The following is a 144,179-nucleotide window of genomic DNA, read 5'->3' on the forward strand; positions in this document are numbered from 1 at the left end:
TTTAGCCCCAATCAGTCTCCTGCCACCCAGCTTTAGCCCCAATCAGTCTCCTGCCACCCAGCTTTAGCCCCAACCAGTCTCCTGCCACCCAGCTTTAGTCCCAATCAGTCTCCTGCCACCCAGCTTTAGCCCCAACCAGTCTCCTGCCACCTAGCTTTAGCCCCAATCAGTCTCCTGCCACCCAGCTTTAGCCCCAATCAGTCTCCTGCCACCTAACTTTAGCCCCAATCAGTCTCCTGCCACCCAGCTTTAGCCCCAGTCTCCTGCCACCCAGCTTTAGTCCCAATTAGTCTCCTGCCACCCAGCTTTAGCCCCAACCAGTCTCCTGCTACCCAGCTTTAACCCCAATCAGTCTCCTGCCACCCAGCTTTAGCCCAAATCAGTCTCCTGCCACCCAGCTTTAGCCCCAATCAGTCTCCTGCCACCCAGCTTTAGCCCTAATCAGTCTCCTGCCACCTAGCTTTAGCCCCAATCAGTCTCCTGCCACCCAGCTTTAGCCCCAACCAGTCTCCTGCCACCCAGCTTTAGCCCCAACCAGTCTCCTGCCACCCAGCTTTAGCCTCAACCAGTCTCCTGCCACCCAGCTTTAGCCCCAACCAGTCTCCTGCCACCCAGCTTTAGCCCCAATCAGTCTTCTGCCACCCAGCTTTACCCCCAACCAGTCTCCTGCTACCCAGCTTTAGCCCCAACCAGTCTCCTGCCACCCAGCTTTAACCCCAATCAGTCTCCTGCCACCCAGCTTTAACCCCAATCAGTCTCCTGCCACCCAGCTTTAGCCCCAACCAGTCTCCTGCCACCCAGCTTTAGCCCCAACCAGTCTCCTGCCACCTAGCTTTAGCCCCAACCAGTCTCCTGCCACCCAGCTTTACCCCCAACCAGTCTCCTGCTACCCAGCTTTAACCCCAATCAGTCTCCTGCCGCCCAGCTTTACCCCCAACCAGTCTCCTGCCACCCAGCTTGTGCGCTTCTTCCAGCTTCTGGTATTGGGCAATAACATTTCCCCTGCCAAGCCACCGACTGCTCACGCTACTTTATCAACCTCGCCCCTCCAGTTACCCACGTTGACCACAGACTATTAAGCAGTTTTATATGATAATTGATCCTCCCAGTGCATCTGCTCTTTCTGCCCTTTCGCTGCCTGTAAAACCGCAGGCTCCGTTTTACTCTTTTTATCTTGTTTTTGAGAATTGGGAATGAGTTTCTCCCAAGCATTTTTTAATTCCCCTCCAGGATTGGCCCTGATCACCTCTCCTGGCAGGCCTTCGCATGAGTCACTGCACCCTGCCCTCCGCCGCTGACTTTATGGCATCCTTCTGCAAGAAGCGGAGAGCAGCGTGATAGAAAGCAGACTGCATACCTATTAAACAGGATTTGGTTTGCTTGCTTATATTTTTAATTGCAGCTTTGATTTGTTGCTTTCTTTGTCTTACAGAGGAAGTCTTGATTATAGAAATCCTGTATGGTTATAGAGTTCGGAGGAGAGGTGCAAGTTAATAGAGAAACTCTCACGTGGGTATTTACAGATGCCAAATGGGGACTAAGTAAAAGGTTAGGTCTAAATTGTAGAGGGCTAAAGGACCTCCTGACGTTACAGGGGAGGCGAGGGGGTGGAGAGAGGAGGAGCAAGGTCGGAAGAAGGGTCCCAAACGGACCCTCGCAGGCTTGCTTCGCTCGCCACGCTTCGGGCACGACGGCAACCAGTGGTGGCTTGGATAGTGAAGGAGCAAGCCCCCCGACCTTGCTCCTCCCACCGGGCATGGAAGGTCCTTTAGTCCACTACAATTTAGCATCTACCCGAAGTAAAAACTGGAACCAGGCAGGACCCCGGAACACCAGACTGAACAGGCTCAGTTCACCAAACTCTGAATTCCGGAGCTTGTAGTGCTAGGCTAGGGGCTGCCTGTCTGGGGGTGTCCCACCTGGGGGGCTCCTGTGATAGCTATGACCTGGGACATGGGGAAGGGGGGGATTACAGTCTCCCCATATGGTCCGGACTGTTCCGGTTTATATTACATACCTGGACCGTACAGGGAGGCTTTATCCTCTTCCCCTCCTCTCCCTAGTGACAGGTATCACATGCAGCCCCCCGAACAGGACACCTCCGGACAGGCACCTTCCGAACTGGACACTACAAGCTCCGGAATGACTGAGATTGACAAATGTAGCCTGTCCGGTCCGGTGTTCTGGGGTCTTGTCTGGTTCTGATTTTTCCCCATACCCCACCAAATGTCAATTGCACTGTGCAAAAATGCTTTCTTTTGCGGTTTTGCCCCTGCACCTCTTTTTGCAGGTCGGTTACCACCAGGAGGATGCATCAGTTTGGGTGACTCTCTAGACCATTACTTCTATGTTATCTACTGTATGTTGTATGCTAACTGCAGTAGGGATTTATAAACATTTCTGGCCAATGTTAAATACTTTTGTCATTGATAGTGGAAAACCCGATGGTTTATTTTTATCGATGACACAGCATAAGCAAATGGAGTTTTTTTTTTGGGGGGGGGGGGGGTTACATGGTTATGGGACTTTGAGCATAGCTCCACCCCTTGCTACCTATAAAGCCTCGCCCCCAGGGTCTCATTTTCCCACAGGCCAGTCAGTGAAAGAACAGTGATGGCCATTGGTTGGTGAAACCATCGATGAAATAGTAGGTAACCATTGATGGTCACCTGCCATAACTATCGATGGTACCATCGAAGGCAGCTACAACAATGGCCATCTCTATTACGCAGTGCAGATACAGGTTTCCTCCTGCATGTGATCAGAATCATAGCTGTAGCAGCAATGCAGCCTACGTCATCTCTGCACCCACACATGACGACATGATGTCACAAAGAGATGGCTGGACCATCTCCAGTTGTCCGTAGTGCTGCTACAAATACACGTGCCGTGGTGGTGCCCATGTGCAGATAACTAATTGCACACCCCACGTGTGATTATTGAAATTGTAGCCACATGATTGGCAGATGTCTGCTTTCATACACTTAGGGGGACACTGGGGCGTATAGTGCACGGGTTCTACCTGCCTACATGACACCGGCCTCACCGCCTCCACTTCACAGAATAGCCCTTGTACATTATCAGCTCCAGGCCCATGAAGCCCTTATTCTGGACACTTTTTGATAGTGTCCCTGTTCTAAGTAACTGCTTCTCCTGATAGTGGAGTGCACTTTGCCCTATCTATACGCTGGGGAGACCATGGTCCCATTTGAGAACCGAGATGTTTTGCAGTGGCCATCTGGTGAAATAATATTATTGAGCAGTACCTTCTCACTGCCTCTAGGTGGAGCTATATGGAAGGCACATTTAGCAGATATTGTAACAAACTATAGGCAGACGATACAGATAGAGAAGGTGCCACAATGCAGCAATCTTGTATGTTAATTTACTTACAGATTTCACAGGAGATTTTCTCCCTTTCTCCTTTCCGTCCATTCTCTCCACCTGTACCTCTCATCTTCCCTAGGTTTCTCCACCTTTACTCCCATCTCTCCCCCATGTTCTTTCCCCTGTCTTCATGTCTCCCCATATTATTCCCCTTTCCTCAGGTGACCCTGATTAATGTATTTCAGCTTAAATTAATTATGATTTTTTTTCTTTGCAGATTTCAACCTAAAACACAACATTGCTGGTCAGAGAAAATTACATATTTTTTTCTAAGAAGCCAAATTGGTGGTGAAATGCAACATTTATAATAGACATACATTTGTCAAGATACACGCTGCATTTTTTTAAAATCATTTCCCATTTTCCCATGATTCTTCTTCTATTTTTTATGCACTAAGTACATTTTATTTCATAGTTGTATCTCCCGTTCCTTAATTATTGCATTGTGACCTATCCAGTAGTCGACCCGTTATCAACTATCGCATTCTGACATCACTGTCACCAGCGCTGTTCATCCACCGCTCACTCTAGTGAGTTAGCTGCACCATCATATCTATCAGAGAGACATGAAATATGCAGGTTCTGTGGCTTGCTGACTAAGTCTGGATTTCACCTGTTTTTAATTATCCAGTGTAACCGATGTAATTAATGTGTGGCTCCCAGAGGAGGGTCTGCAGCACAGTCCAAAATTCGGTACTTATGTAATATCTGGGCTCCCATTTTTCTTATGACACCGCATACCCTTGCGGGGCTCGCTGCGCTCGCCACGCTTCGGGCACGGTGGCTCGCTGCGCTCGCCACACTATATAAAATCAACTCCATGCGTAATTGGATAGTAGGGGTATGAAAAAATGGGGTGCATTTAACATGGGAGCCCAGATATTACATAAGTACCCAAAATTCAAATAGGGCTGCCACACCAGTGGCGTAACTAAGCCTCCGCAGCCCCCGCCGTGGCAGGGAGGCGCAGAGTAACTATGGGCGCCGGAGGGGCTGCGGTGCTATAGTTACCCGCTGCTGCCCGGCCGCATCTTCGGTCACTGTCCCGTCACTCGCCCCCGGCGCCGGCTCCTGCTGATAATGAAAAGTCCCCGTATTGCAGACAGTTTTGGCAACCATTTTCTAAGAGTCACTTTTCATTATCAGCAGGAGCCGGCGCCGGGAGCGAGTGACGGGACAGTGACCGCAGATGCGGCCGGGCAGCAGCGCAGCGGAGACTGGAGCAGCGGAGACTGATGGAGACTGGACGGGACAGTGACCGCAGATGCGGCTCTGACAGGTATGGGTATGGGGGGGGGGCTAGTCGTACAGCGCCGTGTGTGACTGTGTGGGGTGGGAGACAGTAGCGGGGTGTGTCAGTGACCGCAGTGGTGCGGCTACGGCTATCTTGCTGTTATGACCGGGCAGTGTAATGGATAGTTTGTAAAGTCACGGCAAACGTATATAAAACATTACGAAGACCCCAGGAGACCGGTCATACAATGGCAGCGGCATCGCCATGGTGACACGTGTGTAACTGCATACTCTTGATACAGGGGAGGAGCACGCCGTGCCGATGTTCGCACATTCGAGCGATTATTTACTGCATATAATAAAGTTCTGAAAGCTATTGGAACCATTTTCTCCTGCCTCTGCACAGGGGGGGGCGCCGAAAAAGTTTGGCGGGGGGGCGCAAAATATATAGTTACGCCACTGTGCCACACCCAACTGCCATTGCAAACACTAACAAACATCACCAGCCAGGACTCGGTGGCAGTTGGTGTTTCTTTCTTTATCAAAGGACGACTCTTGCGGTAAGAGACGTCCTTTGTGATCATAGGACTTCCTTGTTCAGGTGAGGAGTCCTACCGGAGCATGCGTCCATTGATATCCGCACTTCTGGGGATGCTGGGGGGATCCAGTAGCAATCCTTCACCCCTTGTGTCATTGTCATCACTTTTCTATATCATAACTACACATCCAATTGGATACCTGTAACATTTCCTCTCTAATGACCTCGGAACGTTGACACCCACTAGCCCCCCCCACGCACACACACAATTTATCTCTATTCCACTTTCTTAGAACCCTCCTTTCCTGGGCTCCACATTGTACACCTAATTCTGTACCGTATTCCTTCCTGAACTCTCCCCTTCCCACACACAACACAAACCGTCCAGTAATCCAGGAGGACGCTGCTTAAACTTGGTATTTTTTTTTCCAAATGTCCTGGAAGATATTTCTATCTCGCAAATAATCTTATTTCCAGTTCCTCCCTACAATAACCAGATGGACCCCGAGTTCTGCATCACCGATAATCCATCACCGGGACATCAGGACACCACGCAAAATGCACCATGGTAACAAGGAGCAAAGTTATTCCAGAGCTGGGACTGTCATTGCCAGAGAGACAGCTGCCAGAGGCACCTCAGAGGTCCTACTCGAAGGGGAGACGTCCTGGTCCAGCCGAGAGCAACGCGGTCCGCGCCAAGTCCTGAGATCCAAGGAGAGATTAGAATTCCAGTTGTCTGCGGATTGTCCTGTTCACTGTCCATTTTACTGGGTTCCTCCGGCTGCTAATAAAACATAAAAGATGCCCACATGGTACCAGCTGCATGGCAGGATTAATGCCATGTACTGAGTTTAGCTGTTGGCACTAACATTAATAGGCTGCAAATCTGTGTTTCCAGCAAATAAAAGCAACAGGGATTTTGTTTATATTTTGATTTAAACTTGCAGCCTGTTAACAAGGAACCCTTATTCTTTGCAAGTCCCTACACCAGCATGTATGCCCAACACACCATTACATTGCAGCTAAATGCACTCACCTCCCAGATACAGAGGGGAACATCTATAGCGGGCTCAGGGCTGCCTTAATAGCATTGTAGGCCTCGGATAAAGCAACCCATTTGGGCCACCTCCTCACGGGCAACGCATTTGCCCCCCCCCCCCCACACCCATTCACAGGAAACAATTTGAAAAAAATATAACACACCCCTCCTGTGGTCCCATGCCATCTCTCCACTTGCTTCCATACAGTGAATGGCTTCCGGTACTCTGATTGGTGGATAGCTCCAGCCATCCACCAAGCAGCATGCTGAGAGCCATCCACTGTCTGGCTGCAGTTGGGATACAGGTAGAGAATGCTGGACTCTGATTAGTGGATAGTACCACCCATCCACCTATCAGAATGATGACAGACTGGCTGCAGTTGGGAGGCAGGTAAAGAATGCTTTACTCTGATTGGTGGATAGCTCCAGCCATCCAAAAATCAGTATGCTGACAGCCATTCACTGCCTGGCTGCAGTTGAGAGGCACCTTTAAAAAAAGTTGTCAGCAGACGGCAAAATGCGTCTGATGGAAGCACTATCCAGCATTGGACATTGGATCTCCAAAGTGGACTGTCCGCATTGCACCAGCTCCTACTTCAATACTCCCTCCGAGGCCGTGCTTGTTGTCATCATCTACAAGGATATTGGGATACCACCACCTGCTTATTATTTGGACTGTCTTTCGCCCAAACAGTGAGTTCAATCTCCTAATTTAGAATTATTACTTTACAGCAGCAAATAACCCAAGCCAGGTTTATGGATACCCATACCTATTTATCTCACCTATAATGGACTTTTTGGGGGCCATTTCTTAATAAAGACTAAAGGAGCCTAATAGGAACAAACGGAATTCCACTCTAAGGGGGGCGGGGGGTATTCAAATGTTGGTTTGTTCCCTTTTTCAAGCCTTTTATCCCTTTTTTTCCAACATTTATATGTTGTGATGTTAATGTGATATTCAGTACACATCAGGGTGTAGTCGGGGGCCACGAGAATAAAATGGCATCTGCTTAACAGGGGGTGGGGGGCGCTATTATATTGGAGACAAACTTCTATGGCTGGGCAGGGCAAACTTGCGGGCATATAATTAGGGGCAGCCTACGGGCAGCAATGGGGGGAAAAGGCGGATAAAAACAAAAACGTAGCCTACCTTACACCCAGAAAACCTTGCAAACCTCTCTTCAATAGGGGCAACAATTTCCATGCTCCTCATTGCTCTGCACGTCATCTCCCACAAAATGCGGCACTGCAGCTAAATAGACTAGCAGGGCGGAGCCAAACACGGTGGGCGGAGTTAAACAGGGTGAAACAAAATAGGGAATAATAAAAGGAATAAAATGGCACACAAATAAAATATATGCAATCGGTGATATTAAAAAGAGGGATAAAACGGGTGTGAGATTAAAAAAGGGAATTAATGCGCGTGAGGTTAAAAAAAAGGCAATAAATGGGCGTGATAATTAAAACAACTACTACGAATTACTTTTTCCAGTGTAATTTCCTTGATAAATACAATCATGCCTTTTCAAAATGTTTGAAGTCCAACTATAAAGTATATATTTTAATATTTATATTGTATTGTATTTTATTATGACATTTTTAATATAATTTTTTTATATATTAAATAAATTTTTATCCCCAAACTTGTTGTAATACCCAGTTGATCATATTCCTTGTTATTAGTGCTCCACCTCCACTTTTTTTGCTAGCCTTGTTATATATACTGTATACATACCCTCCAACAGTACTGATTTCTGCCCCTCAGATGTTGGAGGGTATGTGTATATAGAGAACCTCCCTAGTGAGAGCAGCTTCACAAAACACCCAGCAAGGCGCCTGCTTCTTACCAATTCATAATTCTTTTTTTCAGGAGGCAGGTAGAGAAAGCTGAGCTCTGATTGATGGATAGCTCCAGCCTACCAGCATTCAGCATGCTAACAGCCAATCACTGTCTGGCTGCAGGCTGGGAAGCAGGAAGAGATTGCTGCCTGGCTGCTCTGTTTGTGTGTGATTCACAATCATGGCGACCAGGCAGTATTCTCTACTACCTCCTAAGAATCTAAGGAGGCAGATGCCCACAACCCAATCTGCCCCAGCTCGAAGGCTCCTAGAATTGGGTAGCCCTTAGGCAGCTGCCCATTGAGCCCATACATTAAGATGGCCCTGACTGGGTTGGCTTGTGAGCAGTGGCATCACAAGCCAGGTGTGGGTCATGTGGTCGACTATTAGTTGGTCGACAGTCATTAGGTCAACATGCTGAAAGGTGGACATGGGTCTAGGTCGACATGGGTCTAGGTCGACAGGTCATTAGGTCAATATGTGGTTTTTTACTGTTTTTTGACTGTCAACCTAGACCATGTTGACCTAATTCTTGTGTCGACCTAATGCCCTGTCGACCTTGTCCCATGTGGACCTTTAAATATGCAAATCACATCCTCAAAGGGATTTACTGGGGGCGGGGCTTGATGATGTCTACATCAGGCCCCACCCCCAAAAGTGCTCCGGGGTTCTCCCAGAGAGGAGACTTTGAAAGTTAGGCAAGTATTGGGCTTCTCATTTCATCCACATCACCTGTATTCTGCCTTATATATTCAGGGTGTGTCTCCGCGGGTATGTGCAAGAGTGACGCTTCCTATATAGACCTCGTTAGACCCGTGAACTCAGCAAAGAGTGTAACTATATACACGATACTTACACACCGCCTCATTCTACATGCCGAGAATATTTAGCTAATCCCAGCAGAGTGTTCTTCCAAGGTGTGAACCTGCCAAATCCCAACTGTTCCCATTGTTCTGCCGCTGGATTGTAATCAGATATTGTCAGATTTATTTCCTATGTGTCATTTCCTGATGCTATTAGCCATCTTCATCTACAGATATGCTGTATCACTGCAGTGCAGACCATGAGGACAACAGTGTAGAGGTCACCACCAAAAACGTTGACACACAAAAGAGCGACACAAACAGAAAGCATTTAACAGACATTATGGGGGAAATTTACTAAAGGAAATTTGTAAAAAAAAAATAGGTGTATTTGTATCCAGAAATACACTTATTTTTGACATTTACTATCCCGAAAATACGGCAATTCGTATTCGTATTGATGTGCTTGTTTCTAAATACAAATACACCTATTTTTTTACAAATTTCCTTTAGTAAATTTCCCCCAATGTATCATGTAATGTTTTGGTGTCAATGATAACTGAGCGCGTGAACCCCCAAATAGTCTATCGCGTCTGCTTGCCATGCTTTACTGTTGCCAATTGGAGTCCACATGGTATAGTATGAAAAAGTCCAAAGAAAAATATAAATAAATAAAAATGATGAAAAACGCATGTCGTCCTTTCTACTCTGACTAAAGGCTGAACTTGTCATATTTATTATTATTTCTTACCAGTTATTTGTATAGCGTACACATATTCCGCAGCGATGTACAGAACATATTTGGCCATTCACAATACATTACTTAGATTAATGTTCAGCATATATCTAGTGAGCGCGGATAATCCCGTTTGTGGATTGTGTGGGAGTTGTCACAAGTCACTTGTAGCAGGTTGTTCAGCAGGTTACTGTAATGACCTGGCCAAGATCTACCCCCCTACTCGGGCTGAGTTGTTAGATATGAGAACTCCATATCTCCCTCCGCACCAGGGGCCTGATTTACCCATGGCAGCTGCAGCGATGCACAGATCTCCTGCGGCAGGAGGTGACTGATGGAAGCAGATGCCTCCTGCTGGCATTAGTAATCCAGAGTGCCATTGAATCACCTGCAACACCATTGGCCGGCTGTGTGACCCAACAAAGAGGCCAGGAAACTTCTGTCTTCCGACGGAGATCGTGGCCATGCCTCTCCCCCAGAACTGAGACAACATACCACTGTTTTGGGAAACGGCTGCCGTGGCTGCACCAGAATGGCAGCAGACTGTTAATCACTGGCTGTCTGAAGCCGTGGTGCAACAAAGGTGGCAGCATGTGTAGTACGGGTCCACTGCAGTTCCATCAGGTCCTGAATCAGACCCCCCCATGTGCATTGAGGTATATGGCTGCACGGGAGGTATATACAGTAAATGTAAATTAAGCTAGAAGGTGGAAGCCATACCACCCAACTGTCCTGATTACAGTGGAACAGCCCCGCTCATTAAACACTGAATGACATGATGAGGAAAGGGGGAGTGGCCCCATGCCAGAAGAGGTGTGACCACATCACAGCGGAGGTGTCTCAACCTCACAAAATAGGAGTGTCCAATCCTCATGGGTATTTTAATTCCCTTAAGTTATATAAAGAGGTTCTTAATCTGGGCAAATCAGTGCCCTCAAGATACTGATCACTAGGGGGTACGGTTATGTAAATACAAACAGAAATAACCGCAACCGACATTGCTGACCCGGAAATGATTAAAATAATAAAGGTCACATCCCTCAGTTTTTTATTTATCTTATTGTTTTATCTAGTTGTTATTTCATTGCACCAATGGTTATTATATAGTAACATCTCAGAGCAAGTATCAATAAGTTTTGATGCTTATGCTAATTACTAGAGACAGGATTATATGCAACATAAAAAGCTTGAAATATGCATGAAAAATACTTAAAATATGCATGAAAATTGTTAAAATATGCTACATTAAATAATAAAAAAGTACTTTTTAACTTATTTATTTAAAAATTGGCATACAGTTAGTTGCAAATAAACCTCAACAATAGGCCCACAGCATCTGCAGATGTCTAGTGCTGTGCACAGGATTTTTTTTCTTCCTGGCTGCTACAGCAGACTGCAGCGTCCTAGGCTCTTCTTGTATCAACTACACAGACCCTCATCTCCAGCGCCGATGGATCAAATGTCAGCATATCGTGTGAGGGCGGCGCAGTGGAAGGCTTCCTCCCTGCGCCGCATACTCACTATGACACGGCATTTCCTATGCGCCGCAAGATGTCACAACCCTTCCGCCCGCCTCCTCTGCTGCAGAAGTCTGTCTCTTGGTGTAAAGTCCTAGGCCAGGGGCAGGCAAAGGTTCAGTAGCTTTGTAATGACATCCGCCCTGACTGACTTTTATCAACATGGATTGGCAGCCTAGAGCAGCGTCAGACATATCGTACATCCAAGGTTCCCCACACTGCGCACATATTGCCCCAGCCTGCACTGTCTACCACTACCTGACCAGCAGCAGCAGGGCAAAGCAGTGCTGTGACTCGCGGGTGGAAAGGGGGTGGAGCCTAAAATATGCACCATCACAAAATTTTAGGTAAAATATGCAATAAGCAGTGAGAATGGGCAAAATATGCGAATCCACTCAGGCCTCCGGATAAAAAGTCCCCATGTAGAGATTGCGGCCAACTCTTGGCCAGTAGGGAAAACACAGTCCCCCTTAGTGACATTGGGACAGTGCCATAAATCAGACCACTGGGTCAAGGGCATAACTACCAAGGAGTGCAGCTGCTATGGGGCCCAGAGCTTAGGTGGGCCCATCTTTACTGTCCTAGTAATATGTTTTTACTACATTTATCACCATAAGTTGCTAAATGGGGGGGCTTACAAACTTTTGCTATGGGGCCTACTAATATCTAGTTAAGCCCCTGCTCTGGGTGATATACTGTATGCTTCTGAATATAGGGTCAGGTAATGAATCGCCATGCCATAGCTCTCTGAACGCACAACACTGGTTCTTTATAACATTAATAGTTCCTGCCTCTAATACACCCAGCTTATTAATACATAGCTTTGTCTTTCTGTCTTTCCCTCACACATCTCTTCCCTCCCTCTCTTTACTAAACTTCATTCATCCCTGAGCCCTCTCACTCCCCCTCAGTTTCCTCTCAATTATGATCATTTAAATGTCAAACAACAGTCAACTCGTCTCACATGTACGACACACATTTTCCGAGCGCCCCCCTTCTTCCTCTAGCCAGCGGACCCCTTCAGGGGGAGGAGGGGTTCATCGCACAAAAGCACAAGATGCCATTGGCGTTTTTCGCACGTAACGTGCGCGGATGGAAATTTCTTTCCGGCACCCAGGAAACTTTGACAGGTTTTTTTTTCCGTATTTTTTTTTCCCCTTTCCAGAAACAGATTGAGATTGAAGTAATGATTAGGGAGAAGTCTGGAGAGGACGAGAGTGAGTCAGACAGAGATAAGAAAAGATTGATGAAGAATAAGAAATTAATTTGATCGCTGATTTCCTTGAGATGTTAATCTGAATGTACACAGTGTGCAATAGTCAGGATCAGCCGATAATCTCACTTTGACCCTTCCAAAATCAATTAGATCCCAGGATCGGGTCTGACCTGATGCAAGACGATATTTTATATTCTGCATATTTTATAGTGTATATGTATTTCTGTGTCACGACCACCATTGCAGCTACCCGTGCTCCCTGTGCTGTTCCAGCCCTGCAGACCTCTGACATTATGCCCTTTGCCCTGGCACTCAACTCTACTGCTGATGCCAACGCCGACCTGCTATATTCTGTCACTCTGTCACCCAGGCGCCATCTCCATTTGCCAGGTGTCAGTTCTGGTGTGCAATGTCTTGGTGTGCTGGCTCCGGGTGGCGTGAGGCACGATCCACCATGATGGTGTCCGCGTCCTTCTAGGCCTCAGGCTGGGAAGCGCCGGCCGCAGCGCCTTAGCGTAGTATTCTCCGCCGGCTGGTTTCTGTCGCCACAACGGGCGGCGGCCATCTTGTTGGTGTCCACAACCTATACTGCACGGCTCCAGCTGTGATGTCACTCTTGCGGCCAATCATCATTCAGCTCAGCACTTAAATACTGACTAGCCGGGCCAGACCGGCAGCCAGTACAATGTTGTCCACCAGATAGCATCTCTGTGCATCCCTGACAGTTCCTGCAGTATCCGCTGCAGGCTGACTCCTCTAACTTCTGGCTGAAGTCTATCGTGATCATTCCTGCTGGTCGTCCACTGCTCAAGCCAAATCCTCCCTCGGAACTCCTCTGTCGCCTTTTAGGATAAGGACAAGGTTAAACACCCCAAAGGTGTCATCTTCTTCCTGCAATCCTTATGGTAATATCCGTGGCCAGTATCCCTGGTATTCTGGCAGCCATGACCTCAATCAGCAAGAACTACTATTGGACTTCATCTTATTTGTGTTTAGGTCGACATGTGTCAAGGTCGACATGGGTTTAGGTCAACAGTCATTAGGTCGACATGAGTTTTTCGCTGTTTTTTGAGCCGACGTGCCGACAGGTGGTATTTCATGCCCTACCATCCACTTGGGCGTGGTGGGAGAACAAAAACGTGCGCTCGGCTGCGGTTCAGCTCCAACTTTGTCCATGTCGACTGTGTCGACATTCGGGTAAAAAAACAGTGAAAAACTAATGTCGAACTAATGACTGTCGACCTAAACCCATGTCGACCTTGGCCCATGACGACCTAAACACATGTCGACCTTGACCCATGTCGACCTATAACCCTGTCGACCTTGGCCCATGCCGACCTAACGTGGTTGACCTAATGACTGTCGACCTAAGTGTGGTCTAATAGATATACCTATTCCACTGAAATGGGCAGGATAGAGGTATAATAAAGCGAATAGTGGGCCCATAGACACGATTCATGTTCATTTAGACCCCCCTCCCCCCTCCCTGTCATGCAGGGCCTAATGATGTGAGGAGGCCATGTCTACCTCCAGAGTGGTAATCTGCATCTCCTTCTGGAGGGTTCTGGGAGAAAGGAACAGTCTGCAAGTATGCTTATGTACAGTTACTCCTGAGCTGAACTAGTGTGTAACAATGGCACTACAGCCCAAGCGGTGGTTTGGGGGAGCCGGCGCATTGGGGGTGCATAGTCTCTGCAGATACCATCGGGTCTGGGCATCCATATGGAATCTGCTGAATATGTCCCTCTACAAATGACTGCCGCCTTGGAGGAGACAGATGCTAGAGGTTCTACTGGGTAGTGTATACAGATGACAGGTAGCGATATATAAATATATATATGACAATCGAGGGGATACCCTTTCACTGCGCTGTAGTATAATTAATAATTGGGCAGCAACTATGTATGTCCCCCCTGTTAGTGGGGGAAAAGGGAAAAATGGCAAAACAGGTAACAGAGTGCGCCCTATTCGTATAAGTCCACCACCATAAGAACTTGTGACAATATAGATCACAATACAACAGATTTATTATATTATAAATATAAAATGACAATAAAACATTTTGTTCATCTGTGTGGAGTCATTGGCTGAGATGTTTCCTCCTCGCCGTCTCTGCACAGAATGATTTCTCGGCCAATCAGGAGCCGAGAAAGTCGGCTCCTGATTGGCCAGAAATCATTCTGAATACAGACGCCGAGGAAGTAACATCTCTGCTCTGGATGCGCTGAGATGTTACTTCCTCGGCGTCTGTATTCAGAATGATTTCTGGCCAATCAGGAGCCGACTTTCTCGGCTCCTGATTGGCCGAGAAATCATTCTGTGCAGAGACGGCGAGGAGGAAACATCTCAGCGCCGGGCAAAGTCCTACAAGCCGGGTACCAGTCTGGAGCAGCGCTGTCACCGGAGGTCGCCGCCGGGGAGCAGGTGAGTTGGATTTGCCTCCTTAGGTACCCCTGGGGACTACCACGGATCCTGGACCCCGGATTCTTCACGCAAGGAGCCCCAGAACCCCAGGACCAGCCCCGGAACCAGGACCACGGCCCCGGAACCGGACTCTTCTGCCCTGGAGCCCCGGAGGACGGACCCAGGATCCAGGGACCGACCTACGGGCTCAAGGTAGGTAAGTATCAGTGTGTGTGTGTTTTGTGTGTATTAAAGTTTTATTTTACAGGGTGTCAGTGTGATTTTGTGCACTATTTTTTTCACTGCAGAACTACAAGTGCCAGCGGGCCCTTTAATGCCCCGCATGCTGGGACTTGTGGTTCTCCAAGTCCCAGCATGCGGGGTAGGTTTGCTGGGACTCATAGTTCGCCAGTGTAAAACAATAGTTTTCATTCTTTTATTTACACAAATCATCAGCCCGATGCCCACCGCCCAGGGGCATCGGGGACAGCCCCGGACTATCAGCATGGGCTGGTAAGTCCTGGAGGGGGGGGACCCCTTCATTGGGAGGGTCCCCACTTCCCCAGGACCCCTGCCCATGCTGACCAGCCAGGGGGTTAATGCTTTGGCCGGGGGGACTTGTATAAAAAGTCTCCCCTCGGCTGTGGCATTACCCTGCTGGCTGGTTGTGTCCGGTGCTGGTTCTTAAAATACGGGGGACCCCTAGTCACTTTGTCCCCCGTATTTTGGGAACCAGCGCCGGACCTTGAGCCCGGTGCTGGTTTCATAAAAACAAGGGGACCCCTATTTGTCGGGGACCCTGATTTTATGTCACCAGCACCGGCTCAGTGAGCCCGGGGCTGGTTATACTCGGGCGGGGGACCCCGCGCTCGTTTTTTTTATTTTTTAACCATTTCTATTATTTTTTACAGCAGAACCCTGCACGGAACATTGCGATCTGTGCAGGGTTCTGGCTAATTCGCCTAACAGACCCAGGTCTGAAATAAGTGCGATAATTAGTCACTTAAAAAATGCGATGTGCAAATGCGCATAGCATTAAATAAGCGACTTGTATACTTTTCTGTGCAAAAACATCTGGATGCGATAAAAATGCGAATTAATCTCGCATTTTTATTCACCAGACCTTAACGCACATAATATGCGATTTCAGCCCCTGTGCGCATCCCATTAAATAAACGATTTAATGGGAAAATGCGATATCGCCATTTTGTGGTCTAATTACCGCAAAAAAACGATAATCGCATCCCATAGAATGTCACCCTAAATCTCATGCGAATTCCAACTTTGTCTAAAAAATGGCACCCTACTACAGTTGCGATTTTTGGCCGAAAATGACAAATGTGACATGTGCGATATGGTGCCCTATTACATTTCACCCCATGCCTAATAGCTGTCAGTGCAGGTGCAGTGAGGAAGCTGATCCCCCAACTCACTGCTCTTCTGTTGGGGCTCTGCACCTTGGCTGTTGCGTGCTATGCTTCAAACTGTCACACATTTGATTGGACCTTGTTTCGGTACGGAAATCTGCAGGCGCTGTACATTGATACCAAGATACAACTCATTCTGTATGTATTGGAGTGCGATGCAATGCAGATATCATGGGGAAAATTTTATAGGATGAGAGATTTAGAAAGTGAAAAATTTGGTAAGAAATCTCCAGTTTTTTTAAAGCAGCAATCATTTACACTGCAAAAGTGTAAATGATTGCCGCTTTAAAAAAAAAAAAAGAGACTTCTTACCAAATCTCTCTTTCTAAATCTCTCATCCTATTAAATTTCACCCATTGTGTTTCCATTCTGTCCAACTTATACTTTGTACTCCCATATCACTGTGCCAGGTTATAGATCATACTGTCTGGGTGCTGGCATGTTGGCATACTTTACGCATACTTGGGTAGCTTTTAGGAGGGACAAATACGGTGGCTGTCTGCTCTGGGTGAGGCTGTCTGTGAGTTCATTTAAGTATCTGTAAGTAAGTGGAGAATATTCCTGGACTCGTGGGAACAGCAGTATTATGCGAGTCTAGCAGAAGGCTGAGATAATGTTGAGGATCTGGCAAGAAGTTGAGATTATTTTGGCCAACTATGAGGGGTGTGTGTGGGGGAGGTGGATATCTATGAGATGGGTATCTGTACTTTGGGATAAATCTCTGTATCACATGGAGAGGAATGTGGCAATGTATGTAGTGGGGTGATTATTATTGTCTGTTACGTGGCAGGTGTATGTGAGGTTGGTATCTCTGAGTAGGAGGACAGCAATCTAGTTATAAGGAGAGTTTGTGCCGGATAACTGGGAAAGAGAGTCAGAGAGGTTCCAATTAAGGCAGATTATTGTGGTGGGTGAGAGTTTATTGGGATCTGTGAGGAGGGTGACAGTACTGTGGGATCTTTGTGGAGGATGAGAGTGGGATGGGATCTGTGAGGAGGATGACAGTATGGTGGGATCTGTGAGGATGGTGAGAGTGTGATGGGATCTGTGAGAAGGATGACAGTATGGTGGGATCTGTGAGGAGGGTGACACTATGGTGGGATCTGTGAGGAGGATGACAGTATGGTGGGATCTGTGAGGATGGTGAGAGTGTGATGGGATCTGTGAGAAGGATGACAGTATGGTGGGATCTGTGAGGAGGGTGACACTATGGTGGGATCTGTGAGGAGGATGACAGTATGGTGGGATCTGTGAGGAGGGTGAGAGTGTGATGGGATCTGTGAGGAGGATGACAGTATGGTGGGATCTGTGAGGATGGTGAGAGTGTGATGGGATCTGTGAGAAGGATGACAGTATGGTGGGATCTGTGAGGAGGGTGACACTATGGTGGGATCTGTGAGGAGGATGACAGTATGGTGGGATCTGTGAGGAGGGTGACAGTATGGTGGGATCTGTGAGGAGGATGAGAGTGTGATGGGATCTGTGAGGAGGGTGACAGTATGGTGGGATCTGTGAGGAGGGTGACAGTATGGTGGGATCTGTGAGGAGGGAGAGAGTGTGGTGGGATCTGTGAGGAGGGTGACAGTATGGTGGGATCTGTGAGGAGGGTGACACTATTGTGGGATCTGTGAGGAGGGTGGCAGTATGGTGGGATATGTGAGGAGGGTGACAGTATGGTGGGATCTGTGAGGAGGGTGGCAGTATGGTGGGATCTGTGAGGAGGGTGAGAGTGTGGTGGGATCTGTGAGGAGGGTGAGAGTGTGGTGGGATCTGTGAGGAAGGGGAGAATGTGATGGGATCTTTGCAGAGGATGAGAGTCGGGTGGGATCTGTGTGGAGGGAGTATGTTTGCGGAGTATTTGAGTTTGGTGGGAAATTTGAGGAAGGTGAGAGAGTGGTGGGATCTCTGAGGAGGGTGAGATTTTGTTGGGAACTGTGAGGAAGGTCAGAGTGTGGTGGGAACTGTGGGGAGGGAGAGAGTGTGGTGGGAACTGTGAGGAAGGTGAGAGTGTGGTGGAATCTGTGAGGAAGGTGAGAGTGTGGTGGGATCTGTGAGGAAGGTGGGAATGTGGCAGGATCTGTGAGGAAGGTGAGAGTGTGGTGGGAACTTTGAGGAGGGAGAGAGTGCGGTGGGATCTGTGAGGAGGGTGAGAGTGAGGTGGGATCTTGAGAAGTGTGAGAGTGTAGTGGGATCTGTGAGGAGGGTGAGAATTTGGTGGGAACTTTGAAGAGGGTAATGCTGGCCACACATCAGACCTCCATCCTCCAACCATCCAACTAGCTGGTTGGTTGGACTGAAAATCTGGTACTGTATGGGGGCAAATGCCAATAAGCAATTTGCTCACAAACTCAGGAGAATGGACAAAAACATTCAGTGAAATTGTTTAAATCAAATAGGTTCAACTACAGTACATTGTCTGAGTGCCAGTTGTTGTCCATTGTCTGATATGGAAAACAAATGACTTAATTACAAATTACATTTGCTCCTATCCAGTACCAGGTTTTTATTCCATCAAAACAACTAGTTGGATAGTTGGAGGACAGTTGGTCTGATGTGTGGCCAGCATAAAGGTGCGTACCCACGGTACGATTTATGTTCCATATGATATTGTATACGATTTCCCAGGAAAGTCCCAGTGGTCAAAAGCATAAGATTTGTGCTTAAAATAACGTACAATGTGCATAAGATATCATATACGATATCACATCACAGCTGTACTGCACTATACTATCTTATGCTTTCTAGCCAGATTGAGTTGCATGCTCACCCGAGCAGCTCCCTCCCAGACGACCGGCGGGAGCGCGCATCGTACGTCGGATAGTGCGTACACACGGTAAGATATAGTGCACTATCTAGCATGCTATTCGAAACTAGCTAGATAGTGTGCTAGATTTTGCACTATATCTTACCGTGGGTACGCACCTTAAGACTGAGGTGGGATCTTTAACGGAGGATAGAGTATGGTGGAATCTGTGAGGAAGGTGAGAATGTGGTGGGATCTTTTTATGCATAAACACTATACACAGTATTGAGTAAAATACAACACTAGAATACATTATTATTCAGTAAAAAATGTTTTATTTATTTATTGCACCATGCAAAATCGAAAAGAGGCTGAGCCGTCTTCTGTGCCAAGCACAGTTCATTAATAAGTGTCAGCATTCTTGCCATGCGCTATCAGTATGGGCTGTGATTCAGAGCCGCCAACATGCCAGATGCAACAAAATTATCTTGATACATTTATCTGGCAGGGAATAGAGCACTGGGGCGTATAGATTCCCAACAGCTGTACAGCCACTGGTTACCCAGCTTCTAGGTCTGGATGGTGGAATCAGTGAGGAAGGAGGGAATGTGGTGGGATCTGTGAGGAAGGTGAGAGTGTGGTGTGACATATATGAGGAGGAAGAGAGTGTGGTGGGATCTGTGAGGAAGGTGAGAGTGTGGTGGGATCCGTGAGGAGGGTAAGAGTGTGGTGGGATCTGTGAGGAAGGGGAGAGTGTGGTGGGATCCATGAGGAGGGTAAGAGTGTGGTGGGATCTGTGAGGAAGGGGAGAGTGTGGATGGATCTGTGAGGAAGGTGAGAGTGTGGATGGATCTGTGAGGAAGGTGAGAGAGTGGTGGGATCTCTGAGGAGGGTGAGATTTTGTTGGGAACTGTGAGGAAGGTCAGAGTGTGGTGGGAACTGTGAGGAGGGAGAGAGTGTGGTGGGATCTGTGAGGAAGGTGAGAGTGTGGTGGAATCTGTGAGGAAGGTGAGAGTGTGGTGGGATCTGTGAGGAAGGTGAGAGTGTGGTGGGAACTTTGAGGAGGGAGAGAGTGCGGTGGGATCTGTGAGGAGGGTGAGGTGGGATCTTGAGAAGTGTGAGAGTGTAGTGGGATCTGTGAGGAGGGTGAGAATTTAGTGGGAACTTTGAAGAGGGTAATGCTGGCCACACATCAGGCCTCCATCCTCCAACCATCCAACTAGCTGGTTGGTTGGACTGAAAATCTGGTACTGTATGGGGGCAAATGCCAATAAGCAATTTGCTCACAAACTCAGGAGAATGGACAAAAACATTCAGTGAAATTGTTTAAATCAAATAGGTTCAACTACAGTACGTTGTCTGAATGACAGTTGTTGTCCATTTTCAGATTTGGGAAACAAATGACTTAATTACAAATTACATTTGCTCCTATCCAGTACCAGGTTTTTATTCCATCCAACCAACTAGTTGGATAGTTGGAGGACAGTTGGTCTGATGTGTGGCCAGCATAAGACTGAGGTGGGATCTTTAACGGAGGATAGAGTATGGTGGAATCTGTGAGGAAGGTGAGAACGTGGTGGGATCTTTTTATGCATAAACACTATACACAGTATTGAGTAAAATACAACACTAGAATACATTATTATTCAGTAAAAAAAGTTGTATTTATTTATTGCACCATGCAAAATCGAAAAGAGGCTGAGCCGTCTTCTGTGCCAAGCACAGTTCATTAATAAGTGTCAGCATTCTTGCCATGCGCTATCAGTATGGGCTGTGATTCAGAGCCGCCAACATGCCAGATGCAACAAAATTATCTTGATACATTTATCTGGCAGGGAATAGAGCACTGGGGCGTATAGATTCCCAACAGCTGTACAGCCACTGGTTACCCAGCTTCTAGGTCTGGATGGTGGAATCAGTGAGGAAGGAGAGAATGTGGTGGGATCTGTGAGGAAGGTGAGAGTGTGGTGTGACATATATGAGGAGGAAGAGAGTGTGGTGGGATCTGTGAGGAAGGTGAGAGTGTGGTGGGATCTGTGAGGAAGGTGAGAGTGTGGTGTGACATATATGAGGAGGAAAAGAATGTGGCAGGATCTGTGAGGAAGGTGAGAGTGTGGTGGGATCTGTGAGGATGGTGAGAATGTTGCAGGATCCAAGAGAAAGGAGAGTGTGGCGGGATCTATTTAGAAGGGGAGAGTGTGATGGCATTTATGTCCAAGGGGAGAGTGTGGCAGGATCTATGTGGAAGGGGAGAGTGTGGCAGGGTCTATGAGTAAGGGGAGAGTGTGGTGGGATCTATGAGGAAGGAGAGAGTGTGGAGGGATCTATGAGGAAGGAGAGAGTGTGGAGGGATCTATGAGGAAGGAGAGAGTGTGGAGGGATCTATGAGTAAGGGGAGAGTGTGGAGGGATCTATGAGGAAGGAGAGAGTGTGGTGGGATCCAGGGCCAGATTATAATGGGGGCACAAGGGGTCAGTACCCCTGGGCCCCCCTCTAGCTAGGGCCCCCCTGTGGTTGGCATGTATTTAAAAAAAAAAATTGTTTTGTGCATGGGAGTGGGGTAGTGCTGCAGCTTCACCTATCTGCCAATGTGACAATGATTAATGGTGCTGAGCAACGGGAGCCAAGGTACACTGACTGCACAAGTGTTCAATGCATTACTGAGAGTTGACTAAGTCCCATGACACTTTGCACCAGAGGGCAGAGGCTGAGACGTTTGTGCTGAGCTCTGATTGGTGGAGCTCGTTACATGCTTCTCAGGCCCATGAAGAACAGCAGCAGCAGCCTAGTCATGGGAGGGTTTTTAATCAGAGGCAGCACTGGGACTGTGAGGTATCCTACAGAGTAAGGTGCAGAGGGACAAATACAGGCTTTTCATGTGGTATGTATGTGTGTGTGTGTGTGTCTGTGTATATATATATATATATATATAAATAGATGCGTGGTTACCGGCACTCCAAGGTACATATGACAACTGCCTGGGTGCTGCACTTAAAGAAATGATTATAAACAAAGATTATACTGCCTTTACTCTGTGTTTTGACAGTGTAATATTCCCCCATGCCAGTAATGACAAGGGCAAGGGGGCCCCCCTGTCTAAAGTGCCCCGGGCCCCCCAAAGGCTTAATCTGGCACTGGTGGGATCTGTAAGGAGGGAGAGGTCAGTTTGTGCAATGTGTGCAGAAGGAAAGAGTATTATATATAAGTATTATATTTGGTACTTGTGAGTTATCCGGGCGTCCGATTTTTAAATCGGGTCGGATCGGGACATCGCATCGCATCGCATGCGACCATCGGATGCGATGCGATGCGATGCGATGCGATGACCCGATTTTTCCATAGGAATCAATGTTAAAATGGACTGAGTCCATTTTAACATGGAATTCAATGTGAAAAAGGGTCCTTTTCATACCCCTACTATCCAAGTGGGCATGGAGTTGGATATAAACCTGTGGCGAGCGTAGCGAGCCACCGAGCCCGAAGCGTGGCGAGCGTAGCGAGCCCCGCGAGGGGACACGGAATACCGTCCCCTCGCGGGGCTCGCTTCGCTCGCCACGCTTCGGGCTCGGTGGCTCGCTACGCTCGCCACAGGTTTATATCCAACTCCATGCCCACTTGGATAGTAGGGGTATGAAAAGGACCCCTTTTTCCATAGGAATCATTTTAACATTGATTCCTATGGAAAAATCGGGTCATCGCATCCGATGGTCGCATGCGATGCGATGCGATGCGATATCGCATCGCATCGCATCTGATTGTATGCCTTAACTTAAGGCATACAATCAAAAAATCGGACGCCCGGATAACTCACAAGTACCTTATATTTATATGTATAAATGTAGAAACTGAGTATCTTATGTTCTCGGGTGAAAACGATGTAAGGGGACAATAGGGAACGTTCACAGGTAGTAAAAGTGAATACAATAAATCCAATGATTTTACAGAATAAAGAGAAGTGAGGTTACAGTAAAACCTGCACTATACGGGTGGGCGGCTGTACGTATGGGGCCAGAGAAAATGGAGAGAATAAGAAAACACAGGGTTGTAGAAGAAAGAGAAGAGAGAGGAGGGGAAAGAATAAAACGAGTGAGAGAAGCAGAGGATAAGAGAAGTGCTGAAGGGGGGAAAGGACCGTGAAGCCAAGAGAGGGCTGTAAAACGAATTGATGTCATTACAGATGTGTATCAGTGATTTTACCATTACATCATAACTTGGACATATCTCTCCCTCCCTTCTCCCTTTCTCACTCTCTCCATCTGTCAGTCATCTGAGCAGCTACCCAGAATACAGGGAGTCAGACAGAGTGGATGACAACTGCACACACAGGGCTGCGAGTCACATACACCCCACCACAGGGAGATTACAGAAACATCTGTCTTCTGTGAGAGTGTTATCCATGCGGAGACTGCTGCAGGTGGAGGGGTGACTTACTAAGTGGCAGAACCAGGGGGTGAGGTACCGACACAACACCGAGAAAGGTCTGACTGTATTTGACCCTGCACAGAAATTCTATACCTGCAACAGGTAAGTGACCAACCTTACTATGTGATATATAATAATTCCATGTTCTCCAGTACAGCTGGAATCCTACAGGTATTATACATGTCGTTCATTACTCATGTTCTGAGACAAGCGGTGGAGTATTTACAGTAACTGTAATAAAGTTCTGGGCAGTGAGAAGAATGAGTGAACATTTGCAGCTGTATGGCAGCGTGTACCATGTAACCAGGCTGGACGGGTCACAGGAACACAGTTGTGATAACTCTGAAGTTTTAATTGAGACATACAACTTAAAAACACATACATTGGGGTCAATACGTAAAACATATATTTTTTAGATTTTATCTGCCCCACCACAACCCTAGTTTTATGTCGGCATCAGAAAAATGTTGACACAAGCAAAAGATTGATTCGGAAAAAGTTGACGTGTGTTCTTCACTTCATTTGATGACACTTTGTATATTTAAGTACGTAGTCCCCAAATAAGTGTACTGCAAGCTTGCTTCACTCGTCGTGGTTCGGACCACTTTACCGTTCCCACGTTCTTCGGCTTGTGTCGACATAATGTCCGGATCGTGTTTCATTTAATAAACTATTGGTATACAAGTGAATTTGGAGTCAGGCAGTCTGGCAGTAGCAGTAGTGACTGGGGTATGAGCTTGGTCCCACCACATCAGTTAATTATTTTAATGTGGTTACATGCAGCGCTAATTTATTTTGGCTGGATTTCGGGAAGTTATTTGGGTGATATTATACAGGAGTTAATCATGATGGCTGGCATGTGGTCTGGTTATTTAAATATTTTCTTTTTCTATAAGCGCAAGTTAGCATTACTGCCTCACAGCGCTGAGGTCATTTGTTAGATTCCCACAGTGGCCCTAACTGTGCGGAGTTTGTTTATTCTCCCCGTGCTTGCGTGGGTTTCCTCCGGGTACTCCGGTTTCCTCCCACAATATGTAAAATATACTGGTAGGTTAATTGGCTCCTAACAGCAATAACCCTAGAATGTCTGTGTGTGTGCGTGTATATGTGGTAGGGAATATAGATTGTAAGCTCCACTGGGGCAGGGACTGATGTGAATGTTCAAATATTCTCTGTAATGCGCTGTGAAATATATATGCGCTATATAAATAGTAAATAAATAAATGTTGCAAAGGGGGGTTTATTGCCCTGAAACCACCCCCCCCCCCCTCCCCGTCACTTCTCCATAGAGCTACATATCCTATAGACATTTCAGTTTTAGTTTATATATATAAATAAACATCGCACACAGCTAAATGACCATATATAACTATTTGTGCCAGTGTTATTGGGGCAGCGGGGAATACCCGGGAAATCTCTGTATTCCGTTACAAACAATAAGACAGGAGTCTGTTTTATCTTATAAATGTAAAAACTGAGTGTGGCTGATCTTCTGTGCCAAACTAATAAGGGTCAGTCTCCTGCAACGGCGCTATCAGCGTGGGCTGGCATCCAGAGTCGCCAACATGCCAGATGCAACTACGTTACCCGCACAAGTTTGGCTGGCAGGGAACAGACTACTGGGACGTATAGATTCCCAGTTAAAATAAGGGGGTTCTATGGAATCTTGCTCACAGAATGTACATAAGAGTCTTGGATACAGATTTGGGGTGCACAGAGCAGTTTTAACCCTTTGCAGTCCAATTTTTTTTTTTTTTGCAATTCAAACAGTCTGGTTTAAATGTTAAATTAATTGTTTGTTTTTTCTTCAAAAATGGTCTACATTGATTGTTGAACGATGTTAATGTTCTTAGGCTAAAGTGTCTCACCGCCGGATCTGCTGCTAGCGCTAGGGCTGTTGAGTCCGACTAGACGCTGGACCTGAAAGGGTTAAAATACTATTAATATATTATGTGACAGTTCTAAGCTCTATGCTCTAATGTTGTAAAGGAGATAATTATACTCAATAAACCACACGCGTAACACAGGAGGGACAGAGATGATCATTTGTATCTATGAGGCTGCAGTGTACAGGGGATATAACTGATGAGCTATTATTATTATTTATTAACAGTTTATTATATAGCGCACACATATTCCGCAGCGCTGTACACAGAACATTTGAACACTCACATCAGTCCCTGCCCCAGTGGAGCTTACAATCTATATTCCCTACCACACATGTACACGCACACACAGACATTCTAGGGTTACATTTTTTGGGAGCCTACCTGTATTTGAATTGTGGGAGGAAACCGGAGTACCCGGAGGAAACCCACGCAGGTACGGGGAAAATATACAAACTCTGCACAGTTAGAGCCATGGTGGGAATCAAACCCATGACCTCAGTGCTGTGAGGCAGTAATGCTAACCATTACACCGTCCGTGCTGTTGATTAGGGAAAGAGGTGCAGGAACGTATAAGTTGACAGGCAGTATTTCATATCCTACCATCCACTACAGCGGGTGGGAGAATATATTAGTGCGCCCGAAGCATGGCGAGCCATGTGAGGGAACACGTACACTTAGACGGTGTCCATGGCGACTATGTTGACATTCGGGACAAAAACTCATGTCGACCTTCCCATTGTCGACCTAATGCTTGTGTCGACTTAGACCTTAGCCATGTCGACCTACTTGAGATGTTGACCTTCAGTGGTCGACATAATGTGTGTCTACCCTATGACCCCGTACTCTCATGTATACCCAGGAGGAGAGTCCCGAGGACCGTGCGGGCATTGCCGCCTGATACATGTTCTGCGGCGTACATCTATTGCACTCAGGAGACTGGGCCAGTGGTGAATACTTGGAAGAGGGGAGATATCGGATGACGCCGTATTTTACAATCCACATAACATTGTATGAGGGGCTGAGGGGTGTATTAGGTATTCTATTAGCAACGATAATATTTCAGCCGCAGAAAAAGCTGTAATGCCGCAATTTTAGACCGATGGTCATTATCGGACTATCCAAGTACAGCTCATGTTGTTTGGCTAAAGGCGTCCTCTGTTTGCACGAAAAATACATGAGGTAATAATTAAGTTGCCTGTGGCTAAACCTGGATATGCTTAATACCTGGACTGCTGAGGTGTGTTTGGGAACCTCTGTTCTAGCCCATGGCAGGTGCTGAGCGGCATATGTATCCATCACAGTCTGCAGGGTATACACCTCAATTTATAAAAATGAAAAGAGGTGAAGTTGCCTATAGCAACCAATCAGATTAATTTCTCTATTACATCCTAGAAAATGATATGACACAATATGATTGGTCACTATGGGCAGCATCACATCTTTTCATTGTTATAGAAGCTTTAGTAAATATACCCGATGTATCAAGCAGTGACAGTGGACAGTGGAGAAGTTTCCATAGCAACCAATCAACTGCGACCTATCATTTTATAGAATCTGCTGGATAATGATTTGTTGCTATGGGTAACTTCCCTACTGGTCCTCTTCCTACCTGTTTTACTGCTTGATACAACAACCCCTATTTGGAAACACTGATTCTCTAAGCTTCAAAAGTGATAAAATGGAGAGTGATAAACCGCCAGCCAATCAGCTCCTATCTGCCATGTCCCAGACTGTGTTTGAAAAATGTCAGGCAGGAGCTGATTGGCTGGCTGTTTATCACTCTCCATTTTATCACTATTGAAGCTTAGAGAATCTGGCCCACTGTGAGACGATAATTCCATACTTTGGGGCTGATTCACACCTGCATGAATTCGGCCCCTTCCCCATTGTTCTTGCTCTGACGGAAATAAAAGTTAGTATTCACTGACTTATCATCGGTGCGGCACTTACCTGATTGCTAGGCAGCAAATATACGCTGCCTAGTGAGCGTGCCTGAATCAGGCCCTTAGTAACGGCGTGCTAAAGCGCACTGACCAAGGGTACCAAATGACGGGCGCAGAAATGGGGGGGGGGGCTGGTTACGAGTTCCATGGTGTACAAATCTCAAATCTCATATTATGCTCCAGCCATTTCTAGAAGTAAGTATATTAAAGTTTGGCCCATATCAACCAATCAGATCCTGTCTATCATTTTCTAGGATGCAATAGGGAAACGAGAAACAATCTAATTGGTTGCTATGGGCAACAGCAACTCTTCATTTATAGTAAATGTATCCCCGTGTCTGTAAGATTATAACTATCAATTCCCCCATCACATATCTTAAATGACACTAGTCTATAATGTAAGGCAGCGGTTTCCAACCCCTGTGCCGCGGCACACTAGTGGGTCTTCAGCTCTCAAGTGCGCCCCAGATCTAGAGATGCCCGAACTAGTTTACACTCACCACCAGTTCAACTGTTGTTTACTGGTCTCTTCATGTAAAGGGCCAATGTATTCGATTTTTGTTACCTGTGGGGACCAGTGTGATTGTTTTTTATATGGGGGCCAATAGGTTTGTTTTTTTTCCTGTGGGGGCAATGTGTTTTGCCCTGTGGGGGATCGCATGGTGTGCCTTGGCAATGTTCTGATGGGCTGACTGGATGAGGATCTTATCTGCTGTCAATGTTTCTATGGCCCTTATTCAGATCTGATCGCAGTACACATTTGTTCTCAAAATGGGCAAAACCATGTGCGCTGCAGGTGGGGCAGATGTAACATGTGCAGAGATTGTTAGATTTGTGTGAGTTATTTTGTTTTCTGTGCAGGGTAAATACTGGCTGCATTATTTTTACACTGCAATTTAGTTTTCAGTTTCAACATACCCCACCCAAATTTACCTCTCTCTGCACATGTTACATCTGCCCCACCTGCAGCGCACATGGTTTTGCCAATTTTGAGAACAAATGTGTACTGCGATCAGATCTGAATAAGGGCCTATGTCTCTATATAACCAGTCCCCAATACATTAATATGCCGACTATCTGGGCTTTAGTAGCATACATACATAGAACCTGGAGCCCTTGAAAAGTTATATATATATATATATATATATATATATATATATATATATATATATATGTTGCCCCTGGATTATATGTGTTGCCCCTGGCAAAGAGTATGTAAACCAGGCTTACCTATTTTTATCAGCAGACCTTTGTGGGGGCAGGACTGATCTCAAGTCTCTGAGGAGGGGGTGGGACTAATTGCAAATTGCATCATTTTAGCCCCTCCCTGAAAAGTGGTATTAAATTGTGGTATTTAAAAGCAAATGTCAGGGAGATGCGAGGAGGGTCTGGGAGATCCGGGGCATACGGGAGGCTTGCCCACCTTTTCCAAGGGGCCAGGAGGGAGACTCGATTTTCTGTAGCCTCCTGGCCATTCCGGGAGGGTGGGCATGCCTGATGCAACAAGCAATTAACCCTATGGCAATGGGCATGTTACTCCCTGGTAACAAGCAAATAACCCTGGCAATAAATAAGAAACCCCTGGAAAATAGTATGAAAGCCCTGGCCACGAGCATGTAACCCCTAGCGATGAGCATGTAACCCCTAGCAATGAGCATGTAATCCCTAGCAACGAGCATGAAACTCCTAGCAATGAACATGTTACCCCTGCCAATGAGCATGTAACCCCTGGTAACGAGCATGAAACTCCTGGCAATGAGCATGTAACCCCTGGCAATGAGCATGTAACCCCTGGCAATGAGCATGTAATTCCTGGCAATGAGCATGTAACCCCTAGCAATGAGCATGTAACCCCTAGCAACGAGCATGAAACCCCTAGCAATGAGCATTTAACCCCTGCTAATGAACATGTAACCCCTGCCAATGAGCATGTAACCCCTGGCAACGAGCATTTAGGTGAAAAAAAATTATAACAATGTAAGGTGGTGGGGGGGTAGGACGCCAGAATTTTTATTTTTGTCAGGGGGGTGCAACATTTCTAGTTCTGCCACTGTATATAGTATATTTATTGCTATTACAGTATATATAAGTATAGATGTAATAATACAAGCTGCACGGGACTGTACTTGGCTATATCTCTGGCTATGGAATTTACAGCAGAGCGTTTGCCAAGAGCGGAACATAATTCTACTCGGATGCAATCAGGGAAGTTCAGGCTGCTTTCCATTACTTTATAAACTCTTCATTAATGTTAATGACCTGCTGACGAGAGTGATATAGTAATGTTTGCCTTGTACATGCAGTTATGTCATTTAGAGAAGGGCAACCTATGGCCTTGAGGCTGTGGTGGAAAGCCAGCCATCCTGCTGGGATTTGTAGTTCCACAACGGCTGATGAGCAGGAGCCGCAAGCTGGCTTGCTGTCATCTAAATAAATACATTAATACAATTATGAGATATGCGAAACCGAGCATGCAGGGACACACACGGTTGGCCGGCTAAGTACGTGTTATGGTAGGGAGGGCCCTGCTCGTGGAAGAGAGTTGTTCATAGTGTCACAAAGTGACTGAAAACTGTGAAGTTAGAAAATGCATCCCCAGCCCAGTGAAATATGGATAAAGTGACAGCTGGGCTCCTCTCGGTTTTTGGGAAAGGCATTATTGAAGAGTCACCGGGTGGTTTTGGACGCAGGGCACAAATTATATAACTGAAATAGTTCAGAGACAGCCAGCAATATTAATAATGGAAATGGAATATAAATGAGTTATAAGGAAAAAAAGGTGTTCATTGACGGATTGTTTATCCTGGAAACGCTGCACTACATTAGACACTGAGACATGCTTTCATGGTGAGACACCAGGTCATCTGTACTCCTATCCCGTCTTCAGCTACAAGTAAGGATTTTTTACAGTAAGAGCATTAGATCTTTGTTCTATTAAAATATAAGGCAAATAATTTCTGCAATCAATCTTTTCATGGTGAGACACCAGGTCATCTGTTCTCCCATCCTGTCTTCAGCTACAAGTAAGGATTTTTTACAGTACGAGCATTAGATCTTTGTTCTATTAAAATATAAAAATCATTTCTGTGATACCCCTTTCAGACATACTACCCGGGATTTTAGACCCGGTTCAAACCCGGGTTTTTAAAAATCCCGGGTCCATTGCAGGTGCGCAGGACCCGGGATTTTAGAGGACTAAAATCCCGGGTAGAGCCTTTCAGACATACCCTAGTCCCAGGATTGTGCGCGTGCACGTGAAAAATCCCGGGATTTTGCCGTATGTCTGAAAGGGGTATAAGCAATCTTTTCATGTTGAGACACCAGGTAATTTATTCGCCCATCTTATCTTCAGTTACAAGTAAGGATTTTTTACAGTAAGAGCATTAGATCTTTGTTCTATTAAAATATAAGGCAAATCATTTCTGTTAGCAATCTTTTCATGGTGAGACACCAGGTCATCTGTTCTCCCATCCCCTCTTCAGCTATAAGAAAGGATTTTTTACAGTAAGAGCATTAGATCTTTGTTATGTGAATAGTTTCTGTAGGCAATAAAAAATGTAAAAATCAAAATTATTTTTATGAAAATGTAAACATTACAACGTATCACCTATAGTAAACATTTTGTTTCCACCATTACTATCTAGTAATTTGGACAAAATACACAACAGTACTGTATATATTTGCAATTCTATTGGAGCGTTAAGTCACCTCTTTATCTGTCTGTGCATGCCACCCTGTAACTGCATTGCTTTATTTACAGTATCTAACCGCTGCTGCCTTTGGACACGACACCTCTCAGCTGTGCGCCCTGGAGACAGCTGAATCTCCACAGTAGTTTGTGTCTTGTCCAAAGGCAACAAAAACAAACAACCAAGTTTGGATGTTATACAGGTTGATAGAGTGAAAAAACAACACCAAAAAAAGGAAAATGAAGATAAAGCAATGTATTAGGAGAATATAACAATAGGAACCGATAATCGCTAATGCCGGCTGGAAAAGAAAAACCTCTGTATACAGTACATGTAATGCTGCAACTGAACAGTGCCCCTAGTGGCCAAACTGGGATAAACATTACTTGGGAGGTTATTCTGATCGGAGCGGCCAAACGTGCGTACGTTCGCAATTACCGTACGCTAGCCGTACGCGGCCGTTGGGGTTAAGTCCACCCACAACTCTGCCGCATACGTACGGGCATAAACAACGTAGAAGGGGAGTGGCGTACTAATGAGCGTACGCCAACGTACACGGACGGGCCAGCCCTTACACTCCGACAACTGGCGTACAACTGAGCGTACGCCGCCGTTTACGGACGTCTCTCGTCCGTCTTCCCACCGCCTTCTTGCGGAGATCTGAGCGTACGCCAGCTTGCACGGACGGGTCCCTATTGTTTTCAATAGAAAAGTCAGCTTATGTCACCGCTCGTGAGAGTGAGCGTACGTCCGTGTACGCTGACATACCCTTCATATATATGGACCTGCAAATGTTGCCTTTCAACTATAATTATGAAAATTAATTAATTGATTGAATTAATTAATGTGCAAAATAGTGGCCATGGGATTAAAACATTGCTGAAACATCCTTTGTAGGTGTTAGATGTGGTTTATGTTATTGTATCATAAATACAAAACCTATGTTTGTATTAGAGTGAACACGTCGACACATGTCGACTTGTGTCGATTGAGTGTGCTACTGTGTAAAGTCTATGAAAGCACGTAGTGAATGTGTATAACTGTTTAACAAATACCTACCTTAGCATATATAAGCAGGTCTTACAAAGATTCTTACCTCAATTTAAACAAACCTTTAAATGTCGAGAAGTATAGAAAGATAAGCTTCCAATGTGTTAGAGTGCTGTGTGTGGCTTGCAGGTAGTGAAATCATGGTTTGGACTTAATAGACTGCAGCATTGGTTATTACATTCAGGTGTATGTGTTTGGTAGTAATCCGCGTAAATTAGCTAACCCAGGCGCACGCTGACATGCGGTATCTGTAGGGGTGGTTTGAGATGGCGGTTGGCGGCCGCCTGTTTTGTGTCCGAAATGAACGGTGCTTTAGTCGATCGTGCGGTAGTAGCACCGCTCATTTTTGGTGCACACCCCCGTGTACGCCCATATTTACGCCCATTTTCCCTCATTATTTCGGCCGCACCCCTCATCACGCCCCTATGCCGCCCCCAATGCCCGTACACTCGCGTACAGGTTTTTTCGCACGTAGAGACCCGTCCGTAAGCGTTGTGGAGTGTTCGCGCCTGCGCATTAGCGAATGTACGCATGCGCAGATCATAAAAAACCCCGGGACGTGCGCGTACGGCCCGGCCGCTCCAACCAGAATAAGGCCCCAGGTCAGGTTTTCTGTGCAATAACTTTATAACAGGTCAACTTTGTCTAGTCAAAAGGTCAACCACTATTGGTCAACAGTCAAAAGGTCGACACATGATTAAAAGTTCAACACAAGCAAAATGTCGACATGGAAAAAAAATCAACATTGGGTGTCTATGTCATAGGTCAACGTTGTACTCGCTGATTTGGGCACGCTATTTTATTCTCCCTCTACCCCCACTGGGATTATAAAGTAAGAACAAGTCGGTTTTAAAAAATAATAATTTTTACCTTTTTCCATGTTGAATTTTTCATGTCGAAACTTTAGATTGTGTGTCGACCTATTGGCCATGCTGACTTAATGCATGTCAATTTTTTTCTTTGTGACGACCTTTTGACTGTCGACCAATAGCAGTCGACCGTTTGATTATCGACCTAGACACTGTTGATGTAATAATCCCCTTTATAGCAAAGCAACTCTCATCATCAGAGTACCGCTGTTGTTTTCATCACAAAAGCGTCTACAGGACAAAATGTATATTGCTTTTAGAATGAAGTCCGTTATTATAAATATCAATATAATCCTTCTATTTATTGTCATTATGACGATGATACTAATTAGGTTTATTATAATTATTTATTATAAGTAGTAATAATAATAAGAAGTGGTGGGAATTACCTGATATTAATAGTCCAATAAATCCATTGCGCTCCAAGGCTGTGGTAGTCCGAGGGTCCGATGTGAGTCGGATGCGGTGGATATATTGGATTGGTAAAAAAAAAAAAAAAAACCCAGAACCGAAACCTGTGGATCTTTTAAAATGTGTCAGAGAGTAATGAGTGAGCCTGCCGGGTGACCTGGAAAATGTGAACTGTTGGGGATCCTTGAGGACCGATGTTGAGAACCACTGCTCTATAGTGTTTTTTGTCTGCGAATACGTCCCAGTCCTGTTTGTACAGAGTTGCAGATTAAATCTAGACACAAGGTCGCATCAATGTACGACGCATTTCTGCATGGTGACTGGGAAGCAACAGTGGTACCCGGGTGATACATTGCCAATGATTTGGTTGACAATCAATTGTCCAACAAACGTTTTTAGCTGTCGACCTAATTCATGTCCATCATGTGGTTTTGACCAAATCAATGTCAACTAAAACATTGTTGATCCATTGATCCACACCTGGTAACGGCGGGTGGGGTGGTGAACACATAGACATATTAATACGTTGTGTCTTTTCTAGGGGGGTGATTCAGGATCACACAGAGCGGGGTGAGCAGGGGGCTGTCCCATGGCAACTCCCAGTGTTTCCTGGCCGTGCCCAGAAAAAATGCTGGGCGTCCCCATGAGTACGCAGGTGTGTTGAAGCCTGCACGGGGCGGCGCTGATGTCACATGACGTCAGCGCTGCCCCGAATTCGGCCATATCTGAGCTGAAAAAAAGTCAGCCTAGACTGAATTTTATTTGTGAGCGGGTAAAAAAAAATTTGATGGTCACCTGTATGCCCGCATGCAAATGTATGTGTCAACGTGCATGGATATTCGCGAGGCGACAGGGGGAGGCGTTTACTATCCTGGCGGGCAGCGTTTACCTTTGAAGAATGCTGCTCAGCGAGCGGGTCTGAATCAGGCACAAAGGCCCTTATTCTGGTTCACTTGCAAAGGCAAATTCCTTCTCAAATGGACAAAACCATGTGCACTGCAGGTGGGGCAGATGTAACTTGTGCAGAGAGAATTAGATTTGGGTGGGGTTTTACTGCAAAGTGAGATCTATATTGCAGTGTAAGAATAAAGCAGTCAGTATTTACCCTGCACAGAAACAAAATAACTCACCCAAATCTAATTCTCTCACATCTCTCTGATCAGAGCTTACAGTGGAAATGTGAACCTCCATAATTAGGTTCTGCTAGTCCCGATCAGGGCTATTACATGTCCACATGACGTTCCCGCTGTACTGGTTCCATCTGGAGGTGGCGGAATCCATCATGGAAAAGTAGAACGTTTAGTATTGTTGTAATGAGGACCGTGCTCCGGGGAGAGGGGGAGTTTATGTTTGGGCTGGGAGGGGTTGCAGTGTATATCAGATCCATGTCCATGTTAATGACTCCTGTAATTGTGCAGTGCTGTGTAAGGTCTCTGACAGAGGCCACTTGGCATTGCCTGGCCAGGGCTGATTGGGCGACCTTGTCGGAGCTCGCCCTGGGGTTAATTGAGATTGTTTGCAGATTTTCTATTGATGTTGTGCAGAGTATAGCGAAGCATATGGCTTTCATACAGTGCGAGTGCTGTAATTGTCTGTAATCAGCTCTCCCATTCCCCCCTTTCCTGTTACCGATATGTATCTCACCTGTCTCCACTTATCCCGCTCTCTATTCTTCTGACACTTTCTTATTCCTTTGCCTTATTTCTTTCTTTATCGCTTCTCTTATAAATTCTTATAATGTCTTTACGTGCTGCGCCTTTATGGCACTAGGGGTTAATGCTATATCCTCCCCCCTTATTTGTATCTGCTGTCTTTTGCTCTCTTTTTCCTGTCCATCTTTTATTGTTGTCCTTTTCCCCCTTAATTCTCAACTCTAATTGATCAGCTCACCCAGGGGGTTATTCTAGTTCATTCTTACTGACAAAATCCTTCTTAGATGGACAAAACCATGTGCACTGCGGGTGGGGCAGATGTAACTTGTGCAGAGAGAATTAGATTTGGGTGGGGTTTTTCTTCAAAGTGAGATCTATATTGCAGTGTAAAATCATGCAGTCAGTATTTTCCCTGCACAGAAACAAAATAACTCACCCAAATCTAATTCTCTCTGCACATGTTACATCTGCCCCCCTGCAGTGCACATGGTTTTGTCCATCTAAGAAGGATATTTTGTCAGAAAGAATGAACTAGAATAAACCCCTATATTTTTATTTGACCTAAAATTCCTTAGTTACATGTAAACCTCACTCAGCCATCTTTCCCCTTATCTCTACACTCTACTTCTCCATCTGTGCTCTCTTACTACTACTCCCTCATATCTACACTCTACTCCTCCATCTGTGCTCTCCTACTACTACTCCCTCATATCTACACTCTACTCCTCCATCTGTGCTCTCTTACTACTACTCCCTCATATCTACACTCTACTCCTCCATCTGTGCTCTCCTACTACTACTCCCTCATATCTACACTCTACTCCTCCATCTGTGCTCTCTTACTACTACTCCCTCATATCTACACTCTACTCCTCCATCTGTGCTTTCTTACTACTACTCCCTCATATCTACACTCTACTCCTCCATCTGTGCTCTCCTACTACTACTCCCTCATATCTACACTCTACTCCTCCATCTGTGCTCTCTTACTACTACTCCCTCATATCTACACTCTACTCCTCCATCTGTGCTCTCTTACTACTACTCCCTCATATCTACACTCTACTCCTCCATCTGTGCTCTCTTACTACTACTCCCTCATATCTACACTCTACTCCTCCATCTGTGCTCTCTTACTACTACTCCCTCATATCTACACTCTACTCCTCCATCTGTGCTCTCTTACTACTACTCCCTCATATCTACACTCTACTCCTCCATCTGTGCTCTCTTACTACTACTCCCTCATATCTACACTCTACTCCTCCATCTGTGCTCTCTTACTACTACTCCCTCATATCTACACTCTACTCCTCCATCTGTTCTCTCTTACTACTACTCCCTCATATCTACACTCTACTCCTCCATCTGTGCTCTCCTACTACTACTCCCTAACATCTACACTCTACTCCTCCATCTGTGCTCTCTTACTACTACTCCCTCATATCTACACTCTACTCCTCCATCTGTGCTCTCTTACTACTACTCCCTCATATCTACACTCTACTCCTCCATCTGTGCTCTCTTACTAGTACTCCCTCATATCTACACTCTACTCCTCCATCTCTACTTTCTTATTTTTACTCCCTCTCAGTCCCTCTCTGTCTCCTTTCCCTCTTCATCCTTCGCCTCTCCTTTGTTATCTTTCATTCTCCTCTCTCCCATCACCCCATTTGCGCTCCACTTTTCATCTCACACATCATATTCCCCCTTTCATGCCCGTGTTTTGCAGTTTCCTTCTCTTGCCTCATCCACCTTCTTGTTCTTTTTCACAGGTGATCCAGTTATCTGCGCCTTCCAGTTATAATGAACCTCATTCCATTGTCTCTCATCTTCGTCTTTTTGGGGGGATCCCTCTCTGCTCCTCCCTCTACTACCCAGCCTAAATGTCCTGAAGCGGAAGGGGTCCAAGCCTTGTTGAAACGCCTGCTTATTTTGGAGAAGTTGGTAAGGGACATAAAGGGACAATGTACAACACCTTGCTGTGGTAAGGCCCAAAGTGATGCAGGTAAGTCCGGTGGTGTATACTGTATGTATTATTACTAGCCCGTATGCGTTATGTAATGGGATCATCCTCACTCAAGGTTTTGATTGGTCGCTATAGGCAACCTCTCCATTGTATCTCTCTGGAAGGTTTAATACCTCTCCCCCTCTATATGTAGGCAAGGAACCCGGCAACAGGCTATACAATTTAAAAGCAAACTGCCGGTTCTAATCACAATGCACGGATACATTTGATTACATCGTAATCAAAGGATCCCAGGTTCATCCAAAATGGAATTTCAATACTGCCTTTCCTCTCCCCAATGTCCCAAATTATTCATGTATTCAAGAGTCACTGACCTACCCCCAAACTCCAAAGCCAAATTAAGGATTGGGAAACTGAATTTCCTGTTTTACTCTTGGCCCCTGTTTAGTCAGCAGCACTATGACTTCCTTGCCAGGGATCTGTAACACGCACACGAGGACATTGTTATATTTCCCTAATGACTGCTCAGTGCCGTACGTCCTCTATAATTAAGGATTCGTACAGTGCCAGGTATTAGCGTTGCTGATAGACAGAGGTGCGTGGCGTTGGCCGTGTAACATTTCTCTGGATGGTGCGATGAACCCAGGTGCTTTTGTCTTTAAAATACTTGCCCTTTAGTTGCCGTTCGGATACTTTTGGGGGGGAATGGAAAGGCAGAACTCTATGCGTTTCTGGCAATGGTGGCGCACAATTACACTATCCCCTCCAGACTCATAAAACACTGTTTATCCAGATTCACAGACTGCAGAAATACTCTGTGTAACTGGACAGAACTCAGGGATTTCTCAGTGGGAGTAGAAGATAAAAACATATTTTCCAATTTGTTGCCAATCTCGCATAGTTTTGAACAACGTCTTTCTTTACACTTTCTTTTCTTGCACTTTATTTTCATTTAAAATTGCACGTAGCGGGTTTTCCAAAATCAGCGCCCGCTCCTATTCACAAAGATTGCAGGGAAAAAGTATTTGGTTAAATATTAAACGTTCTCTCCCAGCAATGCTCAACGCCGGCGCAAGACACATAAAAATGTCTCAAGCAACACATGGCATACCGACATGAAAGCTTTTACACAAAATAAAGTGACACTTAATCATTGTTAGGTGCCAGAGTGACATATTGTAGCCGTACTTCATAAATATTGGATTTCTATCTATTCTTTTATGTTTTTTATTTTTATTTGTTGTACCAAATAATAGGTTTTAATTGTACATCCTGCACCCATTTTCTATATGCCTATATAACCTGCAGTTACTGTGTCCCAAATTTTTTTAAGAAGCACTGCTGTACATAAATCAATAGATAAGTAGATAGATAGAGCCGGAATTTTCCACAAGGCAAGCTATGGGCCTGTCTAGGGCCCTGCAGGTTCCAAGGGCCCCCATAAAGATATCCTGGCTATCCAAAAGTTCCCAGAGGAGCGTTGCGTGACTACTGCGTGACATCATGACATCGCATGGACCCGCCCACACTCCCTTTGATGTTCTTTGATAGGAAAAGCGGGCAGTCTCCTTTCAAAAGACCTAGCGCCCATACTGCCCAACTGGCCCATTTACAGGGGGACTGTACAGGGGGACTTGCCCAGACCATACACTCCCTGGTAACAGCTGTCAGAGGCAGCCCTTCCCCCCCTCCCCTGGACAGGACACCCCCAGACATGACCCCCCTGGGTCTTGTCTGGGTCAGGTTTTTATCCATACCCCTCAGGGGCTGCCCATGTCGGCCCACTTCTACAAAATTTCACAGGGTCACTTTCAGTTCCCATTCCACCCCTGTTACAATGTGTTATCCTTTCCTGTCTTTTCTCCACATGACTGAGAAATGTTTCTTCTTTTTCCAGATAACCCGGCCAATATCAAGGCTCCCGGCTGTAACCAGGAAAACAATGATTGCCCGGGGGGGTGCGGTGGTGAGGACCGAGGTGACTGTGTGAACGGGGAGTGCCGGTGTAAAGACGGCTTCATGGGAGACAGATGCCAGCTACTGACATGCCCGGAGGACTGCAATGACCAAGGCCAGTGTGTAAAGGGAAGTTGCATCTGCTTCAAAGGATACTTTGGTGTATCTTGTGCTTCCAAAGGCTGCCCCAAAAACTGCCAAAATCGTGGGCGCTGTGAGGATGGCATCTGTGTTTGCGATCCTGGATTTACTGGAGAAGACTGCAGTTCTAGAACTTGCCCCAAAAACTGCATGAACCAAGGGAAATGTGAAGGGGGTACCTGTGTCTGTTTCTCAGGATTTACTGGTCCCGACTGCGGCACTAAAGCTTGCCCTAGAAACTGTCTAAACCGGGGGAAGTGTGAAAACGGAGTATGTGTCTGCCGTCCTGGATTTTCTGGGGTGGATTGTGGTTCGAAAAGCTGCCCTCATAATTGCAGAGGCCGTGGCGACTGTGAGGATGGAGTTTGTGTTTGTGACACGGGATATACAGGTGCGGACTGCGGTTCTAGAACCTGCCTCAATGATTGTAACAGAAACGGCCAATGCGAGGACGGAGTCTGCGTCTGTGATTCCGGGTATTATGGGGAGGACTGTGGGTATAAAGCTTGCCCCGATGACTGCAACGAGCAGGGCCAATGCATTTCGGGCAAGTGCGTGTGTGACCCTGGGTTTGTCGGGTTGGACTGTGGGATCAGAATCTGCTCTCCAGAGTGTGAGAGACGAGGCCGATGTGAGGACGGAGAGTGCATCTGTGATCCGGGGTTCACCGGCCCTGACTGTGAGATCAGTACTTGCCCGAATGATTGCCACAAACAGGGCCGATGTGATGACGGCAAATGCATCTGTGATCCTGGATACACGGGTCCGGATTGCAAGTCAAGAACTTGCCCCAACAAATGTCAGAGCCGGGGCCAATGTGTAGACGGGACCTGCATTTGTAATGCTGGATTTTCTGGGCCAGATTGTGGAACTAAATCCTGCCCAAAGAACTGCAGTGGTAACGGGCAGTGTGTGAATGGCAAGTGTATTTGTAATTCTGGATTTTCTGGCCCAGTTTGTGGCATCAGGACTTGCCCAGCTGGGTGCACAACCCACGGACGCTGTTTGAGGGGCACCTGCGTCTGCTCCCCCGGCTACACGGGAGTGGATTGCAGCATCAGAACATGCCCCAGAAACTGTCATAATCGAGGCAGCTGTGAAGGTGGAGTATGCTTTTGTGACTCCGGATTTACTGGTCTAGACTGTGGCACTAAAACCTGCCCCAATGACTGCTTTGATCGGGGCCATTGTGAAGACGGAGCGTGTGTGTGTGATTACGGATTTACTGGCCAGGACTGTGGTTCTAGAACATGCGCTAATGACTGCAACAATCGGGGTCAGTGTCAAGATGGTGTCTGTGTTTGCAATTCTGGATACACAGGGCAGGACTGTGGATCTAGAACATGCCCCAAAGACTGTAATAATCGTGGCCGGTGTAAAGACGGGGTCTGTGCTTGTGAACTTGGATATACTGGTGTAGACTGTGGCTCTAGAACCTGTCCCAAAGATTGTAACAACCATGGTCGGTGTGAAGATGGACAGTGTATTTGTGCTCCCGGCTACACTGATGCAGACTGTGGAACCAGAACCTGTCCAGAAAATTGCAATGACAATGGCAGATGCGATGACGGGAAATGTGTCTGTGATCCAGGCTACACTGGTCAAGACTGTAGATCAAAAACGTGTCCCAATGACTGCAACAACAGGGGTCGGTGCGAAGATGGGATATGCCAATGTAATCCTGGGTACACCGATATAGACTGTGGACTCAAGACCTGTCCTAATGACTGTCAGAACAGAGGCCAGTGTGATGATGGCGTGTGTGTTTGTGATTCTGGGTACTCCGGCCAAGATTGTGGCTCTAGCACCTGTCCAGAGAGCTGTAGTAACCACGGAAGGTGCGATGACGGGAAGTGTATCTGTGATTCTGGATTCACAGGAGTGGACTGTGGGTCTAGAGCTTGTCCGGACAACTGTCATGTCCACGGAAGGTGCCAAGAGGGAGTCTGCATCTGTAATCCTGGGTTTGCAGGACCTGATTGCGGGTCCAAAGCTTGCCCCAAAAACTGTAACAATAATGGGCAGTGCGTGAATGGGAAATGCGTCTGCAACACTGGTTTTGGTGGGCCGGTCTGCGGAGCTAAAATCTGTCCAGGAAACTGCAGTGGACAAGGAAAATGCACTAATGGGGTCTGCGTATGTAAGAAGGGGTACAGCGGTCCCGAATGTGCACTGGGTAAGTAATAAGGGTGTCTGGTGATCTATATGTACTGTCGGGTGGTTTCTTCAGCGCTTATGACTTCATTTATGAATTGCACTTGTTGTAGACCCCAAATCTCTATGTTTTTCTTTTAGATGGTCAACACAAACTGGGTCGACATGGTCAAAAAGTCGTCACATGATAAGGTTGACATTTGTTTTTCACTTTTTTGGTGTCCACACCTGTCGACATGGACCCCCAATCACTGTAAAGCATACCCTCATTTTGCTCGCTATGCTTTGGGGCTGGGGCCTCTCTTAGCTCGGTACACTTTACCGTTCCCAATTGAAGTCCACGTGGACAGTGAAGTTTGAAAAAGTCCAAAAAATTGGGAAAAACTCATGTCGACCTTTTCATGTATCAACATTTTTGATGTTGACTTTTTGATGTCAACCTATTCACTGTCTACCTAGAGACTGTCGATCTTTTAACCGCCATACATGTAGCTCATGTCAGTGTTTAGAGCAGGGCTGGGCAACACCGGCCCTCCAGATGTTGATGAACTACACATCCCAGGATGCTTTGCATTAGTTTTGCTATGTGGCCATGCTGAAACTGATGCAAGGCATGCTGGGATGTGTAGTTCATCAACATCTGGAGGGTCGGTGTTGCCCAGCCCTGGTTTAGAGGTTATTATTAGCGAATTGAGGCTATAAACACTCTGCAGCGCACCTAGAACACATACAGTGTGCCACGCAGAAGGATAGGGCAACCCTAGGTCACCGATGGGTGGCAGCTCCGCATTCTGTAAGAGAGGAACTAGGAACAGCCATCGAATGGTTCACTTTCAACAGTCTCATCAATGGTGCCATCCGCACTTTACGTCAATGGCAGGAGACCACAGATGAGTTTTTAGCCATCATTGGCAAAATTATTGACCATTGGTGGTTCCATCAAACATCAATGGAAGATGGCCAGAGCTAGAGACACTACTAACATGCCCTCTCCACCTCTTTATCTCATTTCGATAATGTCACCTCAGTCCAACAGAGCCAGAGTCAGATTCCCTCTGCCCAATTCTTGTTTTGCTCTCTGTACTTCCAGAAAAGAAAGTAGGATCCTGAGGTTTTTTTTTTGTTCCACAAACACATAGTTTTTTTAGAAGGTTTGATGTATCCCTCACTGCCTAGTTTTGCACAGAATGTCCCATTCGCACATAGAGAACTTCACAAAGAGACCACCTTCTGATACGTTTCTGGTGGTGTGAGGCAACACCGTTCTCTATGGAATTTATATTTCAATGTGTGGAGATTCCTTGGTACTTGCGCAATGTGTCTGATCCAATTTTCTACTTACCAAGATCATCTCTATGATCTGACCATGAGTAGCTGTACTGTAGGTCTGCAGCTGCTTGGTTCCCTCCTGTAGCCATGGACATAGAAACGGAGGCCTCACACCTCCAGAACTCTGTTGATTGGATCCCACACTCTACCTGGCAATTTATAGTGTAGAAGAGCCCTGGTTACAGTGGTGTGGTCAGAGATAATCTGCCGTTCCAGAAAATCAGGCTTCACTATACTGTAGGTGCCCATGAAAGTGTTGATAAACCCACCAATGTTTTGTAGGAGACACAGAAATCTTAGCTGTCACCGGCCTCCATGTGACATCACAAGAAGAGTCCGCAGTCACTCTGGAGTGGGACAAGCCTCAGGTGCCTCCAGATTCCTATGACATCACTTTCAAAGTCAAGGTATGTGCATCGTTATGGGAGTACGCACATGTGAGATTTCGGGAGAGATAAATTGTAATTTGGTGAAAGACTACTAGAAATAGATACGATTGACAACTTTACCTAGTTTACGGGAGCTGTCTCAGATTTGCCCCTGGATATATTCCGGTTTTCAACATTCCTATTTTTCTATTTTAGTTCTTGTTCTACAGCTTCAAATTTACTAATTGTGATTTGGGATTGTACTGTTCATCATTTACTAAGACAGTATCACCCAGATCAGTGGTTGCCAACCTGGGTCCTCAAGTACCACCAATGGTTCATGTTTTTCAGGTCTCCACACATAATCGCAAGTGAAAGAATTAGCTCCACCTGTGGATCTTTTTTGTCAGCGAGTAACGAGTGCACCCGCTGGGTGACCTGGAAAACGTGATCTGTTGGTGGTCCGGGAGGCCCAAGTTTGGGAACCACTGACCTATATCAGTGGAAGATCAAAATAAGGTTATAGCCTTAAACCTTGGATGACACCAGAGCAACGCAACAGAAGATAGACCCTTCTTCAGGGGCAGCCAGCATCTCCAAGGATGCTAGACATGCCCCCGGAGTGAGGAAATATGGGTACCCATGAGGCCGCACCCCTTCAATTAGACCCCATCCCTTTTTAGGGGGATATGCCTCCAGCGCAGCAGGTGGTGAGGGTGCCTATCCAGAGTGCGCACCAGGCATCACCACACCTAGTGACCCCTAGAGGTTCAAATTTAGCTGAGCCCCACCCTCCTGCATTCTGATTGGTGAATGGCAAAATGTTGGCCACTCTACTCCCTTTGAATCTGCTAGTGCGGTAGATATTTTGTGAGAGGGGCAGATCTTGTGCAGAGTGGAGGGATCGGTCAGAATTGCCTATGGGTGGCAATTGTTGGGGGGTGGCACTTGTTGGGGAGAAGCACTTGCTGGGGGCGGCGCTTGTTGAGGGCAGCATTGTTAGGGGTGGCACTGGTTGGGAGTGGCACGTGTTAGGGGGCGGCACTTGGTGGACGGCATTTAGATGCTTTCTTTAGTACTGTCCAACTGAAATCTACCAGTAACTGCTAAATATTTCCACCTTACTGTACCCTACGGCATCCTGAGTGGAGTGTAAATATGTAGGACTGTAAACAAAAATTAAAAATAAAACGAAATGTTATAGTACAGTACATAGCTTTTTTATTATTATATAAAATTTCCAATCATCAAGTGAGGGCTTATAATTAATTAATGAAAATAGTCAAATGTAAAATATGTTCCAAATTGTTCATGAAATATTCCTAGAACAGATTTGGAGATATGTTGTTGCGCTGGGGTAGTTTGCAGGCCCACACGATGTATATCAGATTTCTGTACGCTGTAAGGAGAGACCTTTCCTACTGTAGTAATGTTGTAGAATAAATCCACCTGACATCTACTCTATGTAATGGCAAACCTCATTCTGCACTAATTAAATACATCTGCATATGACAACCAGGGGTCTTCCATTGTAATCCCATTGGGTCATCTGTCTTCTGAAGTGCTCATACGTAATGGCAAGGGTCCGGGGGACACTGAAGCTAATGTTAATGAACCTATCAATAACGTGTATAGTAGAAGTGAAATGGATAGTGTTGCGGCAGGGCACGTTACTGACACGGGATAATTCATGGTTGCGCTGGATTGTGTCAGAAGGATCCAGGGAAAGTGCTCCTGACAGATGCAGGTTCTCACACAGGAACGGTTGCTGCTCCGCCAACGTAATACTCTCCAGCCTTTTGCTCTATAGGGACACTGGAACTTTGGGTGGTACCCGAGTTCTAGCTCCCATTGGCCGTTATCGTATTCACATATTTATTCTACATTTAGTATTGGTGACTTTTCCTCAATGTTTATTTGTTTAGGAATGTAATTATTCAAAACTTAATGTTGGACTATGTAATATATCTTCATTATTAACCCCTTCACTGGTACTCCCAAGAATTGTGCAGGCTGTGCTCCGGTGCCCGGAAAATTCTCGGGAGTGCCACTGCCTGCGCTTCCTCCTGCCGGGCAGCTGAGCTGAGCTATACGCTCAGTTTCAGCCGCTGCCCGACTCTGGCTGCCCTGACCCGCATCCTTTCCCCGGCTGTGTGCGGCATGACCTTGCTAACGATGTGGCGCACACGTGGCTGATGGAGTGCTCAGCGGTGCTGCCAGGAAGCGCAGGGGGGGGGGGGGTAGGGAGTGCTCCGGAAAAAAAACTTGCCCAGTGAGGAGCGCTCCCCAAAAAAACCCACCACTGGGTTAATGGATTTTCAAAATGTATTAATTCATCTATTCAATATATATTATTTAATCACTAGTTAAATACCCATCAAAATGACGGCTTCTGCCATGTACTTTCACGTTGAGTTTTCACGTTCACTTTGAGCTGTGACAGTTTTTAACCCATAAAGTCTCCACCCCACCCCCAGTGCCTATCTGCTCCTACCTCCAACCTCTGTCTTCCCAGCTTCCTCTCTCCATATCCAGCAAGTTTGAAACAGATCAGTGTCCCTGCAAAAATAGCTTTCACTTTCTGTTATGACATCTTTTAGCATACAAAATAATTTATTTGGTCTGTCGAGTGGCCCTCTAGCAATCACTGGCGATGCTTCACCTCATAGAGGTGAGGAGTAGAAAGCCTTTTATTTATATATATATATATATATATATATATATATATATATATATATATTCAGTACTTATCATTGATGTACTTACTGGGAGTCTGTCTATCATTTTCTAGAATTCAATAGGGAAATGACAGCTGATTGGTTGTTTCGTCAGTATTTAATATCTATATATTTTATACTATGCCTATGACATAATGTTATATACTGATTACTGCGCAGAAGGAGAACGGCGTGATCAGCAGCACCATCAAAGGCTCCCTGGTCACATACCACCAGACTGGGCTGGCGCCAGGAGAAGAGTACCATGTCACCATCCAGCCTCGCAAGGGCACAACGCTAGGACCTGAGACCTCTATCACCACAACGACAAGTGAGTGTGCCCCAGAAATCCCAAACTATGTGATCAGAACGCCAGCGCTGGCACTCACAGCATACTGCCAGCTGCGCTGAACATCAAATGATTCTCCTGCCCACCCCAGGGATGCCACAAGCTGTATATCCCATTGACAGGCTAATTGGTAGCAAGCTGTGTTCCACTGTTAAAGCTTTATTGGTGGAAACACCGGACCTGTCCAAAATAGCTTGGACCAGGCTCCCAGATTTCCTTTTTTGGAAAGCAAACATGGGTGACGCAGAACAGAATAAGCGAGTCACCCCTCGCCGCTGATGAACTGTGAATGCATAAAAACCTCAAATTTTTGGCTTCCTCCTTTTTGAACCAATAAACATGGACATTCAGGTTACATAAAGTTTGCATAGTTTTGAAATGCACCTCTAATGTCATATTCGGTGCTCGTTCCTGCTACTTCAATCAGTGTAAATCATCGGTTCCTTATCTATAGGCCTCCAGCTCTCCAAGTACTACAATACTCCGGTTAATCTGGCATGCCGGGACTTCCAGTTTCACAATGGATGGAGGTTGTCTACATGTCTAGATATACATTGGACATGTGCAGCTGCTCCCTTCCCTGTAGGGTCCTACTCAAAACAGGCCGGGTCCCCAACTTGCAGCTTGCAGTGGAGATAAAGGTCCTTATTCAGATCTGATCGCAGTACAAATTTGTTCTCAAAATGGGCAAAACCATGTGCACTGCAGGTGGGGCAGATGTAACCTGTGTAGAGAGAGTTAGATTTGTGTAAGTTATTTTGTTTCTGTGCAGGGTAAATATTGGCTGCAATATTTTTACACTGCAATTTAGATTTCAGTTTTAACACACCCCACCCAAATTTAACTCTCTCTGCACATGTTACATCTGCCCCACCTGCAGTGCACATGGTTTTGTCCATTTTGAGAACAAATTTGTACTGCGATCAGATCTGAATAAGGGCCAAAGTGGAAGGTGATAATGCACCAGCCAATCAACTCCCAACTTTCATTTTTCAAACATAGCTGATTGGCTGCTGCATTATCACCTTTTGCTTTATCTCCGCTTTATCTCTTCACCGGGCTTAATACATTTGACCCATTGTGGCATAATCTCAACTTTTGGCCACTACAATGTAGTATAAGATGAACTGGAGTTGATGGCATAATATTAACTGGGGGAAACCGTGTGGCATAATATGAAGTGGGGGAAATGTGTGGAAAAATATAAATTGGGGGCACTGTGTGCCATAACATGAACTGGGGGTATTATAAGACTTAGGGGCAGATGTACTAAGCCTTATTAATTGGGGGCACTAGACTTAAGCATAATGTGAACTGGAGGTACTGTGTGGCATAATGTGAATAAGGGTACTACTATGCGGCATAGAATTAACTAGGGCACCACTATGGAACATTATTTTTACCAGGACACTACTAAACACCATGAAATAAACATTAATTTTGGAGAGATGAGTCTCTCTGGGAACATTGGGGTGGTGACCACTTCAGAATATTGCCACGAGACTCACAAAGTTATCTGCGTAATATAGGCCTTGGTCAATGACACAAGAATTTTATCCATGTCCGTGATGTTTACCAGTTAAATTAAATGGTCATATAGGGAAATGGAAGAACTAGCTGTAACTCGTAGCTCATCAAATATAGACACCCAGTGTGTCCCGTTTTTCCAAATGTTCTAATTTTTGGAACAACTCATCAACTATTTTTCCAGATGTCCAGACCCCTGATGAACTTATATTATTATTATTAGAATGTGTGGGAACTGTATTCTCTGTGTTTCTGTATTTGGCCCCTGAAACGAACCAAGCGGTTGCACATGAAGAATGAAGGATCTCTGTCCGCAGCTGTCCCACGTTCAGACACATTAATAATATAGGTGGGCAGGAGCGGCCACAATGACCTCATCAGCAGTACCGGATCTCATGATGCTTATTTTTTTTTTTTGTGTACCGTTGTTTAGGGATTGAGACTCCACGTGGCTTCCGCGTCACAGAAGTCGCCTACACTTCTTTACTGTTGCGATGGGAGAGGCCGAATTTCCTGCCTGACCGCTACATTGTCACACTTATTCCTCCCGTTGGCAAGGAGCGGAAACTGAGGGTCCCTGGGAAAGGAGACAGGATCAGGGTGACAGGTCTGGAGGAAGGGACCGAATATAGAATACTCCTGAGAGCAGAGAAAGGAGAGGAACAGAGCCAAGATACTGAGATCACTGGAACTACAGGTGATGCGAGGGGGGGGTGTAAAACATTTTGGGGGGGGGGAGTAAGAGTTTCTGCACGAGTGAAATGCGTAGGTGGGGGAACGAGTGCGTCCGTGAACGAGAGGATGGCCGGTGTCTAGTGGATGGGGGTGGGGTACAATGGAGATAAGACTTGTGGAATGTGAGCTGTCCTGGGGAGAACTAAATATTTTGTTTAATACTGTATTAATATTTGATGACCTATCTTTCTGTTTTTAGTTGCTGACAATCAAGGACCTTGAAGGACGTTTGGAGAAGACTAATAATTGACTTTCTTTTAGCACATTACTTTTATGTTTACAGATATTTATTTCCCTGCAAACGGCAGCACTAACCGCTCCTTATAATTCCTTCATCGCCGATATTTAGAATATTTCAATCGTGTACGTTGGCCGGTAGTGCCAGCTGTCTAAGCCCGTCAAGTTGTTCCATTGTTCTTTAAGACTTTATGGCCTTCACCTGAGGCTCTGTCAATTTGGAAATGACAAGTTCAAGCAAGTTCCGCCTAAGGTCGGCCACGGCAGGTGGAGAGCCATCTATTTGCATATTCCTGCCTTAGGGCGAGATGTACTAAGCCTTGAAAAATGATAAAATGGAGAGTGATAAACCTCCAACCAATCAGCTCCTACCTATCATCTATTTCAAACACAGCCTGTGACATGACAGTTTGGAGTTGATTGGTTGGTTGTTTATCACTTTTCTTTTTATCACTTTTCAAGCTTAGTATATCTGGCTCTTAAAGTCTTATATTATCGGGGGGGGGGGGGGGGGGTATAGAAATTAGGTCCGAACAGTATCTGCCAAAGGTTGTCTGGGCATGCTGGGAGTTGTACTTCTACTGCAGCAAAAATGTCAAGGAATGACATTTCACCTTTAAAAGGTGCCCATACACAGTACAATTTGTGTATGCAATTTGGACTAGATTGCATCGCATTGCTTATGTTTTGCAATGCAATCTAGTGCAAAAAGTATATGCAGCACATACTTTCTGAGCTGTGCGATGGGATGTGCGCGGGAGCACGCATCTCACCGGACCTGGCAAATTGTACCATGTATGGGCACATTAAATCTATCACCCGGCAATCTAGTTAGATTGCCGGGCAGGGCTAGTGTTCTCACCGGAGAGCACTGGCCCTGGTAGATCGCTCAGCACACAGCGCTGACACATCGCACACACATCGCTGTGTACTGAGCGATCTAGCACCGCTCAGCAAAATCTCTATGTGTGTAGGCCCCTTAAGCATGGAAATTTTAATTTCACAGAGTATTAAAGATGAGCACACCCTACATCAGGCATTCCCAACCACGGTCCTCAAGGCACACCAAGAGTGCAGGTTTTGTAGATATCCAGGCTTGAGCACAGGTGACTTAATTAGTATCTGAGAGATTCTGATTAAACCATCTGTGCTGAAGCCTGGATATCACTAAAACCTGCACTGCTGGTGTGCCTTGAGGACCGTGGTTGGGAATGCCTGCCCTACATGATACACTTAATGGACAACAATGTTAATGATTTGTCGCAGCACCCGGGTGAACGATGTACACACTGAAGCATATTGTTAACGATATCGTTCAGTGACTTCACCCGCTCTCACTGAATATGCTTTCATTGACAATATATGCACATGTGCCTGCATGCTCAGACGACACGGGGGACCAAGCTTCGTAAAGGATATAGTGTTGTGTACGCACTAGAGCAGGCATGTCCAAAGTCCGGCCCGGGGGCCAATTGCGGCCTGTGATGTCACTTCAAGCGGCCCGCAGCCTCCAGCCAGAAGCGGGCGGCTGGAGGCTGACATGGGATGCACAGCACAGAGGTGGGACCCCTGCGAGCGCACCTTTACCTTGCTGGCTTGCTGTCTGCATTGGTGAGGGGGTGCCGGCTGTCACTGTGAGATGTGTTTGCCGTCTTTCAGATGAGTATGTGTCCAACTCCTGCTGCTGCAATTATATATCACCCTCCACCGCGATCACAGTGACAGCAGTGTGCAGGGAGGGGGAGCAGCAAAGTGGAAGCTTGCTCCCATAATATGCGGAGCCAAGAAGGGCGGCGGCAGGAACCCAAGCATCTGTCTCCTGCAGGAAATATACAGTGAAGGGAGGCAGTATGTGGTACATTCAGAGAAGGGTGGGTAGGCTGGGGGGCATAGTGAATGGGGGCAGAGTGGGGGGCATACAGTGAATGGGGTACATACAGCGAAGGAGGGGCAGTTTATGGGAATATACAGTGAAAGGGGCAGAGTGGGAGACATACAATGAATGGGGGCAGGCTGGGGGACATACAGCGAATGGGGGCAGGCTGGGGGACATACAGTGAAGGAGGGGCATGCTGGGGGACATACAGTGAATGGGGGCATGCTGGGGGACATACAATGAATGGGGGCAATCTGGGGGAAATACAGAGAAGGGGGTCAGGCGGGGAATATACAGTGAAGGGGCATGCTGGTGGACATACAGTGAGTGGGGGCACGCTGGGGGACATACAGTGAATGGGGGCAGAGTGGGGGACCATTCTGATGTGATTAATGGTTCAAAGAATGTCAGGCTGAATGGTCGGCCCCCACTCATTTTTACGTCACCATATCTGGCCCTCTTTGCAAAAAGTTTGGACACCCCATGCACTAGAGGATATGCACGATAATGACATTAACTATATTGTAATTGTGCATATCATTTGGAAAGATCACATAGGGGGTTATTCTAATTCAATTGGACCCCCGCGCGTTCGCACGCAGCACATGTACCGTGCAAATGCTGTGTGTGGGTGAGGGGGGTGGCCAGCTGACGTCAGCAGATGTCAGCCACCCGCCCTGTTCTCGCACAGGATGCTCAGAGGTCTGAGACACATAGAGATCATCCATTCGCATGCCTGCGGGGGTTCGGGGGCGGCGTCTGAGGGTCAGCCTTGCGAGTCAACCAGAGTAAGGACCATAGTGTGTACTCAGCTTAAGACATGCTGGACAAATATGCAATTACATTTGATATCTTAAGCCCCCCCCCCCCCCCCCCATCCACTACGCAGACATATATGAAGCTGAAAATCTCTTCAGATTTCCCTTGAACTCTCCCAGAAATCTCATCTGGACCAGAGTTCATTTTTCTTCAGATCAGATGGATCTTTGGTGCAGCACCTAAGGCCCCTATACATTGTGATTTGAGCCCGATCTCACCCGATTTGGATGGATCGGGCCACAAAATCGCATGCGCAGACATCCCGTCCGAGGCTGAACATTAAATTTATCGTATCGGACTGGCACATCGCGGGTGCTGCGGCGGATGGGCAGTCAGCAGCGGGGTCCCTGCGGCAGATGGGAACTAGTAGTGGTATTGGTGGCGCGGGAAACGGCTGCTGAATGTAAAACCATATTTTGAAGAGACTTGCCAGACGTTTATTGGCTGAGAGAATTCCCTCAGCTAATCAGATGGGAGGCCGCTGATTCGCTGAGAGAATTCTCTCAGCTAATAAACGCTGATCAGTCTTTTCAAAATATAGTTGCACGGTCAGCAGTCGCTTCCCGCGCTGCCGATACTGATGACTGCCCAGCCACCACAGGGACCCCCTGCCCACCCCGCACGGACCCCGCTGCCTGCCCCTGCCAGCTCCCCAGGGATTAGGACAAGTCAAACTAGTGTATGGAGGCCTTAAGACTTTGTTGTCAGATGGATCTGAGACTGAGCCGCACATCTGATCTGAGGGAGCTCAGATTTGGCCTTTTTTCTTCAGATCGGTCTGTCAGATCCATCTGAATCTGGAGAAAACGGGCCAAATCTGACTAGTGGATGGGGGGCAAAAAGTTTTATTTAGACAACCAATAAAAAAAACAATGGTGAGTAGTAAACTTACAGAATTGAAAAATGATAAGTGACTTCATCAGGGTCTTAGGGGAAAATTCACTAAGATGGGCCTTCTATTTCACATGGGATGTTGCTATGGGTAACATATCAGAATTGACTTATTATTTTTTAGCACCATCAAGAAGATAATAGCCTCTGATTGGTTGCCCATGGCAACATCCTATCTGAAATAAATCTCCCATCTTTGTAACTTCGTCTTAGAGGAAATGTGTTGGTTCTGTAAGTCCACACTCGGACTCCACTGTGGACAGATAAATGGTCATTATTTCCAATTCTGTACATTTGCTAATCACAGCAGATAATTGAGTGCAGTGAATTATATAATTCAGTATTTGCATGGTTCTTGCGGAGTAATTCATCCCAACGCTAGCAGTCATTTCATTACTAATAGGCATTTTACTAAGTTCCATTTGGCCAATGAAGCGAATGTTCCATAACTGTCTACCAGCGATGATATGTTTCTGTTGCTATTTTGAAATCACGTTTAAAACCTATCCTTTATTTGCCATTGCCCCAGACAACATTTGATTAGATCACGTGCAACATTCATTCTACATTAATTCACATTTGTTCCTTCCCTTATGACAGTTTCACTAAGACTTATGTCTCCACATTCCTGCACATTCCGAGGAAGACTAACCCTTTTGTTATACACAATGTTAACATCATTTTGACTTTACAGAACTGTTTCATTTTGAATTTCAATTATATAGTCTCATCCTAGCATTGAAGGGTAACCCTAACCTTCTTAATTTGGTGCTTTACTAGCTGGAGAAGAACGAAAACGTCTTGGGGAGGAACCCGTAACCCATGGATCAGTGGGGACTTCTCACAATGTTGACACATCCGGGAAGCTAGAGTCTTCAATAATGGAAACTAGATTCCGCCCTGCATTATCTAACACGCACCTCTCTCATGGAGGAGAAAACAGAAGTGTCCTGACAAAAGAAATTAAAGAGATATTTACAGAAGACCCAAAGGGGAGTAGTGTTATACACACAACGAAAAACATTAAAACTATCATCACTACCATTTATGAAACACATCACCGGAAAGATGGGAGCATGGTAGACGTTTACCGTAAAACAGAAGATTCAGAATATCCATCAACAATACTATCACATAGCCACGACAAATTACCAGTGGACAATGTGAGAGTAGAGGGTGATTTAGAAAACCTAAGAGAATTTGATAGGACGGACAAATTACCTGGCATCAAAATGGAAAGTTGGATACTCACAAAGAACTTTACTGATTTTGACCCGGCTACAAAAGAAAGTCCTATTAGCTGGCATGAAGCAGAGAAAGAAGAGTCTCCTCACCCAAAAGGTGTGGATCGGAAGCCAAACATTCATTCTAAAGTGACTGTTCCAGGCAGTGGGCGTTTGCCAGAAACTTCCAGCGTTGCCAAGAAGCTTTTGGAATTTGAGTCCTCAAAAATGAAGCCTGTAATAAAATCTGGTAAGGATGGAGAACAAAGCTTGAGTGATTCAGAAGTTACATCCTTAAGTGAAAACATCAACCATAGATTACCACTCTCGGGACAAGAGGGCATGTTAGATATTTCAAAAACTGGGATGACAGAGGAAACTTCAAAGGAAAGTATCTCTGAAACTGGAGGGTTAGGAGTTAAAAGTGGGGAAAACACAATAGATGACCCAGCAGATCCTTCAAAAACCAGAAAGCATATAACCACGTTAGTAAAGGTAAATAGGATAATAAACACCTCCAGAAGAGAAGGTGCAGGTAGAGAAGACAATAAGGACTTCCATAATGTAACAACAGTAGTGGAAGGCCGTAATGTCACAACAGAATCTGCACCAAGAACTAAGAACCAAACCAGGGTAATGGGACACCACATGAAGTCAGTAATTGACAACCTACCAGAAAAGCTCTCTATCTATAATGGAACATTTATTCAGCGTTTAGAGAGCTACCTCCGAGCTACCTCTTACCCTCTAAAGGTCAACCAGACAGTGGAATCTGTGGCCCAGGCAATATTTCTTTATTTGGTGAAATGGAAGCCACACAGTTTTACAGGAATGGTGTATGAACGGCTTCCTCAAAAAACTCCAGGTGCCCCTGGGAACTCAGAACCTATAGGGTCATCACGACTGCAAGGCAATATGGGAATCCCCATCAGTGAGAATAAATTACCAAGCAATAACTCAGCTGATATACATCAGCCACAAAGAGGATCTGTCTCTTTGAGAAAACCAGACTCGACCATATCCATTGATCCAAATCTAAAAACTCTTGGGAGGGTGGAAGCAGTGGGTGATATAGAGATCCCAGTGAAGTTGACAGTAGGAGCATACGGTTCTACCTCAGAAGTAATAGAAGAAAATCTGAATGTCCGAGATAAAGCCCCTGCCTCAAAAGATAAAGTAATAACAATGAGTGAAGTAGATCCATCAAAAACGATGCCTTCCAAAACTTTAGTAGATAGAAGTAAACTGTCAGAAAAGAGGCTACCACCCCCCAAAAAGGCCACTGCACCAAAAGGAAAAACAGAAAAGAAGGAGCATGACAAAGGAGGAAAAAATATTGAGGAGGAAACAATGTCATCAGCAGAGTCTTTTGACAAAGAACCTGGGATATCCCCAAGGATAAGTAGTTTTGAAAGGTCTACAATAAAACCCACAGAAAAGGTAATATCAAGCTCTGCTACTCAAAGTGGAAACCTTAACGTTGATAAGGATGGAACATTAGAGCCTAGCACACTACAATCTCCTCTGCACCAAAACGTTAAGCCAGAATCTAGCAAAGAGAAAATTGAAAAGGGACTTCCGAATTATGAGAGCAAACTAATTGAAGATAAAATGGAAGACAGGTCTGTAATCTCAAAGAAACTGCCAACACACCCCAGAAAGACAGACCCCCAAAGGCCGAGCACAAAACATGAAGTAGACAAGGAAGGACCAGTTAATGCAAATTTTCCAGATAGAGAGCTCTCTCATGTAATTCATAAAAGTGAGGAAAATTCATTAGTGGATAATAAAATTCTAGGGTCTGGTGAGAAGCAAGACACAGCTGGTCCCACAAGAAGCCCAATTTTATTGAAAGTACCAAGTCCTGGGACTCATGGAAGACCTAGTATCCTACAGAAAAATCCAACCAGTCTTGTGGTTTCATTAGAAGGTCTTGGGCTTCTGTGGGACAAGGTCTTAATTCGTTATAGCCCATGGCCACCAATTGCTGGTGCCACTCCAAGCCAAATGGAGGTGGATAGAGGAGTCAGGCAGGTGGAAATCAAGGATTTGGCCCCGGGGACCAGCTACAGATTTGATCTTCATGGGATGCTGAGGGGCCGTTCATCCAAGTCCTTCTCCCTGGTGGCTGACACAGGTACTGGGAAGCTACTGTAGGTCATAGAAAATCTAGGCATCTGGGATTGCTTTGATGTTGTACTCACTGCCCACTAGCTATTCGGCTTTTCACCTCCCTTAAACCGCCACCCTAATGCAGAATTGGGAATAATAATGTGTGGGTTCTAGCATGGGAGGACACAATGTCATGTGTATCCTCCCTACTTATAAGACTGCTTAGCATTGGTACTTGTTATCGTCTACTCTAATTATCTTGATCTCTTTCTTTTAATGATTTTATCGTTTTCATCTCTCAGCTGTCCTAAGTTCTTCACTATACTTTGACTATGACTTTTTTGTTTTCCATTATCCTTTTATTTCTTGACTTATAATTTACACTCACTTGTGGTTGTAGTTTCCACGTTGGTCGCAAGTCATGAATTCGGTTAAAGTCAAGACATGGATGACTCCACCATGTGTGGACGAAAAATGTTTTGGAATTCTGCTAAATTCTCCTCTACCCCAGTAGTGTTAAGAAGGATCTCCTATTGCTAACAAATCAAGAGAATCTGATTTTGAAATCACATGGAGACATCCATCCTATGTCTTCTCTACGCTCTACTGCTCTCATTGCTCAGTCTCCCCTCTCTGTCGTCTCCTCTTCTCTGTCTCCTTGTCCGTCACTGTTATCCTTCAAACACTCATGGATGAATAACATCACAGTTTTACCTCACAGGCTTCTCTCTCCCTCTGCCGCTCGCTGTGTGCTCACCGTATGGCCAAATGACACCACGTCTGACCTGCTGATAACGCCTTTACCCTTCAGGCAATGTGAACGCTCAAATGTATATATATCATATTGGAACAGAATGGTGAACACGTGAGAACTGTGTGCAAAGATGGATATATACATGCGTGCTTGGGTTTATTTCAGTCTATGTTTCCGCAAGTATGGGGTCATTGGGTCGATCCATATAAGGTCCACACGCATTGGGTCAACCACTGAAGGTCAATATGGCTTAGGTCGACACATGAAAAGGTTGACATGGCTAAGGTCGACAGGTTGACACAAGCATCATGTCGACAAGGGGAAGGTCAACAGTCAAAAGGTCAACATGAGTTTTTAATTTTATTTTTTTTGGCCCCGAATGTCGGCACCATCAAAGTGTACTGCTTCACCTTGCATGGCTCGTTGCGGTCACCATTCTTCTACTCTTCCTCCATGCCCTAGTGGATGGTAGGAAATGAAAAACTGCCCGTCGGCACATGTCAGCTCAAAAAATCCTGGGAAAAACTCAAGTCAACTTTTTGACTCTTGACCTTGCCATTGTCGACCTAATGCTTGTGTTGACTTTCCAACCCATGCCGACCTATTTCATGTGTCATCGACCTAAGCCATTTCAACCTTCAGTGGTCAACCCAATGCATGGCGAGCTAATGTGGGTCAACGGAATGACCGCAACCCGTTCCAGCACAAGCATACATGTATATTTGTAACATGCATGGGAAAGTCCTGATGAATGGGAGAATGCGTTTGTATTTGGATTTGTATGATATATATATATGTTAATGACAGGTCTGTATTGTAAGCTCTCTGTACCAGTCTGTCATTACTCTTATATATGTATATTCCTCAGTATATATATAAGTGCACTCTGTAATCCCAGTTTATGTCTGATATACATAGTACTAATGTATGTATATAACATAAACTACTAATATATATTTTTGTGTGTGTGTCCTACAAAGGTAAACACTACATGTACAGACACATACATGACTATATATAGTCGCAGCTTTGTAGCATGTCAACGGGCACAGGTTTTGCATGCAACAATTCATGGTTAAGCATGGAATTGATAGTGGTTAATAAATCTATGTAACAGTGGAGTGTGGGAGGGTGTCAAGGGATAGCATGCAATGGATTTGGGGATGTTTTGTGGAACGGTTACAAGAAATAACATTTATTTTATCCTCGCTCACAGCGGTGTCGCACATTACCGCACTACCACAACACATTAAGGTGACCACGCAACCATCTCCAGTGGAGTTCACCACAACAAAAGCACCAGGTACTGTAAATCCATCTTTGTTTGGCTACTCTATGGTCACCCGGTATCTGGACCTCTGCTACCAAAACCTGTCTCCTACTTCTTGCGGTCTCAATTTATCCAACTCCTACTTCCTTCATCATTGACCCTTGGTATGACTCTCAACCTCTATAAGTAAACTCAACTGTGCTATCAATCATTACTGTGCTATACACCACCTTTGTATTCAACTAGTATATGAGTCTTGGCTTCTACTATACTTTATTTTTATCTTCAATGCCACCTATTACATGATCTTCAGCCATTATTATCAAACTCTTTCTGCATTTTTGGTCATTAAATATGCATCTCAGCCATTGCTGTCCCACTCCTCAATTTTCATCACTTCCACCAGATACATGAGACCCAGGATCTACTATCCCAATAATCCTCTACTTCCACCGTATCACCAGATACATGAGGCCCAGGATCTACTATCCCAATAATCCTCTACTTCCACCGTATCACCAGATACATGAGGCCTAGGATCTACTATCCCAATAATCCTCTACTTCCACCGTATCACCAGATACATGAGACCCAGGATCTACTATCCCAATAATCCTCTACTTCCACCGTATCACCAGATACATGAGGCCCAGGATCTACTATCCCAATAATCCTCTACTTCCACCGTATCACCAGATACATGAGACCCAGGATCTACTATCCAAATACTCCTCTACTTCCACCAATTCCACCAAATACATGGGTCATATTGCTACTATCCCAGTCCTTCGCTATTTTCACCAGATACATAGACACCGTAGTTTTGTATATGATGCATCGGTGTAACCATGCCCATTCCAGCAGCCATACCCCTGAGTCCCCAATCTCATTGGCCCTGGTTACGCTGCTGTAATGACAGCATGGTAGAGCCCAGCAAGTGTCTGATTTGCCACAATTCTAAAATATTTTACAAGGTTCCCTGCATGCTGAATCTGTGAATCCATGTCGATCCATGTGAACTATGTCGACCTCCAAAACACTGTGGGTCTCGTTTATTAATGCTCATTGTAGGGCCAGATGCACTAAGCTTCAAAAGTGATAAAATGGAGAGTGATAAACAGCCAGCCAATCAGCTCCTACCTGCCATGTCACAGACTGTGTTTGAAAAATGTCAGGAAGGAGCTGATTGGTTGGTTGTTTATCACTTTCCATGTTATCACTTTTGAAGCTTAGTGCATCTGGCCCATCGAATGATAAATCTTGTTACATACGGTATGACAAATGGTGCTTCAGCCAATCAGCTCCCAACTGTCATGTAGCCACCATGTGGATTTCACATCACTAAGGACTTCCATCAATAAATAATTATTTAAATTCTTTACTAATGTCTTCATCATAGGTTTGCATAACCAACTTCCTTTTACTTCTCCAGCTACAAAAAGACCTATTATACCTCCATTGGGGGGCCTGCAAGTGCGAGATGTGACAAGTGACAGCATCACATTGGTGTGGAAGGCCAGGACGAGCGTCTTTGAATCTTTCCTGATCCGATACGAGGATGTGACCGGCAGTGCGGGCCAAAAAGAGGTTTCTGTTCCCGGGGATCAGCGTGAGGCAACGTTACAGAACCTGGACCAGAATACCAGATATGCAGTGTCATTATACGGCATACGGGGAGGAAAACTATCACCCCCACTCACGGAGGAGGTGACAACAGGTAGGTAGGAATGTCCAATCTAGCAACACCAGAAATTGTTTACTTACGCTCCGGAACTATTTGATAGAGCGGATGTTTTCCAAATCCTTTTTTGTCTGGAACAGAATCCATCTATTAAATTGTATCATTCACCACCACATTTGCTGGCATCTATGCCAGTGGTTTGTAGATGATTAAAATTCAGATTTCTCTAGAGTTCTACAGAACATTTCCCCATTCTATTGATTTATTCAACTCAGTGTATCTTGTAGCATCAATCATGGTGAGAAAACATCTAACCATGAGATGTAGGTGAGAGTCTAGTCAGGTGAGGTAAGGAGCTCCAGACCTGAGGAGCAGCTCAGGAGAAGTCTTGGAAGTGTCAATGAAAAAGGTGGTTGACACCAGAAAGAGGACTCCTTCCAGAAGCAGGTCTGTAGAAGGTGAGAGGGAAGGTATTTTTGATGTGGTCGGAGGTGTATGATAGGGAACAGTTGGTAAGCATTTTGATGGTGGGAGGAATAGCTTTAAATTGGACTCAGGAGATCATTTTTCAACCCGTGTAAGGATCCCCAGAGTAGTTCAGAAGATGTGGAGCAGTCTGCTGGATGAGGAGGAAGCCAGATAAGAGGAGGTTGCAGTAGCCAAGGTGGGAAAGAATGATAACTTGATGACTTTAAGATGTAATGAGAGTCTAATAAGGGCAGAGATGTGTGGCACTGATTATTTACTCATAACATAATTATTTAGTAAGTGTGATCTACTAAACTTTGGATATAGATGCCCAGACATTTTATTGATCTACTGATGCCATCGATATTTTGTATTCATAATATACTGATGGCATAGACATGTGGGAATGATGAAGAGCTGTTGAGAAAAAGATGTTTTATAATGATTATTTACTGAGCCATGGAGATGATGAATGACCTATTCATGACATAAACATGATCATCTGCTGAGGGCATAGAGATGTTCTAATGACCAACCAATGCCATACGCTGGTGACATCATAAAGCTGTTTGTAATCATTTACTTAGGTCATAGATGGTTTAATGAGATTCTGAAGACAAAAGGGGATCTTGTAATGGCTTACTGATGGCACAGAGATGTAATGATGGCCTCATGAGAGCACATATATGTTCTGTTGATCTTTGATGGAACAAAGAGATGTTTTAATTATCTACTGATGACACATATGTGTTGTAATAATCTACTATATATAGTAGATTATTACAAAGTATATATATATATATATATATATATATATATATATTATAGAAGAGAAGGAGGTACTCAAAGGATTTTCATCGAACAGTATATCGTGACAAAAAAAAATCGAAGCCTAACAAGCCCCTGAATCGATCCACTTGTTGACCTTGACAAAGAGGCTTGTTAGGCTCCAAAAGTTGTTCTATCTTTTTGTCACATTATAATGTTTGATGAAAATCCTGAGTGTCTCATTCTCTTCTATACTATCCTATTATTCTTGGATGGGCACCGGGGGTAACAGACCAGGAAGGGAGAGTGCCAGACCGCAAGGACCATATAGAAGGGGGTGTGTGCGCACGAGACGGTTGCACGCCCTGTTCTTTCGGAGCCTGCCACACCCTCCGCCGGCTCCCTGCTGCTCCCCCGTCGCCCCCACTCGCCGCCGTCGTGCTGACAGGGATGAGCAAGAGTGTGAGATGCTGGTTCGTCCCCATCAGATCTAGCTCCTGTCCCCCGCAGATGGAGCTCCTGGCTGACAGGCGCTCCCTCTGTGTGTCTCTGTGTGTGTGTGTGTGTATATATATATATATATATATATATATATATATATATATATATATAATTATGATATACTGATGGCACACAAGTGTGTAATGATTATCTACTGATGGCACAGTGGTGTGTAGTGATTATCTACTGATGACACACAGGTGTGTAGTGATTATCTACTGATGACACACAGGTGTGTAATGATTATCTACTGATGGCACACAGGTGCGTAATGATTGTCTGTTGATGGCACACAGGTGCGTAATGATTGTCTGCTGATGACACACAGGTGTGTAATGATTTTCTACTGATGGCACAGTGGTGTGTAGTGATTATCTACTGATGACACACAGGTGTGTAATGATGGTCTGTTGATGGCACACAGGTGCGTAATGATTGTCTGCTGATGACACACAGGTGTGTAGTGATTATCTACTGATGGCACAGAGGTGTGTAATGATTATCTACTGATGACACACAGGTGTGTAATGATTATCTACTGACAACACAGAGGTGTGTAATGATTATCTACTGATGACACACAGGTGTGTAATGATTGTCTGCTGATGACACACAGGTGTGTAGTGATTATCTACTGATGGCACACAGGTGTGTAGTGATTATCTACTGATGGCACAGAGGTGTGTAATGATTATCTACTGATGACACACAGGTGTGTAATGATTGTCTGCAGATCACACACAGGTGTGTAATGATTGTCTGCTGATGACACACAGGTGTGTAGTGATTATCTACTGATGGAACAGAGGTGTGTAATGATTATCTACTGACGACACACAGGTGTGTAATGATTACTGACGGCAGGCAGGTGTGTAATGATTACTGACGGCAGGCAGGTGCGTAATGATTATTGATGGCAGGCAGGTGCGTAATGATTACTGATGGCACACAGGTGTGTAATGATTACTGACGGCACACAGGTGTGTAAGTATTATCTAGTGATGGCACAGAGATGTTGAACTAATGATATTCTAATGAAATACATTGGATTTATTTATAGTCTAGGCCCTACATCCTCATATCAGTGTTCTGCTGATGGTGTGTTTGTGTGGTCTAATGATGACATGTCCCTACTGATGGTGTGTTTGTGTGGTATAATGATGACATGTCCCTACTGATGGTGTGTTTGTGTGGTATAATGATGACATGTCACTACTGATGGTGTGTTTGTGTGGTATAATGATGACATGTCACTACTGATGGTGTGTTTGTGTGGTCTAATGATGACATGTCCCTACTGATGGTGTGTTTGTGTGGTATAATGATGACATGTCCCTACTGATGCCGGTGGTATGTGCACGGTTCAGTGCTGGCTTCCATATCTGTGTTCTACAGATAGGCATCTGCAAGTGTTGCTGGGCTGGTGGTGCACTCATGTCTCGCTGATGGTCTGCATTATTTTGTTGTTGATGTTTTTTTAGTACCGTCTTGTTGACATAATAATGTTTACATTCCTGCAAACTAATTGATTATTTATATTCTTCAATAGTGTTTATGTTATCTGTGGTGTTTATGTTCTTCTTTAGTGTTTATGTTCATCCAATTATGGACACATGTTGGGATAATGACGAAGTTCTGGTGGTTGGTTACAACACTGCCATATTCTAGAGGTCCACTGTTGGCATCATGACAGCTGCGTAAGGACATCAGGGCAGATGTCTCAAACCTTTGGGAGAGTGGAGCCCCAACAGCAAATTTAGAAGTATCTGTCGTTTTATAGGCTCGGCAACTTAAAGCTGATTGGTTGCTTCATGTCTCTCAAAGGTTTAATACATACCATGCTGGTTTAATGCCAACATGCTGAGAGTGAGACTTGCTTTGTGAACGGGAGGCCTCATCTAAGTGCTTTGTGTTAGGGGCCCACTAGATGAGGTCACCTGGTCACGGTTGGTGGGCCCATATATTTGGGCAAAATTATGCTAAACACCTCAAACTGACCCTATAGTATATCATAGAGTTTTTTTATAATCATCCCGGTTAGCGGTGTTTAGTAATTAGAGTGTGCACCTGCGTTCAGGGAAATCCAAGGAACCAGGGAAAATCACAGAGCACTGAGAGTGGCCCACTGAGGGAATGCAGTAGTACGGGCCTTTGTTTTGGGGTGTGGCCAGTCCCCAGAGGGGGTGTGGTCAGCCACCACAGAGGCTTGGTTAACCATTAGGGAGTGCATGGCCTTGATAAATGTATATAGTAAATACAGTAGTGCATCCATGAAAATGTATGCAATGCATTGTACATAATACACTATAGCCCTGTACTGTATATAACTCTAGGAGGCAATGGAGTCATCTGCTGCGGGCTCCTGCTCCCAGGTGGACACCTCTCCTCCCCTGCAAGTTTGAATCCGTTAATTCAAAGCCATAGCTATCGCTTCTGCGGGATAACTCCCCCTCCTAGCAGGACCATAGATCTCACACTTTCTTTATTTTAAACATGATATACATAGCATACATATATACATACTTACATACATACATACATACATACACATATGCATACATAGATTTGGTGGTGTGGGAGTTTGGGGCACACCAAGATTTATCTTGCCTCTGGGCAATGTGGACGAACTTATGCCACTGGTATGAGGTAACCTATGTATAATGTATAATGCATGTGCACAGTCTGGAACCTGATCCGCAGAGAACGATGTGGGAGGTCCTAGAATTGGGGCCCACTGTGGTTTTTCTCTGTACCCCTGTGGGCCAGTCCAGCCCTAAAGACTTTACATTAAATGCACAATACAGTATTGGCTATTGTCTAGTCAGTGTTGGATGCCTTTGCATCTAAGCCATATTTGCCTCTCCTGCTCGCCCCTCGTCTTGCCCACCACCAGGTAACCTGCTTACGACACAAGTATACAGAGAAAACCGTCAGTTCCGATGAGTTCTCTAGCGATGGTCATTGGATGGAAGATCTAGTAACCTAAGAATCATCAAAGTGATTACATTTAAGCTTCGCCAACCCCTGTCTGACACCATAGAGTCGGACAGTGTTGATTAAAGTCTGCCAGCTATCCAGCTCATGGGGAATCCCAAACCCAGAATGATATTGTTGTATCATGGACGAGTAAATAAATTGCTGTGCAATGACTAATCTCCCAGCACATGACAAACAAATCCAGAGACTTGTCCGCCCATCCGAGGAACCAGCACTCGCAGTGTTTAACTTTCCCGATATCCACATAACACAGTGACAGCACATCTTGTGTTTATCCATCACATTGATTTAGCTAAATTTGGCCAACACGTGATCCACGTTTCAGCCGCACCCAACGCGGCCTCGGCCCAGAATAGCTGTAAACCCTCTGTTACGGTTCTTCTGTTATCTGCTGTCTTCTATTGGAGAAAGATGCTTGTATTCTGTGATCCCCACCAGATCAGTAGACGTGATGACTGCCCGTATACATGTGTGCAGTAATAGAGATGCACGACAGGGCTAGGCCCTAGAGGAGAATTGGAATTGTACATATGTTAGATGGTGTCCTTCTCTTATTATATTGCCTTTGTGTTGGTTGAATTAAGATTCTTATAGAATCTAACATAAAATACTTAGTATAGCACACCATACTTTATTGTGTATGAAGGTGTTGCAAAATATCCATGCCGGTCATTAGAGTGCCATCCTTCTTGTCTCTGTTCCACACATTCATAGTTTACTGGCCCCAGAGTCACGGAACCATATGACATCACTAAGGGCAGGCATAGCATCTTCATCTCCGGGGATAGGGTAAGAACGTTCTCTCGTGTCCCTCCTTCATGTTTTGTAAAGATATTATTGTTTGAAACCTCGTTACAGCCTTTTTCACTGGATATACACTATGGGCAGTATTCAATGAGAATTTTGGCGATGTGCAGCGAATCCTGTTTAGGATTCGCTGCACATTCGCCACTACTCGCTGCCCCTGACTGGCGAATTTTAACTCCTGCGGCGATGCTGCAGGGAGCCCGAGGACGGCGGCAGGCAGGGAGATGGAAGTCTCCCTGCCTGCCCCAGAACGTTTGTGGGGGGAGGTGCTCTCCCCGGGTGCCAGGCATCACAGGCTGATCGGGTGAAGTGAATATATGAATATCTAATGAGCGGCTCGGCTCCGGCCCCCTGCTGGCTGCTCTGTGTAAAAAAATAATAATAATATTTTTTTTTTTAATTAAATATATATTCATGTGCTTACAGCACATGAATAAAAATAGCATGCCCCTCCTCAGAATAAAATTCCTGATTGTTTTGACACCAAATGTAAAAAACAAAACACTTTATTTTAAAAGTTCACATTCCACTTCACCATAAAAAGATAGCGATTGCTACTTGGTGAATCATGGCGAAAAAAACCTTGAAATGTATTTGCCATCTGGTCATTGAATAGGGTGATTCACCGTTTTAGTCAAAAATTCGCCTTACAGCACAAAATCGCCATAAAAACATGGCGAATCAGCCTCATTGAATACCGCCCTATATGGACAAAGTATTTAAATGCCTGACCATTACACCAACAGGGACTGTAATGACATACATATACTTTAATATGGAGCTGGACCTGTTTTGCAGCTACAAAAACTTCCACTCGTCTTGGAAGGCTTTCTACACAATGTTGGAGTGTATCTGTGGGAATCTGTGTTCATCATTCTCTAGAGCATTATGAGGTCAGGCACTGATGCTGGACGAGAAGGCCTGGCTGGCTCACAGTCTCCGTTCCAGTCCATCCCAAAGGTGCTTGATGGGGTTGAGCTCAGGGCTCTGTGTGGACCAGTCATGTTCTTCCACACCGAACTCATCAAGCCATGTATTTATAGTCCTTACTTTGTGCACTGCGGCACAGTCATGTAGGACTATAAAAGAGCCTTCCCAAAACTGTTGTCAGTAAGTTGCATTGTCCAAAATGTCTTGGTGAAGCAGATTGTCCTTCACTAGATATAAGGGTCCTAGCCCAAACCCTGAGCAGAAGCCCCATAACATTATCCCTCCTCCACCAAACATCATGGTTGGCATAATGCAGTAAGGCAAGTAACGTTCTCCTGGCATCCACCAAACTCAGACTCACCCACCTGACTGCCAATCAGAGATTTATCACTCCACCGAACACATTTTCACTGCTCCACAGTCCGTGGAGTGTGCTTAACACTCCTCCACTCGGCCGGGTGATGTGAGGCTTTCATGCAGTTGTTAGGCCATGGGAACCCCATTCCACTGAGCTGCTGCCTCACAGTTTTTTAGTACATTATTGCCAGTGGAGTTTCGGAACTCTTCAGCTATGGAACGCGCCTGATTGAAACACCTGAATTCATTCATTAACAGGTGTGGCAAAATATTATGTCCATATACAGTAGAGTATATTTTCCAGGAAATTGCCACACTTATTATACAGTCAGAAGTTATAGAGTGCTTCCTTTATATGCAGCTATTTATAATCTTTTTTATGAAAAGAAGGGCATTTACGATTGGTCCCAAACCTCTTTTATTAAAGTGCAGTATTCCAGAGACTTAATCTGGAAATTTAGTATGAGACAAAATAACCCCAAGCCTAGGGTGCCCTCACCGGGGCTCACACTTGCCCTAGTCCAAAAGTTCTCAAAGTCGGTCCTCAGGACCCCACACAGTGCATGTTTTCCAGGTCTCCTCACAGAATCAAGTAAAATAATTATCTCCACCTGTGGATCTTTTAAAATGTGTCAGTCAGTAATGAGTGTACTGACTTTGAGAACCTCTGTCTTAGTAACATAGGCGTGCGCAGCCCATTTTATTAGGGGGTGCACCATTAAAGGGGGCGTGTCCATCACTATCTACTGGGCGTGTTCATCATCTCCTATTATTACACATAATGAAACACACTACTAGACATAATGTCACGCACAATAATGCCCATCACACATGCCACACACCGTAATGCCCATTACAAATTATGTTAGGGCTTAAAAAAAATATTATTAAAACAGGGACAATAGGGACTGTGCACGTCGAAGGCACGCGCCAAAAATTAACACATACTTACATGCATATTACACATCACACAGCCATTACATAGTATACCACATTCCATAATGCCCATTACACGTTGTACGTGTAATTCCCATTACATGTTACGCCTCACACCATGATGCCCATTACACGTTACGCCTCAGACTGTGATGGCCATTACAGATTATGCCATGGGGGGGGATGTGAAATGTTCTTTGCCAGGAGTCACATGCTCCCTGGGAAGGGGGTGGTTAAATGCTCGTTGACAAGGGGAGTTTCATGCTCATTGCTGGGGGTGCGCATTGCACACCAGCGCTCCCGTGAATCCGCACTTCCGGGTAGCGCTGTGCACTCTTCTTATAAGATGCCCACCGGAGCCGCAGCCTCCTTCCCTTTTGAGCCGCTGGCCGGATGCTGCACGCCGCACACTGAAGCTACTTTACCTGTCAGCGGCAGGCAGCATCTGTTCAGCCGCTCAAAAGGGAAGGAGGCTGTGGCGGGCACGGGACACTTGTACCCCAAGTGCCCAGGGGCAAATGCCCGCCCGCACACATAGTATACACACACACACACACACACACAAAAAAAAAAAAAAACGGTTTAACCTCAATATCCCTGGAATCAAATAATCCATATGGATCCGCCTGGTATCAGATTGAAGGCCCAGCGATTTGGGTTCGACTGAAATCAACCTCGAGCTTCAGTGATGCCGAAGGGGGAACTGGCAGCCATTGAACTGGGTGGGGGTCGGAATTAGCGGGTCCCATGTTATTCTATAGGGAAAACGTTCCAGCTTTGCCTGGCAGTATCTCTGGTTCCCAGGGGGCTAGAGACACGGGGCTGGGCTCGTTGGAAAGCCCCATCCCTCAGCTATGATTAGGAGGTGCCTGTGCACCCCTGGCACCCCCCTTGCGCACGCCTATGCTTAGTAACTAGGTATCTTTTGTATAATCATGAAGGGATACATGTGTATTAATAACCTCGGTCACTAGCAAAAGTCCTTGTGCAGATTAGAGAATCCTATGACTCCTCATACAGCGAGGAGCACCACGGATGATGCGCCCCCCTCAGCCTCTCGCATCAATAATCTTGCTCAGCCGATTAAAACCTTGTTTGATGTCTATGTCAATGTTACTGTTAGGAACAGTCTTGTTACTTGTCAAGTGAATGTTTGGAAAGGAAACTTTTGTTGACGTTCCACCCGGAGAAAGTGCGCTCATTTGTGCGCATATGGATCGCTGCCAAGTAGAGTTGTTAAAATAAATTTTGCATCTGTCATCATGAAACGCAGATACTACGGCCATTTATACTCAGTAATGATTGGGCATATGACATAGCTGCATCCTGCGTAAGCTAAAATGTTATGTCATTGATGCTTATTTTATGTGTAAGGTAAATAGGGAAGATAAGGGTTCTGTATGAAGGCCAAGGCAAACAACAAAGTTATGCAACTGGTTAGGGGGCACCTTCCAAGACCCCAACACAGAAATATGTATACTAGGATCTGTACATATAGCACATACTTATCACCCCGCTGAAGGAACCAGTAACACACATTCAGAAACCAAATCCTAAAGGGCCTTATTCTGATCGGTGCGGCCCAATCAGAAATATGCGGTCATGTCCGTGCAGGCGAATCCCCGCCTTCCATACGGATCGCCACCTCCGTCCGTACGCGGATATGTGGCGATCCGCATGAAATTGGACGGGGATACGCCTCCTCCGTCTTGGGAGCAGCCCCTGCATTCGATGGTCGCCGAACATCGAATGCAGGGCCGCACGCTCCACCAGGTCCCGCCACACAAGACCACACGGACACTTGTCCGTGTGAAATCATGTATGGGGGCGGGCAGCTGACATCCAGCGATGTCAGATGCCCGCCCCCTACACACGCGTCACGGCCTCATTACCATGCATACGCCCCACGTTTGCATGGGAACGCCCATGAAACGCGGGGCGTATGCATAGGGTAATGAGGCTAAGTAGCCCCTCACGCCCCCTGTGCGGCGTATAAAGAATACGTGCGGCGAAATCGCCTGCACATGCGCAGAGTGACCTCTGCACATGCGCAGACGATCAACATCGGCGGGACGTCCGCATGCGGTAAAATCCGCACCGATCAGAATAAGGCCCTTTGTGACCATACATACCACTACTCTCCCCGCAATGGTCAGGAGGCTCACAAAAATTGCGTAGCGCACCTGGCCAACCGGAAGAGTCGGCACTTCTCCTGAAGCTGCCCGCCAAATATAATTTGGTATACAGATACAGGGCGAGAGGTAATACGGTGCGATTATTTTAGATCAGGTCAAAAATCACTTGCAATTTACGGGAGTGTGCAATTTGTTTTGTAAGTTTTTGTTTGAAAAAAATGGCGTGGGGTCCCCCCCGCCCAAGCATAAGCAGCCCCAGGCTCTTGGAGCTGGTCCTGGTTTCCCAGATATGGGGTAAAAAATTTTGGGGTTCCCCAATATTTAAGAATCCAGCACCGGGCTCTAAGATCAGTCGTTCTCGGGTAAGGGGAGTCCCAGCGATTGATGTCACAGGGATGTCCCTTAGTAGAGTGAAAGAGCCGTCTGTGACTATACATTTGTGATTTTGATGTTTTCAATGAGAAAACGTCTAGATGCAATGTTTGAACTGCAATTTTTCAGACATGTCAAAACGTACCATTTTTACAGCAAATCACTATTACACTCGTGATTTTCAGGCATTTTTGGTAGTTATTGACCAAAAAAATTGCACGTTCTTAAATTAAAGCGCAACGGAATCTGCTGCGCTATATAAGAAACTGTAAATAAATAAATAAATCGCACCCTATTACTTACAACTCACCAAAACGTGCTATTTCATACAGAATATCGGCATACCATATATTATTGTATGTGACTGTATCTGCATACCAAATTATGTCAGTGTTTGGAGGGAAAACACTGTAGCATCACATTTAGTAAGCTATAACATACAGAAAGTAGGCATGCTGCATGTCATTATAATCAGCAGAAGATGCTTGTACGTCCAATTCGGATAGGGATGCGCATCAGTTGCATTTTATGGAGATAATGCACAAAAATGACACGTACAGTACATGAGCTAATAGCTATTTGTTGGCTTTTTAAGGTTAGAAATAATTTTTTTAATGTTTTTTTTTTATGACAAATGTGTTGAACTTTAGTACTTGTAAGTGATTTTCCACATTGCCGACAACAAAATCTTCTCTCATTATATCCATCCCATATGTCAGCAGAGTCTCACCACCTCTTGATACATTGCGACTGGTTAGAATCTTGTTCCACCATAATACAGATGCCCAGTATAACTTCTCACACGCAGTTACTATGAGTGACAATATTTGGCGACCTCAGCAGTTAGTAATGTGACAGCATATGTGTGTATAATGTGCTCATTAGCCGTACTGACATTCCAGTTCGTCATCCTATGGCTGGGGAAATAACAATAGACGGCTTACATTGGTGTTACGCAGGTTTGTTATAATTACATATATATACCGTAGGCTCATTCCCATGGAATTCATTTGATTCCTTGCACAGATTCCTCGCCAGACAGAGGCACACCACCCCGCCTGTCCCCCCTCTCCGTGTCCGAAGTCCGGACAGATTCCTTCCGCCTGACGTGGGAGCCCCTGGAGGGAGACTTTGATGCATACGTACTTCAGTATGGGCCCCCTGGGGGCCCACTTCAAGAGGAAACCCTGAAAGGAGACCAAACATCTTCCCTCATCACAGGGCTTGTAGCAGAAGTTAATTACACAGTGGAGCTCCGGGGGATTTGGGGGGAGAGTACCAGCGAGCCGGAGATCATCTATGTCTTCACAGGTATGAGGGTGTGAGTTGGGTGAGGGCAGGGTAAACTTTACTAAGATGGGAATTCTATTGAATATGGGGTGTTGCCCATAGCAACCGATCATAGCCAAATTCATATTTATTTAGCATCTTCAAGAACATATTAGATAAAATCTGATTGGTTGCTATGGTCCAACATTCCATCTTCAATAAAACTCCCCCCACGGTAAATTTACCCCAGCATGTCTCACATTTATTATATGGGATTTATTTGGCTATTTTGGATTATTTGGGTAGAGGTTTAATAATTAATGGGTTTTGAAAGTCTTGGAGAGAGAGATAATGTGTACTGAAGATAAAGCACCGGCCAGTTGGCTCCTAACTGTCATGTTACATGCAGTGTTTGGAAAAAATGACATTTAGGGACAGATTGGTTGGTTCTATTGGGGTCTATTTACTAAGCCTGTATATAAATGGGAAGGAGAGAAAGTACCAAATAGCTCATAACTGCCACTTTCCAAACACAACCAGTGGCATGTCAGGAGTTGATTGGGTGGTATTTTTCCTCTGTCCACTATATACCCATCCAAGGCGTATAACTCTCTTATAACTCTCTGCCCCATAGACAAACCTCAGCCTCCGCTCCTGGAGTCCCTGGCGCTATCTGATGTGCGCAGCGATTCCGTCCACCTGGCTTGGGAGGTGACAGGCGGAGACTTTGAATCGTTTCTCCTCTACTATCGGGATGGGGAAGGGCGCCCCCAAGAAATTACCCTGCAAGAGGATCTGAGGTCTTTTGATGTGAAAAACCTAAAGCCTGGGAAAAAATATAAATTTGTGTTATATGGCATAGATGGCGGAAAGAGAAGCAAGCCGGTGACCGCCGAGACCACCACAGGTGAGGGGAGTGTTAATATATACATATATGTATAGCCTATTGGGGTAGGGGTCACAGTAGGTGACAGGTAGGTTACTGAATGCATATACTTAGTACTATGACCAGGGCCGCCAACAAGGGGGTGCTGTGGGTACAGCTGTCCTGGTCTCTGGAAGGGCCCAGGCAGCTCATTTTGCCCACCGCAACCCCCCAACTGCCTCCACTGTGTTGCCTGCTTCTTCAATGCAGGATGCCGGCGGACAATTAAAATGCTGCACTAGCTTTTGGCCAATCAGAGCTTGTGTATCCTTATCCAATCAAACCGGCTGTCGGTACACGAGCTCTGATTGGCTCACCAGCCAGTGCTGCATTTTAATTGGCTGTCATCATCCTGCATTGAAGAAGTCTGTGCTTCGGGACCTGCAGAGTCAGGCGGTAAGTGAAAGGGGGGGGGGGGGGGGGCAGAAGGGCCTGGACTGGAAAGCAGTTGCACATCATGCTCTTCAGACAAGTCTTTTCGATCTTCTGAGAGTTACGTATGGATTTGCGACTGGATTGAGGTAAGTGATCCATTCGCAAATCATTTGCAAATGAGCGCGGGGCGTTTTCTCCTTCTGTCTGGGCGGTTGCTATCTACTCACAAACAACTGCCACTTGTCATATTACTGATCCATGCTGAATCAGCCCTGTAGTTCCATATCAGAAATGCTGCATGTGATGTCACTACACAGAGCTGTGATGTCACTCACTACAGTAATGTATGGGCAGTTTGTCATTCTTACAAGACTATTTTATTCTCTTCTTCTTTGTCCAGGTGCCCCTGTGTAAAAAGTTAGAATGAATAGGGAAGGATTTATTATTTTTACCACTATATTATATTTCTATACCCGGGGCCTGTATGATATAGCGCTCAGTATCCCTAGATGTGAATCCCTGTATGAGGAACAGAGTGCTCCGCTAAATGTGTCATTCTAGTTCCAACACACACTGGATTGATAAGAGTTCTGGCACCACCATAGTCCAGAGCGCTGACTGTAATGTCCAAACCTGGATCCAGATTTTACCTTGAAACATGTACTCAGGAGGGATTCATTGCCAGACGGGAAATAATTCTCAAAAGTAATTTTTTTACGAGCAAGTACAGTACGTGATAAAACGCTTGCCATGGATATCCTGTGAATGCAAGATTGTACATTGATGTCACTGGCAAAGGATAACTGACTTGATAGAACGCCAGTAATAAAGATGAGTCCTCTCTAAAATAGTTTAATAATGGTTTCAAATGTACTATCTTTTTTTGCTTGGTGAAGTTCATTTATTTGGACGGATAACATAAAGTATTTAAGTAAAACCATACAGGTCCCAGATCCCGATTTAGAATGCAAATGGTATCCACATTGTTTAAAAGGACCCACACACGGGGCCTGATTCACTAGTATTCGCTCTGGGGACCGATAGTGCGGCACAGGGAATATACACGTGTGCAGGGCCGCTGTGCGGACTCCTTCGCACAAAGGGGAGGCGGGCAGGGGGTGGAGAGGGGGCTGGTGCATGGGGACTCCCAGGAAAGTTTCCTGGACAAACTTTTTTTTTAAAGGGGCAATCACTTACAATGCAAAACCATTGCCCCTTTTAGAAAAAAAAACTCTGGGTTTGGCCGGCATCCCGCATGGCCGCCTAACTCAGAGGCTATTACTTTTGGCTGCTGGTGTCGACATATTGACTGTTGACCAGATAAAGCGGCAACTTGGGCTTCATTCTGGTTGAAATGGACTGATGCGTATTTCGGACGGGCACGTACGGATCGCTCACACCGTCCGAATGGTGTAAGATGCCAAGCAAATGGACGGCGAGTAGATGTTTCATGCGAACACCTCCTCCATCTGTGGGAACCTCCACCATCCTCCGATGGTCGCCGACCATTGAATGATGGACTGAGCGGTCAGGCAGAGCACTCGGACATTTTTCCGTGTAAAAGCAGGGATATGGGCTGGCAGCTGACATCCGGCTAAGTCAGATGTCCGCCCCCCACACGTGCGTCACAGCCGGATTACCATACGCACGCCCAGCGTTTTCATGGGAACGCATATGGTAATGAGCCCAAACAGCCCTTCACGCCCCTCTCCACCCCATGCTCGGATGGTTCCGTACAATCGTTTTATGCACGGAGTTCACGCCGTGTTAGGACGTGAGAGGCGTTCGCACATGCGCAGAAATGCCTCTGCACATGCGCAAACACAAAATATCGGCCGTCCGTCCGCACATGCAGCCGCCCGACTCAATCAGAATAAGGGCCATAGTACAGATCCTAAATCTTCCATTTTTCATTCACTGTACTTATAATTGAACAATAAGGGTATAGGAGCTACAGATGAGACCTGTCATTGACGTTGTGCACTCACATACTTGTTCTTCCACAGAGAAGTATCTCCCTCCCCATCTGCAGTCCCTCACTGTGTCCGAGGTCCAGAGTGAGTCTGTCCGGCTGTCCTGGCTTGTAGATGGAGGAGAATTCGACTCATTTCTTCTCCTGTACCGGGATGCAGAGGGGAAGCCCATGGAGAGGAGTTTGGATGGAGAGCAGCGTTCTCTGTCAGTTGAGGATTTGAGACCTGGGAAGAAGTATAAGTTTATCCTGTATGGGATATCAGGAGGGAAGAAGAGCAAGGCGGTTATAGCTGAAACTAGCACAGGTAAGAGCGACATGTGTAGCCACCGCCAGCACAACGATTGCCACATTATATGGCCATCAGCCACCAAAACTGCCTCATTCTATGACCACGAGCCACCACTTTCTATGAATACCAGCCACACCCAAAACCACAACTGCTACATTCTATGGCTATCAGACATCACATTCTGTGACTACCAGCCACCACCAGCACAACAATTGCCTCACTCTATGGCGATCAGCCCCACAACTGCCACGTTCTCTGGCCACAAACCACCACTTTTCTATGATTACTAGCTACCAGCAACACCACAATTACCACATTCTATGGCCATCGGCCACCACCACAAACACTTTCTATGATCACTGGCTACCAGCAACACCAAAATTACATTTTATGTCCACCAGCCACCCCCACCATGACAACCAAAACCACTTTCTGTGACCGATAGCTACCAGCAACACCACAATTACCACATTCTATTGCCAAAAGCCACCACCACCATGACCACCACAACCAATTTCTATGAACACAAGCTACCAGCAACACCTAAATGACCACATTTATGACCACCAGCCCCTACCAACACCACACTAAAACATTTTATGGCAATTAGTAACCACCACAATTGCCACATTCTATGACTACCAGCCACCATAACCACCAGTCTCCACTTCCACTTTCTATGACTATTGGCTACCAGTAACATCACAGTTCTCCCATTTTATGACCACCACAACCCCCCACCCGCCCACCACCACATTTCCCAATTCTATGGCCAGTAGCCACCACCACAACTACCACATTCTATGACCACCAGTCCCCACCATCACAACTACCACATTCTATGGCCACCAAACAAGACCCCATAACTACCACATTCTATGTCCACCAGCCACAACCACCACAACTTCCACATTCTATGATCACTAACCAACACCACAGCTACCACATTCTATAGCGACAAGCCACCACCACAGCCTCCACATTCTGTGACTACCAACAATTACCACATTTTATGGCTACCAGCCACCACAACTACCACATCCTATGGCCATTAGCCACCACCACCACCATGGCCTCATTATGTGACTACTAGTCAGCACAATCACAACTGCCACATCCTATGGCCACTAGCCACCACCACCACCACCACAATTGCCACATTCAATGACCATCAGCCACCACCACAACACTACTACAATCTGTTACCACAAACCACCACTGTTTAAATCTTTGACCACTAGCCACCACCACAAAAAAAATCTGGTACATGTGTATTATCTGGGCGCCCGATACATCGCATCACATGCCACTACTTAAGGCATGCGATGCGATTGTACCCGATTTTGACCCTTTACCGGGAGGATTGTACAATTTTTATATTGCGTCGCATCGCATGCCTTAACTAGTGGCATGCGATGCAATGCGACGCGATTATACCCGATAATACATTGTACAGGCACCCTGATGCCTGATTACAATGTGAAATGCACCCCCATACCCGTTTTTTAATTGTACACCCACCCTGATGGGTGATTACTATGTGAAATCCCCCCCCCCCCCCCCGTTGTTAACGCCACCCCAGTATCAACGTCAACCCGAAGCAACAGCGAGCCCGCGAGGGGCGGCGGTACGCGTCCTCCGACCTTTTCATACCCCCACTATCCACGTCGGCGTGGAGTTGATTTAATATAGTGTGGCGAGCGCAGCGAGCCACCGAGCCCAAAGCGTGGCGAGCGCAGCGAGCCCCGCGAGGGGACGCATATTACTCCACATGTATTCCTCGTCCGCTCGCCACGCTTCGGGCTCGGTGGCGAGCTGCGCTCGCCACACTATATTAAATCAACTCCACGCCGACGTGGATTGTGGGGGTATGAAAAGGTCGGACTTGAATAACTGATCAAACATCTTTATTTATCCAATGTGGATCACACTAGTAGTAAACAGTTATTGTTGTTTTGTAATGTGTATATATCCCATTAGAAAGCAGTTCTGTCATTTCTGCAGCTCCAACTAAAGACACTTCATCACCAATCCCTCGTCTAGTGGACCTCGTGGCTTCTGACGTAACCAAGGACTCTGTAAAGTTATCATGGAGAGTGGAAGGAAATCTTCAATTTGACTGGATTATAGTACAGTATCGCGAGCCTGAGGGCGGAGTCAGGGAACTGCAAGTTGCTGGAGAAGACACCAACACCATTGTACAAGGACTCCTACCATCGAGAAAGTATGACTTCAGTGTCTATGGTCTGAGAGGGGACAAGAGAAGTAAACCTTTGTCCACTGAAATTGAAACAGGTAACTCATCAGTTGAGCAGATTTTGTTTCTTGATGATGGACATGCGTCTGAGCTGAAGGTACGCAATTCTGACCAACTAAGCATATTATACTGTAGGCATTATTTGCACTAGGTATAAGGCTGGTGCAGACCCACATGGTGGATAGAGGCGGCACGGCCACATAGATGCACCCAACTCTGAATACGCACTCTTGGGTGCTACTCTGAATTATGTCAATAATAACCCTTTTCTGGCATTCAAGGACAGATACCATCAGCACTTTGGTTGTTTCAGCACTACATTATCATGGGAACAGAAGAGCCTGAATTTCAAGTTGCACACAGGTTCATAGGCGGTCGCATCTAGCACGTTCTAGCAAACTGCACATGTGCTGCATAGAACATGTACATCACTGCATATTGATAATAGGGGTGCTCTCGCTGATTGGGGGCTTGGGGAAGTATGATGGCAGAGGTCCGTACCACTCATGATGGAGCAGAAGACCAGCATTAGCATTCCATGTGCAATCCATCTGTATTCGGACCTGCATGCTGGAGGGTCCATCAATTCCACATATTCCTTTAAATAATAGCCATACTTTGGAATGCCTTCATATTGAACACTTTCTTTATTTTTACTGTTTCTTTCTTTTTCTATTAGGCTTTCTGGAGGCCGTAGGTTCCCCCATCCTTAATGACCTCTACATCTCTCCACATGGCCCACATGCCATACAGCTGTCCTGGGAGGTTCCAGAAGGCACATTTGATTCTTTCACTGTTCGTTATGGTATCCAAGGTCAAGATGAAACCATGAAGACGGTGATGACCGGTGGCTCAGAACGAGAGCTTCTTCTCTCTGGCCTACAGCCGGACACTGTCTACACAATTACATTGCATGGTGTCCAAGACAAAAAAGAACATAGCGGTTTAGAAGGCACTGGAAAGACCGCTCCTCTGGGTAAAGAGAACCAATGCTCTGCTATCCCTTTAATACCTAATAATAGCCAGGTGAAATGGCGCTCTATAACCTCATGCGCTTACTGTTGCCCAGCTGCAAAGTTTTGTTCTGGTGAGCGCATAGCTTAACGCAACAAGATGGTGGCCATGCCTGGAAAAGCTCTTCTCTATGTGTTGAGATGATAAAATAAGATTTTCTGCTATTGTTTGAGATCTGTAAATAAGCTTTAAGTGCTGGATTAGCAGAATATTACATGTGTTCGGTGATTGAGGTGATTGCATGACAGCATATATAAAGCAGGACACTGTCATGAGAGGTACTGAAAGATTTACCTTTCAGCACATTTCTGTTCTTCTAGATCTGGAAACCCCCAAGAACCTCATATTTACAAATGTGGAGGAAACTTCAGCCACCGCTAGCTGGGAACCCCCAAGCCCTGACACAACCACTTTTAAAGTGTCCTACCAAATAGCTGATGGAGGTAATAATGACTGATATTGCAAAGTTCTCATTCATATGAAGCTGGTATACCTTCCTGGCTATGCAATCCTCTAAATTATCTAATCATTATTGTATCCAATTGCCTACAACCCCTGCTATGGACATGTCTTCACTTTATCACTCTGGGAGGCTTGATACATCTTCCCTTATGTCTCTTCATTATTCATTTCAGAAGCTTCATCTGCTTCTGGAGGGGTCAATGTTATTCTCTCCATTTCTCATTTATAACCTTCTTTCATTACAGGAGAACCTGAAAGTATCAATGTGGTTGGAACCAGCACCCCATTGAAGAGCCTGATCCCTGGAACTCACTATGAGGTCACTGTGGTTACAGTGAGGGGATTCGAGGAAAGTCAGCCTCTGACAGACTTCTTCACCACAGGTATTTTTACAACGTCTACTTGCTGGCCCTCAGGGATGATTCTGTCTTTCGCTTAATACGGCATATATATATATTAGTCAATACGTATTATCTAATGTATAGACCTCTCTCCTAGTTGGAGGTGGCCCACGCTCTTTGCGTGCTCATGATGTGACTGAAGTATCAGCTCTCTTACGCTGGGAACCATCTAGAGGACCTGTGGACAGATATTTAGTGACGTACAGAGCAGAAAACAGTAAGAGGCACAAGGAATAAATCTGATTGAGTAAAGACATCAATGAATATATTGTATGCTCTCCATTCATCACTATTAGTAGTAGTCAAACGTGTCCTGTATCTCCATAGTTCTGTGTCTCATTCTGACATCACTCGTTTCTCTTACCCGATCCTCCCTTTCTCCTTCTTCCCTTCAGTCCCCTTAGTCACCTTAGTGGTTCCTGGTGACAGAACTGAGCTGCCTCTATCTGGGTTACATCCGCATACTGAGTACCTTGTGAGTGTGCAAAGTTCCCAAGGATCCATGACCAGCTCCCCGACATCCACCTCTTTCACCACCAGTGAGTCCCTCACCCAATGTGTTCTGTCAATGTCTGGTGTCTACTAAAGTCCTCACTGTATAATGCAATAATTGCATTTATTTTCCACTTATTATAATGTAAACCCTGTTATATCTTAGGCACTTTTTGAATGTTTATCTCCTTATAATATTTGAACCCATCCTTAACAATGGCTGCTGAATATGGTTTCACCATCTCATATACCGATACATACATATTATACATATTTCTGTGGTTAAAGTGATATTTCTCCTTCCTCTCATTGTCCAGGTGCTGACACTCCAAGGGACCTCACCGCCAGCCAAATCACAGCCCGTAGCTGTCTGCTCACATGGAAGGCACCGGATGCTGTGCCTGATGGGTACCTGCTAACCTATCAAACACCACAAGGGGAAATGAAGGTAGAATAAATCTAAACGTATGTCTTTATCTATGCCACTGGGAAGTGCCTGCAATGAGGGCAATTGAGGCAGAGGGGGCAGAAATAAACAAAATGTATGGAACTAATATTAGAGACAAGTGACAACAGTATCTACTTCACCCTCCAGAAATAAAGTCCTACTATTGATGCCTAATTCTGTTTAGTCTCTGTCTCTCCTGTCTTCCATGTTCATTCTTGCCCAATCACATTGTCCTCTATGAGACATATGAACACAGGAGACACCAATATCTCATGTATTCTTTTTTTTTTTTATATGTCATCCCTGTGTCTCCTGTCTTCGATATATCTGCCATGTCGCCGTCCTATCTTCTATGTATCACCCATGTCTATATTTCCTGTCCTCAATGTAATGTATCTCCCATGTCCATGTCTCCTGTTCTGTATATATTTCTCCTGTTCTCTTTGCATCTGCCATGTCCATCTCTCCTGTCCTCTATGTAAAGTATTTCCTGTGTCCATATCTCCTGTCCTCTAGGTATCTACTATATCTATATTTCCTGTCCCCAATCTATCTCACATGTCCATGTCTCCTGTCTTCAAGGTATCTCACATGTCTGTGTCTCCTGTCCTCTATGTATCTCCCATGTTCATGTCTCCTGTCCTCTAGGTATCTCCTATATCTCCTGTCCTCTATGTATCTCCCATGTCTCCTGTCCTCTAGGTATCTACTATATCTATATTTCCTGTCCCCAATCTATCTCACATGTCCATGTCTCCTGTCCTCTATGTATCTCCCATGTCCATGTCTCCTGTCCTCTAGGTATCTCACATGTCTGTGTCTCCTGTCCTCTATGTATCTCCTATGTCCATGTCTCCTGTCCTCTAGGTATCTCACATGTCTGTGTCTCCTGTCCTCTATGTATCTCCCATGTTCATGTCTCCTGTCCTCTAGGTATCTCCTATATCTATATTTCCTGTCCTCTATCTCCCATGTCCATGTCTCCTGTCCTCAAGGTATCTCACATGTCCATGTCTCCTGTCCTCTATGTATCTCCCATGTTCATGTCTCCTGTCCTCTAGGTATCTCCTATATCTCCTGTCCTCTATGTATCTCCCATGTCTCCTGTCCTCTAGGTATCTACTATATCTATATTTCCTGTCCCCAATCTATCTCACATGTCCATGTCTCCTGTCCTCTATGTATCTCCCATGTCCATGTCTCCTGTCCTCTAGGTATCTCACATGTCTGTGTCTCCTGTCCTCTATGTATCTCCTATGTCCATGTCTCCTGTCCTCTAGGTATCTCACATGTCTGTGTCTCCTGTCCTCTATGTATCTCCCATGTTCATGTCTCCTGTCCTCTAGGTATCTCCTATATCTATATTTCCTGTCCTCTATCTCCCATGTCCATGTCTCCTGTCCTCAAGGTATCTCACATGTCCATGTCTCCTGTCCTCTATGTATCTCCCATGTCCATGTCTGCTGTCACCTAGGTATTTCTCATGTATGTGTCTCTTGTCTTTTATGTAATGCCTATGTCCATGTCTCCTGTCCCCTATGTATCTCCCATGTCCATGTCTCCTGTCCCCTATGTATCTCCCATGTCTATATCTCCTGTCCCCTATGTATCTCCCATGTCTATATCTCCTGTCCCCTATGTATCTCCCATGTCCATGTCTCCTGTCCTCTATGTATCTCCCATGTCCATGTCTCCTGTCCTCTATGTATCTCCCATGTCCATGTCTCATGTCCCCTATGTATCTCCCATGTCTATATCTCCTGTCCCCTATGTATCTCCCATGTCTCCTGTCCCCTATGTATCTCCCATGTCTATATCTCCTGTCCCCTATGTATCTCCCATGTCTCCTGTCCTCTATGTATCTCCCATGTCCATGTCTCCTGTCCCCTACGTAACTCCCATGTCGATATCTCCTATCCACCATCTCTTTCAGCCCTGTCTGCCTCTCATGTCCCAATCTATTTTACCACCATGTCTTCCTCACCTATCCTCCATCTCTTTCACCCACATGTCATCTTCTGCTACCAACTCTCCACCTCTTCTCTGTTTCCTAATTGAGTGCCCTATTTATACACCCTTGCTTGTCAGTATATGCGTATACAGATGTCAGACATACTTTTCTCGTTTAGGAAATCAATGTGTTTCCCCATCTGTCCTCCTACACAATGAGCCAGCTCAATCCTACCACTCAATATCGAGTTCAGCTACATGCACTACGTAATGGTGTCAGCTCTGCGCCAATCTCCACCTCCTTTACCACAGGTAAGTGACAGAGCAAGAGCTTAGCCAATGAGCCTTCTTGTCTAAAAGTAGAAATTAGTGTCAATTAAAGGTCCGCTAACACAATAGACATTGCGAAGCATGAACCATTACTGTAAAATATAGAAAATGAAAGCTCCTCCCATATGTTATGACTTTGTCCTCATCGGAATGCTGTCACTTGAGCTGCTGTGACATCACTCTCCACCTCCACACTTTTGGGACTGAAAAGTGGTTATTGGTGGCAGGGTAGGGTTGGGGTGGGTAGGCAGTATATAAAAATTTTGCCTAGGGTGCCAAGAAGCCTTGCACCGTCACTGCCTACTCTAGTGTACCCCCGTCCCCGTGTGTCATGGTTTTTGGGTGTGAACCCACAGCTGTGATCACTGTTTAGGACGGCCATGGCATACCCTCTGTTGGCCCCTCCTAGAAGATGGAGGATACCAGTGAAAACTAGGACTTCGCCTATAATAGCCTCGTTTGGAAAGGCAGATTAAGTCTGCCTTAACTCCAGTGCCACCAGGTCTTGCGTATTTACAAGGTACTGGAATCTGGAAGGAGATGACCAAAAGGATAAACTAACTAAAGGGACCTTACTAGAATATAAAACTAATTTTGGGCACACCACTAACAACAGACAAACCAGGGAGCAAAACGCAGAAGCGACCTAGTCGCATAACATGGACGACCTTGTCGTATACATAAGAAAATGACACCACATAAAACACGACATTACACCACAAAAAAGCACAGCTAAAAAACATACAAAAATACAGAGAAATACCCTAAACAGGAAATCACCCTGCTGGGGTAAGTATAAACACATGGCGCACACCTGCCGCGAACTCAGGAGATCCCAGAGGGATAGAGACCAGTGGGACTATCCGAATACAGAAAAACATAGTCCACCAAATAACAACAGGACAAATGGTATAGAAATGAAACCGGGTCTCCAGAATGAAGAATTTACGATTTACGATTACCTGGAACCGGACCAGGACTGGCAATGAGCGATACCTGGAGCAGATGAACCAAAGAAGCCAGGAGCAAGTGGAACCTCAAGAGCATCCTGGCTGCATGCACAGGGAAGAAATTGGTAACTGGAAGTTGTGATCAAGAAGCTGGAAGCTAGTCACAGGAAGCGGAAGCTGAAGCTTTAACCGGCCTCAGGGTCTGGGTCTGCAGAGAATGTCAAGGGAGCAAGAACCAATCAAAATTGCTGGAAAGGCACAGGCCCCCTAAAGCACAAATTGCTGCAGCTGAGACCTAAGATAACGAACTAATTAAGCGACAGCCTTGTGCAGAACAATCACACAAAACAGAGCTGCAATAGCACAGACTCACCACAGGAGTCTCCCAGCGAGTCCCATACCAGAAACAGAATCTTGGAAAGCTCACGAAAATTGACACGAAAATATAAAAGAAAGAATGAGCCACCAAGTAATGACTGGTGACTAGCACCTATATTAGTCAACGTTTACATTTTATATTGCAAAACTTTCATCGGGAACCTGACAAAAGTTTTGTTAAATTAAACTGAAACATTGACTAATATAGGTGCTAGTTACTAATATAGGTGCTAGTCACCAGTCATTACTTCATTAAATCCTGCCGAGTGCCGCCTCTCAACCCCCCCTTCTCTCTATACATATATTTCATTTATAATACCTGCAATATGCTAATCGCCATTAATTTAATCCTGTATGACAACAAAGCAGGCAGATGTGCAAATAATAGATCAGCTACAATCATAATGGACAAGCAATTCATCTGCATATATATATCTCCCGGAAGACGGCCTATGATCGCTGAGCCAAGCCGCTGACCATGGAATGTGCAATGCAAAAACTCTGTCAAAGTATTGAAACATTTATATAAGTATTTATAAATATTATAATAACCTCAATTATACATAATACAACTGTTATTGTAGCCCAAGTGTAATTTATTCTGTTTAGGGTTTTTTATTTGTGCCAAGGACAAGTCTGGGCTCAAAACGCCATTTTTCAAAAACATTTTTTATAAGTCTTTGATTTTGTTTTTAATTAGAATGTTTATAACATCAGAGGGAATTAGACAAATATTTGTTTTATAAGGGAAGGTCCTTTGAAAAACAATTACAATAAAATATTTCAGGAAAAGTCAGGGGTGTTGCTGGGCCCTGGCGGCACGCGTGGCTGCGACCGTACTGCAGAACAAAGTTTCATGTGCTGGTAATTCGGGTTTTATTGTATCTGAATTCTGTTCCTGTCACACAACAGTCTGCAGCAGTATATGAAATCAGTCGCTATTTATCAATACAAACCTGTGTACTGAAGTCCCCGGAGGCTGCATATCGAACATAATCGGTATGCAATATATTCCAGCTAAATAAATATTATTGGTCTGCTCTCCTGAGGGTTATGGATGAAAGCAGTGGTGTAACAATGACACTACAGTTCATACGGTGGCTCGGTGGAGCCGGCACTGTGGGGCGCATGGTCTCTGCAGATTCCAATGGTCCCGCCGACCTTAAGGAATCTGCTAAAGATATCCCCCAAAATATGGCCACCCGCTTGGTGGAGACAGATGCTAGAAGTCTTACTGGACAGATGGATATATGCTAGAGGTGTATATATTGCCCCTGGAATATATACATATAATCCCATGTAATCCCCTGGCAACGAGCATATAATGCACTGGTAACAAGCAAAAAACCACTGGCAATGAATAAGAAACCCCTGGAAACTAGCATGAAACCCCTGGTAATGAGCATGTAGCCCCTGGCACTGAGCATGTAACTCCTGGCAATGAGCATCTAACCTCTATCATTCTTGCAATGAACATGAAACCCCTGGCAATGAGAATGTAACCACTGGAAACGAGCATGAAAACCCTGGCACTGAGCATGAAATCCCTGGCAATGAGCATTTAGGTAAAAATATTCTAATTAATGCATGGGGGGGCACCTGACAATTTTGAGCATGGGGTGGGCCCAAAATTTCTCGTAACGCCACTGTATCAAAGTAGGGACAATGTCTAGTTTGTCAATCTATGTGTTGACACCAAAGGTTCAACATGCACAAAGTTAACGATGACAAAAGGTCAAAACAAGCGATATAGTTATTGACACGGAAAAGGATGACATCAGTTTTGAGGTTTCTTTTGGTGCATATTTGCCTACCCTCCTGGAAAATCAGGTCTCCCTCCTGGCCCCTCCCAGAAGGCTTGGCAAGCCTCCTCTCTAATTGGGCAAGTACAGTGTGAATGACAGGCATACACACTTACATATTCATACACCTGAGACAGCCCCACCCCCCACCCCACTGCGGGACACTGCCGGCCCCATGCAAAATCTGGACAGTTGGGAGCCCGTGGGACTGAAATTCCGCATCTCTCTCATGTAACTGGATGATATTTTGTCATCTGCGTGAGCGCCTGCTCTGCGTCCTTATTCTGTTTGTAGAGTCACAGAACAAATCCCACCGTGTGCAAACGTCCACATGTCCTCCATACTCGCTCTCCCCACTATCGCCACATCCTGCGCACATCGTCTGCTTGTAAATGACTTCGCTCCAGCTGTGATGTTTCCTCTGTCAACATCTGCAACGCTGAATTTCACATGCTAAACCCAAGCGCTCTTCTCTTGTGCAATTCATTATTTTCTGACAAACACAATTGTCTTTAACAATTTCAAATTCCTGAAGCCCCATCTTGCGAGTTTTAGTGGAGCCGGTCCAGATTGTCTGACATCTGATCCGTATCAGTAAGCTCTGCTGACAAATGCGACGCACTTTCCAAAACACTTAGGATGGAGACTGCTTTGAAATGAAATAACTGTTCTTCTACGTCACGATTCACTGCGTTCCAAGATATAATTGTTCTTAAGCTGAGAGGGACGTTCATGTCATTGTATCCCTCGAAAACCTTGTCATGTTTTCTCCAACTTTCTCACACGTCCCCGTTTGCTTTGCTATGAGGGGATTCATGTTATCCCCCAAACACATTGGAAAAACTCATTAAGCATTTTTTCCAGCTTTGTTCGCAAATCAAAAAAACACCCAAATGGGAAAAACCACGATCCATAGCTGGTGGGACTGATCTGTAACGTAAGCAGAGAGATTTTGATTTGGGTGGGTGCAGGGTAAATACTGGCTGATTTTTTTTTTCAAACTGCAATTTAAATTTCAGGTTTAACACATCTCACCAAAATCTAGCTCTGCACATGTTACATCTGCCTCACCTGCAGTGCAGCATGCCTTTGCCCATTTGTGTGATTGTTTTTGCTTTGCTCTCAGATAAATGTTCTTAGCTTAATTGCAAGTAGAATTTAGGGCACTATATGGTAGTAGGACATATGTGTAGTTAAAAAAAAACAAAAAAAAATATAACCCGGAATTTAAAATAAAAATACACAATGCACAGCACTTGCCTACCATGAGAGTCTCCTTTATGGGAGAATCCCGGAGAGGAGACTCTCTGCAGCTTTTCCAGGGGGCGGGGCCCCCAGCATTAAGCCCCGCCACATTAAGCCCGCCCCAGAAAATATTTGCAGGTCTCTTTTGGGAGGGGGTGGTACTAAATGATGCGATTGCAATGCCCCCTCCTGAAAGGGGGGGGGGGGGGCAGAGCAGTGGTGATTGCTGAAGAGATGCAAGGGGAGCACTGGGCCCAACCCTGAAAATCGTGTGCTAATCCTGGGGGTTGTGTGCTAGGCCACACCTCTCTGCCCGAAGCCACGCCCACCCAGTAGCTCTGCCCCATTTCCAGGACGACTACGCCTTTGGTGCAGCAGGTCCCGACTTTACCCCTACAAGTGCAGATAATATTCTATACATTTATTTATTGTATTGTTATTTATTACCAGTTATTATATAGCGCACACATATTCCACAGCGCTGTACAGACAATATTTGCACACACATCAGTCCCTGCCCCAGTGGAGCTTACAATCTATATTCCCTACCACATGTACACGCACACACAGACATTCTAGGGTTAATTTAGTTGGGAGACAATTAGCCTACCAGTATATTTTTGGATTGTGGGAGGAAACCGGAGTACCCGGAGGAAACCCACGCAAGTCCGGGGAGAATATACAAACTCCGCACAGTAAGGGCCATGGTGGGACTCAAACCCATGACCTCAGTGCCGTGAGGCAGTAATGCTAACCATTACACCGTCCGTGCTGCCCGCTTTAGCAAATCTAGCCCCCCCTACCCCCCGTCTAATTTTTTTCTTAAAGCCTACAAGGACTGGCCATACAAGTCCAGGATAAATGTTAGTTTTCTTGGACAATTACTGAAATAAATCACCAGTCGCCTCATAGTCCTGAAGCAGATTTAAGTGCACAATAATTCACGGTCAGTACACACCCCAGGGGCAGAATTCAGTGTTTACCTTCCAAAACAACATTCACTTTGGATGGCATCCACACACACACGCACACACATACATAACTCACACCGGATGCGTTCCAGAGGCCTGGACAAATCTAGGCGGGCCGGAAAAGTCCCATCTCATGGGCTCCCCAACTATAAACTATAGATTCCAGATGATCAGGAGCTAAATGCGGTCACTCTAAACAATCTGAGGGCTGAGTGCAGTGTGCATAACAACAGTGGCAGTAAACATGCTCTGCTGGTGCTGCTGACTGTGGGTGTGCCTCGTGCCTCGTACCTCGTCATGTCCAGCTGCATTCTCTAAAATATTGGCCGCAATGTACAGCAAATAGGGGGCACTATAAGGACCACGTCATATGTCCCAGATTTTTAATACAACACATGAAAATGTTAATTCAACCCATTTTTTTACATTTAATTTCAAACGCATTTTAGATAAATTGTATTAAAAGTAAATTACAATGGGTGACGGAATCTTTCATTGAATACTGTATCACAGAGCTTTTTGTATTGTCATTTACCAATGTTTTTGGTTCAGCATTGTAGAACAGATTTTATATATTAGACAATGCGGCTCAGTGCCAATGGTCTTCTATAGGTAACTAGGAACGGCTCTGAGTATAAGTAAGAAACAGCAATAATACGCACTCTCCTGATTGTTGATACCACCGGCCTATAATCATGTCCGTTTATTACAGGGTTGCCGACTTTTTAAATCTCCTCCCGGAGAGGAGACTTTCAGCTGGAGTTCGGGGGGTGGGGCTTGAGCGTGCCGTCATTAAGCCCCTCCCCCATTAGGGAAAATGTCCCGATTTGCCGATCGCCGCAGAGGGCGCGGGGCTAAAATCCTGCGATTCTGACACTTTAGCCCCGCCCCCTCATTGAAGATCGGCCAATCCGGTTATTTAAACGGTGCAGGCAGGGGTGAGGTAGCCGGGAGGGTAGGCAACCCTGGTTTGTTATCTGTATTTGTATATTTTTTTCTTCTGGCGTGACATTTAATGGTTTGCAATATTTAGGCACTTTCCAAAATCACACCATATCGCACTTTTTAAATTCGCATTTTTTTGCCTCAATTTGCATATATAATGAGATGCCAATTCACCACAAAAAAGTGCAATATGGTGCGATTTTTTTAGTCATGAAAATGTGAGATTTTGAGGACATGTGCGAAAATAATCAGCAACCATCGGATGATGTGGGCGGTCCACCGCATGCTGCAAATGGATGTATATGCAAAACATCGATTCACGCCTTGCAAATGGTGGGCCGGCATGCCACCAATCGCAAGGCGGGGTTAGGTTGACTCGCAAGGATGCGTATACGGATCCGAGCGAATCAACCTTTATAACCTTAATCCTTGTAGTAGATCTTTCTTTAAAAGGTTACACCCCTTATAGTGTAACACTCCTCTTCTCCATGTATCTATCCCATGTCACCTTCCCCTTAGGCTGTAAGATCTTCCCTAGTATTATCCATGCCACCAGCCCTCCTATCTCTTGTGCTCCATTCTCCCCTTCAGTGATCCTGGTGGAGATGTATCGAGCCTTCTGACTGGTCGCCCACAGCCACCAGTCAGCTTCTACCTATCACTTTATAGAATATAATTGATAAGTGATTCCTGATATGGTCAGCCTTTCCACTTGTCCTCTCTTTAGAGCTGTGGCTTATACTTCTCCACGGAGGCTCATAACTGGGATTTTTTTTCAAACACAGGGAACATATGCATTAAGCCTTAACAAGAGATAAAGTGGAAGGTGACAAAGAAAGATAAAGGACCAACCAATTGGCCCCCAACTGTCACATTATAGGCTGAGTTGGAGAAATGACAGTTATGAGCTGGCTGGCTGGTACTTTATCTCAGGGTTGCCGACTTTCTTATTCTCCTCTCCGGGGGAAGCCCGGAGAGGAGAATTTCAGTAGCCGTTCAGGGGGCGGGGCTTAAGCGTGACATCACTAAGCCCCGCCCCCATGTTGGTAAACCACCGAATTCAGGGATCTCCGTGGAGGGGGCGGGGCTAAAATGACGCGATTGTGTCATTTTAGCTCCGCCCCCTCCCCTGAGACCCGAGGATTGCGGCATGTTAATGCCGCGATCCGGGAGACAGCAGGGGTCCCCCCTGAATCCGGGAGGGTTGCCAACCCTTCCGGGGGGGCGGGAGGGGGACCCGATTTTCGGGAGACTCCCGAAAATTCCGGGAGGGTCGGCAACCCTGCTTTATCTCTCTTTGTCAACCTCCCATGCTGGTATATGACTGACCTGTAGAAGGCAGTACTGAGCAAATCTTTACCAGATCAATGTGTATCCAACCCTCAGGTCGTTTAAAGTTCCAGTATCCTCGGGACTGTTGGGAGCAGCGAATGAATGGGGAGGTGCAGAACGGAACCTTCTCCATATATCTGAGTGGGGACAAGGAGAAGACGCTGACGGTGTACTGTGACATGGAGACAGATGGCGGCGGCTGGATTGTGAGTATGGCTGCTTAGCGGTTAGACTTGCTGGCGCTCATTATGCATTAAGTGGAATACTTATCAAAACTTGGAAAGTGCCAAGCAGTCAGCTTCTGTGGTTCTACTGGCTTTGCTTGAACAACATGAGCTAATTTGTTGGTACTTTATCTCTCTCTCTCCAAGCTTTGATAAATCTCTCCTTTAGTATTGTCTCCTGCACCTTAGTTGTTGCTTGTGCACACAGCAGTAACTGTGCAAGTGCCGCTTCCTGTGCACACTGCTCCTCTCCGGCCTGGTAGTGGAGGGGGGAGTAAAGGGCTCCGTTTCTCTAGACAGAGGGATGTCGCCGCCATTTAAGGGGAGGGAAGGAGCCACTGACTCCCTGGCCCCTGCATAAAGCCATCTGACATCCCCGTGGGTGCTGCAAGCCGCCCGAATGTGAGTGAGCTATCCAATGCTTTGGGACTCAAGTTGGAGCACTACTGTAGAAGGAGGAGTCTGCACATAATAGATGCCTCCTGCTGCATCACCATACAGCGCTATCACTACTACAGTAGAAGTCTGCATGTAATACCGTTTTCAGACCGCAAATGCTGGGTCACACCTGGAATTAGGACACGGGTCCCACCCCCCAGAGTGACACGGTATTTGCGATCTGAAAGCTCCGTGCCCGACCCGGCTTATTGCCAGGTTAGTGACGTCACACGGAGCGGAGCTAAGCGGTGGTGCGTCACCAGGGGCTTGGGAGGAGGTAGCATTTTGAGCTAACACACTGCCTCCTCCATACTGTGAACGGGACCCGGGTTGCTGGACCAAGGCACCCGTTTACACTGCACTTGACATGGGTCAGAGCTGTGGTCAACCCTGGTCCTTACCAGGGTTGAACTCCTGTGTTGCTCGACCTGAGGTGGCCCTTTTAGACCACACCTCGACCCGTGTTGGGGCTGCAAGGACGCTGCAATAACCTGGGTCTACAATGCAGTCTGAAAGCGGTATAATAGAAGCCTCCTGCTGCTTCACCATACAGTGATATCACTACTACTGTACATCAGGAGGAGTCTGTATGTAATAGACACCTCCTGCTGCATCACTACTACAGTAGAAGAAGTCTTTATGTAATAGACACCTCCTCCTGCATCACCATACAGTGATATCAGTACTACTGTACATCAGTAGGAGTCTGCATGTAATAGACGCCTCCTGCTGCATCACCATACAGCGCTATCACTACTACAGTAGAAGAAGTCTGCATGTAATAGACGCCTCCTACTGCATCACCATACAGTGATATAACTACTACTGTACATCAGGAGGAGTCTGCGTGTAATAGACACCTCCTGCTTCATCATCATATATAGTGATATCACTAATACATCAGGAGGAGTTTGTATGTAATAGACGCCTCCTGCTGCATCACCATACAGTGATATAACTACTACATCAGGAGGAGTCTGCATGTAATAGATGCCTCCTGCTGCCTCACCCAGAGCCGGCCTTAGGCATAGGCAAACTAGGCAATTGCCTAGGGCATTTGGAATGCCTAGGGGCAGCAGCAGCTTCTGCTGATTAAAATGATATGCAGCATGCATATATTCTGTGTGTGAGTGAGGCTGTATCTGCATATGAAATAGTGTATTCATGGAAATCACTGTAGCATAGCATTCCATATGCAGGTACAGCCACAGTCGCACAAAATATAGGCATGCCGCATATCATTTTAATCATTGGAAGCACCTTGTGTGTGCTGGTCATAACAATGCAAATAAGACGAATTTTCAGCAAAAAAGGCACCCAACGTTAGCAGAACTGACCAGGAGCTGCATGGCCTATTGAGTCAAAATGTATGAGGAAACATCTATATCCAAGCAGAGGCAGAGGTCACAGTGTTAGCGGCTGTGCGAGTGATGTCTGTGGGTGGGTTGGTTGTGCAATAGTGTTCGGCATATGTGTAAGGGGCATTATGTGTGTTATGTATAAATGCATTAATAATGTGCGACATATGTGTAACAGGCATTATGTGTGTCATGTGTATAAGGGCATTAATAATGTGCAATGGGCATTATGTGTGTCATGTATAAGGGCATTAATAATGTGCAACATATGTGTAGGGGCATTATGTGTGTCATTATGTGTATGAAGGGCATTAATAAAGGTTGGCATAATGTGTAAGGGGCATTATGTTTATAAGGACATTAATAATGTGTGTCATGTGTAAGGGGCATTACTGTGTGATATTATCAGGGGTGCCGAGAGAAAGGGGTAGGGGGTACAAATTACCCAGGCCAAAGTCTGATGGAAGGGCCCAGTGGGAGCCCCGGGCCCCCTCCCCTTAAGTGACAGCAGCAGCTGCAGCTCTTCTCCTCTGCCCAGCACACACTGCTTTGTGCTGGGTTGCAGTGTGGCCATGGAGGTGCTTAAAATACAATATTTTCTCAGGATTTTTTTCTGAGGGTATAATGTGAATAATGTGAGGAGAAATGTACATAAGTTAAAGTGGTACTACTGTGTGATGTAACGTGAATAAGGGACACCATCGCATGATATAATGTGAATAAAGTTGCACTACTGTGTGGCATAATTTGAATTGGGGGTACTGTTGTGTGGCCATGCCCCTTCCCAGCAAGAACACACCCTTGTTTGGGCTGCGCACCGAATGTGTGCACTGTTCCTATTTAAAATATTGCGGGTAGGATCACCAAAATGATGACTGCTATGATGAGGGTGGATGGTGCTGGGAAAGGGGAGCAGGGTCAGAGGCGGAACTAGTGGCGGTGCTAGGGGGCAACAGCCAAAATCTTGCCTAGGGCGTCATTTAGGCTAGGGCCGGCTCTGGCCTCACCATACAGTGATATCACTACAACATCAGGAGGAGTCTGCAGGTACACCTCCTGCTTCATCATCATATATATTGATATCACTACTACATCAGGAGGAGTTTGTATGTAATAGACGCCTCCTGCTGCATCACCATACAGTGATATCACTAATACTGTACATCAGGAGTCTTCATGTAATAGACGCCTCCTGCTGCCTCACCATACAGTGATATAACTACTACATCAGGAGGAGTCTGCATATAATAGACGCTTCCTGCTGCATCACCATACAGTGATATCACTACTACTGTACATCAGGAGGGGTCTTCATGTAATAGACACCTCCTGCTGCCTCACAATACAGTGATATAACTACTACATCAGGAGGAGTCTGCAGGTACACCTCCTGCTTCATCATCATATATATTGATATTACTACTACATCAGGAGGAGTCTGCATGTAATAGACGCCTCCTGCTGCATCACCATACAGTGATATCACTACTACTATACATCAGAAGGAGTCTTCATGTAATAGACGCCTCCTGCTGCCTCACCATACAGTGATATCACTAGTACTGTACATCAGGAGGAGTCTTCATGTAATAGATGCCTCCTGCTGCCTCACCATACAGTAATATCACTAGTACTGTACATCAGGAGGAGTCTTCATGTAATAGACGCCTCTGCTGCCTCACCATATAGTGATATAACTACTACATCAGGAGGAGTCTGCAGGTACACCTCCTGCTTCATCATCATATAGTATAGTGATATCACTACTACATCAGGAGGAGTCTGCATGTAATAGACACCTCCTGCTGCATCACCATACAGTGATATCACTACTACTATACATCAGGAGGAGTCTTCATGTAATAGATGCCTCCTGCTGCCTCACCATACAGTGATATTACTACTACATCAGGAGGCATCTGCATGTAATAGACGCCTCCTGCTGCATCACCATACAGTGATATCACTACTACTATACATCAGGAGGAGTCTTCATGTAATAGATGCCTCCTACTGCCTCACCATACAGTGATATTACTACTACATCAGGAGGCATCTGCATGTTATAGACGCCTCCTGCTGCCTCACCATACAGGGATATCACTAGTACTGTACATCAGGAGGAGACTGCATGTAATAGATGCCTCCTGCTGCATCACCATACAGTGATATCACTACTACATCAGGAGGAGTCTGCATGTAATAGATGCCTCTTGCTGCATCACGATACAGTGATATCCCTACTAGTGTACAACAGGAGGAGACTGCATGTAATAGACGCCTTCTGCTGCATCACCATACAGCGCTATCGCTGCTTCTTCCTAAGATAGGAGCTCCAATTTCATCTGAATGAGTACCTATGTGTGAATACTGGTAATATTAAGGGATCTGAATTGGAGTGTATCTAAAATAGGGATCATTTTATCAGTCCATAAATATTCCTTTTGGTAATTCTCCCCCATAGGCTGCAGTCTCTTTGCACCATAGATAGAACTGATACTGAGGTCTATCCACAGGTGTTTCAGCGGAGGATGGACGGGAGCACAGAGTTCTACCGCGACTGGGAAGATTATAAGAATGGATTTGGTAACATGACCTCTGAGTTCTGGCTCGGTAAGTGATCCTATCATTGACAGAGACAAATCCACTGGTTTAATGAATGCAACTATCATTATCTGCTGCAGCAATTTGCATTTAAGTTGCAACAATATAAGGAGGGGGAGGCTTAGGGTTAGGGATGAGGGGAAGGTTAGCGTGAGGCAGTAAGGGGGGGCTTAGGCACAAAGGGGGTGGGTTAGGCTGTGGAGGGGAAGGGTTAGGGCTAGCCTCAGGGTTACGGATAGTGGGGTAGTAGAGGAGGGTAAGGGTACTTACAGCCCACCTGTCAGGTTCCTTACAATCAGCATGCAGTGTTGATCTTCTGACCACCAGTCCCCTAACTGATGGTCATACATATATATTCCATCTATATAACGCCTTACTCCTCTGTCTCTGCAGGCAACATTGCACTGCACCAGATTTCCTCATCGGCACCCTACGAGCTACGCGTGGACCTCCGGGCGGGAGAAGAGACCGCCCATGCCCTGTACGATGATTTCCGTGTTGAGAATGAAGACCAGCAGTTTAAACTGAGGCTGGGACAGTACCGAGGAACTGCAGGTCAGGGGGGCCATCAAGGCCGACGCAGGTGCATGTGGCCATTTCACCGCAGGAGTGTGAGAAAAGTGGTTATGGTGTCACCAGAGCAGGCGAAACGCGATCACGTTCTCATATCATAATACGACACAAACTTTTATATCTGAAGCCAACAATAAATAAATCTGTCATATACTTGATGAGTAAGCCCAAATACATTTAAAGCATTATAGGGAGACTTGGACCCCACCTGCATCTATAAAATAAACAGTGAAGTCACATTTATTTAGAAAATGCAGAATATGAAAACAGAATATTAAAACATCGTCAGTATTAATTAAATAAAACCTTAAGGCAGTTATTAGTCATAATGAAAGTTAATAAATGATTATAAATGAATCATACACTGAATATCACATCACATACGTAATACATTTGTCATTTTAATTAGGTACTACTGAGCACCCATGGGGACAAATATTGAGGCCGTGTAAAACAGATAGTGCTCAGTCACGCTGCGAAACACACATAAGATGGATTAGAACAGTATGCAACTCAGTTAGAAGTGACTGTCAGCTCCCCTTCTGATAGGAACAAACAGTCCCAAATAGTTTGTACACAAAGTAGCCTCAAGTATATCAGCTGTGTTTGGTATAAGAGCCTGATCCCCATTCTCACGGGATTTCTCCTTTTTCTTTCCTCCTTGTTTACATAGCTATAAACTGACGCGTTTCGCCGTTGTCAAAGTCACATTTGGCTTTTAATTTATAGTCTTTTAGCTATAATTCACATAAAGGCACGCATTGCCGGAACATAATGGGTTCTTCCCACTGCAGGTTCATGCAGCTGTTGGTGCATTGCTGTTCTGGAAAGTGCTTGGCCACCTTAAGCATGTTAATATCAAAGTGCATGAGGGTGAGATGTATCAAGGGATAAAGTATCAACCAAACAGCTTTTAACTGTCATTTTTCAAGCACAACCTTTAAAATGATGGTGATTGGTTGGTACTTTATCTCTTTCCTCTTTATCTCTCTCCACGGCTTGATACATTTTGCTCTGAGATGTAAAATTATATAAGTAGGTAAAGTAGGAGCAATAGATACTGAGATATAACATCTCCTCCAGGTGACTCCATGAACTACCACAACAACATGGTGTTCTCCACCCGTGACCGAGACTCCCAGAAGAGAATTCTGCCATGTGCTATGTCCTACCGGGGAGCGTGGTGGTACCGGAATTGTCACTATGCCAATTTAAATGGGATGTACGCGAACAACAAGGACCATCAGGTAGGAGACCCATATCTAGTCTTTCGAAGGGTCAGATCAAATAGCCTCATTAAAGTATTACATTTCTTACTGCTGTGTTGATGAGGGAATAGTTTTTCTCTGGTCCAGCTTGGTTCTACAAGAACTTACCTAACAGTCAGGCTCCACCAGGTCTGGACACTCAGAGGGTTCTCCTGAGGACTCTCTGAACATCGGACATTTCTCAGACCTATTCAATGAATGGATGTGGTGTAGAACTTCTACATAAACTACATAGACAGTCATTAGGTTGACCCTATATGGTCAACATGCTGTGGTTCAACAATGTCAAATGGTAGTCAGGGTAGACTGTAGAAAAGGTCAACTGGTAAGAAAAAAAAAAGTTGCCGTGGTTCAAATTTTGACATTGAAATGGTTGATAGAAAAAGGTTGACATGACATGACCCCAATTATAGCAAACCTAGACCCTTGAGCGCTCACTTTGGCCGCCATGCTTCGGCAAGGTGTCTCCCTCTGCTTGTTGCTGTTCCCAGTTGTAGTCAACGTGGATGGTAAATTAAGCAAATGTTGGAAAGATATGGGAAACAAAATCGTTGACCTTTGTGTGTTGACCTTTTGACCTTTAGCCACGTCAACCTTATGGTGTCGACCTATTGACTGTCTGTCTAGAAAGTGTAGTTCAACCTTATGGTGTCGGCCTATTGACTGTCTGTCTAGAAAGTGTAGTTCAACCTTATGGTGTCGGCCTATTAACTGTCTATCTAGAACTGTAGATCTATCATTCAGACAGTGACTATGGAGACGTCTATTATTTTACAGCAACATGGTGAAAGAAGAAATGGGTATGTTGAATTAAAACTTCTAGTGCAGTTGCCCGTAGCAACCAATCACTTTTTAGTTATTTTATAAAATAGTTATTTTATAGAATGGACTTAATAAATGCTAACAGTAGCTGATTGGTTGCCAGGGCTTGACTTCGGCACCCTTGAGAAGGTTTCATTCAGTTCACATTGAGTCAGGAAGATGCATGAATTGGCGAGATCCCGGCATGACTATCTAATGTTTTAAGTGCCCCTTTAAAGTATTGGGCAGTCTTCCCAGGAGCTCCCTACTGCCTGTTTCGTGCAGACTATCACACTGCCATATCAGAACGTTCTTTACAACTGAATAAACTATAATATATTTAATTTTTTTGTTTTTTTAAGTCAAGATTGTACAAGTGTTGGATCTTAATATCCCTTTAAACATCTTCTTGCCAGTGTGATCCTGCAGAGCACAGTAAAATGCCCAATCTGCTTCCTTTTATAGGGTGTAAACTGGTACACATGGAAAGGTTTCGAGTTTTCCATCCCCTTCACCGAGATGAAGATGCGCCCACGCAGAGCGGGCAACCTACGCCGTCTCTAGAGCCCCCATAGTCTGGAACCACTAAAGTGATAACTGGAAGCAACGTGGCACCTCCTGCAGCAAGATCGCACCGTCTATCCTGCCAAGACACGCACAGAGGTGGAAAACCAGACCGGCCAAATCGGAACGTTCTCTACAACTGAATAAACTATAATATATTTTAATTTTTTGTTTTTTTAAGTCAAGATTTAGAGGAAAAGGCTGCAGAATGGAGAGACCGGGAACGTAAGACAGGACAATAGAGCCTTATACTAAAGCACCTTTTATAATCCACGGACACGCAGGATGAGGAGATAGAACATACAGTACAGCTGGGGAATACAAAAATTCCCGTCATCTAGGTCCAGAGCGGGCGTTCAGAAAAGGGTTAAGAAATCTAGAAACAATCTAGAAGATCATCAGTCTTCAGATCATAAGATTGAATGCAAAGCTATGGAGTACAAACAGGATTAAGCTAGCACAATGTAGTAAAAAGTAAAAAAAAGTAAAAAACAGATATCAAAATGTGGGTAAATGTAAATGTCTAATTCCAGAATACAGCAAAAATAATAATGGAACAGGTTGGTTAATTTATAGAAAAAAAATATATAAAAATTATAAAAAAACTATAGAGGGGAAAAAACAATCAATACCAACCTTAAGCAATAAAATAAGCCATATTGCCATCGGAAAATGTGCGAGAAGTGATGGCACCCTCAGATCGAGGTGATAGGGGAGGGGGTAAGAGGTGCCTGACACAGTGGCAATGACACAAGAGCGGCAGAATTAGGGCGCCTGTTTTACCCTATACATGCCACCAATATATAATTATATATATATTTAGCAAATGGATATACTGTCTATTTTTTATAAAAGCACAGCATTGGAAGGGACATAATGGGAGGGGAGAGACGGTGGATGTCTGTTCTGTAAACCGCTTCAAATAAAATCTGATGGGACATGATGTTGTCGTTTGTGTGTAATTATGGATTCTATATCAGACAATGGCTACCTTTGGTGTGTTTGGTCAGTGGCGTAACTAGATATTTGTAGACCCCTTAGCAAAAGATTTTAAGGGCCCCTGTGTACCATCCAATGGTTAAAATGTATATAGCAAATGTTACTTTTACAGGGAAGATGGTCCCACTCAGCTCTGGGCCCCATAGCAGCTCTACTGCCTGCACTTATGGTAGCTACATACCTGTGATAGGGAAGGTGGCCCCTCTCAGCTCTGGGCCCCACAGCACTGCAACCCCTGCAATTATGGTATCTACACGCCTGTATATAACACAGGTAACTGTGACAGGGAAGGTGGCCCCTCTCAGTTCTGGGCCCCAAAGTAGCTGCACTCCCTGCACCTATGGTTGCTACACCCTGTATATAACACAGGTAACTGTGACAGGGAAGGTGGCCCCTCTCAGTTCTGGGCCCCAAAGTAGCTGCACTCCCTGCACCTATGGTAGCTACACCCTAGTTTCTGGTCTTATTACTGAGTTGTCTATAATTGATAATTGAATATTCTCATCAGCAGGATTTAGTAGCCACAATGTGTGCCGCTGGCTCTTTTTTGAGGCTGGGCACACAATAAGGCTGGGTACACATCAGTCGATATGTCAGTCGATATGTCATACACTTGAGTACCTGTGATTGCTTCTACCTGCTGACACTGGGGTCATCACATCTGATGTTCTACACAACAGATGTAATAACCCGGTGGCCGACAGCATGTCCTGGATGCGGCCGCTGAAGTATATATATTGCATGCGGTTTCATTCTGTATGTACAGTAGACTGATGTATCGCTACATCGTTTGACCTGCCGTCCACAATCCAAGATGTGGTAATGTGGAGCTGGACATAACTTCCATTATTTCTCCGTTCCTGAAGTCCAAACGTAGCTATATCATGGAAGGCAGAAAGGTATCTCATTTAGGTACTTATTTATCAACTACTCTAATACTAAGTAAAAATGTAGGAGAAAAAAAAATGAAGTGGATACACCTCAAAGTTTGAACCAAGGGAGAGTGGATCTCATGATGAAATGCATCGCTTTTGGAGGAATACTTGGGTGCACTTGGAATATTGTGAGATTGGAGAAGTCCTCTCTTTATAATAAGGGACATATCTATCTACATTGTGCATTTTATTTATTATACTTAGAAGCACCAGTGGAAGGGGTATTCCCAAAATTTGATTTTGAGGTGTGAGAACCACCCTAGACTGCCTCTGTTTTGAGCATCTGAAAAAAAACCTCTATTATAAGTATGGAGCGAATCTGGTGCCCATTGCAGTACCAAATGTCTAAAATTGTGAATTCTAAGCAAAATTGTTGTAAATTGTTGTCTTAAAAAATTTAATGTAAAATAAAATTGCATTGTCTGGCTGAGACCCCATTATAAGTAAGAATATCATCAATTACTGTGGACCATGATGAACACAGCGACATGCACTGAAACTGGAGGGAAACTTTTTGGGTAAAGCTGAGGAAAAATTACTTCACAGAAAGGGTGTTCTACCACCTCAGATTGGAGGCTATTCCACTTGAATAGCCTCCAATCTGAGGTGGTAGAACAATATTGTCTAGTGTGTATGCTGTGCATCATTACGATGCACGATTCTGTGCCTTGTTAATGACCCCCTCCCTCGTCCAAACATGTTTAGATGAGGCAGGACATCAGCATGCCCATCCGCCACCACGCCGCCGGCTCCATTGTGTGCAGCATCGGCAAGTGTGTATGCACTTGCCGATGCCAGTCCCATCCCCCAGGTCCTGCCACCACCAATATTGTCATAAGCGGGATCGTCATAATGTGTGCGGTCTTTAAGACAGTAGAGCAATTTAAGCATGCATGGATGGATAGAGCTAAGGATATCAAGGATAAGGTAACAATTTGGTTAAAAAAGGGTCAGACTAGATGGGCAGAATGGTTCCTATCTGCTGTCACATTCTGTGTTTCTATGATGATGAGGAAGATGCTTATAAAGAGACAATGTCCCAAGTGAACAAATAGTGTGTCTTTCTATGATATATATTTAGTAGTGCTCATTAGTACTAGACTGAAATGAAATATTATACATCAATAAAAAAGTGATTGTTAAATAAATATTAAGTACAGGTGAGTAAAGTATGAATTAGTGATTGACCCAACACAGGAATTTGCATGGGGTGTGCATTATTCTGCATTCAATGTCACTCTGTGAAGTCCAATAATAAATAAAAAAAATTTTTTTTGGTGCTACATTTACAATAACCACAGAATGATGTTATAGCCTAAAAGATGCAGGCATGGGTGCTATTGCTGCGAGTCTTTCTGTATAATAATGCTGGGTGTTGTAGTGCACCAGTGCATTTTGTCTGCTGGCTTAAGCACTGTAGTGGTAGAAAGGTTTATATTATAAGCTGCAGTGGTGGCACAGCGGAGTTGGGGCATTAATAAGAAACCCACACTCGGGATAACTGAGGGGTGTGTCCATATTGTAAGAAGCACGGTGCAGTCCAGCAAAAGTCACATGTTGGAAGTTGCGGCTCTGTGGAGAGCTGCTGGGTCCTAGTGCCCAATGGCTAAAATAGATGTGGACCAGTAGAGAAGTTGCACATCACAACCTGCTACTACCTATTTTTTTTTATAGAATGTACAGTACCATACAGGATGAGTATCCCTTATCCAAAATGCTCAGGACCAGAAAAAATTTGGATAACGGATTAGTCCGTATTTTGGAATAATGTTTAGATTTGAATACGGTATATTGAGGTATATTGCATATATGTTGTATAAGCACAGCAAATACATGAAATACACACAAATATATTTTATTTGTACTGTACATAAAACAAGGTTTTAAAACATGAAACAAAGTTTGTGTCCTATTTCAGGCACTGAATGTGAATGCCAAGCAATCATTTCTTGTACATATTTAGTGCCAGTTACATTATATGTCCCCAGTAGTGCCAGTTACAAATCATTTCCCCAGTAGTGCCAGTTACAGATCATTTCCCCAGTAGTGCCAGTTACAGATCATTTCCCCAGTAGTGCCAGTTACAGATCATTTCCCCAGTGGTGCCAGTTACAGATCATTTCCCCAGTGGTGCCAGTTACAGCTGTCCCAAGTAGGTTTTTAGCAAATAAAAAAAAAGTACATTTTTGTAAATATGGTTTTTGGAATAATTTAGATAACGGATATTTGGATAAGGTATACTCAACCTATATTAATTATTGCAACAAAAGTGATGTCGGAGTTTGCTAAACTTATTTAGTGTGGTACCACCCAACTGTAGAATAAAATATTATTTAAAATACAATATAAAACACTTTTTCGTGTGTCTGATGTCCGTATATATATTCGACAATAAGATGCAAGATCCTTTATCAGATATAGCTGTTTATTTAGGAAAAACAACCAACGCATTTCATCATCAACGACTTCATCAGGGGCATAACAAAGTATGGATCTTCTAGCTAGATCCAGACATCAAGGAGTATTCTTGCATTTTATTTTTGAACATATACGGACATGGAACACATGAAGAAGTGTTTTATATTGTATTTTCAATAATAATTTGTTGTACAGTTGGGTGGTACCACACTAAATATGTTTTGCGCGTTCCGATAAAACTTTTGTTGCATCTGATAGGGTTCAGCTATACTTATCAACCTTCGATGTCAGCCAGAGGATTCATCTTCTAAGTGACGGCCGGAGATCAGTTGAAATGACACACACACACACCAATGGAGTATGCTAGTCAGACAGTGATCTGAAGTTTAATCTTAGGGTGCTCATAGTTATACCAAAAATGTGGAATGCAATCCACGTCATTGCTCATAAAATATTTATTTTGATGTTTTAAGCTAAAGCAATAAATTCACACTTTTTAATAAGATGTCAAAACAAAAGTTTGTTTATAATAGAAATAATTGGATCAATGTTGATAAGCAAGCAGTCACTGTGCCTCCTCCTTCTGATTCTCACAACATTCCAAAACGCTATCTTCATGTCACAGGTGCAATATCTTCTGACCTTGGTAACATCTCTTGAAATCACCTCAAACTTTTCCATCTTATGCTGAAATTAAAATCTGTTCTGCTAGAAGCATTTTAAGGAAAAGTCATCTTAAAGGGACAGTGATAGTTCTGAATAACATATATAAAACTTAAACCTGATATGTATATAAAAGGTGAGAATCATATCTATACTCTATCACATCCATTTCTTTGTCTTTAACTATGAGGAGGAATTTATTGGAGGTGCCGATTAATAATTTATTATTTATTTATTATACAGGGACCTTATTTTTCTGTCTTCTGTTTTAATTATTATTTTATAGAATTTACAGTACTTGATAAATATTATCTGGAAACTGGTTTCTATAAGTAAATACTCAACTGTCCAACCTCCAATCAGAGCATGGGGCGGGGCTCAGGAATGTCAGGGGTGGGGCTATGTGTCCCAGCACCTTGAAAAAAAATAGCTATAAGTTCTGCTGTGACATCGATTAAGGGGAAACCATCTTGTTCTCCCCCATCAATGGCAAAAGTATTCAACATCAGCCATAAACCATTGAATCATCGACGGTCGATGGTCATCCCTAAGACATAGACGTGTCTCTCTGTTCCCAGCATCCCTGATAGGACTTATATTGTTCCAACTACGCTGTAAGCAGATGACAGGAGCACTGTAGGAAAACTGAATATACAGTGCAACTTGTCATAAGTTATACTGTAACATACGTGAGCGAATGATCATGATTGCACCACAAACAGAAGAACCTGTTGTGTAGTAACAGTGTAGGAAAGCTGGTGTGACAACCAGATCCTGGCATCGCTCACCTCCAGCACAAACTGCAAAATGAAGGCAAACTGTATTGCGCGTTACCTGTAGAAAACATTTCATATATGGACTCCTCAATAGTATTGCATTATTTCATATTGTGTTACTATTACGGCGTCACCATAGAACAAAATTAATAGACCATTTAATTGGGAAACGCAGCTGTAGATAATTATCACTACAGATAAACAGTCACGCACCAATACAGATGTAGGTAGGACCAAGCTGGTCCTGTAGGCCTCACCACAGATGTCTTAGATACATGATACATCCACAGCATTTCAGGGTGTTTAGGAATCCAGAACCTTGAGGACAAAAGACATTTTCTCAGACCGGAGCCAAATGAAGTCAGTATTTTGGGGAAACGGCTTTATAGAGCAAGTGAAAGTAGTAGTATCTGTAGTATAAGACTATCGCTGAGGGTCATCACACAGTATAATGCCAACTGAGGGTCCATCTAGCTAACAGGGATGTGACACCTAGAACCACCGCCATGTGTAAATGGCAGCAATGTATCTATGCAGCAGCAGTACTGTAGTAACACGGTACAAGGGAAGGGATCATGGAGTATGATATACTTGTACACAATATAGTATAATATAAAATGATGATAACGAAAGAGCGATATGGGAAAGGTCGAAGGTTGAAAAAGTCGACATGAGTTTAAAAAAAAGTGTGTCAATGTCAACATTTGAGCATGTGTACCCCCAAGTAGTGTACCCCTCCCCTGCATTGGGCCATATGCCCAGCTCCACTACCAATGTGCTTGGCACACTGTACTGTCCAAATCAGAGTCCAAGGCTGCGTCTCCACATTGCCTTATGACAGGATGCAGTTGAACAGGATCCTGTTTAGCAGGATGCAGTTTTTGGCAGGAATAAAATGAGTAGGGTTCCCCGTATTGTCAGAACCAGCATCGGGCTTTTGGAGCTGGCCCTAGTCTCCAAAATATGGGGGATAAAATGAGTGAGGGTCCCTCGCATTTTGGGTACCAGTACTAGGCTCTTGAGCCGGCCCTCATTCCCAAAATACAGTGGGGGTCCCCTGTATTTAAGGGACCAGAACCAGGCTCCACTAACAGGGGGTGTAATGCCATCACCAGGGGACACGCTTGACGGGTCTCGTGGCCAGAACATTACCCACCCTAACTAGTCAGCCCAGGCTGGCAGTTTTTGGGGAGGTGGGGACCCCAAATAAAGGAGTCCCCCGTCTTCAGGGCACCCCAGGTCTGGGCTGAATCCCGGGGCTATCCCCTGCACCCCTGGGTGGTGGATGCAGGGTTGATTGCTGGTTTTAAACTGTAATATTGTCCTATACAGTAGGACTACAGGTCCCAGCAATCCTGCCCCACATGCTGGTACTTGGTGGCCCCATAAGCTCTTTTGCATGGCCGCCGCCTCCCAAGGCTTCAGGATCTTCATCGGTCTTATTTACTTGAGAGCTTCGGAGGAGCTCTACTCTGCTCCTCCTCTGCTGATGAACTGCCTGCCCCCTGTCTCGAGCTGGCTAATATAGCCAGCTCAAGGGGGCGGGGCAATGACATTGCCAGCTGTGATTGGCTGGCCGCAGCCATTTTCAAATGTTAAAACTTTTTTTCTGCCACCGTCATGGGGACAAAGACCACCGCTGCCTCCACCTCTGCCACCGGAGACACAGACCACCGCTGCCACCACCAGTGGGGACACACAATGTGTAAACGCAGCCTTAGACACCATCTGTCAAATTACGGGCAGCATGGATGGTGTTATGGTTAGCATTACTGCCTCACAGCACTGATGTCATGGATTCAATTCCCACCATGGCCCAAATTGTGTAGAGGGCCAAAAATTTACCCTAGAATGAATGTGTCTGCGTGTACATGTGGTAGGGAATATAGACTGTAAGCTCCACTGGGGCAGGGACTGAGGTGAATGTTCAAATACTCTCTGTAAAGTGCTGAGGAATATGTGTGCGCTACTGTATATAAGAAAATAAATAAATAATAGCGTTCAGCAAATATTCAATGATGGGTTACATGCTGCCATCTGCTGCCCGCAAGCTGTACTGCAGGAGACCAGTGATATGAAATGATCTCATATATCATGCCTGGTCAACTTCCTTTCCGCACAGGAATGTTTGTGACCACCCCAATGAATGATATTTTCATGGATCCACTAATCTTTCTGTGAACTTATTTCATAATGGTTGTCCATATTCCAACTGTTTGAACTGTGAGTATATAGGAGTCATGGTAACGATATTACTGTACAAACAGTGCAACAAACAACTACAAACAGAATTCCATAAAAATATCAGGTGCATTTTAAAGGGATATCCACTGATTCGTGGTGCAGATATCGGATTCTTTTAGTGCATTGCGATTGGCTGTCCAAACAGGCGGCTTGTTGAGACAGCCAGTCAGATGACAGTATTGCGTTAAAACAAAAACAAATATCGACTCTCGTGCTAGGATTTTATTGTTTAGGGAACATACACCAAGAATTCTCTAATATAATACAATGATTTGCTGAATAGTATATGATCTAATAGTTCACGTTTTTATTTTTTTCCCTGACAAAATCAGTTTCCGGACTATCATTTCCGATGCTGATTGTAAATACATTTATGCCAGCAATATTAGTATTGATATTTATATGTGTCCTGTCACTTGGTCTCTCCCAGTGGGCCTCCTCACTGTCCCATGTGAATAGAAGCTCACTTGACTCACTTGACTGGTCTTCACCTACCATTGTGATATTTCTGATTTCACCAACTTCCCATTCCCCCTCTCTGACCATCACCTGCTCTCTTTATCCTTCTCTGCTTCCCCATCTCCACCGCTCAAGACTACCAACCCTAAGTGTAACATTGAAGCTATTGACACCACCTCCCTATCCTTCCTGCACAAGACACTTCCTTTTATAAGGCTTCCCTTATATCTTTTCTTTACTCTGTTGCTCCACTGACCTCTATTCACCCTCACACACTAATACCTCAACCCTGGTGCACGAAATGCTCCAGATATATTCCAAAATGCTTACGTACTGCTGGAAATCACATTTTAAGGTAGACTTCTTCCACTTATGCTTCCATCCTTCTGCGCTGCCCTTTCCCCTGCATACTTCAAGAACCTCCTCTTCTCCCCCGGCACCTCTTTGCCACTGTTAACTCCCTCCTCTGCCCACCTTCACCTCCTCTCCCCTCCTCACTCTCTGCTCTTGCCAATTTTTTCACATCCAAGACTTTCTCAATACGTCAGGACATCACACTCCACTAGTCCATCAATAAAAAAAAACACCATATCTCCCTTACCACCCCTCCCCATCCCATGTATCTGGAGAGGAAGTTATGGCCCCCATCCATTCCTTCCCCTCACCACCTCCCCATCTGACCCTAACCTCTCTCACCTCCTCCCCGACCTCATTCCTTCTGCCTGCTCCCATCAGGCCCACCTCAATCTCTCCTTCTCATCAGGCTCTGTCCCCTAAGCCTTCAACCATGCTCTCATCTCTCCTATACTTACAGTATATAACCTACCGTTGATCTAAAAACCCTTTCCAACTACAGACCACACTCTCCTCCCTTTTGCCTCCAATCTCCTTACGGTGACTGTCTACAAAATGCCTTACTGCCTTTCTCTCCTCCCACTCCCTACTGACTCATTCCAGTCTGGCTTTCATCCTTCACTCCACTGGAACAGCCCTCACACAATTCTGCAAAGGTCTCATGCTGAAAAATCTAAGGGCCATTACTCCTCCTTTGTGGAATCCCTAGCAAATGTCTCTCTCCACTTCAATCTATCCTCAATGCTGCAGCCCAGCTCATCTTTCTCACCAAACGCACTACAGCGATCAAAGCCTTCACTGTCTCCCCTTAACTTTCAGAATCCAATTTAAGCTCCTCACACTCATTGACAAAGCCCTCACCGCCTCCTCTCCCATTTACATGTCTGACTTCCTCTCCATATACATTCCTGCCCATCCTCTTTGCTCTGCTAATGTATGCTGCATCTACTGATTACTTCCTCCAAATCCTACCTCCAACACTTTTCTCATGCTGCTCCCTTTCTCTGGAATTCTCTACCTCTCTCCTAGGGTTGCCAATCCTGGGGCATTTTTCCAATCCCCGGATTCAGGAATGAAAAAGGCCTAATCCCAGGATTCCCGGGATACCCGAGATTAAAGTTTGTGATTATATTGACAAACTCAATCTCCCTCTGTCTCCTCCAAACCAGTGTCACTTAACCGGGAGGTGGTGCGGGAACCGGGCGGTGGTGGTCGGGAGCTCGGCGGTGGTGATTAGGAGCCCGGTAGTATTGAGGTTGGGTGGCGGGCGGGTACAGAGTGGCAGACGGGCAGGCTGTGCAGCGTGACCTCTGACATTAGGTCACAGCCACAGAGCAGTGTGCCAGGGTCAGGAGCAGCATGGCAGCATCTGAGCTGGTCTCTCATCTCGCTGCCCGGCATTAGATTTGCACATGCGCACGCCAATCACGGGATTGAAAGCTCCAATCCCGGGATTCAAATCCCAGCGTTTTTAGGGCCAAAACATGGGATCCCGCAGAGTGGGAAGCGCTACTGATTTTGAAAAGACTGGCCGGATGCTAATTGGCTGAATTCTCTGAGCCAATCAGTTTCCGGACAGTCTTTACAATATCATTAGCGCTTCCCACTCTGTTGCTGCCCGGACCCCGCTGCACATAGGTATGTGGGGGGTGTATGGGGGAGCCCGCGCTATTGTTCTGCCCAGGGCCCCCCACCAATGTTAAGACAACCCTGGTGCCCTGTCCTCTATTGTATTGACCTGTAAGTCACTGTTTTCATTATTCGTTATATATATACTCATTGGGCGCTGTGGATCCCTTGTGGCGCCACATATAAATAAAGGATAATAATAAATGGTCACCCACCTGTAATACATGTATAAGGTGTGCCCAAATGAGAGGTTTGCTGTAGCAGTGTTGTATCTCATCGCAGTGGGGTTAATGTGTTTGCCGATAGATGGCGTGGCATTTTTCCCAGTTGCGCATGTGTAGTGAACGGCTTCATTCCTGGAAAGTTGTTGTGCGCGGTCGGTTGCACAATGGATGTCTATGGACCAGCGCAATGAGCTGTTATCCAATATGGCAAGTCCTTGATGCTATGGCGCCTCAAAAAGCTGACACCACCAGAATATGGAGCACTCTCCGTACACCACCTGTGACAAATCTCTGAAGCACGTTCGTCATTAGATAACAGCTTTTTGCCCTGATCTGGAGGAATCCGTCATGCGTAGAACAACTTTCCCGGAGTGAAGAATACGAGACGAAGCCGTTCACTACACTGGTTAAACCGCCACGCCATCTATCGACAAACACATTACCCCACTGCGATTAGATACAATGCCGCTACAGCAAGAGTCTCCTTTTCATTTGGGCACACCTTATAATTGCTCCGGAGGGGGCGCTGTGATCTATAAAGTGGTTTCCCCCATACGCAGTATTGTTTCCTCGTTACCTCCATCACAATGGATTTTATTTGTTTTTCTGCAACGCTCAGAAGCCTGGAAGTCACACAACATAACAAAAACAACTCTATAAGTGCGAGATTTATGGCTTATAGTTGTGTGGTCATTGTTGGCGTTAGAATGAAGCTGACACAACATTACCCATGACTTCAATATTACTAGGACATGAATCACAGAATCATCTGCGTGTTGTTGCCTCCAAACATACCTTCCAGTTTACATCATTCCTCATATCCTCAGAATTGATCTGGGACCATATCAGCTGCATGCAATATGTAATAATTCATAACTACCGTGTTATTACAGCGTGATCTGCTAACTGCACTGCCTTGGCTTCTATTAATCTGGGACCGTTCACAGAACAGAACAGAGGAACATGTAGTCCATAGTCCAATGAACTGGTGCATGCAGTAGAGGAAGTTGTTTATTATGATGGACAAGTACTCATGGAAGGACAGTCTACCACCGGACTAAGAACCAGCAATGTCTGTTTTATCCATACTTGGCCCCTAGATAGCCATGACGTCACTGGGTCCTAATGTGCTGATTGGCTGCATTCCCATGAGGATGGGCTGCTTCAAAGTTACTCTATTTCTAATTCATTCAACCCTCATAAAATATATCTTAAATCAACACACAGCCCAGAAAGTATGTATGGTCATGTAACGCTAGTGGATCTGGTCATGCCTCAATAGGAGAGACAGATGTTCTATTGTCTAGGCAACCCCTAAATCAACTTGAGGGATGGCCTTCAAAGAGTTCAACGTTGATGGTGCAACTGGTGATTAACAACGAAGGATTAAAACCATTGAGGGAAAAATAGATGGTTCGAGCCAACGATGGACATCCTAGCTGTGGGACACGGTGGGCTGCAGGCTAACCATTGCTGCACTTCTGTTATCAATGGTGGAGAACCATTGGACCTCCTCAGTGGCAAAACTAATGATCAAATGGTGGTAAACCATTGATGAATACAAACCATGGATTATCGATGGCTATCTGTAATCACCCTTCAGTTCCATACTATCCAACATGCTGTTCCTGGCAAGGAAGTCCACGAACAGATCATTTTGTACCTGGTGGGATGGTTCATGTTGGAGGGCATGCAGTTCCTTTGGGCAAAAAAGACTCAGAAATGGATGCAATTGCGATAGTTGTGGTATTAAGCAAAGTTTTCTGAAGCGATTGATTTGTGACAGCCGATCCTATGTGGATTTTTCTGTCAAGTTTTTGTGGGATGTAACGAAGGGTGGCAAATCAAATGCAGGCATGTTGTGACCGATGACACCTCCAGAGGAGCGGCTGCAGCACAGTCCAAAATTCAAATAGGGGAGCAACACCAACTGCCAGGGAGTAACGGCAGGTGAGGTTTGGCAGCATTTGAATTTTATTTATGGTCACGACTGTTCGTGACTTAGGCGTGTCTGAGCCCGCACCAGCGTCTTCATATGCAGTTGCAAAGGCTCAGGCCACTTATTTGCACTGGTTATCCTGAGCAATCATAGGCTTGCTCAGATGCCTGATGGTGTAACCATGGTGCAACTAATGTATATGGCTGTGGGTACCCAACTAACATGTGATTTGGGGTTTGTTGTTCATTGTTACCACTGGTTCTACTGTATAAAGTATATTTGTATGTACATAAGCTGGTGCTCTCAGGGGCTTTGTACTCCAGAGATGCCACCAACCTCGTTGCTTGATAGACATTTGGAGAACATTTCATTTAAACACCAGATTTAGATTGACTTTGACTGTCCTTTAATATATTTACAATCGTCCCCTTTTTCAAATAATGAAGGCGGTACTGTGACATCCGGAAGCTTGTGGCTAGATACAGCATGGAGATTTTGAATCACAAAGAGTTTCTCTGTACATGCCTTCCTCAGGTCATGCAAAGAACCATGGCTAAGTCTCATTTACGCATGACGTTTCCTGTTGAATCCGTTTGTTATCTGATGGTATAGACTCCCATGGAAGGGCACGTACCAAAAAATGATGGCACTTAAGATTAATTCCAAAGACCCCATTAAGGTCGGGAAGGAGTGTAGATGACACTGGGGAGAAGCAGAAATCCCTGAGGAGGTGAGAGAGGAAGAAGAAAATCTCCATGCGGGCCAACGTCTCACCTATACAAAGTCTTGCGCCCATGCTGAAGGCAAGTAGAGACCGGGAGGGGACACTGCCTTCAGAATGTGACAGGAATCGCTCTGGAAGGAAGAAGAGATCGAGAGAATCCTCTTATTATTCGCATCCCATGTTAAATCTGTCATAGACACTCTGTAGAGGGCAGCCATTTTGTAATTGCTCAGCAAATGCCGCCAATTAGTTCGCAAGGAACTAATAACATCAGTGCAGACTGAAATGGCTGCCTGCAGTGTGTAAGGATGACAGGTACAGTACGTACATTCTAAAGCTGATTTGAGAAAAAAAAACTATTGATGAACATACAAACTGTACCTGGGCAGAACTGTCCAGGATTGTCCCAGACGGTTTCATCGTGATGAGCTGCAAAAATATTTGGGATTACTGTGGTTCCTTTTGGAATGGCGAATCCTGCAATGCTAAGTAGGAAACAGGGTATAAATGTGTAATTACTACATTGTTACCAACATGTATTATAGGCCATGGTAGAACTGTCGTTGCGGACCAGTATTGGATGTTATGTAAGCCATAAAGCTGCAAAATGACATTGGAATCACACCTGACACGTATGCAGATTGGTGGCAGCCATTTTGTGAGCTGAGAGTCCGATGCTCATGAGAATGTAGGACACAGACTCATTAAGCAGCCATATTTGGACAACAGGCAAAATATTCTTGTGAATTTGGGTTCAGCAGACAAAATGGCTGTCTCCAATGTGCGTTTGCACTTGGAAAAAATGGGGACTACTCGTCATGTTGTGAATAGTACGACTGCTCCCACATAGAGGTAAAGGGAAAAGGCGAGATTGGATAAAAGACATCTGCGTCTTTATAGAGACAGTCAGTGCAAATAAATAATAATAAAAAAAATACTAGATAATTACTAGAACAAGACCTTACAAGGTTTTATGGTTAGGTTCAGATGTATGGATGCTACTCATGGCCCCCATCTAGAGGATCATCTCTAATGAGAAATATAGTGTTTGTACACTAAAGTAATTAAGTAATGTTATCCGCAGGGGCAGATGAAGAGAGGTGGGGGCCCATGTACAGACTCCAAGTGGACCCCCTCCTCTCAGTGGTGCTCTAGACTCTAGCCAGTGCCAGAGTCTCCTCCGCAGGCACACTTCAGAAATATGGCGCCTGCCATGTTCTCAGTGACTTCCCTAACGCGCATGCACAAATCATCAGGAAAATGGCTGCCATGCCTCTTTCACTGTGTTTTGTGCTGCTGGGGGCAAATGACTCTGGAGAGGCAAGTAAATATGGACGCACAGCACACCCTGCATTGCTTTATGTATGGCAGTAATATCATGATATCATATGGATAATAAGATACATCAAACCTTCTAAAGGGACAAGTGAAAAGTTGGCCAGTCAGCTTCTAGGTATCATTTATCAAGTACATACTATAGATGTTATCTAGAATCTGATTGGACGCTATGGAAAACTTCTACAATTGTCCTTCACTTGTCCTCTATACTGTATCTCTCACTTAGTGTATTACAAGAGCTTGGAAACCCTACTCTCAGGTCTCACCTGGTGTCTCTGGTGGCAGAGTGCGGTACTGCAAGGGGCACCACAGGGCGCAATCGTAGTATTTCCGAGATGGTGGCATTGAGATATGGCAGGTTGCAGCGGTCTGAATATGTGGGGTAACGTTCCAGCCCCACCGCTCCCATTATCTCCTTGTGGATTTTCTCCTGAGCCTAAAACACAAAAACATCAGCTGGGCCTCAATGATTTGTTATTGCAGAATTAATTCTTTGTATAGTAGGATGACATAACAGGTATTATACACTTATACAAGTGTCTTGGATCAAATATATTCTAAAGAATAAAGTACTATACACAGTACTTGGCTTTGGGTCCTTAGTTCCTGCACATATCCTCCTATCCTTCTGTTCAGCAGTGAGGTGTACACATGTTACCTACTTGTGGTGGGACTTGTAGTCCCAACCTAGATGGCAAGGCAGAGAATGAACTCTGGTATTATCCTGGTACCTGACTGCAACAGTAGGGGTGCATCCCTGGGGGCGACGCTGTATCTGGGGTATAGTCTCACCTTAGGGTGGTGGACAAGAAAGGCCACTGTCCAGGTTAATACGGAAGCCGTGGTTTCTGTGCCTCCAATGAACAGGTCCACCACAGCCATGTGAAGGTGATCTTCTGTGAGATCCGTCACATCGTTGCCCTCCGACTTTTCTTTAAGGAAACGGATCATTTCATCCAGTATGTCTTCCTGGGACTCTAATGCCGGGAGGTGAGCCTGACAGAGGAAACAGAGATGGTGATCAAATGTCAGTGTCCAAAAGGTTGGTACTCCCCAGCCCGGGCCTAGCACTCCTCACTGACCTTGTGTCTCTCCATCTGTCTCCTCACAAAGCCATCCCTTCTCTCTGCAGCCCTCAGGAGGTGGCTTAAGGCTCGGTTTGGGAGCTTCTGATCAGGAGGAAACGTGTGTGAGAGAAATATAGAACGACTTATATATCCCAAGTACCAACCATAAACTATCAGTCATTTCTGTCTGTGGGGGAGAAGGATGAAACCTCGGAGATAAAGTGGGGAATCTCCCCATAGCAACCAAACAATCTACAGATGGGTCCATGGTCATTGTTGAGCAATTGTGGGTTGTTTGCCGAGTCTATCATAACTGTGAATGTGCATGTTCATTGCGCATGCACCCATAACCCAATACGCTCACATGATGAGTCCCTTCCCTTGATCGTACTGATCAAGGGAAGGGACTCACCATGTGACCCTAAGGGTTACGAGGGCACGAGGGGACGGCTAGTTGTACACCAGTGCGACTTGTTTGTGGCAAGGAAGACAGTGAACACCTCTCTAACTATCATTTATAAAGCACAGTTCCTTTCTGTCCGTGTCACAGTGTCGCCAGGGTGGGACAGACGTATAGAGCATATAACTGATCAGTAATATAACATTTGTAGTTGTGTATCAGCCTCACCCTAAGAAATGGAATAAAGTCCAAGACGCCAACAGCTGGAGCCTCAAATAACTTAATGATGTTAACGATGCACCTGTGGATCTCCTGGAACGTGGGGTCCGAGAGCTCGAACTGCGGGAGACAGAGACAAAATACCAAAGAGCAGGTTTGATGAGAAAAGAGAAAGTAAATTAGAGCACAGGTTCTCAAAGTCGGTCCTTATGACCCCACACAGTGCATGTTTTGCAGGTTTCCTCACAGTACACGGACTCAGACACGATGCTCCAATCACATGCAGCCACTTCACGCATCCTAATACCGAGCCACCCAGTTGTCTCCTGGAGACCACCACTTGGGTACAGTCTCCATTTGCTTGAGATCCAGCACAAAGGGAAACTACACGATTAGCTATTTTGGTGCAGTTTATGCATGACATGTTTTCAGATTAAGATGCATGTGCAGTTGGCTCAAAATGGAGAAAAGCTTCTGTTTCTTAAGATTACATCTCCCTCAGAATCAGCCCAGAGTTGGCAGCATTTGGACATGAGACATCGTCTGCCAGCAGTGGCCACTTGGTGGGTTTAGGGGAAGAGCAGAAACGTTATTTACTAAAGTGATGTCTGCTGTAGCTTATAGGCATCTATGGTGGCCTTCCATAATTCTGCCCCACATACTCCAGCAGGTCATGTTTTCATGATTCCCTTCTAATGGAACACATCTGGACAACTTTTAGGCACATAAGTGCCATTTACCTACATTCTCATTGCTAGGGGTTTCTTGCTCAATACCAGGGACCTCATGCTCAATAACAAGGGGGTTTCATGCCCGATGTCAGGGAGAATTAAATGCTTGATGCTATGGGGGATTACATGCTTGATGCCATGGGGGATAACATGCTTGATGCCATGGGGATTACATGCTTGATGCCACAGGGGAGTTAAATGCTCATTGGGAGAGAAATGCTTGTTGCCAAGGGGGATTACATGCTTTTTGCCACAGAAGAGTTAAATGCTCGTTGGGAGTAAAATGCTTGTTGCCAAGGGGGATTACATGCTTTTTGCCACAGGGGAGTTAAATGCTTGTTGCTAAGAGGGAGTGAAATGCTCATTGCCAAGGGGGATTGCATGCTTGTTGCCAAGGGGGATTACATGCTCTTTGCCACAGGGGAGTTAAATGCTCGTTGCCAAGAGGGAGTGAAATGCTCCTTGCCAAGGGGGAGTGAAATGCTTGTTGCCAAGGGAGAGTGAAATGCTAATTGCCAAGGGGGAGTGAAATGCTTGTTGCCGCCGGCCGGGCAGAGAGCAGTGACAGCCGGCCAGAGAGCAGAGTGGGCAGCCTAGTGGTATTGAAATCTCGTGCCTGCTCGCAAGCCAATTGCAGCTTGCAGTCTTGTAGCCAATCAAAAGCCACCGCTGCTCTACGGATTGGCTGCTGGACCACAAGCTCCAATTGGCTCAAACCGGTGCAAGATTTCAAATAGCCGCGGACCTGTGCTTTCTGTGCCCAGCTGTCACCACTCTCTGCCAGGCCGGTGGCTGTCCCCAACTCTCTGCACAGTAAGGCGCCATAGTAATCAGGGTGCTGACTGCAATGGAGAATACACTGTCAGCACCCTGATTACTATGGCGCCTTACTCAACCGCTCACTCCGCATAACGGGAGGATTGGCCCTGCAGACATAGGGATAGGAGATAGGAAACAAAATGGAAGGTGGTGTCTCTGCCTTACAGACGTGCCAAAGGTCAGCGCTGCGATCACTCTGCATGTGCGGAGGGAGAAGTCTTCAGCCACATCCACCGGCTCCTCTCCCCTCTGCCGGAAATCCTGGGAAGGAGATAAAGCCAATTAGGCGGTCACCCCAAACATCCCCTTCATGATGGACGAACATGAGGACGGATGGATGGATGGATAGATGGATCTTGCTATCACCTGACACAGCTTCTCGGCCTCTTCCCCCAGCAGTGTCTCCAGGTTCCTGCGTACCCGTTTCTGCAGAGCCAAGTGAGTGAGACGTCTCTGCACCTTCCAGACAGGAGTGTAGTCTCCTAGGGACACGTCCTTCCCTCCCAGCGATATCAGGTCACCTGCATCATGGACAGTGACACCAAGGATAATAATAGGGGGAGATGGGAAAAGAGGGGAGATGGAGTGGACTCTTCCCATATCTCCCAACATCCATGATCCGAAACCTGGGATTCCCGCTTGGTGAAGCCGCATGCAAGCCCGAGAAGGGGTGAGGCTTGTGGGAAAGGGGGTGTGGCTTCACATGAATAAACAAGCTTGTGATTCACACCCCCTTTTTTGGCCACTGTGAGGGCATGTCCAACGCTCTGGAAGCCTCTGGCCATGCCCTCAGCCCATCTGTGTCCCATGAATATTATTGACCTCCCAACTGCAGCCCCACCACAAAGGCACACTGCAGCCTCTGGGTGGGACAGTCGGGATAATTGAGAAGTGTGCTTTATCCCTCTTTATTTTGTTACTCTCCAAGGCTTAGGGAGGTATTCAATCATTGCCATCTTTTTCGCCAGCTGAAAAAACTGCAATGATTCGTCAATCAGTATTCAATCGCAGGCGTTTTCACTTTCTTTTTTGGGGGGATTAAATTGACATGGGCGAGAAACAGACACAAAAACAGCCACAAATTTTCCAAAATGTGAGCAAATTTGCAGATCCCCATGGTTTTCACTGGTACCATCTAATTAGCCCTAAAAATGGGTAAAAATTGCAGATGTTTCGCCTGGCGGAAAATCCGGCACAGAAGTAAGTACTATGCCCTAATTCGCAGGCCTGATGATTCGACCACACATGTGCACGGTACACTGTGCGCACACGCCAGCTCCCCCTGTGTACGAAGACAGTGACGGCCATTTACAAGATGATTGACAGCAGGTCGGTGTTTTTAAATGGCACCCCAACGTTTTCAAAATCCCCATTACAGCACCGAATAAGTCTATTTTTTTGTGGTGCGCCACATGGGGGAGGGGGGGGGGGGGGCATTCAGAGCAATGCACAGTGGTGGGATTTGACTCTGGCGAGGAGGGAGCTAACTGATCGCTGGGCTGCAAAAACTTGCAGTCCCCAAATTAGGTCTGAATTGGACCCTTTATCTCTTTCTACATTAACACTCCACAAGGTTTAGTACATTGCATTCCCCAGGATTGATCTGTAACACAGGTACGTACCTACATAGCTAGTTGGCCTCCCAGCAAAGTCTGCCCACTTCTTCATCAGGGCTTCACGGATCAGAGCGCCGCTGTTTAATACAACAATATCTGTGGGGGAATAGGGGGAGAGAAATGGTTCTGTGTCATAAATTGCCCCAATCCCCATAGACAGCGCATAGTCAGCCTGTATGTCAGCACACATTCCGCATATCTGTGCATACGATTACTTCTGAATAAGATGAAATCTGACCATGTGCCCTTTGGCCACGCTCCCATCGCCCTAACGCTTGCATCTATCTTCTGTTACTGTCGATCTAGACGGGTGCATGGTGGACTCCATGCACATGGTACATCTGTACACCTAATACGCTGCTTTACGTGTGTACTACCCAGGAAGTCATACAGGAAAACAGGCATTCCCAACCACAACGCTCAAAGCCCAATAATGGTCCAAATTTTAGTGATCTCCATGTTTCAGCACAGGTGACTTAATCAGTACAGTACTTCAGCTATTTTGATTTAAACACCTTTGCCACAGGTTCTCAAACTCGGTCCTCATGACCCCACACGGTGTATGTTTTTCAGGTCTCCATACAGAAGGAGAAGTAATTATTGAAGTAATTAGCTCCACCTGTGGATCTTTTACGATGTGTAATACCCCTTTCAGACATACAGCAAAATCCCAGGTTTTTGCACACGAACGCGCATCAACCCGGGATTCTGGTATGTCTGAAAGGGTCAACCCGGGTGTTAAAACCCAGGTCTACCACCCTTCTTTTTAACTGGGTTGAGGACCCGGGATTTAAGACCCGGGTTGACCCTTTCAGACATAAGAAAAACCCGGGATTTTCAGCAAATTACTGGGTAGAACTGCTTCACCCGGTAATTTGCCGCTGTAAGTGTGAAAGTGTGCAGGCTGCACCAGGGAAAATGACCCAGCAGTCAAAATGCCGGGTAATTCCCAGGTAGTATGTCTAAAAGGGGTATAAGTGAGTAATGGGTACACCTCTGCACCTGCCAAACGTGATCTGTTTGGGAACCTGAGGACCGAGTTTAAGAACCTAAGCTGATCTATGCTGAAGAATAGATAGCACTAAGCCTTGCACTGTTAGTGTGCCTTGAGGACCAGGTTGGGAAGGGATGCGGTCTACAGCATTATGGTAGACAGTCATTAGGTCGACACCATTAGGTTGACATGGGAAAATGTCGACATGGGTCTAGGTCGACATGGGAAAAGGTTGACATGGTTCTAGGTCGAAAGGTCATTATTTCGACAGGTCGGTAGTTCGACAGGTCATTAGTTCGACAGTGTCTAGGTAGACAGTCAAAAGGTCGACGTGGGGTTTTTCACAGTTTTTTTAGCCAACATGTACCGACAGGTGGTATTTCATGCCCTACCATCCACTAGGGCAGTGGTGGGAGGATAAAATAGTGTGCCGAGCGCAGCGAGGACGCATTACGAGCGCAGCGAGCGATGCAAGGGGATGTGGCTCACTTTAACCTGTGTCCATGTCGACTGTGTTGACATTCAGGTAAAAAAAACTGAAAAACCCCTTGTCGACCTTTTCACTGTCAACCTAGACATTGTCTAACTAATGACCTGTCGAACTAATGACCTGTTGAACTAATGACCTTTCAACCTAGAACCATGTCCACCTTTTCCCATGTCGACCTAGACCCATGTCGACATAATGGTGTCAACCTAATGACTGTCGACCATCATGCTGTAGACCAAATGATCCCAACCTGTTGGGAATGCCTGCAGTAAAATGTAAGGCAGTTGTCTGGGATGTTGGGCCCACATCTGTTCTACAGGTAATTAGGTGGGTAGATGCCGGTAGTCTCTGCACTGGTATCATCGGGTCCTCAATGCAACGGGTACATTTATAATACAGTTTATGGAATTTGGGCCTGTGCAGGGCCGGCTCTACCACTAGGCAGCTGCCTAGGATGCCAGGATCTAGGGGAGCGCCACCAAGTCTAACTATCAAAAATAAAGGATGTCTGTGAGGATCCTTGTACTTAATGCTGTGGAACCTCTACAACCTCACCTCCATACTGTACTTTCTCTTGAGGCATACTTCCCTATTTTGCTTCCCTCTCTTCCTGTACTCTGTTGTGGGTAGCAAAGGGGAGGGTTTCGGGGGCCTCCAGAGAAAGCAGGGGTCTTGCCCACCTACCTGGGGGGCTGGGAGGACCACTCAATTTTGTGCCATTCCAGAATGTTAAGCAAGTATGCATGAAGGGGTTGGAAAATGGTTATTGGTGGCAGTATGGGGGGGGGGGGGGTGGCTGTAGGTTGAATGTTTGCCTAGGGTGCTGAGAAGCCTTACACCAGCCCTGGGCCTGTGTCGTCGAAAGGGATTTTCATCATTCTGGGAGAACCCATGAACCTTTAAAAGGGATTTCAACAATCAAACACCAAACTCCCTGGCTCGTACGTTCCTGCTGGACCCTTTACGTCAAAGTATTCCTGATCCTATACACTGTATACATGAGACAAAGCACAGACTGCACTAGACAGATTCATTATTCTGTCTGCAATTCATTTACAAGCTCCACCCACTGGCAGCATAGGACACACCCATATAGAATTTACGGGAAGGGGTGACCTTGGACAAAGGGTTACCACCAGTCCGAGATTACTCTGGACAGCCCGGTAATTAAGACCGGAGTCTGGAGGGGTGGCGTTCCCGAACTAGGTGGTAAGTAACCCTACTTGGACAGCTCCAACTTCAAACATAATAAGAGGTGCTATCATTCTGAGACTTGTAGTTCCACACAGAAAAAAATATAGTACTAAGCATGCTAATCATATTAATTAGAATAAATTGGGCACCATTTTGGCCAGCCCTGCACTATTGCATCACACCCATATATAACCCATGTCTTTTGGACTATTGGAGACATGAGACAACCAGGAGATGCATCCAACCTTCCAAAGTAGGCAAGTTGCCCATAGCAACGAATCAGCTAATATTTTTCAAATACATTCTAGAGAAAATGAAAGTCTGAAGCTTATTGGTTGCTATGGGAAACTGTCCTATTTAGACACATGCCCATCTGCTTGTTTACGTTGCAATGATCTTGGCTACTGCGATCCTTGAAGTATAATACACACACATACTGTACATACATACATACATACATACATATATAAAGGTTGTGTATTAAAAAATAAAAAAATGACCGTTAATTCTGATGTGTGGCGAGGTTATATACCCCCAGTATCCAAATAACATTTTGGTGGTGTCCCTATATTCTATCTACCCCCCAATGCTTAGTAAAAGATAACAGACCAATTATCTTATAACATGAAACCAAATATATCATTGGTTACTATTGGTTACAACAAAACGTACATAGCTGTAATACAAGTAGGCACATAGATATGAACGCGCACATGCTCACCTTGACCCCAGAAACTCAGACGAAAGATGGGTCCATACTTCTTGGACAGGCGCAGGAAGTGACAGGGCAAATCAGCACGCCCCAGATCAAACATGTTACCCAGCAATGGCAAAGGAGTGGGGCGTGGGGGGTACTGCTTTCCAGCCCTGGGGAACCCTGGGAGCCTCCATTGGTGACAGGTGAGGTAGAGGAATGCCAGGAGCAGAGGAATGAGCAGCAGCAGGGATAGGACCATAGTGAGAGTACAGGGGCCGGGGAAGGATGGTGTATATGTAGTGGAGGACTGGGTATAACCTTGGGGAGAGGGGCACGGTGATTGAGTCATTAGAGAATGCAGTTTGTACTCAGGGACGGTTATGAGTGTGGGGGCCAGGAACAGAGTACAGAGGTGTCTCCAGACCCCATTACATTCAATCACATATACAGCACGGATAGTGTAGTGGTTAGCATTACTGCCTCACAGCACCGAGGCCATGAGTTCGACCCCCACGACGGATTGGGTATGAAATACCGACGGTCAAAATCCCGACAGGGTCAATATCCCGAATGGGTCATAATACCGACAAGGACAAAATCCCGACATTTAAAATCTTGACGTGATCAAAATACCGATATATAGAATATACAGGTGAAAGTGTCAACATGGCTTTGGGTTGACAGGTCTCGAGGTCGACATGGGTTTTTTCACTGTTTTTTTACCCAAATGTCGACATGTACACAGTTGGAGGTGAACCGCAGCCCCTCGCAATGCTTCGGGCACGGTGCCACGCTGCGCTCGGCACACTATTTTATTCTCCCACCACGCCTTAGTGGATGCTAGGGCATGAAATACCGCCTGTCGGCACATGTCAGGTCAAAAAACATTTAAAATACCCATGTCGACCTCGCGACCCAAAGTCATGTTGACCGTTTCACCTGTACATTTTATATGACGGTATTTTGTCCTTGTCGGTATTTTAAATGTCGGGATTTTGTCCTTGTCGGTATTATGACCCATTCAGGATTTTGACCCTGTCGGGATTTTGACTGCATCCCCCCACGACGACGCCCTAACCGTGCTTGTATGGGTTTCTTTGGGGGTTCCGGATTCCTTCCACAATCCGCAAATATACTGGTACTGTAGGATAATTGGCTCCCAGCAAACACAGTAACCCTAGCATTCATGTGGTAGGGATTATAGATTGTAAGCTCCACTGGCACAGAGACTGATATGAATGGCCAAAAATTCTCTGTACAGCGCTGCGGATTATGTGTGCGCTATATAAATGATAACCAGAAGCTGATTGCTTAAACTTGTCTTATAATAAATAACTGGTAATGAATGGTCTTCTTTAGTAGCAATGATACATCTCTATAATACAACACAGCCTGTAAAAGGCGGGTACTTTATCTCTCTCCCGGGCTTAGTACATCTACCCCTGTGCTAAGGTACGTGGCCACCTAGCCTTCCACACGCTGCTGTGTCCGGCTGTGGTGCTTCACTGGGCTACATCCCATCTTCATTACAACTTCCATCTTAGTTAATTTACCCTTCAGAATGTCGACACCAGAATGTCTACATTGTGCGTGTCAGCAGTCAAAATATTTTACTGTAACCTTAAATTTGTTTCAAAATAACATGTTGCCTGTTGGCATTCAGAACATTAGACATTATGACCAAGACAATATGTCGGCATATTACATGTTGATGTAATATCTGTGTCGACATTTTTTATGGGCGTTCCCATGAGAACAGATGTGGGAGGCTCCCAGTGCCAGGTGAATGGATGTTTATGTCTGTCATGCTATGCAAAAGGAACGCTCCCTGCGAATGGGTGACCGGCTGCGAATTTGCATCCGTGCGAATGAACCAGAATATCCCCCCATTGTTAGAACTGTATTTGACGTCAGCAGCTACACCCCCAAAGCTACATAGCAACGGATGACTGAAAAGACAGACTTTATAAGGTGTTCGTTTCAGCATCGTGGGCCTGATTCAGAACAGTTCGCCAGGCAGCAAACATCCCCTGCTTAGCGAGCAGGTTAACCCCCCCCCCCCCCCCCCACACTAGCATCAGAGCTACAGACGTTCTCATCAGTCACCACCAGCACACAATAGTGACGGCAGCCGACACAATGCACCACACGTGGTCCTCGTACCCTGACCTTCTCCACTGTCTTATCATTACATCTGATGGATGAGGGGTCATGAAGGCAATGTCCTCGTCAGCAGAGTCACAGAGGGGTTGTCATGCCCAAAATAAACCAAGGAGAGATGAAACAACAGATAAACATGACAGGAGAACATAGTGTGGGCATTGCTGTATATGAATGACTACATATTTTATATAAACAAGGTAACAGAACCTGTAATTGAATAATTGTATTCAACTCATACATACGATATATATATATATATATATATATATATATAAAAACAATATCACTGACAATTTGCGCTAGATAAAAGGCGGTCACCAATAACACTAGACCCCCTACTAGAGGGATCCACACAATCCAATACACAACCCAATAGTGTTATTCGGCGCCCATATATAATTTGACAGTATAATATGTTAAGTCTTTCCACTTAATGTAAAATTATCATCCAAGACTTCTTATTAAGTATAAAACATTTATTATAAAACATAAAGCTTTTTATATGTTTTATAATAAATGTTTTATACTTAATAAGAAGTCTTGGATGATAATTTTACATTAAGTGGAAAGACTTAACATATTATACTGTCAAATTATATATGGGCGCCGAATAACACTATTGGGTTGTATATATATATATAGACACACACTCAATAGTACGGCCTTGGTACAGACCATTTTTCCACATAGTCCAGAATGTCTAAGCATCAGTTGGAACACCAAGGCATCTAACCAGCATAGGTTTGCTGGACTTCGCCGCCGGTTGCACACCGCCTTCCAATCAGGTGCTTCTTCATTCGTCCATGTAAGATGGAAATCACTTGTTGCCAGGTCAAGGCTGGTAGTAGGATGGTCCAGTACCTCCCAATGGCAGCTCCGTATAACAATGACATGTTGGAGATGAAGGACATCTGCTGATGTGCCCTACAGACACAGAGATCTACGCACTTCTATGTGTGACCATGTTTCCACCAACCCCACCATCGTACATCTGATGTAGGGACAGTATGACGGGGATGTTGTAATAGTGTGACAGATATGAGGCGGAGTTTAATGGCCACGAGAGAAAGCAGTGGTTCTACCATGAGGGGCAGCAGTGATTCTACCATGAGGGGAAGCAGTGGTCTACCGAGAGAGGTAGCAGTGGTCTACCGAGAGAGGTAGCAGTGGTCTACCGAGAGGGGAAGCAGTGGTCTACCGTGAGAGGAATCAGTGGTCTACCGAGAGAGGTAGCAGTGGTCTACCGTGAGGGGAAGCAGTGGTTCTACCGTGAGGGGAAGCAGTGGTCTACCGTGAGGGGAAGCAGTGGTCTACCGTGAGGGGAAGCAGTGGTTCTACCGTGAGGGGCAGCAGTGGTCTACCGAGAGAGGTAGCAGTGGTCTACCGTGAGGGGAAGCAGTGGTTCTACCGTGAGGGGAAGCAGTGGTCTACCGTGAGGGGAAGCAGTGGTCTACCTTGAGGGGAAGCAGTGGTCTACCGTGAGGGGAAGCAGTGGTTCTACCGTGAGAAGCAGTGGTAAGGAGAAACGCGTATTGTGGAGCCCCGGTCACCAGAGATTACATCAGGAGTGGTCTCCAATTCTGGGATAATAAGTACAAAATCTTTATTGGACACTCAGCACCTGGAGCGCTCACCCCCAGCAGAGGGAGGTAGCGGACTCAGAAATAGGAACTGTGGTGATACAATGATCCAGAGAAGACCCATATAATTCTGAATTGGGACTGGTAACTATAATTATTGCCTCACTCATAAAGAGACACTCAATAGAGACATTATAATATTGCCTCAAGGGATATAGTAAATGTTATATGTTGTGTGTCTTGTTCGTCTACTTTATGCATTGTTGTGATAATGAACTTGTGTATTTTGAATGCTCATGAAATTGCCCTATATACATTTTAAATAAAATCTACTAATATAGTGCACTGAGAAGTACTGTGGGATTATTGTAGTTGGAGTGCAGCTGCGCTTTCTAGGTGTCAATAGATAATTGCCACCAACCTCTCTTTTGTTTGACCTGAGATTTCCCTGAAAGCCATATACACCATTATTAATTACTCGTTACCAGCTTGTCAAAATGACGGAACATAACATCTAATGGCCTCCGACGCGCAATACACTTGAATTCCCCCCATAGGAGGTGATCAGCAGCTTTAGCCTATCATTATATAGCATTGTAGTAAAATAAAACATTTGATACCCAGACATATGAAGATATCTCCCTCCCGCTCACGAAGCAGCAGCAATATCCTGAAGGAGTTTCCCCCATTGCCCCGTCCGCACAGTAACTGGGAAATTCCACACACCGCATTTACAATATACAACACATAATGAGCGAAAGTCTGAATCTCCCGGACAGTCTTCGCTGCCAATGACCTTTCTACCCTGGATAGAGCCTTCCGCAGAGCATCTGTGATTAAGTAACGGTGACCCCCCCCCCCCCCCCCCCCAAACTCCATCAAAGAGTTACATAGGGAACGTGGATCGTAAAAACTGGAGCCTTATCTAGAACCTTATTATACTCAGGCCCATGACATGAATAGTTTTGGCCACCCTCGTCCTGAGCTACGCCTCCGCCCGCACCTTCCCAGAAAACGTGTAATGAATAAATGCTTAAAAAGCAAACAAACGACAAATCTGAAAAGAATGCAATACAAGTATAATAATACAGTGCCAAGGAAATAGTCAGCCATGTGTAACCGATTATCCTCCGAGAGCAGAGAGAGGGCATCTGGTAACCAAAATACACAGCGTTCCCCTGCAGCCAGCTAACCGCAGCTTTCATCGGTTCACGTCCCGTATGTAGCGGCCAATGGAAAATGCTACACTTGTCACAGGAAGAGACGTACGCCGCAGAGAGCCGTGTAAGCACTCACAAGCGACACGCAGATCATGTACTTGTTAGGGGTTTATTTACTAAGATGGGAGTTCTATTGAGCACAGAGAGAGAGGGTGCAAATGCATTATGACTATGCGATCATTACATTAATAATAAGAGGTTGTTGGTATATCATTGGCCAGTGATATTGGCCTGCCCACCAATCGTCCAGGTCACCTCTTGTTGAGCAGGTCCCTAACATTATGGGGTCGCAGGGAACCCCGAAACATGATACAGCTATGGACCCCCCACCGGGCATCACAATAAAGAATAGGGATAGTAAAGTGGTACAATTATAAGTATGAAGGTCCATACTATATGTTTGGAGGTAAAGAGTGTGTGAAAGAAAGAGTGCATACATAAATAATAGACAGACATGATATAAAAAGTGACTGTGGATTTAAGTTGTGATGCCCTGAGACAGCCCGGGGGGGCTCCACGCCCAGATGCCAACCCCACATTTTCTGACACTATATACAAATAAATAGGACTTACTTGGAATTATGCCTATGTCTCAGTGCAGTCCATGCTGGTTCCCTGCTTAAAAACATAGAGGGTGGTGGGGGAGGGGTGCTAATCTAGATGAGGCATTCTCAAACCTCAGGTGTGTATTTCTACAGGTGTGTATTTCTACACATATACATAGTAGGGAAAAGTGGCACCCCTCCCCCACCACTCTACCCCCTGGGGGGTCCTTAGCTGGATCATGTTTCGGGGTTCCCTGCGTCCCAGGTGGTGACCTCATAGTGTTAGGGACCTGCTCGACAAGAGGTGACCTGGACGATTGGTGGGCAGGCCAATATCACCGGCCAATGATATACCAAGAACCTCTTATTATATATTGTAATGATGGCATAGTGCATTTGCACCCTCTCCCTCTGTGTAACCCATTTTATTCTCAGCAGATGGCACCTGTCATTACTGAGGGTGTGCAATTTAGAGCCACTTTTCCCTACTGAGTTCTATTGAGCGGCCTGATTCAGACCTGATCACTGGGCTGCGTATCTTCGGAGCCCAGCGATCAGGTGAACGCTGCCCGCCAGTGTGGATCCCCGCCCCTGTGCACGGAATGTGTTCGCTGTCAATCATCTTGAGAACAGCCAGCAATGTGCAGGGGTGTGAGTGTCTCTATCAGGGGATCAGTGCTGTTCGCATGGTCCCGGAGGAGATAAGTGCAAGACATCCATCTCCAACTGAGGTCCCCATACACTATGCGATTTTGGGACGATTTCATCCGATTTCGGCACTTTGTGCCGATAATCGGGTGAAATCGGCCCAAAATCGTAGGTGTGTGATATCTGATCCGATCCTATGCGCGGTCCCGTGCGCATCGGACCGGATCAGGGAGGTCGAACGGTCTGTACATACGATCACGTCCGACCTCCCTGTATGCATATGCCTGCCACCTGACAGGCATATGCATGCAGACACCGGGGGAGCAGTGGGGCGGGCAGCGGGTCCCTGAGCACCGGCGAGTGCTGCTGACTGACCTGGCCGGGCAGTGTACTTACACATAGCAGCAGCGGGGACGGGACGCGTAGTGGCGGCTATTATATTTTTAAAATACTTGTCAAATGACCGGCCGCTCTCTGATTGGCTGAGAGCGGCCGGTCATTTGACAAGTATTTTAAAAATCTAATAGCCGCCACTACGCGTCCCGTCCCCGCTGCTGCTATGTGTAAGTACACTGCCCGGCCAGGTCAGCAGCGATCACCGCACCCGCCCCCACCACCGCTGGCCGCCCCCCCCACCCACCGCTGGCCGCCCCCCCACCGCTGCCCGCCGCCGCTGCCCGCCCCCACTACTGCCGCTGCCCGCCCCCACTACTGCCGCTGCCCGCCCCCACTACTGCCGCTGCCCGCCCCCACTACTCCTCACCGCCCTGCAGCTCCCCGGGTTTTTTTTTTACATGGGATAAATCGCTCCCGGGGAGCTGCCGGGCGGCTCGCAGGTAAATTGGGTCCGACTTGTCCCTAGGACAAGTCGGCCTAATGAATGGGGGCCTTAACACATCGACAAGATGGTCAACATACATAACGTCGGCACAAGTTGTTGAAAATGTCAAAACCTGAGCACATGGACCTATAGAGTGCAACGTTTACCCTTGCTTTGCTCGCCCCTTTACCATTCCCAATTGGAGATGGGATACGGTGATTGGGTTGACCCTATTAAGGTCAACCTGCATTGGGTCGACACCAGTAATACTGTAGGTCGTCAGGGTTGGAAGGTTGACACAAGCATTAGGTCGACAGTCAAAAGGTCTTCATGAGGTTTTTTTTCAAAGAAATTGAGCCGACACGTGCAGTATTTCATGCGCAGCGAGGCACCATGGCCAAAGCATGGCGAGCGCCGTACACTTAGCCAGTGTAGATGCCGACTGTGTCAACATTCAGGTCCAGAAACATGAAAAACTCATGTCAATCTTTTGACCTACCCATCCTTGACCTACAGTAATGCGTGTGTCGACCTTCCGACCTTATGCATGTCAGCCTAAATTACGTCGACCCAATGACCCATACCCATTGGAGACCACAAAAATGTTAAATCACGAGAAAGCCTTTTTTTAACCCGAATTTCTACATAAGACGACATGGACCCGGTATCAGTGTACCGCTGCGCCCATCACACTATTATATTCTCCCGCCACGCCCTAGTGGATGGTAGGGTATAATATACAGCCTGTCGGCACATGTCGGCTAAAAAAAAACACTTGATAAACTCATGTTTTGACTGTCGACCTTCCTTACCTAATGCTTGTGTGGACCTGCTGGCCATGTTACCCTACAGTATTTCACGTGTCAACCTAAGCCGTGTCGACCTACTGACCGTATCCAGTTGGTCATCCGGGTTACAAGCTCACATTTACTGACAGATGAACCTGTACAGTCATTATTAAATGTTAGGAAATGTGCACTGTAGTCTCAGAAGCCCAAAATAAAGTGCACTAGTCCCCATACACCAGCCTGACCTGTCTGAGGCACAAGTCGGACCTGATTTTCCCTTAACCTCCCCAGCAGCCCTTCCTCCGATTTGGCGATTTATCGCACGTATATATTTTATTTACAGTTTCTTATATAGAGCAGCAGATTCCGTTGCGCTTCACAATAGGAAACAGTTATTATAGAAACTGGGTAGAAACAAACCGACATAGAGATAGGAGGGCCCTGCTCGTACGCTTACAATCTATAGCACTGAAGGACTCGCGGTGAGCTGTTGGGGGGAATTCAAGGGACATTTGATGCGGACACTTGACCGAATTTCTCGGGCTTCTCCGTAGGATTTGGGTGAAATCGAGCCAAATCCCATAAGTGTATGGCCACCTTAAGTGCATACATGGGCAGACTAGATGGGCCAAGTGGTTCTGATCTGCCATTACATTCTAGGTTTCTATGGGGTGTGGATGAAAGGGTCGATAGTGTCTCTGTCAAAAGTCAATATGTCTACAGGCGCAATGGCAATTCGTAAAGGTTGACATTAAAAAGTCGAAGTGAGTTTTGCACAATTTTTTGGTGTCAATGTAAACACGAACCCCAATCGTTTCACGGGGCGTGCTTCGGGCATGGGAAAAGTCCCATCAACAGGGGAAAAAAAAGGGTGAAAAACTCATCTCGACATTTTCAAATGTCAACATTTTGCTAGTGTCGGCCTATCATTCGGATACCGTTTCTATATGGGGGGGGGGGGGGGGGCTGATGGACAATTATGTTCAGACATAAGCATTTAAAATAATGTTTCATTAAGTCAGGCGTGTCTGGGCTGTGGCCCTCCAACTGTTGCAGGGCCATGGTTTGGACATGCCGGCAGTAAGTAAATGTACTCCCCCCATTTATTATTAATCTTGGATTAGCCATAGCGCAAAAATGATACACCCCCTCTTACTGCACATACACACACACGATCCACGCTTCACGAATGTCTGTCAATGAAATTTTTTTTAAAAAATTGAAATTTTTCTGATATATAGAAATTAATGCGAAATTATGAATTATTAATTGTGAAATGTGACTGGTTTTTTTTACTGTCAAAGGGTGGACTGTGGAAAACGAAATTGCATCTCCATTAAGGTATTGTGACCGTCTTCTGCGCAATTCCATTACGCCATTTGTGTCTTATTAGCTTAAACGTAACTACCAAGGTCGGACGTGAAACATTAATGGTAAATTCTTTAAGATATGTCCCCTTTTGTTTTCTCTGTTTGTGTGGAACTCACTGATTAAACCCCCAATGTTGTTATTAATAACTGGCCTGAACAAAGAATCCAGCATGGTTAGACGAGATTCCCATCTCACAGGAAGACGTCCCCGTGAAGCTGAGAGCCAATGAAGAGCTGCCTAGGCCCCTTTCTTGTACCCAATGATCATTCAATCTGACCCCACTCCCCTTTGCTTTAAAAAAGACCAAGCGTGGGATCCAAGGGCATTATGTGATCTATCCAGAACACATACCAGGGACCTGGGATTTGTATCCGGCCGTGGTAATTGCTTCTCTTGACGGTAATTGATATATTTCCTTATTTGTGCCAGTCGTGTATGTTAGCCGAATCTGCATTGCTAATCTATGTAACTGTTTCTTTTCATGTATAAACTGTATTGTATAGGTTCATAGTTTATTTATATATATATCCTATATTCTGTTAACCTTTTGTGTCCACTTTGGGCAATAAAAACTTATAATCACACGGGTTTGCATCCGTGATCCTAATAATACAGTGTGTGTGTGCTTCCATTACTTAATCGCAAGCGTATCAGCGTTTCAGACACAGGGTCAGCTTTGATCATAATCAAGCGCATATGCATTGTTAAGGTTTGTGTATTAATAACTGGCCTATGGTTATAACGGGACATATATTGCATAAATCTCTCATTAAGAGATACAGTCGCTAATGCGACTGATAGTATGTTTAAATTGTGATCAGCTGCGATAATCACACAGTGTATTAAGGGCCTTATTCTAGTTAGCTCTTTCTGACAAAATCCTTCTTAGATGGACAAAACCATGTGCATTGCAGGGGGGCAGATTTTACTTGTGCAGAGAGAATTAGATTTGGGTGGGGTTTTACGTCAATGTGAGATCTATATTGCAGTTTAAGAATAAAGCAGCCAGTATTTACCCTGCACAGAAACAAAATAACTCACCCAAATCTAATTCTCTCTGCACATTTTACATCTGGCCCCCTGCAGTGCACATGGTTTTGTCCATCTAAGAAGGATTTTGTCAGAAAGAGTGAGCTAGAATAAGGCCCTAAGTGTGGGGCTTCATTTCCATACAGCTGTATAAGGGTTAAAATCTGCTAAGGTCACTGTACCTGGAGTGAGCAAAGTTTATTCATATACTAATGTGGTTTACAACCAGTTCCCATAGCCTGTGAATGAAAGAGCTTACACACACTGAACTAACCAGTGCTGAAATTAAAGTGGCAACTAGCCGTTGCTAGTGTTAACGAATTGTATGCTTTATAAGGTAACGAATATAGTGTAACAACTGCATTATCCACCGGTTTGTTATAGTGCACACATTAACAGTTGATACACAAGGGAGATGCTTCATAAGATTAATGCACAATATGTTAATTACTTCTATAGACTTTCGTTTTTTTTTTAAACATTTTTATTGTCAGGTTACAAAAACAAGTAATAACCATATCAACTTGCAGAATAACAGTAAACCTCCATGTCAACGTGACAAAAACCCAGAGCTTCGATGTCCGCGCTCTGCAACAGGATTATCAGAGGTCATAAATTACCTCCTGCGACGGTGTATAAACTGGGAATAAAACACCATCGACAACAAACGTGAAACTGAAAACTTCAACATTGTGCTATCCGAGTCCGAGGTGGCACCCTCTAATTCGCCGTGCGAGCTGAATATCCTTCACGTGCAGTGTGCCCCTCTGTGCACGGGCACTGAATAAGTAAGCGTCTTCGAAAAGCCATACCAGGTAGGCCTCAGCTGCCTAAGAAAGAGAGGTTACACTGAAACCAGAGGGTTACACAGGAAAAGGCACTTCGGGCTTAAGTCAGCATGAATCGCTACTTATTCACAAAGCAGAGTGATTATCGGACTGCGCATTCAGACCGTACACAATGCACAGGCGCAAGGAAAAAATAGCGTCAGAAAACACGTATAATCGTAAACACAATGCAGCTGGATATTGACCGTCGGTAAGCTGCTGTTTTGGGGTGAAAACCAGACTATTTCTGGATGGGGTCCGAAAAAAACCCGCAGGTCTGTGACATCTTCACTGGCCTCATTCAGCCTGTGTCAGTCACAGATTAGTCTCTTCCATGTTCCGGGATTTGCGTATAGCAGGCCTGACCAACCTGTGGCTCTCCAGATGTTGTCAAACTACAAATCCCATCATGCCTTGCCACAGTTTTTCTATAAGGGAGTGTTAAAACTGTGGCAAGGCATGCTGGGATTTGTAGTTTCACAACATCTGGAGAGCCACCGGCTGGCCTGTCCTGGCGTATAGATTGCGGGGGGATAGCAGTAATCGGGGTGTTTCCTCTTCCTGGGTGGCGGCTACCTACTTCTCAGATTAGCGATTCATAATGAATTAGGCCCTTATCCCTAATAAGATTCATAGATAAGAATAAATAGTTACAGACACAGAAACTGAAAGGCAATACATGGTCAAACAGAGCAAACAGATCTTATTTCCCCATAAATTCTGTAGGCCGCTATTAATCATTCATTCACACAGATATGCCCTCATACGTACAGCCCAATCCCAGCGGTGCGTACTTGCACTTTGTGTTGCTACTTTTTTTTACCTCCGCTTTGCGCCTTTATCTTCATTGTGTAATTTCCTCGATTGTGCGACATAAGCCCCGTACACACGGGGGGATATATCGCTGAGCGATATATCGCTCGCGATGAGAGATATACCGCTCAGTGTCCCGTTTGCATCAGCGACCAGAGATGGTCGCTGAAGAAAAATAAACTGCCGGGGGAGCCCAGCAGTGGAAATCAGCTGGTCGCAGGAGCATGTTCCTGCGACCAGCGATCACTACGGGGGAGAAAACGGGAGCGCGCACCTGGCGATATATATCGCCGGTGCACACTCCCATCGCGGGCAATATGGTCACTCAGCGACCATATTTCCCGCGATATTAGACAAAATCGCCCCCGTGTGTACACAGCCTTAGAGAATACTAATTGTAGTGCTGTAGGAGGTATCTTGGGTGAAATTTAAAAGGGTGAGAGCTTCAGATAGTGAGAGATTTGGTAAGAAATCTCCATTTATTTTTTTTTTAAAGCGCCAATCATTTACACTGCAAAATCCAACTGGTTCTGCAGTGTAAATGATTGCTGCTTTAAAAAAACTGGAGATTTCTTCCCAAATCTCTCACTTTCTGTATCTCTCATCCTATTAAATCTCACCCCTTGTGTCAATAAACACCTCCTACCGACTTCTGTGATCCACTGCTGCAACGGATCACTGCACAAAAACATGGTCAATCTGACGGAACCCGAGGCTGGTCATATTGGCCCAAGCTGTTCTGTAGCAGAGGCCAGGAAATCTGTGCTGGAAGATCCAGACCTGGGAGCTCTCAGAAAACGCCCCCCGTTTCCGGAACCTGCCTATCCTGCCCCCCTTATCCCGCTCCCAGTTTGCAGCAGGGAACTGCGAGAAATCTCACAATAGAGGGACGATTTCCGAACATCAGAGTAGCACGCGTATCTGTGGGTGTGCGCACTACTCACACTCTCCAATATGGCGTCTGCATTATTAATCCAGCAATCGCTCGTCTGTTTTAAGTCTTCACAACAAACAGTGTTATCAGGAGTATTGGTTTTGAACATTCCTTTATGCCTTGAGAAAGGTCGCTGTGTAATGCGTGTCTGTCTAATGAGCTCGGAGCTGAGCTGGGAATTCTAATTATAGTGGTGTATATAGGGGTTGTCTGGTACAGTGAGACTGCACTGGGGCTGAACACGGGCATCATGCCCACTGAAGTCATCTGTAAGTGGCCTGTACGGGATATACTATGTGCCTATTTGCACACAGACCCAATCCTGGGATGTCGCTCACAGCCCCCCCATTGGCTGCAGGATTGCTGACATGCTGCAATGTTTAGAGGGTGAAACTCGGCACCGCTCTTCAAAACATGGGCACGCCGCTGTAAGTTTGAAGGCATTGCAGATCCCCACTGTACTCAGGTGTGTGAAGCAGACGGCCAGCCTGCTTAAGTTTCAGCTTGTTATATTCTGCATAACAATTATTTTTATTTTGAAGGGAAGTATTTCCTGCAGTTAAGAGGGACGGCCATGGGCACGAAATTCACCCCAAGCTATGCTAATCTATTCATGGCCCGATGGGAAGAAGATTTTATTTATGATAGCATAGCTTGGGGTAGTAAACTCGTCAAGTGGAGTCGATATATTGACGACGTGTTGTTAATATGGGAGGGAACGGAAATTGAACTGAAGGAATTCACTGAGTCGTTAAATCATAACATCCATAATATTAAATTCACCTTTACGATCAGTAGACAGGCAGTGAACTTTTTGGACCTTACCATATACACAGTGGGAGAAATACTACACACTAAAACCTACCACAAACCTACCGACGTTAATACGTTCATACCTACAGACAGCCAACATCATCGCCCATGGCTAAAGGGAGTCCCCAAGAGCCAGTTCCTGCGCCTAAAGAGGAACTGCAGTGACCCAGAAACTTTACTCCATCAAAATTTGAAACTCAAATCCGAATTTGTAACGAAGGGATATGAAGAATTGGAAGTCCTGGGAACCATGGAAGAAATTGGGAAAAGGAATAGATACACTATATTGAAAGGAAATGATAGGCAGATCTCTAGCGAAAAGAAAACAGAAGATTCCAATACTCTCCAGTTTGCTTTTTTTACACAATTTGACAGGAACCACAAGCAAGTCGAAAAAATTATTAATAGACATTGGCATCTGCTACAAGAAGACCCTGTATTGAAGAATCTAATTCCTAAGAAACCGAAATTTGTCTATAGGAAATCGAATAATTTAAGAAATCATCTAGTACGCAGTGCACTCCCAGAAGAGAGGAAGAATCTGGTACGGACAAAAGGGTTTCATCGATGTGGATCATGTATCGGGTGTAAACAAGTCTCAACAATATTGTCAAAAACCACAGAGGTCCTGGTCAATAATGTCACCTTTAAGATCAGAGACTTTATAACTTGTGAAACATCAAATGTGGTGTATCTGACTGAATGTTGCTGTGGTTTGTCATATGTAGGAAGGACCACACGGCCTCTCAAAACGAGAATTGCTGAGCACTTCAGGAATATTAAGAAAGGCCTCTCAACACACCACTTGTCGAAACACTTTTTAGAGACTCACCAGTGTTCGACAAATTCTATCAGAAGAATTGTGGGCCTACAAAAAAATCTGGGCAGCTGGAGAAGCAGAAATATTGAAGAAAATTTGGCGAGAGCTGATGAAACTCATCTACAAGCTTAAAACTCTAACTCCGCTTGGTTTAAACCACGATTTTGAACTTAAGTGGTTCCTTTAGTTTTTGTATCCAAAAAATGTTTACTCCATAAATTTTTTACCTAAAATTTTTTTTATTATTGCATATATGTATCTGCATATATATGCATATATCTTTCTCAGAATCACGCAATAGCACTTTATACTTGACACCTATAAACAGAAGATTTCCAATAACGCAGTACCAAAAGATGAAAATATATGGGCGTGGAAGATGTTGAACACGTGGATACAATACTACAAACATTCTGAGTAAAAAAGCGGGAATCGGAGAGACGCCGGGGAACCCTTCCAAAGACGTACATCTCCTTCTGGCAAAACCGCGTGGACCGGAAGTGACGTCCATCGCGGCTGTAAGAACGGAGGACACCGCGTCTTCTCCTGACTGGTTTGACATCTGGAGACAAGCGGTCTAGTTAAATTCATTATAAACGGGGGGGAGAGGAACTACCTGGCGCAGTAAGAGGAGTTTTTTCAATGGAACTGTTACATTATATACACGGAAGATGCACTTACGGTTTTAGAAAACCGTAAACCCTGGGACGACAGGGTATAAATAAAGAGCATAAGCAGTACACTAGCCAGGAACCTGAAGAAGAGACTCAGTTCTCGAAACATGTTGATCCTGGACTAGTGTTCTATCACCAGAGAAGCAGGTATTTGTGAGATTGGAGGCCCACACAGGTCCCAGGTCCGGACCCTTGGGTACCTGAGTGTTGTCTCCGGTATTGACACTGCCTGTATCCTGGGTATTTTATCTATATATTTGTCAATGAGCTGTATTGTGGAATAAAATTTGTTTGATCCAAGTCCCCGGGAGAAAGATACCTTTTGTCGTGTTGTACAGCTGATCGCTTCGTGAGTACGGGTATGCTACCCTAAACCCAAAGATACCATTATATGTGTGTAAAGCTGTTTTTTAAGTGAGTTGGGTACGCATTTGTTCAAACCCACTTCTGAAAAAACCATCATTGAAAAATGTCTTCATATTTGTGTAAACCAATCTACACATTGGATGGTGTATGTTTTTGTCTCTCATTTCATATAAAACAACTGAGGAGTCATATAAAGAAGATAATAGACAAAGGACTCTACACCATCTGGAAGGGAAGTACATGATTATTTTTCACACTTGCCTATATATATTATAAAAATTTGGAGTAGAAATTTCTTAAAGTCCGTAAGGAAAGCGCTTAAATCCTGAGTATATCTTACATTCATTATTCTCGCTTACTAGGGATAGGGGAAATATCCCAAATACCCAGGACGAGCGAATTCCTATTATAGTAGCGCCACAGATTTTTTCAAAAAAACCTGAGGATTTGTTAAGTTTCAGCTTGTTTGCTGGTGCTTTAAACCATTCCGAATCGCAACTGATGGCTATGATGGAGATCGATCATTAGCGCTGATTCTAGTGACACGTGATGGGGTATACAGAGCAGAACACGGCCAGGATATGGGTGAGGTATACATGGCCGCATCTGATCTTAGTACAAGACATCATTCTAAGACTATCCCAAACAGAATGCAGCGAGCGGTTACGCCGCTAATAAGCCTTACCTCCTGCAATGCCATCAGCGCTTGGCTTTGCCAGCTTAACGGCACACCGCGGTAATACTTCATGCCGATCTCTCCCACCTAAACAGAAAAAGCAGACATTACTAGCAGAGCACAGAGGAGGGGGAACTGTTAGATGCAGAACAGGCAACACCATCTCACCAGGCAGTGGAACGGTTCCTTCCTGATCAGCACCACCACTGAATTCTGGTACTCGCGTATTTCCATCAGTGCCTGAGTACCAGGGCGGTACCGCCTCCGTATGGGTGGTGGCACTCTCTGGCTTGTGTCTGGTTTAAATTAGATAGAAGACAAAGAACAGAGTTTATCAGTCTCCAAGCGCTGGACACATTACTGGTCACCACAGCGAGCTCAGTCCCGCGCATCTCCTTTAGCTTTCGTTATTTATAAGAGACGCTTCCTCTTACCCTGAGATGTACCGGCTGAGGCTGCAGACACCCGCTGAGGATTGTTGGACTTCCTGCGGTTAACACTGGCTTCAGACCCTTTCTTTTTCATTTTTAGGACTATGGCGCAGCACTCTGCAGAAACAAACAATTTATGGGATGGCTTGATAGAACATTTAAAGCTTATTTTCTAAATGCAGAGCTGATTGGGGGCAGTTTCATATGCCCTGTGGAAATGGGGGAACATCTAATGCACACTCAATATAAAAATTATTTAAAAAAAAAAAATACAAATTATATATATATTTTTTTTTTTCTCCAAAGTGCAGATTCTATTTTGGAAGACTTTCACGTAGCACACCACCGATTATCTGGCATTCGATGGTCCGGAACCTTAGACTGTATAAGGGAGTTAGGTTGCGGCAGATTTTCATCATAATAACGATGGAGAAATGATCTGCAGTGTATGGGAAAAGATCTACAATCTGATCTGTGATCTCAATTAAAACATTCAGTGCAATTACAACTCCCAAAATAAATGTAGAGAATCTGCAAACGCCCTATTAATAAACGCAACGGGTGCGAATTAAATAAACAAAACAAGAACGCAGCCAATGGGGAAACAGACGTCCCTTGGCCAGCTGTCGCCGATTAGCAGCATCCGACAATGGTAACAGAACAGATTGGAATGGATTTGGAACAACAGGAGCGCAATCAATCAGGAGTTTAATAAGTTTGTCATATTTTGGTTCCAGAAGAGAACGTGTGCCTAAAACATGTATGAACCTTCCCCCAAAGCACGGCGCTCCCTTACTCGCAGTACTGCTGCTCTCAGCTACCGGTAACACACACAGGGGACTACGGTCATACCAGCAATGACACATCTCACAAGTAGCGGACGTACATTGGAATGCAAGCTCACGTTTCCAGGGGAATCTTCTTCTGCGCCACTGATTGGTAGATCTTTCTGGAAGGATTGCTATAATGTGAAGCACGGTCTGATCTGCGTTACAATGATTAAAAAAATAAATAAATAACACCGCAAAACAGCATCAATTGATCATAAAATCTATATAAAGCATAATGTACCCCAATGGTGCCCACACACGTTGCAATCCCTGGGCATGTTCTAAGCGATCTCACCGGATTGCTCCTCCATAGCGATAGCTCATCGCTATCACCCCGGCGATTAATATACAGCACGCTGGATAAATCTATTCAACCACCAGGGTCCCAGTGTCCATAAAATCCAAACGTGACTCACTTCATAGTTACCAGGATAGGAGAATTCAAATCAGCGAATCCTACAGTAATTTATACTGTAAGTGACTCCAGGGGGGACTAATGCAAATGTAATGCAATGCATAGGTGCTTATATGTTAGTTGGGCGCCCACTAAGTTATTTGCTTAGTGGGTTATTCTGCGTAGGAAAATCGCATCGCATGGGCCATTTTAAGGGCTGTGTGATGCGATGCTCCTATGTAATTTATTCACTGCTCTATTAGCCCCGGGGGATCGCATCTACCGCAAAATCGCATGCAATTTTAGAGGGTGTGCGATGCCATTAAATGAGCTATACAATAATATCATTGTATGATATACAATGATGTTTTAGGCACCCCACCACTATCCACGCCACCCCGAAGCGTGGCGAGCGGTGGCGGAACGCATCCTCCGACCTTTTCATACCCCACCACTATCCACGTCACCCCGAAGCGCGGCAAGCGGTGGCGGAACGCATCCTCCGACCTTTTCATACCCCACCACTATCCACGCCACCCCGAAACGTGGCGAGCGGTGGCGGAACGCATCCTCCGACCTTTTCATACCCCCACTATCCACATCGAGCCCGAATCGTGGCGAGTGGACGCGGAATATATGTAAAGTAATCCGCGTGCGCTCGCCGCGCTTCGGGCTCGGTGACTCGCCGACGTGGATAGTGGTGGTATGAAAAGGTCGGAGGACACGTTCCGCTGCGCTCGCCACGCTTCGGGGTGGCGTGGATAGTGGGGGTGGGTGCCTAAAACCTCATTGTATGTCATACAATGCTATTGTATACCTAATGTAATGGCATCGTACACCCTATAAAATCCCATGCGATTTTACAGGAGGTGTGATTCGATCACCCGGGGCTAAGAGAGCAGTGAATAAATTACATAGGAAAAACGCATCGCCCTTTAAATGGCCCATGCGATGCGATATTCCTAAATTACCGTACGTATGCTAATTGGGCGCCCAACTAACAGATTAGTACCAATGCATACAATGTTAGCGCTTATATAAATAACATTAATGCAGGTGACTGGCACTGACTGGCAGGAATAGGTTATACTGCATTCACCCACTTTGTGGTTATGGTAGGACAATCATATACTGTATATACAGTAGCAGGGTTATAGTGACACCTGGAGGCCAGAGGCGGCACTACATTAATAGTGTTTAACCAGTATATTGAAAAGGAAGAGATCTATTTAATCTTACACTACTATTCGTTAAGAGTTAATGCACAGTATTTATAATAGGCTATTTCACTGTTACAGGTCCAGCGTCTGCATTTACGCTCATACATTACATTTTAATGAAAATTAAAAAGCGAGGTGTGGATTTTAATCAGAGCCGGCTGTAGCCCAGTCTGCCCGGACCTGGGTAAGGGGAGGGGGTCACAGAGTGTGCCATTCACAAAATGAAGGATGCCCATGAGTACAACACCCTAGTTATACTTAATGCAGTGGCTGCTGCGGAACTTCTAAGATGTCACCGCCACACTTTCATATTGTGTGTGAGGAAACCCACCCAAGTACGGGGAGAATATACAAACTCCACACAGTTAGGGCCATGGTGGGAATGGAACCCATGACCTCAGTGTTGGGCAGCGGCACTCCATGGGATTTTTCGAAATCCTTTTAATATCCCGATGTTTCGGGGTGTGAAAACCCAGTTTTCATGGTGTACATAAACCGTTTATGTACACCTTGAAAACTGGGTTTTCCCACCCTGAAACATCGGGATATTAAAAGGACTTTGAAAAATCCCATGTAGTGCCGCTGCCTGTGTATGCGCCAGCGACTACATGATCCTCCAGAAGGCACCCGGGTAATTGCTTTCATTTCCAATGAGTGCCAGGCTGACTGGATGAAAATATATATAGTTAGTGACAAATACCCACAGTGGAGGCTGTGCCATTGGGGATGAGAGGTCCCATTACAGTTAATTATAATAAGTATTAAGTAGGATGATAGGCCCCCACACACTGCGGGGGTTATTCCCGTTCATTCTTTCTGACAAATTCCTTCTTAGATGGACAAAACCATGTGCACTGCAGGTGGGGCAGATGTAACATGTGCAAAGAGTTAGATTTGGGTGAGTTATTTTGTTTCTGTGCAGGGAAAATACAGACTGCTTTATTTTTACACTGCAATATAGATCTCACTTTGAAGTAAAACCCCACCCAAATCTAATTCTCTCTGCACATGTTACATCTGCCCCACCTGCAGTGCACATGGTTTTGTCCATCTAAGAAAGAATGAACCAAAATAACCCCCTGTGCTACTTCTCCGAGGGGAGAAGATGCATCCAATACCTCCGTGGTCCACCTGGCAGCTCCCCAGGAGGCTCACATGCGATTTTGGAACTTGATGTGCCATTTTTTATATTGATTTATCGCATGTATAGCAGCGGGGGCAGGAGAATAAAAAAAAAAAGAAAGAAAAACGTTCAGAAGAATGGGCGAGCACTGATTAGCTCTCTCAGCCAATCAGCAGCCCCCATTCATTTCAATGTTTTTTTTTTTCTTCTTTCAAACCTCCTGCTCGGAGGTCACACCTGCTGGCACGTACGTATGGCGGCACTCGGACACTATATGTTACTGGTGCTAGAAAGCACCCGCCATGAGCCCCTGACAGGTCAGATTCCAATTTCTCTTATGTTCTGCAGGTCTGACCTCCGACTCTGGTCATACACATGCGATTTGGGAACATTTCTCGGCCCAAGGCGAAATCGGGCCCAAATTGCTAATTATTTTCTATGTCATCTAGTGTTAATTTTAGCACCTTGAGTCTTTCAAACCCCCTGCAGTTCCTCTTCCCTGCATGGGGCGTCGCATGCACCAAGTATCCAGTCATGAGGCGCACGCTCTCACAAGCAGGGCCCTCTCTCCTTATGTGCTCCCGCCAATGGCATTACATGGGATACCTACACCAGAACGGCGTTTAGGATTCCGGCGGTCATAATAGAAACCCCTACAGCTTGATAGTGGAAATGCCAACAAGGGCTCGGAAGGCACCCTAATCGTCTCCCCTACACCCCAAACCCTCCCTTCTAGTATCCAACTCCCACCCCCTGGACGCTCACTGCTAGTGCCTCCCCCTCCGGACCCTAACGTCTAGTGCAGGCATTCCCAACCACGGTCCTCAAGGCACACCAACAGTGCAGGTTTTTGTGATATCCAGGCTTCAGCACAGATGGTTTAATCAGAATCACTCAGGTACTAATTAAATCACCTGTGCTCAAGTCTGGATATCTACAAAACCTGCACTGTTGGTGTGCCTTGAGGACCGTGGTTGGGAATGCTTGGTCTAGTGCCTAACCCCTGCACCCTACCACGTAAACCTAACCTTATGTCTCCCCCCCCCCCTACTAGTACCTAAACCTAACCACCCACTCCCCTTCCTCAGCTGGCCACTAGCTATCCCCGCATTCGTACCGATGGGGATCCTAATGAATTTGGAGTCCTGGCACTGTGAGGGCAGTTGGGATGCCGGCATCGGTATACTGAACACCGGCATCCTGACCGCAAGGATGTTAACCCTCAACCACAACAAATCCCTCGGCTAAGTGCCATTTAATGCAGCACTGTTAGTATGCCCTGTATTAGTTCTATATGGTCTTGAAGCTTTAAATAGTTATGTACTCTGTAATTGGGCGCTGACAATCCTATGGTGCCATCTAAATGATAGTAAAATATGTTATATATAAGTTTATACAGCTACTGTAATGACCGGAAGATTGAATAAGTCATCCCTGGATAGACCTCTAATTAGGGATGGACATCGATGGTCTATATTTCAGAAACATCAATGTTTTTCTTCCAATGGTAGTGTTTTGGGCATTTAATGGTGCCCTTTCAATGTTTGTCGCCACCGAATGCTAATCATTTGATGGTGTTCCGATGGTGGCTTGTTTTTTCTAATTCCCACTAGCGGTGTCTGTTTCAGGGAAACTTCCTAGGTTCCTTGGTGGCTGTCTGACTCTCTGCTGCAGTCAGGAGCCGGCTTAGTCCCCCGCCCCTCTGTAGGATTGCTGATAGGCACCAGGGCCCACACTGACTCCGAGAACCAATCAGAGCACAGACTTCACTCTGCAGCAAGAGCAGTCACTCACACACAGAACACACCACAGACACACCATCAGGAGGATTCAGAGGAGACAGTGAGGTCACAGAACTTTATACCAGCTCAGGCTTTTGCGCATGCGCTAGTCATATAACTTATTTTCACCATCGAATATTTTTTCGAATGTTTCAATGGTGGAATCCCAGCCATCATTTGATGGTGGGCTTCCTATGTCCATCCCTACCTCTAATTATAATATCATGATCTGGATGAACTGGTGCTGCAGCCACACAATCTATACCACGGCTTGGCCTGAGATCTGACCTGAACACTGGGCTACTGCGCCCAATGATGCTCCAACCATCAGTAATGATGGGCTGTAATGAGTGACGGTAGCAGGGTGGAACCTTCTCAGGTCATTATAAAGTTACTATAAAAAGGATATAAAATAAAAAAAAAAACTGAAACAGTTACCGGCTAACGTCATATAAAGGCGGCATCACCCAGCCACGGAAAGCAAATATACAGGAATAAGAATGAACAGTCCACACAGCAGCCTATCAGGGAAGGGGGGCAGTAACATCAGGAATCAGAGCACACAGTCCACTTAGCAGCCTATCAGGGAAGGGGGCGGTAACATCAGGAATAAGATCGCGCAGTCCACATAGCAGCCTAACAGGGAAGGGGGGGCGGTAACATCAGGAATCAGAGCACACAGTCCACATAGCAGCCCATCAGGGAAGGGGGGGCGGTAACATCAGGAATAAGATCGCGCAGTCCACATAGCAGCCTATCAGGGAAGGGGGGGCGGTAACATCAGGAATCAGAGCGCACAGTCCACATAGCAGCCCATCAGGGAAGGGGGGCGGTAACATCAGGAATCAGAGAGCACAGTCCACATAGCAGCCTATCAGGGAAGGGGGGCGGTAACATCAGGACTCAGAGCGCACAGTCCACACTGCAACCTATCAGGGAAGGGGGCAGTAACATCAGGAATCAGAGAGGGACAGCAAGATAAACAGTGATATGTCTTCTACCAAAAGAATAGGGTATCAGTGTGTATGTGACCGGGAAAAGAGGGGTCATGTGCTTAGCTATGGGGAGAGATAAAGTGAAGATAATGGGGTTTATTTCATGAGCCTTGGGGCCTCATTCAGATCAATTCGGTACTGCGTGCATTTGCACGCAGTACCGATGTTGCGCATCTGCGCGGGAGGGTATCTGCGCATGTGCAGGCGTAAGGTGCGTGGGGGGCGCCGGGCTGCCCCATTACCATATGGGAACACCCTGCGTTCCATGGGCGTTCTTATGAGAACGCTGGGTGTTAGGGGCGGGTAGCTGACATCACCGGATGTCAGCTGCCCGCCCATATCCACGCCAGCATGCACGCAAATGTAAGTAACTGAAAAGTCACATATATGCGTGCACGCTAAACATCATTCGATGGTCGGTGACCATCAAAAGATGTGGGCGGTTACCCGAGCAATGCGATATGCAAAACATCCATTCGCAGCTGTTCGGGCGAAGCCGCACTTTGAGGGGCGGCGGCGGGGGGGTCATTCGTCGGGCGGGGTTTGGTGGGCTCCCAAGGCTGCGAATTCGCAGCCTTGCGAATCAACCTGAATTACCCCCTAGGTGAGAGATAAAGTACCAGCCAAACAGATCCTGTCATTTTTCAGCCCGTAACATGACAGGAGCTGACTGGGTGGGACTTTATCTCCCTCCAAAGTACACAGAGCCCCATAGAGGGTCATTCAATCGCACGATAAAGTGCAGTGCTAGTGAAGCAGCATTTAAACCCTAGCAATGCCAGCCCAACTCGCCCCTTCTGCCCAGACGATACTTCCCCGTTTTACCCCAAAGCTTTCACTCCGTCCGTCTCCTACTAGCGCTATTTGCCTTTATAAGCGCTGATGACTTTGAAAAGACTTGCCGGACGCGGATTGGCTGAATTCAGTCTTTTCAAAATCTGCTTCCCGCCAACCACATACTATGAGACCCTGTGAGGTCCGGGGACAGCCAGCGGAGCTCCGGTGACAGGTAGCGGGGTTCCGGAGACTGGTGTAGCCACTGTAGCGGCAGCTTACTTTCACTCCGTCCGTCTCCTACTAGCGCTATGTGCCGGGCGGGAAGCTGATTTTGAAAAGACTTGCCGGACACTGATTGGCTGAATTCAGCCAATCAGCGTCCGGCAAGTCTTTTCAAAGTCATCAGTGCTAGCGCTAGTAGGAGACGGACGGAGTGAAAGTAAGCTGCCGCTACAGCGGCTACACCAGTCCCCGGAGCCCTGCTGGCTGTCCCTGGACCTCACAGTGCCACCCCCCATCCAGCGCCTGGTGCGCGTGACCCCCCAGCCCCCCCCCCTAGTTACAGCCCTGGGTTGGGGGTTGCGTGTGCACAGTGTTGCTGCATTCAACAGCATCACTGCGAGCGGGCCGCCCTGCCGGGAGGGAGAAGAACCTTAATCTAAGTTAGTTTCTTCTGCGCATGTGCGCACATCCTGGCCAGTCCCGTTGCTCTGCGCATGCGCGGCAAATCAATAGCAGGAACCATCGATGGTGGGTGGTAGAATGTTTTATAACCATCAATGGTACC

General features: G+C 45.5%; 3 protein-coding genes across 4 annotated transcripts; 1 reads left to right on the plus strand and 2 right to left on the minus strand.

Moving 5' to 3' along the window:
• Positions 1 to 23,148: 23,148 nt before the first annotated feature.
• Positions 23,149 to 97,768, plus strand: TNXB (tenascin XB). Of its 2 annotated transcripts, XM_083160129.1 has the most exons (25): positions 23,149 to 23,405; positions 36,582 to 36,814; positions 38,673 to 41,048; positions 42,638 to 42,762; positions 45,621 to 45,771; positions 47,750 to 48,013; positions 52,655 to 55,234; positions 57,180 to 57,266; positions 58,666 to 58,950; positions 70,212 to 70,496; positions 71,089 to 71,361; positions 73,761 to 74,033; positions 76,023 to 76,313; positions 76,955 to 77,251; positions 77,610 to 77,732; positions 77,997 to 78,134; positions 78,250 to 78,369; positions 78,548 to 78,691; positions 78,962 to 79,092; positions 81,222 to 81,354; positions 89,050 to 89,201; positions 93,532 to 93,628; positions 94,013 to 94,174; positions 95,276 to 95,439; positions 96,727 to 97,768. In XM_083160129.1, the coding sequence occupies exons 2-25, from the start codon at positions 36,613 to 36,615 to the stop codon at positions 96,823 to 96,825; spliced, it is 8,952 nt and encodes a 2,983-aa protein (XP_083016255.1). In that variant the 5' UTR covers positions 23,149 to 23,405; positions 36,582 to 36,612; the 3' UTR covers positions 96,826 to 97,768. The 2 variants fall into 2 exon arrangements, with proteins under 2 accessions (XP_083016255.1, XP_083016256.1); XM_083160130.1 differs by lacking the exon at positions 52,655 to 55,234.
• Positions 97,769 to 109,780: 12,012 nt separating this feature from the next.
• On the minus strand, positions 109,781 to 116,472 carry CYP21A2 (cytochrome P450 family 21 subfamily A member 2). The gene is made up of 9 exons (XM_083160640.1): positions 116,386 to 116,472; positions 115,130 to 115,284; positions 114,929 to 115,024; positions 113,223 to 113,333; positions 112,610 to 112,696; positions 112,320 to 112,523; positions 111,794 to 111,963; positions 110,571 to 110,674; positions 109,781 to 110,320 (listed from the first exon to the last, which is right to left on the minus strand). Exons 1-9 carry the CDS (start codon positions 116,429 to 116,431, stop codon positions 110,019 to 110,021), a joined length of 1,275 nt encoding a protein of 424 aa, XP_083016766.1. The 5' UTR covers positions 116,432 to 116,472; the 3' UTR covers positions 109,781 to 110,018.
• A 13,942-nt stretch (positions 116,473 to 130,414) lies between these two features.
• Positions 130,415 to 137,258, minus strand: LOC146036752 (histone H3-like centromeric protein A). The gene is made up of 5 exons (XM_083160641.1): positions 137,159 to 137,258; positions 136,276 to 136,389; positions 136,010 to 136,137; positions 135,851 to 135,928; positions 130,415 to 130,748 (listed from the first exon to the last, which is right to left on the minus strand). Exons 2-5 carry the CDS (start codon positions 136,364 to 136,366, stop codon positions 130,614 to 130,616), a joined length of 432 nt encoding a protein of 143 aa, XP_083016767.1. The 5' UTR covers positions 136,367 to 136,389; positions 137,159 to 137,258; the 3' UTR covers positions 130,415 to 130,613.
• Between the last annotated feature and the right edge of the window lie 6,921 nt (positions 137,259 to 144,179).

The sequence above is a fragment of the Crinia signifera genome, chromosome 9, assembly GCF_055691185.1.
Source record: "Crinia signifera chromosome 9, ASM5569118v1, whole genome shotgun sequence".
Classification (NCBI taxonomy): domain Eukaryota; kingdom Metazoa; phylum Chordata; class Amphibia; order Anura; family Myobatrachidae; genus Crinia; species Crinia signifera.

What these genes read in the sequence shown, in the direction of transcription:
- TNXB (XM_083160129.1), top strand. Translation starts at nt 36,613, where the DNA reads ATGAACCTCATTCCATTGTCTCTCATCTTCGTCTTTTTGGGGGGATCC. An exon ending in ACATCACTTTCAAAGTCAAG is followed by an intron (nt 42,763 to 45,620) that starts GTATGTGCATCG and finishes ATTACTGCGCAG; the next exon opens with AAGGAGAACGGCGTGATCAG. An exon ending in GACAGACTTCTTCACCACAG is followed by an intron (nt 78,135 to 78,249) that starts GTATTTTTACAA and finishes CCTCTCTCCTAG; the next exon opens with TTGGAGGTGGCCCACGCTCT.
- CYP21A2 (XM_083160640.1), bottom strand. Translation starts at nt 116,431, where the DNA reads ATGAAGAAGTGGGCAGACTTTGCTGGGAGGCCAACTAGCTATGTAG. An exon ending in GACAGATGGAGAGACACAAG is followed by an intron (nt 112,524 to 112,609) that starts GTCAGTGAGGAG and finishes TTCCTCTGTCAG; the next exon opens with GCTCACCTCCCGGCATTAGA. An exon ending in TCTGCCACCAGAGACACCAG is followed by an intron (nt 110,675 to 111,793) that starts GTGAGACCTGAG and finishes TTTCCTACTTAG; the next exon opens with CATTGCAGGATTCGCCATTC.
- LOC146036752 (XM_083160641.1), bottom strand. Translation starts at nt 136,366, where the DNA reads ATGAAAAAGAAAGGGTCTGAAGCCAGTGTTAACCGCAGGAAGTCCAAC. An exon ending in CTCAGCCGGTACATCTCAGG is followed by an intron (nt 136,138 to 136,275) that starts GTAAGAGGAAGC and finishes AATTTAAACCAG; the next exon opens with ACACAAGCCAGAGAGTGCCA. An exon ending in AGGAACCGTTCCACTGCCTG is followed by an intron (nt 135,929 to 136,009) that starts GTGAGATGGTGT and finishes TTTTCTGTTTAG; the next exon opens with GTGGGAGAGATCGGCATGAA.